This window comes from Balaenoptera acutorostrata, chromosome 12, assembly GCF_949987535.1.
Source record: "Balaenoptera acutorostrata chromosome 12, mBalAcu1.1, whole genome shotgun sequence".
In the NCBI taxonomy this organism is placed as follows: domain Eukaryota; kingdom Metazoa; phylum Chordata; class Mammalia; order Artiodactyla; family Balaenopteridae; genus Balaenoptera; species Balaenoptera acutorostrata.
This window is the reverse complement of record NC_080075.1, coordinates 5,203,408-5,344,476: the sequence shown is the minus strand read 5'-3', so window position 1 is coordinate 5,344,476 and position 141,069 is coordinate 5,203,408. Positions and strand designations below refer to the sequence as shown.

Below are 141,069 nucleotides of genomic sequence, written 5' to 3'. Positions count from 1 at the left end.
CACTTTTCCCTCCTGCCTTTTGACCAGGCAGAGACGTCTATTTCACCTTCTACCCTCCATACCACTTGGATTTTCAATGCAAACATTTTCTCCTAGTCAATTAATTTCTTTTTATTTATTTATTTATTTATTTTTATTTATTTATTTTTTTAATTTATTTATTTTTGGCTATGTTGGGTCTTCGTTTCTTTTTTTTCTTTTTTTTTAATTATTTATTTATTTATTTATTTTATTTATGGCTGTGTTGGGTCTTCGTTTCTGTGCGAGGGCTTTCTCTAGTTGCGGCAAGTGGGAGCCACTCTTCATCGCGGTGCACGGGACTCTCATTATCGCGGCCTCTCTTGTTGCGTAGCACAGGCTCCAGACGCGCAGGCTCAGTAATTGTGGCTCACGGGCCCAGTTGCTCCGTGGCATGTGGGATCTTCCCAGACCAGGGCTCGAACCTGTGTCCCCTGCATTGGCAGGCAGACTCTCAGCCACTGCGCCACCAGGGAAGCCCTGGGTCTTCGTTTCTGTGCGAGGGCTTTCTCTAGTTGTGGCAAGTGGGGGCCACTCTTCATCGCAGTGCGCGGGCCTCTCACCATCGCGGCCTCTCTTGTTGCGGAGCACAGGCTCCAGACGCGCAGGCTCAGTAGTTGTGGCTCACGGGCCTAGTTGCTCTGCGGCATGTGGGATCTTCCCAGACCAGGGCTCGAAGCCGTGTCCCCTGCATAAGCAGGCAGATTCTCAACCACTGCGCCACCAGGGAAGCCCCTCTTTTTATTTTTATCTTTAAGTTTGTCTACCCTTTTTTTAACTTTAGTTTTGATTGTTGATTTTTGTAACTTCCCAAGATAAATACTTAGTAACTTAATTCAAGTACTTTATTTTTAAGATATAAAGAATTGTCCCCTCAGTACAGCTTTAGCTGTATCCCAGAAGTTAGATATGTGACATTCTTCTGGCTAATATTTAAGTTTTGATTTTTAAGTTTTTTTTTCTTTCCAGTTTTATTGAGATATAATTGACATACAGCACTGTAAGTTTAAGGTGTGCAACATAATGATTTGACTTACATAAATCACGAAATGATTACCACAAGTTTTCATTTTTTAAGTCTCAATTTCCATTTTGACCAATTTTAGTGACTTTCTTTTTTTCTAGTGGTTCTTTGTTTGCATGTAACATTGTTAATTATTTCTAGTTTTATTGAATCATGGCCAGGAAATTTATTCTTTCCCATTTACAATACAGTAAGTCCCCTACACATGAACCTTCAAGATGCAAACTTTCAAAGATGCGAACGTGTGTTCACATGTCCAATCATGTAAGTTAGTTCACGTGTCTGGTGTACATTGTCATGTGTGTGCATCCTCTACAAGTGGTTGTGCTTTTGTGTACTTTACTGTACAGTACTTTATAGAGTACAGTAGTACAGTATCTTTATTTCAAGCCCAGGATGTCCGGAAGCAAGCCTAAAAGTAGCGGTGATGTAGCTGGTACTGCTAAGAAGTACTGTTCTACTGTACTTTTCAAAGTACTTGTACTGTAAGATTAAAAATGTTTATTTTTTGTCTTTGTTTTTCATGTATTATTAGTGTGAAAAGTATTATAAACCTATTACAGTACAGTACTATATAGCCGATTGTGTTGGTTGGGTACCTAGGCTAACTTTGTTGGACTTAATGAACAAATTGAACTTATGAGCGCACTATCAGAACGGAACTTGTTCGTATGTAGGGGACTTACTGTAGAGTGTTAAATAATGTCTTGCACACATTGTTGTAATCCCATTGGCATTAGAAGGAAGATGATAATTTTCCTGTTACTACTTTGATTCCAAGTTTGCACATTCTCAAATCATTTTACTCACAAACTGCTAAGTCTACGGTACTATGTCCAGCCAAGCATAACTTGGACGTGGTTCAAAGTGCATAAAACAGATAACTAATGAGAACCTACTGTATAGCACGGGGAACTCTACTCAGTGCTCTGTGGTGACCTACATGGGAAGGAAATCCAAAAAAGAGGGGATATATGTATACATACAGCTGATTCACTTCGCTATACAGCAGAAACTAACACAACATTGTAAAGCAACTATACCCCAATTTAAAAAAAAAAAAAAAGTGCTGTAAGCATACCTGTTGCCAGAGGGCACATGTGAAAGGTACCTTCACCTCTAACCTGTCACTTCCTGTCCCTCACAGCTCAGGGACTGATAAGGGTGCTGTTACCTCAGGGGCACGCGATGGTGGAGGTCTGGGCTACAGAAACCTGCATCCTGAGCTCTGTTGTAAGTACAGGCTGGTCGGGGTGATGGGGGTGGGGATCCATCTAGTGAAGCACTGCTCCTGAAGGGCACACCTGGAATATCACAGGCAAGGCGGCGTTCACTGTCCTGGCAGCTACAGTGAGCTGAGGCAGGTGTCCTTCTAGGGCATTCTACACTGTGGACCAGAACCCCCATCTGTGCTGGTCTCTTTGGCCATAACTCATTCTCCTATGTGGGGTCACTCTTTCCCCCCCAAGAAAGCCACTGCTCTTTTCCTCTTTTCCCTGCATCTACCCCTGTAAGGGAAGACCTTGCCAGTGATTCAAAGGTGATGTGACTTTCTAAATGAGGATGGCCTCGCAGGGGGTCCCAAGAGATTTCTTATCCTCACTTATATTATAACATAATGGAAACTTCTCTCGTTTAAGAGGATCAATCCCTGCATATATATTCAAGTTTAATTTCTGGCTGGGGCATCCCTCTGGTAGAGCCACTCATTACATAAGAAAAAAGAAATAATCCCTGAATTTCTATTTTCTTTCTTTTATGTAGAGACCATTAACAAAATTTCATATGTATACCTTTAAGCTTCTAACTGAACCACAACTGGTTGCTTTGCTATTACTCTCTTCTTCTTTTTTTATTAATTAATTTTTATTGGAGTCTAGTTGCTTTACAATGTTGTGTTAGCTTCTACCATACAGCAAAATGAATCAGCCATACATATACATATATCCCCTCCCTTTTGGATTTCCCTCCCATTTAGGACACCACAGTGCATTAAGTAGAGTTCCCTGTGCTATCCGGTATATTTCCATAAGTTGTCTATTGTATACATAGTATCAGTAGTGTATAGTGTCAATCCCAATCTCCCAGTTCCTACTCTATTCTTCTTTAATATTTGTCTCTGCCTTCTTAATTATCCCTGAACATTCTTTTCCTAAAAGGTACATTCTTGCTCAAAGCTAATATCCATTACCTGTGAAAAAGTGACAGAATGAGTGAGAAGAGTGTCACTTGCATTTAGAAAAGCCACCTCCTTACCCTGGTAATCTAGGCTCTTTCTAACGTGACCCAGTTGCACCTTATTTTGTTCAAAATGCCACAGTTTATCATTAGTTCTGGTCCTTGTTATAGCAACAGAAAGAGCACGGAAGACCTGAGTTCAGATCCCAGCCCAGGGTCACAGTATCTGGGTGACTTTAAGAATACTGCTTAGCCTTTGCTTTCCCATCTGCAAGATGTAATAACGTGTGGACATGTTTAGGGATAAAAATGAGAACCTGTAACACTGTTGGCTCTCAAACTGTAGCTGCTGTTGTTGTTAGTATTACCAGCCAGCCCGGCCTCCTCATGATGCCGCAGACAAGACTCTCCTTTCTGCAGTCTGTGCCTTTGCTCGGTCCCCATCTCTGGAACATCTCTGATGCTTCTCTGTGCTCACTCTCCCCCAGAGCAGAGCTCACCGCTAGAACACGGTTCTCAACCAGGGGAGGGGGGATTGTGCCCCAGAGGACACCTGGCAATGTCCGGAGACATTTTTCTTTGTCATAATTGGGGGAATTTGGGCAGCTAGTGGCATCAGGTGAGTAGAGGTCAGGGATGTTGCTGAACCTCCTACAATGTACGGGACAGTGCCCCCGATGAAGATTACCAGGAATTACCAGCCCAGACGGCAATCGTGCTGAGGTTGAGAAACCCTCAGAAGCACCTGGGGAGTTCCCTCCAGGTGTGGTCACTGAAGGATTCTGATATGCCGTATGGAAGTAGGGCAGAATAAGCCAGAAGGTTTAGCATCACTGACCCATGACAAGATGAGATCATCTCCTGAATGAAGCTGCCCTGGTTTCTCCAGCCTCTATTGACCGCTCTTTCCTTTGGTCTGATGGTACCAACCAGCAGAATGGCTTCCAAGAATGTCACTGGGCTTTGATTGGCTCCTGTGGGGAGGTTCAGTGAAAGGAGAAGCTTGCCTGGGGCGTGAGGTGCTCCATGAAAGTGAATTTACCTCCCTTTTCTGTATTCTAAGCCCTTTGGGAATCTGAGGCCAAGTCTGGGGCCACTCTCTGCAATGCAGTGGATACTCATTTACAGAGTTGCTCATTGGTTGACTAATACTGAAGAACTAGCTCTTCATTTCACCAGTGGGAGTGGTAAGATGGATTTAGTGACAAGCAATTCAGACTTTCAAAACCACAAGCAGTGTATCTCCTGAAAGCAGCAAATAACAAAGCAAAAAAAAAAAAAAAAAGTTTCTTTCCTTTCTGAGAACATTTCCTTTCTCAGAAAAAAGGTGCTACAATCACTCTTTCTTGTAAAGTGGTAACTGAAAGCAACCCTTTGTCGTAATCACCGATTCAGCTGGTCTCTAGAAGACGTTGTGTCTTAGGCACAATTCCTCAGCCTTTCCACCCCCTCCCCATCTCCTTCACTCCTCCCTGCCACACACACACACACAGACAATTATTCTTCCCTATGTGCTGAACAAACACAGTATTTTGCTGTATCTTCAGGATTGATATTTGTTTAAAAATGTATTTTTGTGTCTTTTATACCCCACTCATGTAAAGTTCATCTCTCGGCATCCATGCTCTTTTCCCTCCCTTTGTTATTATAAGGATACACTTTAAAAAGTGCAAGTGTTTTTTCTCAAACTCTTGAGAATTTATTTGGGTAGAATTACCCATTGTCCCTTCATGTGCGCTCCCTTTCTTGTGTCATCGTTGATGAAGGATGTTTCTTCTATTGCTTACAAAAATTAAACTATAAAATTTGGAAGTTAGGTAAATCTAAACTCTTTTGTAAAATCACATCAGGTTAAGTATAAATGCTGGTTAAAAATGAGAAGCATTCAGATCAAAATGATAATTTTCAAAAAAGTGCAAGTTTTAAGATGACCAAATGGTTATGAATTGATATTATGAGTGGTTTTTCCATGGAATAGAAGATCAGCATTCCTTTCATTCTGTGTTCTTAAATAGTCTGCAGACTTAGAATGAGATTTCAAATATAAACACCTAGGGACTTACCAGTTCTCTTATCAATAATTACCTATAAATTACTACTTCTTAATTTTCCACCTAAATGCATCATTTTCTTCTCCTTTATATTTTGGAGACATTTTCATTTGCCTTCCTTTCCTGGGTCAATTTGTTACGTACCTTTCCTCGTCCTTAGTTTCCCCAAACCTAGAATGTGGAATACGGACAACATTAGTGGTTCTCAAACCTGGCTGTATAGAAGAATCACCTGGAGAGCTTAGAAAAATACATAATGCCCTGTCCCCAGCCCCAGTTGATTCCAGTGGCAGCAGGTGTGAGACCATTGGGCAGATCTCTTAGATTATTTCCAGCTTTAAAATTCTGTGATCTGACAGAATCAGATCCGTTTTGGCGAGGGTGGTGAAATTGGCAAGTCACTGATCTCTGATGGGATGGGTACGTTGCTATGGTGATTCTCAGGGCCAGTTTAGTTACAGAGAGCAAAAGGTTTAAAAGTGCACCTAACCTTTGACCCGGCAGTTCTGCTTCTAGGCATTTATTCTTAAGAGAAAATTCATTTTGTACCAAATATTTAGTTACAAAGATATTGACTTCAGTATTACATAAAATAGAGAAAAATAAAAATTAACCTAATGAGGGTGTGTTTAAATAAATTACAGTACAGCCATCCAGTGAAATACTATGCAGACATTAAAAATAATAATTCTATAGAAAAATATTTTATATCATCAGAAAATGCTCATGAAACTAAGTGAAAAAGTAGGTACTATAATAATCTCATTTTTGGGTTAAATCATATTATATGTAAATATATGTATAATGACATTTGTAAGGTTACAGAACCAAATGATGACAATGGCTATCTCTAGGTATAGGGATTAGAAGTAATTTTGATTTCTTTTTACTTATCTATATTTTTCTAATTTACATATGGTCATTGTATATTATTTCTATAATTTAAAATGTTAGGGGCTTCCCTGGTGGCGCAGTGGTTGAGAATCTGCCTGCCAATGCAGGGGACACGGGTTCGAGCCCTGGTCTGGGAAGATCCCACATGCCACGGAGCAACTGGGCCCGTGAGCCACAACTACTGAGCCTGCGCGTCTGGAGCCTGTGCTCCGCAACAAGAGAGGCCGCGATAGTGAGAGGCCCGCGCACCGCGATGAAGAATGGTCCCCACTTGCCGCAACTAGAGAAAGCCCTCGCACAGAAACGAAGACTCAACACAGTCATAAATAAATAAATAAATAAATAAAAGAATGTGAATTTCTTTAAAAAAAAAAATGTTAGTTTCAAACAATTATTTAAGCTGGCTTCTTCAAGATTTACACGTATCCTCCTTAAGGTCTGCTCTGTGCCTTTGCTTTCCAAATTGCAAACTGATAGGGCTACAAATCCAGGTTTGCCAGGAATACTGAGCTCAAACCAGCATCACGAGTGGACTCCACTCTGCGTCTTGCCGTCAGATCACCCAACAATGGAGGAGATAGATTCCTAATCAAAATCACAATGCAAACAAGAGTGACGTAAGTGCTCGAGAAACGTGCAACCATCTACACGGTGGAGCTAAAGAGGAAAGTTCTGAGCTGGGAGGATGCATAGAACCTTCCCAGGCCCAGGGGCATTGGAGAATGAGGTTTTCACCAGGTGGACACCGCTGCAGAGATGATGGAAACATACACACTAGGTTGTCCGAGTACGTGGCATGTTTGGAAAAAATAGAAGATTTGGGTCTGACTGTCAAGTAGGGAGAGGAATGTGTAAGCGTTGAAGGGGGAAGCCCCAATCCTTACTCTACCTTTGGGCAAATTAGGGAAAGGAGCTTCCTCTTCTGACCAGATTCAGACTCAGCCCAGACCAGGGAACCCATCTGGTGATTAGAGCATGGGCTGGATTTCAGTTTCCACATGCTCCATCTGCTGGGCACACTTGTGCAGTGTACAACCTGAGCAACTTTTCCTACAGCAACACTCTGAGGTAGAGATACAGAAGCTCGAGGAAGGTAAATAATTTCTTCAAAACCCACAGCTCATTTGGAACAGGGACACACATCCAGAGAGAAGACCCTTAAGCAATGAATTTGGACATTATTGTAAGGACTGTGTGACCCATCGCTGGGTTTTGAGGAAGGCACTAAATTGAGTGCACTGAGACTAGGGCACACGTGGAGGATAGTTAGGAAGCTATTGCAAGAGTCCTGGTGAGATGATGAAGGTCTGAATTGGGCCATGTGGTGAGTGATGAAAGATGGCTGAACACAGTACGTATTGTGTAGGTAGCATGAAGGAATGTGCAGGTAGGGTGACGTGAGGAGGTGTGGGACCTTGATATGCATCTTGACCATCAGCATCTGCTCAGAGTTGTGTTGCAAGAATGTTGGCTCTCTGTGCACCGATGTCAAAGAGAAGCATGGAGACAGAGTCTGGAGGAAAGAGAGAATAGCTTTATTCTTTGCCAGACAAAGAGAGAACACAGTAGGCTAGCACCTCAAGGACTGTGCCCTCCTCCCCTGCGGAGTAGGGAAAGGTTTTTATAGCTGGAGCTCATGGTCTGGGGTAGGTGATAAGCTTCAGAGTAATGAAGGTCTTACATTTTTTTCTTTTCTTCTGTAAATTCAAAGCCAAAGCTGGTGTCAGGAGGTTCAGCAACTGGGTCTGGTGTCCCTGAAGTTATCGGCCTGTGACCTTCTTTCTGAAATGAAGAGTGCTACAAGGGAGAGTAGGGGGAGAAGAATGCCAGGTGCAGGGTGTAATTCATATGGAGTCAGAGAGTAATTAGCTCTGTGAAGGACACATCTAGCTACAAGTGTTTGTTAGTAGTAACAGCTAAAGAATAACCAAGATTGCTTAACCCTTTCAGGCCTGTTTATGCTGTTTCCCCAGCCTGTTCATTGTTTCCTTATTTTCCTTATTTATCAGAAAAGAAAAGTCTCATTTCTATTTTTGCTGCAACATTTGAAGTGGGAATCCATGAGTGTCCCTGGAGAAAGCAGTAAGGACAGATCTTTAGACGATGACCGCATTAAGCTGTGGGGCTGGCGAGAGGAATCAGTGAAGCATCCAAAATGCACCATCAGGGTGACAAGAGGGAGACCCAGTGGGGAGTGAGGTGTCACGGAGGCCATGGGTGGCGTTTCGAAGAGGAAGTTGTCATGGTGTCAAGCGGTCCCAGTGGAGAATAGAATGTAAACCAGGAGATTTTCGGGTACTTTTTAACTAGCAGTGCCAGCAGTACTGCAGAATCAGACTCTGATGGTCCAAGGAGTAGGTGTGCAGCAGGGATGGTGAAGGCTGCAGCAGAGGCTTCTTCTCTAAGAACGTGGGCAGGGAAAGGAAGGAGAGAGGGGGCAGCAGTTTCATAGGAATGTGAATAATACAAGGGAAGGCTTTAGTTATGGTGGGGAGCCCAGAACATTGTAGACACTGGGTAGAGGAAGCCAGTAGGGACAGATGTAAGAATGACACCAGGGAGAACCTTTGAGAGGTAAGACTGCATCTGGGCTGGGGGTTGAGAGATCAAATTGAAAAGAGGCCCCCATCTCAAGGAGGATGGAGAATATGGGTGAAGAGCCCAGGGAATTTTGAGTTGGGAAAGAGATATTACGTCAGTTGGTGTCCCTTTTCTCAGTGGCTAGGAGATGGGACCAGTGGCTCATAGCGAGGTTTACCGTGATGAATTTTCAAGCCAAACAGAAGGTCTGAAAGATGCTATGGGAACGTAAGGGAAAGGAGCTTTGGGTGAATAGAAGGGTGGGTCAGGACTGTGGCAGGCCTCCCACTGCAGTAGGGGAACTGTGGATTTGTTAATTTTATGAGGAGAGAAACTCTACTCATCCTGCTGATAAAGAGAAATTAATGTTTATCTCACCAGTCCATTGCTACGATATCGCACAGTGCCTGGCCAAAGCAGGGGATCCATAAATACCTGCTTAAAGGATACATTCTGTAATTGTGCTGGTCAGTAAAATGAGGTGAGCACCGCCAGCATTATTTAGTAACCAGTGGAGAAAACAAGATTAGGGAAGATGCAGGACCAGAAGGGAACCCCACCCTGGGTCCACCACCAAATGCAAGTCCCTTTGCTGTTGACGCCAGTGACCTTCCCCTTGTCACTCTCAAATGAATAAAGAGGGAGATATGGTGCCCTGGGGTCACAGAAACTTCCCATTTTCTCTTTTTCGTCAGTTTCCTCTCCTCAATCAGGTCCACCCAGCGAAGTGCAATCCATCACGTACACAGACAAGTCCTGTCACTCGGGGGGCTTCCCCTGTACAGGTGACCTTGGCCTGGGATGGGCGGAGGCCCAGACCTGCTCTGGCTCAGCCCCCATCCTGTGCTTGCTCTCCATTAAAGGCTTCAGTTGCTCTCTGCAACCAGATTTTACCCCTTTGGTTTTTAGTTCATCTTTAACTTCTGTCCTCCAATTTCATACCAATCCATTCGCGTTGGCCTCGTTACGACCCTCCTCCACCACCCCATTTCTCTTCTGCTCTTTGAAGGCTGAAGACCTTTTCCCTGCCTGGAATCTGTGTCTTGATTCTCTGGCTTCCGGTTGGAACATCTCTCTGGGAACCGGTGGCCTCAGTGACATGGCTGATGTTCCCTTGAGCAAGTCTTACATGAAAATTTATGAATCTCGTTTCCAGTAATGGGTATTCTCGCTCTTACTCAGTTTCCCTGTGTTGGGTTACACATTTCCAAGGCCACTTTGGGGGTGTAATCTTCCTGATCATGTGTCCTGAGTGGCCCTCGCTGAGACTCTTCTAGAAATTGCCTGTTTCCTTCAGCCTCATCTCTGGATAAGGTGTCTGGCTTTCTCTCCAGCTCTTTCAACCCATACTTCCACCCCCATTTCACCCTTCTGAACTCCTTTCAAGGCCATCAGCTTCCCTGGCCCATCTGGAGGCTATGTTTTGGAATTTATATGCCTTAGAATAGGCAAAAAAAAAAAAAAAAAGGGAAAATTCTTTTTTACCTGTTTGGCTGAAAAGCAAAAATTACACATACATTATGATACCAGAAAGGGACAATTTCAAACCCAGTGTACTGAGAAATAGCAGAGAATCACTCTGAGTCTGAGACCAAAGATTCTTGTCCTTGTGTTTAGGCGGCTGGTGACTTTCCTTGCAGGGGGGAGGGGCTCATTTCTTGGGCCGTGTTATTTTCTCTGTGAGCGTTTTCCTCTCCCAGAGCAGAAAGGCTGCGGAGGAATGATTCACACGGCTGGCTGGCGAATCCCTGACATTTCTGCGGGGCTGCCGGCCCTGGGAACGGGCGCTGCTTGGTGAAAATAAGGCGGGTTGGGCCAGTGAAGCCATGCTTTGGGGGCCAACTGCTGGGCTGTCTTAGTGGAGACTCAGAGCTCTAAAAGGTCATCCATGGCAGCCCCCTGGGCAGGCTAAGAAACCGCATCCCTCTCTGAATGAGACAGAAATGCAGAGTCAAGTAACCTCTATGCTCCACACCCACAAAAATCAGACTGGGGATGGATTGCAGCCACTCTGGGACGTGGGTCTTTCAAATCTGGTAACACGTAGCCGCGTCTGTATTAGTCAGCTCAGCCTCCGTAACAAAATACCACAGATCAGGGAGTTCAAACAACAGGAGTTTTTTTTCTCACCGTCCTGGAGGCTGCAAGTCCAAGATCAAGGTGCTGGCAGGAGTGGTTTCTCCTGAGGCCTCACTCCGTGGCATGCATATGGCAACCTTCTCCCTGTGTCCCCTGGGTCCTCCAGGGTCTTTCCTCTGTGTGCACCCATCCCTGGCATCTCTCTTCTAGCAGGGACCCCAGTCATAGTGGGTTAGGGCCCGGCCATGTGATTTCACTTAAGCTTATGAAACCGTAAAGGCCTTATCTCTCAAGACAGCCACATTCCAAGGTATACTCGGGGTCGGGGGTGAGGAATCCAACCTACGAATTTTGGGGGGGATGGACACAATTCAGCCAGAATGCCATTCATAGTGAAATCAAGAGTGTGGGCTTCAGTAGCAGGGAGCGCAGTGGAAAATGCTGGCCCCTAACCTCGAGCTTGTGGGATGGAAACCACCCTCCCCTATGGTTCTGTCTCCCTTTGAGGACATTATGCTCAGTGAAATAAGCCCGTCACAAAGGGACAAAACTGTTTGATTTCACTTATACGAGGAACCTAGAGGAATCAGATCCATAGAGACAGAAAGTAGAAGGGTGGGTGCCGGGGGAGGGATCTGGGGAGTTATTAGTGAAGGGGGACAGAGTTTCAGTTTTGCAAGATGAAAATAGCTCTGGAGATGGTTGGTGGTGATGGCTGTACCACAATGTGAATGTACTTAAAGCCACGGGACCTACACGAAGCGATGGGTTAAAGTGGTCAGTTTTACGTTATGTGTATTTGATCACGATAATAAGAAAGAGTGGTGCTGAGGCCGGAGACCTGAGTTTCAGCCCCTGTTCCCCTTCCTCCACCCCACACCATCATTTTATTTCATTAAGATGCAGGGTTTTGACCTACAAAGTTGGGGTGACTTTTCTTACTAGGTGATCAAAGGGGACAGTGGAGCTAAGGTTCTCAGCAAAGCCTTTGAGCTGTAATGAGCCTTCAGCCCAGGAGAGCTGAGGATGGTAACGGTGATGGAAGGACAGAAAATGTCATGTTCCAGTGGACGGTGGTGTTTCCTTTGGAGGGATCTGTTTGTGGCTGGAGTAGCAGGAACCGAGCCCCCTGCCTGGGCTCAGGGAACTAAGGGGACTCCTTATCACGTTGGAGCCTCTGGACCTGGGGGTCTCCCCAGAAAGTGTCAAGGGAGTCCTATCTGACAGAGCCTGTTGCTTTATCACACGGGCAGCAAAGTCAAGCAAATGCAGGAGCAGCATGCCAGAGCCGCAGGGAACTGCCAGCTACTGCCTTGTCTCTCAGCTCTGGCCTCTGCCACTGCCCAGCTGGGTCCTCGCTCAGACCCCGCTGGCTGCCCGGCCACTCCTGAGGCCACAGCCACGCACTAGACCTTGGCCTCGTGCCTGGATACTCATGGCCTGTCCCAGACACCTTGCCGCCCCCAGACTGGGCTCAGTGAGGCTCCCCAGCCCTGGCTCCCCTCCTGCCACCCCGAGGGGGTCCACTTCCTGAGCCCTGAGCTGCCTCACTGTCCTAGCCTTGGCTGAGGTCTGTTACCGTCACCCCTTCCACAGTTCCCTAAAAGCCAGTCCAGGGCCTAGACACGCAATAAAACCTTTACTGGGACACAAAGACATTTAATGGCCCTTCGTAAGAGTACAACCCCGAGCATCCACTTGGTAGTAGAGGAGTGATTTCTAAATGTGGGTGTCGAGCAGAATTAAGCACCTGTGGGGTCTTCCTCATCCTTCCCAGGTCCAGGCTCTGCTGTAGGGGTCTGGTGGATCCTGACCTGCACCAGAGTTTGAGTATTATTGCCCCCAGGGGAGACCTTCCTGGGGAAGGGAGGGAGGCCGGATTGCAGAGCCCGGCTGCGCTGACATCCACAGCGCCGTGGGGCATCTTCTTGACGGCACCGCTGCGAGAAGGCCAGGTGAGCCCTGGTCCTTCACCTGTGGTCAGGCCTCCCCAGACCCCCTTCAGATCACACTCAGCCTGGTAGAGGCTCCCTCCTCCTCCCCCAAGCGCTCCTGCCCATCCAACGTCCCGTCTCCATCCAGGGCTGTGCTGTGCCCGGCCTGCTAGTTGCACATTGGTTGGTCCAGGGGAACCTCCAGGTTTCTCCTCCCCACCGGCTCACCCTGCCCTCTCTCACCCATCAACTTTCTTATGCTTCCCGACGTTGCTGGTTTGACAGCTTGACTCACATTTTCCTTATTATCCTTTTGGGTATCCTGGCTGGAACTAACAATGGGACTGCTTTGGGAACCCTGTAGGAGGCTGCTTTGGGGACTGATTCCCAAAAGTAGACTCCCGTGGCCACACATGTGGCCCTGACCGCCCCTGCGCGGCGTGTGACATTTGTCTTTGCCTCCGTTTCCCTTCCAGTTTGTGCTCCATTTCTTTACAGCAAAATTCCCTGGAGTAGTTCTATATACTTACTGTCTTTAACTCCTTTTCTCCCACTCTTTCTTAAAATATTCGCAATAGGTTTTCATACCTACTGTTCTACAAACACCAGCTTCTCAATGTTGCCGTGGCATCTATGTCGTTAAGCCAGTGATTTTTTTTCCCGGTCCTCATACTGTTGGAACTGCCCGCAGCGTTGGCGTGATGAATCATTCCTTCCTCTCTGAAATATTTCTCACCTAGTTCTTAGACTCCAAACAACCCTGGTTTTCTTCCCATCTAACTGGTCTCTCTTTCCCTCTCTCCATTCCTAGTTCTTATTCTACCCAGCCTCTCAACACAGGAGGGACCCAGGGCTCATTCTGCCTTCTTCTCCATCTGGGTGATCGCATCTAGTTCCATGATTTACCTCTCTCTCTCTCTCTCTCTCTTTCTCTCTGGTGGTAAGAACTATTAACAAGAGATCTACCTTACTATATTTTTCTGGACACAGTACAGTATTGTGAACTATAGACACAGTGCTTCACAGCAGTTCTCTAGAACTTATTCATCTTGCGTAATTGAAACTTTAGACCCATTGAACAGCAAACCCCTTTTCGCCCTCTCCCCAGACCTTAGCCACCACCATTGTACTTTCTGTTTCTATGAGTTTGACTGTTTTAGAAAGTGGAATCATGCAGTACTTTTTCTTCTGTGACTGGTTTATTTCACTTACCATAATTTCGTCCAGGTCTGTCTGTGTTGTCACATATGTCAGGATTTCCTTGTTTTTTGAAGTGGAATAATATTCCGTCGTATGTATAAACCACATTTTCTTCCTCAATTAATGTGTTGGTGGATATTTGGGTTGTTCCATTTCTTGACTTACGGATAATGCTGCAATGAACATGGGAGTGCAGAAGTCTCTTTAAGATCCTGATTCCAATGCTTTTGAATACACACCCCAAAGTGTGATTGATAGATCATATGGTAGACAAGTGGGACTACATCAAGTTAAAACCTTTTGCACAGCAAAAGAAACAATCAACAGAGTGAAAAGGCAACCTATGGAATGGGAGAAACTATTTGAAAACCATACATCTGATAAGGAGTTAATATCCAAAATATCTAAGGAATTCCAACAGTTACCATTCCATTGTTAGTAGACCTCCTTCACCCCTAAATTCTTCAGAGAACATTCTTTGTAGCTCCTGGACTTAACCGAGACCTGATTCTCTTCTGAGGACACCAAGTCTTCTGTGGGGTTTCTTCATCTCCCCTCTTCGTGTCTCTGAGAGGAGAAGGCCAGGGGTCTTTGCATTCGTTGCCATTTCCAAACAACCACACATTGCACTTAGTGTTCTCACTTCTCCTAGCATTTCTTTCCAACTAACTGTGTCCTGCCTGGGCCACCCTCAGCAGCTCTGAAGTCACTTTAAATGATGTCATTAGTGACTGCACTGGTTGCTGATGGGAACTTCTCCATCCTTCTCCATCTTTAACCTCTTTTACTTTCCTGTGTGGGTACCAGTCCCCCTCCTGCCCATCGGGAGTCATGCTTCCCAGGACTCCTTCCTTGTCCCTTGCAGTTCTTGCTCTGTTCTTTCCTCCTGAAGGGACCTGGATCATCCCCATGACTTGAGTACAATTTGCACACTGACAAATCCCAAATTAATAGGTCTAGCCCATAATTTTTACCGACATATTTCTAATAGCTTAATGTCAAGACAGCCCCTCAAAATTAGCTTATCCAAAATTGAACCCACCATTGCTTTCCTACTAATTGCTCCTCCTCCAGTATTTGGTATCTCTGTGAATGGTTGTCAAACATCCCACCTTGTTTGAGAGCTATCCCCCCAACTCCTTTCCATCTTTCCTTCCCAATGCAAAATAACTTGATAAATCTAATTAATTCTACTCTTAAACATAGGAATACAATTTGTTCTTCCTTCCTACTTCATTCTAACAGCCGTTTTCTAAATTCAAGCCCTTACCACCTCTTGGTGGCATTCTTGCAGGAGGCTCCCAACTGATATCTCACTTTCTGGTTGGTTACCTGGGATCCTCTAAGCTGTTACCATAAGAATTTAGAACCTAAACTGACTCTTGTATTTAATGATAATGAAGGTTGGGTTTCATAGAGCTGTGGGATAGAATGATGAGGACCCTTCCCTATTTCTCCTTTCTCCGTCCCTATCTCTTCTCTCTACACAACTCCCTCCCATCAACCCTAATTCCTTGGATCACTGTTTTATTCCTCAGATATTCTTCTGAGTTCTTCCATAAACAAACAATGCCATGGATATGCATTTTCTGAAATATAGTTAAAATAAAATTAAAAGAAAAAAAAGTTTAAATTTCAATTTATAGTTCTCTTCATTTTAAATAATCTCCCTTTAAAGAAGGATGAGCCATACCAGAACATGCTAGGATTTAATATGGGGGATCCCATCACGCATGAATGCTCAGATTTCCATCTGCTTATTTCCCAACACACTGTTTTCCTAAGGTCCGTGGACTCTGTGGCATTTCTAATCATGTATTTCAACATGTAGTTGTGGCATTTTGTTCTTTTAACAAAACATATGACAATTCATCTAGTTTTAAAATATTGTCATAAAGGAGAAACTACAAATTTTTCAACATTTCCTGAATAGTTAATTCATCTGTAACATCATCTTTGCTTTGTACTTTATTCTAAGTATGTAAAATATCTCATAATCTCTTACAGTATTGGTTCAATGCGTTATTATTTTTAAGTGTTATTGTTCAAGAAAACTCAGAGAATGCTGACCTAGAGAACTCTGAGGTCCTCTGTTATTTCTAGAAATGTGTTGACTTTTTTCTTTCAAAAGCATTTCTTGAATAGTCAGTTATGGGGGATCACATGATATTTATACTTCTCTGAGCATGTGCATTTATTTTGAGATAACTTATCTGTCTCTGCAAATGCTGTCAATACATCCCTCTTGGCACGGAAAGTTCTAGAAGGCAGGAAGCTTATGTGTGGTCTATTCTCATATCATGTCTAGATCAATGATCTATTCAGGGTTACTGGGCATCAGTTACAAACACAAGGCAAACAAGATGCTGCAACAGCATTTGTTACTGCTAACGTTACTGATTAGACCACACCCTATGTCCTTACCCTAAGCCAAAGCCTCCCACCTCAAAGACAGAAGAGAAGTGGGCAATCAACACAAAGGCTTGGTAGACAGAATCATGGTAGGAGCAGGTGTTGGGGTCCACTTGATTGAACCTTGATCATGGCTTTCCTGCTTACTGACTATGTGACTGCTACCTCTGTGTGCCTCAGTTTCCTATACCACCAGGGTGCTAATACCTTAATCTCAGAGTTGTTTTTAGCATGCAAATGGGGTATAAATGTGTACATGTAACATATGTAAAGAGCTTAGCCCAGGGCCTGGCACATAGAAATTTCTCAATAAATGGCAGCCACTGCTGACAGGAAAAAAATCACACAACCTAAAAGTTGAGAGTTATCTTTTATTCAGGGACCTTACTGAGGACGACAGCCTGGGAGACAACCTCTCAGATAGCTCTGAGGAACTGTTCCAAACAGATAAGGGAGGAGCCAGAATATATATGAGTTTTTGCTGAAAAAAAAAAAAACCTAAGTAGTCGAACGTCAGACATCTCAGTCGCTGATGGCCTGATGGAGGGCAACATTCATTGTTTACTGCAGTGGCGGGCAACATTTTTTTTTTTTGTCCACACACTATGATTTGAACCACAGTACTCCCTGCCAGGTGTAACAGCCTCTTTCCCCACCATTTTTTTTTTTTTGGTGAGAAGTTGTGGAGTTATCTTTGTGTTAAACTAGTGCACGTGGGAACCTTGAGTGCATTGATTTCAGCAGCTGCTCTGATCACAGAGGGAATGCTAGCTCCGCCCCCAGGGATGTTGAAGATTCAGGTACAGCTGAAGAGATGACATCTTTGGTTCTGTAGGAAATGCTCCCAATGGTTGTGGATCTGCTCAGCTCCCCCTGGAAGGTACATGTCATGGTTGCTAATGTACTGATGTCACAGTATACCAGCTGAACACCTGTCCTTATATAACAAGCTCTCTGACCCTAGAAAAGGTAGGAGGAAGTTACTCATCCAATTCTCCAGTTTCTAGAAAGACTACTTCCCAGGATGCAGTGATTGAAAAAGAGACGTGAAATAAATATACATTCTTACCTTTCTTCTTTATAAGCTGTCAGCTGAGTTTGAATCAGTTGAGAGATTGACTTATTAATAAATCTCTGGACCTGACACCTCTTGGTGAAAATGAGGCAATATGTTAATAAATGAGAAATGGAACAGTCTTTTCTGTTCATTCCCTAACTGCTTTCTGTTCAGGACTCTGCAGACGTTGGCCTGATGCTTTCAGCCGGAGGCGTCTCTCTGAGGCTGGTGAGGAAGAGTGACTTGAATTAGGTCAGATGCCTGTCTGCGTACTCTAGATGCAGATGGAGGGCCATTCTCGACAATTCTTGCTCCAGGAATCTGACAGCAGGTGCGAGACCATGACCCTTGCATAAAGATTTGAGGGCACAGTGAACCTTTCTGAGAGGAAATTCTTCTCCTCAGTGGACACCCCTCAAATGACCCTGCAAATCAATAGGGATTTTTGCTTTGGGGTCACAATTAGATCCTTAAAGAATAGCATACTTTTCTCCATTAAAAAATCCTTTCCAGTTATTACAGATACTACCTGCTTCATCAGTTCAGGGGGATCTGGATGTCACTGTGGTCCTCCGCCCCACGGTCACTGTTAGGAATGGCCATTGCTGCCAGGGTGAACTAACCGGCCTTGGAGGGGCCCTTTTCTGATCTGCTCCTCCAGGCTCAGTGTTTGTTGCTTTCCAGATACAACCACTGCATTGAGCTCTGGTCACCAGTCCCCACTCACAACTGCAGGGTCTTGTGCAGGGTCACCCTACTGCCCACTGCTATGCCTCCCTATCTTGGAATCTCTGGGGACAGTTTTTCTGCACCCCAGAAAATTTTAGGTTTCTGTGCAGCAAAGTCTATCGCCCCACTGAGGCAGCTTTGCTACCATCCAAACAGAAGTGGACCTTTAATGAACATTAGATTCTTCTCCAAGGACACTGATTGCCAACTCACCCATATTGCATCCCTAACAGGGCATCAACTGACCTTACTCAAGGAAAAAAAAAGATCTGTTCCAAGATAACCGCTTCACTTTCAGGAGAGATGGGGTTGGAAACTTTTCTGCATTCAAAAAAATAAATAAATGAAAAACAGGCCATACCCTATTCCATAAAAGAGTAGTTACTATTCGTGATGCTTTTATTATGGTCCAAGCACTTTACGCACATTTTCTCACCTATTATTGCAATAATCTTGGAATATTGTAGTAGTTACAATAATCTTGGAACATTGTAGTAGTTACCTCTATTTTATAAATGAGGAAATTGAGGCTTAGAGATGCTAAGTAACCTGCCGAAGGTCCCATTGCTGGTAAGCAGTGGGGGAGGTACGTGCACAGGTGGTCTGGCCTCAAAGCTGCTGCCCTTAACCACTGTGCTTGTCTGCCTTCTAGGTCCTTATGTGGCTGGCGGGGCCTCGTGTCCCTTGAGAGGTTTCCCGTTAGATTCTGCAGGGGATTTTGTCTCTGGAGGTGACTGATGTGGTAGCTCATGTGGCTGAATGGCCAGGGGATGTGATGTAATATAATTTGCCTGGGTGGTGAACATATTAAAAACAATCTGAAAAGGAATTAAAAAAGAAAGAAAGACCAAAAGAGCTCTAAAGGAAGCTTTGACCTGTCTATGTAAAACAGCTATCCTGGAATGTCTCGGTCCCTGGAACAATAACAGAAGCACTGTTACCAGCTCGTGTAGCTGGCACTTCGAGGTTAAGAGCAGCTCCAGCCCTGCAATGACATGTCAATGGTAAGAGGGCTTTCTGTCCATCCTTATGTTCAGTGGCAGTTTAAATCACTATCAGATGAGGTCAAATCCTCTAAGTGTCCTTCCCTGCTAGGAATGGAAAGGCTTCCTTTCCTTAAAAAAAAAAAATAAACAGGGACTTCCCTGGTGGTGCAGTGGATAACGCTCTGAGCTCCCAATGCAGGGGGCCTGGGTCGATCCCTGGTCAGGAGCTAGATCCCACATGCATACCAAAACTAAGAGTTCGCATGCCACAGCTAAGGATCCCGCCTGCTGCAACTAAGACCCAGTGCAACGAAAGAAATAAATGTTAAAAAATGTATATATATGTAATCAAATAGCCCAAGGGTTTGAAGTTCTTTTTCTAGTTTTAGAATGCAGGCATCATGGAATTTTTTTACTTGAAGGGGTTGATAATGCAGTCTAAGGAATTTCTTCTTCTTTTTGTAAATACATATTGTTCTAAAACATACCGGCCTTCCTGGAGTAACTTTGTCAACAGACACTTTTCAGCACAGTGGTGCTGACTATGGGGTGTGCTGGGACTTCTTGCCCCTTGTGCTGCTCTGCTTGCCCCTTGGGGATTCACCTTCCCTTGAAGACTTCTCCCCACCATCCTCTTCCCTCAGGGCATGCTGTGACGACTTTGTGTGTGTGTGTGTATGTGTTCTCTGTGAAACTGTGTGAAACCCACCCAATAGCATTTAAACGATTCTACCCTGATCCTCAGCTCAGTCTAAATGTTCATGAACCACCTCGTCTGTGTTTAAGTGAGGATTTCCCAGACACGCTGTGATCCCCCTCTTGACTTAAGGAGAGAAGCTCTTGGCTCCTCCAGGGCAGTCATCCATTCCTCTCTTGGATCTTCCATTTTTCCCTTTCTTACTTGCCTCTGCAGTGAGAGCCCTTGTGATCTCTAGAAATACATCCATTGCATCACCCTTTCCCTTCTACAAAGCTCCATCCTACCCCTTATGATCTCTCCTTTCTTCTTAATGAAATGCCTCTCTTCTCCAACTCAATATTCCCGTGTCCTTTTTCATCTACAAAACCAAAAGTTCTAATACCACACCTGTTCTGACTACAGGATCAACACATTTTTTGTTTGTTTGTTTCAATTTGGTTTTTTTTTTTTAAACGAACACCATTTCTTCTTAGTTTCCCAGCTGACAGTGTGCTTAGAGACAGTGTACATCTTCTTGAATTTCCTTTAGGTTCTTGTTGAGGTTTTGTTGGGTTTTTATGTTTTAATCTCAACCCAGGGGCAGCTAAATTCCCATGTGATATGGTCATCCATCATTTTTTTTTAAACATCTTTATTGAAGTATAATTGCTTTACAATGGTGTGTTAGTTACTGCTTTATAACAAAGTGAATCAGTTACACATATACATATGTTCCCATATCTCCTCCCTCCTGCATCTCCCTCCCTCCCACCCTCCCCATCCCACCCCTCTAGGTGGCCACAAAGCACCGAGCTGATCTCCCTGTGCTATGGGGCTGCTTCCCACTAGCTATCTATTTTACATTTGGTAGTGTATATATGTCCATGACACTCTCTCACCCTGTCACATCTCACCCCTCCCCCTCCCCATATCCTCAAGTCCATTCTCTAGTAGGTCTGTGTCTTTATTCCCGTCTTGCCACTAGGTTCTTCAATGGCCTTTTTTTTTTCCTTAGACTCCATATATATGTGTTAGCATACTGTATTTGTTTTTCTCTTTCTGACTTACTTCACTCTGTATGACAGACTCTAACTCCTTCCACCTCATTACAAATACCTCCATTTCATTTCTTTTTATGGCTGAGTAATATTCCATTGTATATATGTGCCACATCTTCTTTATCCATTCCTCTGTCGATGGACACTTAGGTTGCTTCCATGTCCTGGCTATTGTAAATAGAGCTGCAATGAACATTTTGGTACATGACTCTTTTTGAATTATGGTTTTCTCAGGGTATATGCCCAGCAGTGGGATTGCTGGGTCGTATGGTAGTTCTATTTGGGGATTGCTGGGTCGTATGGTAGTTCTATTTGTAGTTTTTTAAGGAACCTCCATACTGTTCTCCATAGTGGCTGTATCAATTTACATTCCCACCAACAGTGCAAGAGTGTTCCCTTTCCTCCACACCCTCTCCAGCATTTATTGTTTCTAGATTTTTTGATGATGGCCATTCTGACCGATGTGAGATGATATCTCATTGTAGTTTTGATTTGCATTTCTCTAATGATTAATGATGTTGAGCATTCTTTCATGTGTCTGTTGGCAATCTGTATATCTTCTTTGGAGAAATGTCTATTTAGGTCTTCTGCCCATTTTTGGATTGGGTTGTTCGTTTTTTTCTTATTGAGCTGCATGAGCTGCTTGTAAATCTTGCAGATTAATCCTTTGTCAGTTGTTTCATTTGCAAATATTTTCTCCCATTCTGATGGTTGTCTTTTGGTCTTGTTTATGGTTTCCTTTGCTGTGCAAAAGGTTTGAAGTTTCATTAGGTCCCATTTGTTTATTTGTGTTCTTATTTCCATTTCTCTAGGAGCTGGGTCAAAATGAATCTTGCTGTGATTTATGTCATAGAGTGTTCTGCCTATGTTTTCCTCTAAGAGTTTGATAGTGTCTGGCCTTACACTTAGGTCTTTAATCCATTTTGAGTTTATTTTTGTGCATGGTGTCAGGGAGTGTTCTAATTTCATACTTTTACATGTATCTGTCCAATTTTCCCAGCACCGCTTATTGAAGAGGCTGTCTTTTCTCCACTGTATATGCTTGCCTCCTTTATCAAAGATAAGGTGACCATATGTGCATGGGTTTATCTCTGGGCTTTCTATCCTGTTCCATTGATCTATATTTCTGTTTTTGTGCCAGTACCAAACTGTCTTGATTATTGTAGCTTTGTAATATAGTCTGAGGTCAGGGAGCCTGATTCCCCCAGCTCCATTTTTCGTTCTCCAGATTGCTTTGGCTATTCAGGGTCCTTTGTGTTTCCATACAAATTGTGAAATTTTATGTTCTAGTTCTGTGAAAAATGCCAGTGGTAGTTTGATAGGGATTGCATTGAATCTGTAGATTGCTTTGGGTAGTAGAGTCATTTTCACAATGTTGATTCTTCCAATCCAAGAACATGGTATATCTCTCCATCTATTTGTATCATCTTTAATTTCTTTCATCAGTGTCTTATAATTTTCTGCATACAGGTCTTTTGTCTCCTTAGGTAGGTTTATTCCTAGATATTTTATTCTTTTTGTTGCAATGGTAAACGGGAGTGTTTTCTTAATTTCACTTTCAGATTTTTTGTCATTAGTGTATAGAAATGCAAGAGATTTCTGTGCATTAATTTTGTATCCTACTACTTTACCAAATTCATTGATTAGCTCTAGGAGTTTTCTGGTAGCATCTTTAGGATTCTCTATGTATAGTATCATGTCATCTGCAAACAGTGACAGCTTTAATTCTTCTTTTCCGATTTGGATTCCTTTTATTTCTTTTTCTTCTCTGATTGCTGTGGCTAACACTTCCAAAACTATGTTGAATAATAGTGGTGAGAGTGGGCAACCTTGTCTTGTTCCTGATCTTAGTGGAAATGGTTTCAGTTTTTCACCATTGAGGACAATGTTGGCTGTGGGTTTGTCATATATGGCCTTTATTATGTTCAGGAAAGTTCCCTCTATGCCTACTTTCTGCAGGGCTTTTATCATAAATGGGTGTTGAATTTTGTCGAAAGCTTTCTCTGCATCTATTGAGATGATCATATGGTTTTTCTCCTTCAATTTGTTAATATGGTGTATCACGTTGATTGATTTGCGTATATTGAAGAATCCTTGCATTCCTGGGATAAACCCCACTTGATCATGGTGTATGATCCTTTTAATGTGCTGTTGGATTCTGTTTGCTAGTATTTTGTTGAGGATTTTTGCATGTATGTTCATCAGTGATATTGGCCTGTAGTGTTCTTTCTTTGTGACATCTTTGTCTGGTTTTGGTATCAGGGTGATGGTGGCCTCGTAGAATGAGTTTGGGAGTGTTCCTCCCTCTGCAATATTTTGGAAGAGTTTGAGAAGGATAGGTGTTAGCTCTTCTCTAAATGTTTGATAGAATTCACCTGTGAAGCCATCTGGTCCTGGGCTTTTGTTTGTTGGAAGGTTTTTAATCACAGTTTCAATTTCAGTGCTTGTGATTGGTCTGTTCATATTTTCTGTTTCTTCCTGGTTCAGTCTCAGCAGGTTGTGCATTTCTAAGAATCTGTCCATTTCTTCCAGGTTGTCCATTTTATTGGCATAGAGTTGCTTGTAGTAATCTCTCATGATCTTTTGTATTTCTGCAGTGTCAGTGGTTACTTCTCCTTTTTCATTTCTAATTCTATTGATTTGAATCTTCTCCCTTTTTCTCTTGATGAGTCTGGCTAATGGTTTATCAACTTTGTTTATCTTCTCAAAGAACCAGCTTTTAGTTTTATTGATTTTTGCTATTGTTTCCTTCATTTCTTTTTCATTTATTTCTGATCTGATCTTTATGATTTCTTTCCTTCTGCTAGCTTTGGGGTTTTTTTTGTTCTTCTTTCTCTAATTGCTTCAGGTGCAAGGTTAGGTTGTTTATTCGAGATGTTTCCTGTTTCTTGACATAGGCTTTATTGCTATAAACTTCCCTCTTAGCACTGCTTTTGCTGTGTCCCATAGGTTTTGGATCATCGTGTCTCCATTGTCATTTGTTTCTAGGTATTTTTTGATTTCCCCTTTGATTTCTTCAGTGATCACTTCGTTATTAAGTAGTGTATTGTGTAGCCTCCATGTGTTTGTATTTTTTACAGATCTTTTCCTGTTATTGATATCTAGTCTCATAGCGTTGTGGTCGGAAAAGATACTTGATACGATTTCAATTTTCTTAAATTTACCAAGGCTTGATTTGTGACCCAAGATATGATCTATCCTGGAGAGTGTTCCATGAGCACTTGAGAAAAATGTGTATTCTGTTGTTTTTGGGTGGAATGTCCTATAAATATCAATTAAGTCCATCTTGTTTAATGTATCATTTAAAGCTTGTGTTTCCTTATTTATTTTCATTTTGGATGATCTGTCCATTGGTGAAAGTGGGCTGTTAAAGTCCCCTACTATGATTGTGTTGCTGTCGATTTCCCCTTTTATGGCTGTTAGTATTTGCCTTATGTATTGAGGTGCTCTTATGTTGGGTGCATAAATATTTACAATTGTTATACCTTCCTCTTGGATCGATCCCTTGATCATTATATAGTGTCCTTCTTTGTCTCTTGTAATAGTCTTTATTTTAAAGTCTATTTTGTCTGATATGAGAATTGCTACTCCAGCTTTCTTTTGATTTCCATTTGCAGGGAATATCTTTTTCCATCCCCTCACTTTCAGTCTGTATGTGTCTCTAGGTCTGAAGTGGGTCTCTTGTAGACAGCATATATATGGGTCTTGTTTTTGTATCCATTCCGCCAGCCTGTGTCTTTTGGTGGGAGCATTTAATCCATTTACATTCAAGGTAATTATCGATATGTATGTTCCTATTCCCATTTTCTTAAATGTTTTGGGTTTGTTATTGTAGGTGTTTTCCTTCTCTTGTGTTTCTTGCCTAGAGAAGTTCCTTTAGCATTTGTTGTAAAGCTGGTTTGGTGGTGCTGAACTCTCTCAGCTTTTGCTTGTCTGTAAAGCTTTTAATTTCTCTGTTGAATCTGAATAAGATCCTTGCTGGGTAGAGTAATCTTGGTTGTAGGGTTTTCTCCTTCATCACTTTAAGTATATCCTGCCACTCCCTTCTGGCTTGCAGAGTTTCTGCTGAAAGATCAGATGTTAACCTTATGGGGATTCCCTTGTGTGTTATTTGTTGTTTTTCCCTTGCTGCTTTTAATATGTTTTCTTTATATTTAATTTTTGACAGTTTGATTAATATGTGTCTTGACGTGTTTCTCCTTGGATTTATCCTGTATGGGACTCTCTGTGCTTCCAGGACTTGATTAACTATTTCCTTTCCCATATTAGGGAAGTTTTCAACTATAATCTCTTGAAATATTTTCTCAGTCCCTTTCTTTTTCTCTTCTTCTTCTGGGACCCCTATAATTCGAATGTTGGTGCATTTAATGTTGTCCCAGAGGTCTCTGAGACTGTCCTCAGTTCTTTTCATTCTTTTTTCTTTATCCTGCTCTGCAGTAGTTATTTCCACCGTTTTATCTTCCAGGTCACTTATCTGTTCTTCTGCCTCAGTTATTCTGCTATTGGTCCCATCTAGAGTATTTTTAATTTCATTTATTGTGTTTTTCATCGTGCTTGGTTCCTCTTTAGTTCTTCTACGTCCTTGTTAAATGTTTCCTGCATTTTGTCAATTCTATTTCCAAGATTTTGGATCATCCTTACTATCATTATTCTGAATTCTTTTTCAGGTAGACTACCTATTTCCTCTTCATTTGTTAGGTCTGGTGTGTTTTGACCCTGCTCCTTCATCTGCTGTGTGTTTTTCTGTCGTCTCATTTTGCTTATCTTACTGTGTTTGGGGTCTCCTTTTCGCAGGCTGCAGGTTCGTAGTTCCCTTTGTTTTTGGTATCTGTCCCCAGTGGCTAAGGTTGGTTCAGTGGGTTGTGTAGGCTTCCTGGTGGAGGGAACTAGTGCCTGAGTTCTGGTGGATGAGGCTGGATCTTGTCTTTCTGGTGGGCACGTCCACGTCTGGTGGTGTGTTTTGGGGTGTCTGTGGCCTTATTATGATTTTAGGCAGCCTCTCTGCTAATGGATGGGGCTGTGTTCCTGTCTTGCTAGTTGTTTGGCATAGGGTGTCCAGCACTGTAGCTTGCTGGTCGTTGAGTGAAGCTGGGTCTTGATGTTGAGATGGAGATCTCTGAGAGATTTTTGCCGTTTGGTATTACGTGGAGCTGGGAGGTCTCTTGTGGACCAGTGTCCTGAAGTTGGCTCTCCCACCTCAGAGGCACGGCCCTGATGCCTGGCTGGAGCACCAAGAGCCTTTCATCCACACGGCTCAGAGTAAAAGGGAGAATAAAATAGAAAGAAAGAAAGAAAGAAGGAAAGAGGCTATAATATAGTGAAGTAAAATAAAGCTATTATAAAGCAAAGTTATACAGACAAAATCTCACCCAGAAGCATATACATATACACTCACAAAAAAAGGAAAAGGGGAAAAATTAATATATCCTGCTCCCGAAGTCCACCTCCTGAATTTGGGATGATTTGTTGTCTATTCAGGTATTCAACAGATGCAGGTACATCAAGTTGTTTGTGGAGATTTAATCCGCTGCTTCTGAGGCTGCTGGGAGAGATTTCCCTTTCTCTTCTTTGTTCGTACAGCTCCCGGGGTTCAGCTTTGGATTTGGACCCGCCTCTGCGTGTAGGTCACCTGAGGGCGTCTGTTTCCCGCCCAGACAGGACGGGGTTAAAGGAGCAGCTGCTTCGGGGGCTCTGGCTCACCCAGGCGGGGGGAGGGCGCGGTACGGAGGAGGCGGGGCGAGCCTGCGGCGTCAGAGGCGTCGTGACGTTGCAGCAGCCCGAGGCGCGCCGTGCGTTCTCCCGGGGAAGTTGTTCCCGGATCACAGGACGCTGGCCATGGCGGGCTGCACAGGCTCCCGGGAGGGGCGGTGTGGAGAGTGACCTGTGCTCGCACACAGGCTTCTTGGTGGCGGCAGCAGCAGCCTTAGCGTCCCATGCCCGTCTCTGGGTTCCGCACTGATAGCCGCGGCTCACGCCGTCTCTGGAGCTCGTTTAGGCGGCGCTCTGAATCCCCTCTCCTCGCGCACCAGGAAACAAAGAGGCAAGAAAAAGTCTCTTGCCTCTTCGGCAGCTGCAGACTTTTCCCCGGACTCCCTCCCGGCTAGCTGTGGTGCGCTAACCCCTTCAGGCTGTGTTCACGCCGCCAGCCCCAGTCCTCTCCCTGCGATCCGACCGCAGCCGAGCCTCAGCTCCCAGCCCCGCCCACCCCGGCGGCTAAGCAGACAAGCCTCTCGGGCTGGTGAGTGCTGCTCGGCGCCGAGCCTCCGTGCGGGAACCTCTCCGCTTTGCCCTCCGTACCCCTGTGGCTGCGCTCTCCTCCGTGGCTCTGAAGCTTCCCCCCTCCGCCACCCGCAGTCTCCGCCCGCGAAGGGGCTCCTAGTGCGTGGAAACCTTTCCTCCTTCACAGCTCCCTCCCACTGGTGCAGGTCCCGTCCCTATTCTGTTGTCTCTGTTGTTTCTTTTTTCTTTTGCCCCACCCAAGTACGTGGGGATTTTCTTGCCTTTTGGGAGGTCTGACGTTTTCTGCCAGCGTTCAGTGGGTGTTCTGTAGGAGCAGTTCCACGTGTAGATGTATTTCTACTGTATTTGTGGGAAGGAAGGTGATCTCCGCGTCTTACTCTTCCGCCATCTTCTCTCTGTCCATCCATCATTTTTATAAACATCTTCTGATAAAAATACTCACCCCTCTGGTTGAGCCCACAGCCCTGGTCACTGAAATCCACAAACTTTATCAGAAATGTTGCAACTACTGATCCAGAGTTAATATAAAGCTTTGAAGCAAAGTCTTTCTCTTCTGTGCTTGAGGGCTTGTGTCAGGCATCCTATACCCAGGAGGTAGCTCCGTCAACAATAATCGCTCCTGAATTTTATAAAGAACAGAACATGGGCAGCCAACTTACTGCTACCACCCCCCACCCCTGCCTGTCCTGGTGATGATACTAGAACAAAAGTTCCTGGGCACACGTGCCCTGGAGATTTGCAATTTATATTCCTAGATGAGAAACAGAACAAAGGGGAGAAAAATAGATGAGCTTCTGCCTGCAGTCACACACTGGTGATCTCCTAGTCGTTGCTTTCCAGCCCCTGGGGGGCCTACAGTCTTTAGCCACTTAAGGATCCTCTCATTACGCTGTTTTTTGAAGCCTGCAGACTCACACCCTGAAGTTGAAAGGTGAGGCTTTACTAGAGAATTTGATTCCCAGGAGTCTACCTAAGGAGAGCCCTAGACTGCAGCTCAGCAGAGTGCTGAAATCAAGCGGCTGCCACCAGCTTTCGTCAGAGGGTTTGGTTTCTTCATGTTGGACTTTGCCTCTCAGATGTCATGGTTGTCACGAGCCTGGCAGTTTCCCGGATAACAAAAGGTATGTTGGACGTTTGGGATTGTTATCCCAGAGCTCTCCTCATCAGTAGGGTCTATGTGGTTGATAAGAAGATGCTAAAAGACCCAAAGCTCCCGAGTGAGGAGGTTGGGTACAGAAAGGGACTTCTTTTACCTCCAAGGACATTGGTGAGCACAGGGTCACAATGACCATTGAGGGAAAGATTTCCTCCAGATCTGAGGACTTTCGGAGGCCAAAGACACAGAGAAAGAGCCATAAACTAGTTGGCATCTTGGCAAAGGTAACAAAAGATCTCCTTTTCTTCTGCATTTCCTTGTCTATGCTCCTTCCTCCAGAAGAATTAGATATTTCCTGTGGTCTTTGGATGGCAACATCACATGGATCTAGAATGTACTGGGTCCTGGGCTCTGAGAACATACAGTCCATCCTCTTTATATACCAATTCTGTATTTGTGAATTTGCCTACTCGCTAAAATTTATTTGTGACCCGCAAATCAATACTCATGACCTTTTTTCAGTCATTCACAGACACGCACAGAGCAGCAAAAAATTGAGTGCATGTTCTCAGTTGATGTGGAACAGGGGAGGCTTTGCCTTCTTATTGCAGGTCCTTTTCACGGTATATTTAGTGCCATGTTTTTTGTATTTTTGTGCTTTTTGTTGTTGATTTCGCTGTTTAAATTGGCCCAAGCCTAATACTAAAGTGCCCTCTCATGTTCCTAAATGCAAGAAGGCTGTGATGTGCTTTGCGGATAAAACATGTGGATTAGATAAGCTTCGTTCAGGTGTGAGATATAGTGCTGTTGGCTATGAGTTTAATGTTATTGAGTCAACAATCTATATTAAATAAGATGTCTTTAAGTAGAAACACACATAAAACAAGATTATATATTAACTGGTAAATGTTATGACCAGTGGCTCACTGAAAGCTAAATCCATATGTTCTCCAGGAACAATGGCCCAGTATTTGCAAATCAGTGTTTGCGGTGACATTATAGAACATAATACTGTAAATAATAATATTTGACTGGGATGAGAGTGGTAAAGGCTGGGATTTGTTTTCTAAATTTTATGGGTATCAATGGGGTTGTGATGTGATAATGCTATGAGCTTGGGGCATTTTGGGAAAATAGGATGCGTGAAGGATATGACTAGATGAAATAAACTTTGGAGAGGTTTCCAGTAGGAAATGACCAAACTGATGCTAAAGGCACCCAGGACTCCTCTGGCCTTTTATCAGAATAAAAAGCGAGTAGAAAATGATTTGGATCTTTGGTCTTTAATTCAAGGTGCATTGACCTGGGACTTTCATTTCTCTTTGCGGTTTTAATAATGGAGGACAATTTAATTTGGGGATCTTTTATTGCTGGAATTGGGATATTATTATGTTGTCATTTGGATTTATTGTTCAGTTTCTGCTGGTCTGTATGGATATTGTATTTGGGCATGACTTAAGACCGTTAGGAGATTAAGCCATGAGTTTTTGGCCTCAGTTGCAAGCATGTATTTAGTGTCCTGTGCTAACCCATTGGAGAGTGTTTTGGCAAAGCTGAACTCTCTTCTCAGAACAGAGGAACAGTGGGTACTTTTCTGAGAAACAGATCAAAACATGGAAACCGGACTTCCTTCACCAACTACTGACCTCTTCTCTCAAAGAGGCTAGTCACGCCTGAGTAGGTCAGAGGCTTGACTGCTAAGCCCAATGAGTTTAGGGAACTAACAATTGGGGAATGTTGGAAAGCGTGGGATCCTCCCTTCCTCAGGTTTCCCTGACAGTGTTTCTGTTATTGATAAGACTGAGTAGGCTCTAACTTTAAAGCAGCACCTTACTGAGGAGACGAAGGTTTTGCCCTGAAATTCTGTCAGGGTGAGCCTCTCTTTATCCCCTTTCTGTCCCCTCCCTCTTTCTCCTAACTGTCTTTTTATGTAACAGACACAAGCCTTCCTTGCCCATATAGTCAGGAGGGTGAATCAAGGTCTTGTGGTTCCAAGGCATGTGTTCAAGCAAGGAGGTAGAAGTTTCTGCCTTTTTTCTCCAATACAGATGATATATATTGTCCATAGAAGATGTCTTGTATGTATTCATCAAGAGCTAGAACTCAGAGAGGATTAGTACCCTTGAACCCTCATCAACAAGGAGTGCAGGCTCGAGCTGGAACTACAATGTCAGGGGAATGACTATGAAGGCAGTCCAAGGAGTCTGATGTCACTAGTCAGAGGGGTAGAGAACAAACTCAAGTTCAACCTGCACCTGGTTTAACTCACAAAGAGTTTGACCTGCAGAGGAGGTGAGGCAGCTTCCAAACTTCTGCTTGCTGCTTTATTTTCTTCATGTGGGCAACGGGTTTAGTGCTTCATAGCTATCTGAGAACTGGTACCCAACCCTGGAGAAGGGGCAAGATAGCAATGAGGTGGAGCTCAGACTCCTTGGCCTAATAGGTGAGGTTGAGGGTTCAGTCTAAAGGGGAACCTGAGGAGGCCAGGCTTCCCCCCATTCTGAAGGTGCAGGGAGGCATGTGGTCTTGTAGGACAAGAACGGTGGCTCCCATTGGTGAACTCACTGTGCACAGGGATGGGGGGGCTTCTAGATCCTCCTTGTTAGGGAAGATAGGGATTTTCACAGATAAGGGTCTCACTATAAGGGCTGAGCCCATGAGGTGACAGACTCCTGACTCTTAACAGAGGCAGACAGAGCTGGGACAGATAGACTATGATTTCACAGTCAAGCTCTTCTCAAACATTTGTTAACACGTGGCAGGATGATAGGTAACTTTTATTTCCTCTTTGCACTTTCCATTTACGTATATATGATATGTTGTATTAGAGACTATATATAAATGCTTGCATATTATACAATAATATTATAATAATAATAATATACAATAATAAATGATTGTGTGTTATATCTGTTATATATTATATTATGTATTATGATATTTTATGGTTTATACTCATTTTCTATTTGCTATTATTATATGTATCATTTTATATTCAGAAAAAACATTTAATTTTAAAATAAATAGGGTATAACATCTGGGATCCTGCAAAAGGCAGAATTTCTATGAAGTTCTGAAACACTTCACGGGCAATAGAAATTTAGAATTAATGAGGTAAAGTTTTCAGAGGAGGAAGAACGTTCAGTCTTTGCACAAATCCACTAAAATCAAACCAGAACTGGGCAAAGCCCTGTGCTCCAGAGCATGTGTATTACTTACCAGCATCGCCTGCTGTTTCCACACACATGGACTCCAACACCTGACTCTCAGCTCAACCTCAGCTCTCCAGATCAGTAGCTTTGTCCCGGCAGCTGCAGAGCAACTTGAATGCCTGTCAATCTCACCCAAATGGAATTACAAAGCAATATCATTGCTATGTAACTGGCTTTCTTTGAAACCATCCCTTTGAATGTACTGCACTTCTAACAACAAACATTTCCTTCACACGTAAGGTTGTTCCATAACGTCTAGAGCACGCTGGAATATATCAGAACCTTCTAGGGCAAGGCAAGAACAGGAGTTTTTTTTTTTTTTGAATCTTTATGTATTTATTTACTATTTATTTTTGTCTGTGCCAGGACTTAGTTGTGGCACGAAGGATCTTCATTGCAGCATGTGGGCCTCTTAGTTGTGGAATGCATGTGGGATCTAGTTCACCGACCAGGGATCGAACCCGGGCCCCCTGCATTGGGAGCGTGGAGTCTTGCCCACTGGACCACAAGGGGAGTCTCAGGAGTTTTCTACTGTCCTTCCTTCAGAGAACATCAGTTTTGACACTCATGGATGAGAGTGCCTTTGTGGATGTCCAGTAGAGAAGTCAATTACACAAAACATCTGATATTGGACACATGGAAGAGGGTCAGAGGAACAGCTTCACTTTTCCCGCATCCCCCCTCCCCCAGGACGGCACAGCTCAGCGGCAAGAGAGACCTTCTTGGCCCATGATTTTTCCCATGGAGGAAAAGCAGAGCATTTGAGTGACCACTTGGCTTCCCAGCCATATGAGATGCTGCCCAAGAGGCCTACTTCTTTTTCCTCTTACCCAGGTTTCTGAGGTGTGCCGCATGATTGGGGAGAAGGGGGCAGCTGCGAGAACAGCAGCCAGGGCTCTCAAAGGGCACTCAAGGGATACAGACCCTACTCACCACTTTGCAGACTCCATCAGGAAGGCTGCCCAAGAGCCGCTGGGAATGCCTCACCAACAGATCCCCCCAGCTGGCCCATGGGCACTCCCAGTGCTCTGTGCACCTCACCCACACACAATCTCCGCCGCCGCTGTACCACGGCCGACTCCCTGTGCATGTCCCTGTGGGTGGTGAGAGTGAGCCCTTGCAAACGGCTAGTAAGCATGGCTAGTGAGCACACACAGAAAGCTGGCTGTACTTTGCAGGACTGGGAGAAAGCACACACACTTGGACACTTGGCACCACCCCAGGAAAAGCAAATGCGAGGGAGTCAGCACCTGACCTGGCTTTGGAGGATGAATAGAAGGCATATAATCTTAATAATCCGCCCCCTTCCCAAGAGGGAACAAGAGTGTGGAGCAGGTGTATCCACTGAAGGTCTGAGAAAGCCTCAAAACTCCTAAAAGAGCTGATAGAGGGTATCTGTTTCCAAAAACCAGTCGGTAAAGACTGGAGGGAGTGACCGCTTCTTGAAACGCAAAGACAACAGTACAAGACTTCAAGGAACATGAAAAACCAAGGAAATATGACACCACCAAAGGAACACAATAATTTTCCAGTAACTGACTCCAAAGGTATGGAGATCTGCAATTTTCCTGATAAAGAACTCAAAATTGTTGTTTTAAAGAAACTCAGTGAGCTACAAGAAAATACAGAAGGCTAATACAATGAAATCAGGAAAACAATGCATGAGCAAAACAAGATGTTTAACAGAGAGATAGATATCATAAGAAGGAAACAAGCAGAATTTCTGGGGTTAAAGAATACAGTAGGGCTTCCCTGGTGGCACAGGGCTTAAGAATCCACCTGCCAATGCAGGGGACATGGGTTCAAGCCCTGTTCTGGGAAGATCCCACATGTTGCAGAGTAACTAAGCCCATGCGCCACAACTACTGAGCCTGTGCTCTAGGGCCCACGAGCCACAACTACTGAGCCTGTGTGTCACTACTACTGAAGCCCGCATGCCTAGAGCCCGTGCTCTGCAACAAGAGAGAAGCCTGTGCACTGCAATGAAGAGTAACCCCTGCTCACTGCAACTGGAGAAAGCCCACTTGCAGCAACAAAGACCCAATGCAGCCAAAACTAAATAAAAATAAAAATAAATAAATTTATTTTAAAAAAGGAATACAATAAATAAAATGAAAAAATGCAGTAGAGAGCATCAACATCAAACATTTTCAAGCAGAAAAAAGGTTCTGTGAAGTAGGAGATAGGTCATTTGGAATTATCCAATCAGAAGAAGACAAAGAATAAAGAATGAAAAAGAGTGATGAAAACCTATGTGAACTATGGAATACCATTAAGAGAAGCAATCTGCACATTATTGGAGTTCATAAAGAGAAGAGAGGGAGAAAAGGGTAGAAAGTTTATTTCAAAATAATGGGGGTGGTGGTGGTGGGATGAATTGGGAGATTGGGATTGACATATATACACTAATATGTATAAAATAGATAACTAATAAGAACCTGCTCTATAAAAAATAAAATAAAATTTTTAAAAATGGCTAAGAAATTCCCAAATCTGGGGAGAGATTTGAACATCTACGTTCATGAGGCTCATAGGTGTCCATCAAAATATGCCCCAATAATATTTTCTCTAAGACACATTATTATAAAATGTCTATAATCGAAGACAAAAAGAGAATTTTTAAAGCAGCAAGAGAAACAATTCCTCACATACGAGGGTATCAGTGGATTTCTAAGCAGAAACATTGCTGTCCAGGAGAGAGTGAGATATTATATTCAAAATCCTGAAAGGAAAAAAAAAAAAACTGCCAAACAAGAATACTGTACCTGACAAAGATGTCTTTTAGAAATGAAGGAGAGGGCTTCCCTGGTGGTGCAGTGGTTGAGAATCTGCCTGCCAATGCAGGGGACACGGGTTCGAGCCCTGGTCTGGGAAGATCCCACATGCCACGGAGCAACTAGGCCCGTGAGCCACAACTACTGAGCCTGCGCGTCTGGAGCCTGTGCTCCGCAACAAGAGAGGCCGCGACAGTGAGAGGCCCGCGCACCGCGATGAAGAGTGGCCCCCGGCTCGCCACAACTAGAGAAAGCCCTCGCACAGAAACGAAGACCCAACACAGCCAAAAATAAATATAAATAAATAAATAAATTCAAATAACCTTTAAAAAAAAAAAAAGAAAGAAATGAAGGAGAGAAGAAGACTTTCCCAGACAAAAGCTGAGCTCATCACCACTAGACCTGTCTTATGAGAAATGTGAAAAGAATTCTTCAAGCTGGAATGAAAGTAATTAGTAACATGAAAATATAAAACACACTAGTAAAGGCAAGTATATAGTCAAGTTCAGAATACCTGAAAATGGTGGTGTGATAATCACTTAACCATAGTATAAAAGTGAAAGGATAAAAGTATTAAAAATAACTAGACTTACAATAATCTGTTAATGAATACACGATATTTTAAAAATGTAAATTGTGACATCAAAAACAGATGGAGAAATATACCATGTTCTTGCACTGGAAGAATCAATATTGTGAAAATGATTATACTACCCAAAGCAATCTACAGATTCAATGCAATCCCTATCAAATTACCAATGGCATTTTTTACAGAACTAGAACAAAAAAAATCTTAAAATTTGTATGGAGACACAAAAGACCCCGAATAGCCAAAGCAGTCTTGAGGGAAAAAAACGGAGCTGGAGGAATCACACTCCCTGACTTCACACTATACTACAAAGCTACAGTAATCAAGACAATATGGTACTGGCACAAAAACAGAACTATAGATCAATGGAACAGGATAGAAAGCCCAGAGATAAACCCATGCACCTATGGTCAACTAATCTATGACAAAGGAGGCAAGGATATACAATGGAGAAAAGGCAGTCTCTTCAATAAGTGGTGCTGGGAAAACTGTACAGCTAGATGGAAAAGAATGAAATTAGAACACTTCCTAACACCATACACAAAAATAAACTCAAAATGGATTAGAGACCTAAATGTAAGACTTGACACTATAAAACTCTTAGAGGAAAACATAGGAAGAACACTCTTTGAGCTGCACTCTTGCTACCTGAAGCAACTGACAATGGATTAATCTCCAAAATATACAAGCAGCTCATGCAGCTCAATATCAAAAAAACAAACAGCCCAATCCAAAAATGGGCAGAAGACCTAAATAGACATTTCTCCAAAGGAAATATACAGATTGGCAACAAATACATGAAAGGATGCTCAACATTACTAATCATTAGAGAAATGCAAATCAAAAATACAATGAGGTATCACCTCACACCAGTCAGAATGGTCATCATAAAAAAATCTACAAACAATAAATGCTGGAGAGGGTGTGGAGAAAAGGGAAGCCTCTTGCACTGTTGGTGGGAATGTAAATTGATAGAGCCACTATGGAGAACAGTATGGAGGTTCCTTAAAAAACTACAAATAGAACTACCATACGACCCAGCAATCCCACTACTGGGCATATACCCTGAGAAAACCATAATTTAAAAAGAGTCATGTACCGCAATGTTCACTGAAGCTCTATTTACAATAGCCAGGACATGGTACCAACCTAAGTGTCCATCAACAGATGAATGGATAAAGAAGATGTGGCACATATATACAATGGAATATTGCTCAGCTATAAAAAGAAACAAAATTAAGTTATTTGTAGTGAGGTGGATGGACCTAGAGTCTGTCATACAGAGTGAAGTAAGTCAGAGAGAGAAAAACAAATATCGTATATTAACACATATATGTGGAACCTAGAAAAATGGTACAGATGAACTGGTTTGCAGGGCAGAAATAGAGACACAGATGTAGAGAACAAACGTATGGACACCAAGGGGGGAAAGTGGTGGGGCTGGGGGGGGTGGGATGAACTGGGAGATTGGGATTGACATATGTACACTAATATGTATAAAATGGATAACTAATAAGAACCTGCTGTATAAAAAAATAAATAAAATAAAATTCAAAAATTCAAAAAAAAATTACACAACACACTTGTGTAGATACTTCATAAAGGAAGATGGATTATCCTCCTTCTTCCCCTCCCCCTCCTCTTCCTTATGAAAGACCCTGAGCCAGAGCCACCCAGCTAAGCCACTTCAGATTCTTGACCCTCAGGAACCATGTGAAAAAATAAAAAAAATCTTGTTGTTTTAAGTTGCTAAGTTTTGGGGGTAATTTGTTATTTAGCAAGATATAACATCCTGGTGAGTAAAGGGGAGTTTTCAGGGGTAATAGTAATATCTTGATCAAGGCATTGGCCATCTGGGTTGATGTATTTGTCAAAAATCATAGTACTGTGCACTTGAGATCTGTGAATTTATGTAAACTGTAACTCAAGACAATATATTCTGTGTATAAAAATAGTTAGGTTAGGAATCTTCTTCCAGTGAATCAGTACATGGAGAAGTGAACATTGACACCAGCAGATGTCTGGTTTCATATTGAGAAGGAAGGTTTCTATTGGGAAAACATACCTTGACTGGAAGCTGTAATGGCAGTTTTTGAGTGAGACTTGAACTTGTAAACATTCCCTGGCAGGCTACACTTAATATGGTTAGTCACCATCAACATCACTTAGTCACTCTGTATACAGGATGTCTTCTACATTAGTCAGGGTGGAAGAAAAGAGACCAAAAATAGAATGGCTCAAACAAGACATACATTTATTCCTCTCTCATGTAGCAGTGTGTGGGTGGCGAGGTGCTCTAGGGATTGTGGACGGATGGGCTTCCTGGAGCCATTCAGAATCCTGGGGTCCTTCCAACTTGCTGCTCCATCATTCTCTGGGGTGTGGTCCTCAGCCTCATGATTGGAACTGGCTCACTGTTGATTCCACATTGCAGCCCATCTAGTGGAGAATATATACTTTTTTCACCGAACTTGTGATATAGATATTATTAATAGGTGCTTCTTACATGGAGGTCAGCCTAGAACGTCAGTATTTCTTTTACAGATAATATAATACTTCTCTCTACAGAAATGGTTATTTAAAAATTTTATTCTGCTACTGTTTAAGCATCAGGATAAAGGCTTAGCTTGTAAAAGCAGGAATTATAATATATTTAGGCAAAGCATGCTACAATTGCAGAGGACACCAAGAAGTGATTTCTTCCTTAAAATAGCCTCTCCATATGAATTTCCACCATTAACTGTGTGTTCAACTCTCCCAATTTTCCTTATTGTTTCTGTGAAGGGAGTACATGAAATTACTAACTTAACTAGTATAATCTATGCTCCAAAGTGGTTAGTCCACAATCATTTGGGAATAATGCCTTTGGGTTGGAAAGGAAAGCGCAGTTATTAAGGATCTACTATTGCCAGATACTGTGCTAGCTTTTTTTTTTCACACTATTATCTTATTTATACCATTCAACAACTTGGTACTATCCCTTTTTTACAGATGGGGTGTCTGTGACTTATATTAGAATTTGGGTGACTTCCTCCAGATTAGACAGTTAGAAGATTCCTGGGTGGAGCAGTTGTCCTCGGGAGAAAAGGAGGGTCAAGACATTCGTCACCTACTTTGAGTGAAGGACTCTGGCTCAGCAGCGCCATTGGGTCTGTCCTTGAATTTGCCACAGATTAGCTGTCTTGAACACATCTCATCACATCACCAGGCTTCACTGTAAAATGAGGGAGTCGGGTGTAGACATTCTTCAGATTATCTTTTGTTTGAGATTTCTATTCAGTTTTCTTGACGTTGACTTCTACTGGGTATCTTGAGCGAGCGCTAACTGATACAGTCCATTACCAAGAAGGTTATCTGATGGCACTTTAGGTGAGTTTCTAAAAGTGCAATATTGGCTTTTTGGCAGGCTAAATGAAACAGTGTTCAAAAATCTCCTGTTTCATCTTCACAGTTGGCCTTTCAGTGTCAGCTGTAAGAGGAGTGGCGTTGAGAAACTCAGATGCTCTTTTACCTAATGTCACCAGTCTAATGGGGACTTCGGTTCAGGAAACACAAGACTTCCTCTCTGATTAGGCTCTCCAACCAACTGTGGGTTCTGGAAAGTTAACTCTTTTACTCAGAAGCAGAACATTAAAAGTTTTTCTGATCTTTACCAGTGTGGTAGTAAAATGTTCTCATACCAACCAGGATTCAGCACCCAATTCCAACGTGTGTGTGTGTGTGGTGTGGTGGGTGCTTCCCACACCAACAAGCAATTCTTAGACAGCAGCTGGGTGTCCTACAATTCAACTCAACTCTGACACTATCTAACCTGGAGGTAACATCAAATTCCACAGATTGAGGGCTGGTCCCAAGAGATGGCCCTCACATACACCCCCCCCCCCCACTTCAGATGACAGTTGCACGTACAGATTATCACCACCGGTGCTTCTGACCAATCGGCTATAGGTGAGAGGTTCTTAAGATCCCCTCCTTGGGATCGATTAATATGCTAGAGCTGCACACAGAACTCAGAGAAACATTTTACTTATGAGGTTACCAGTTTGTTTTAAAAGGATGTAACTCAACAGCCAGGTGGAAGAGATACATAGGACAAGGCATACATAGGGCACAGAGCTTCTGCATTCTTTCTGGGCTCACCACCCTCCCTGAATCTCCATGTGTTCACCAACTTGGAAGCTCTCTGAACCCCCTACTTTTGGGATTGTATGGAGGCTTCCTCACGTGGGCATGATCCATCATTAACTGCATTTCCACCCCCTCCCCCTCTGGAGTATGGGCGTGGGGCTGATCATTCCAAGCTTCTAATCATGGCTTGGTCTTTCTGGTGACCAGTGCCCATCCAGGAGCCCTCCAGGACCCCCCTCAGAGTCACTTCATTAGAACAGAAGATGTTCCGAGTGCCCTTATCACTTAGGAAATTACAAGCGTTTTAAGAGCTCTGTGCCAGGAATTGGAGACAGAGACCAAACTATATATTTTTTATCACCTCACAGGTAGATTAAAAATATAGTTATTTAAAATGTATTTTTCGTACTACACCTCAAAACATTTATATGCACTCATAGGTCACTTGGATTTTTCTTTTGTAAATTGTGGAGTTTATTGATTTTTTAAAAATTATTTTTCATACTGACTGATAAGGTTTCTTAAGGTATTAAGGATGTTAAAGTCTGATGTATACAGTGAGCCTTTTTTTTCTTCCAGTTTTCATTGTGTTCTTAATTTGTTTAAGGATTTATTTATTTAGATTATAGATAAGAAACAGTTAACCCAGACAGTCATAGGTTTGGGGAGATATTGCTATTCCTAATGTTGTGTTGACACAAAACTTTAAAATTTTATGTAAAGATAATTGTATATTTTTCTTAATGCTTTCTTGAGCATTTTATCATGGTTACTTGTCTAAATACATCTCCATGAGGATAGGAATTATCTGTTATTCCATCTTATTCTTTAATATCTAATATAGGACTTGGAATATAGAACATGCATAATGAAAGTTTTTATAGTAAATAATGAGAAGTTGAATGAGAAATAATTGTCCTATTTGCACATTTGTCTCATGGGTCATCTTAGCACTTATTGAGAAACTAGGATTTATGTTCATCCCTGGTCTCGGCCAAAGTGGGCTTGGACACCAGGAATGGAAGTGTCATAATCACTGGCAATCAGGCTAAAATACATGAGAAAACTGGAGAACAGAGAGTAAAAATGGTTATAATAGATTACAGAAGGTACTGGAGGGAGAATTTCCCATAAGAAACAATAGACCACATTTGTCATTACTGACGCATACATTATGTCATAACTTCCTTGGCATCTTCAAAATAAGGAGATTCTTTGTCTGAATTAGGTTAGTTGTAACTTTGCCTGGAATTACAAGAAGGGTTGAATAACCTCTGGTATTTATCTGGGACATATTCTTCTCTGGACCTTACATGTCTCAGAGTCTAAATTCAGAACCTTGCCAATGCCTCCTTGTTGAGAATATCTTTAAAATGTGTGTGTACTTGTGTGCATGTGTAAGTGAATTCAGGAAAGAAGAAAACTCCTGAGGTAAATAGGGATATATGAGGGTTAGCTTTTGCTTTTGAGTATTTGTTCTTGAATCACCTTTTAACTTTTGTGGTATCCTTGACCTAGGGCTATATCCTTGACTTTTGAACAGCATAACTTTTGGATTTGTATATGTTCTTGGGTCTGCCTTTACAGTAATACAGGTCTGTTTTCCCAGGTTGGAGATAAGAATGTTCATCATCACTGTCATGTAGGCATAATATATAGAAGTATAAATGTGATAAAACCAATATTCACAAATTAAAGTCAGAAACGTATTTGTTATAATACATGTTTACAAACAATACATATCATTGTAGGAAAATAGAAAATCCAGAGGGACAAAAAAAGGAAAACGAAAATCATTTGCACCCCTACTCATGCAGATAACCATTGCCAAGGCTTAGGAGGTATTGTTTCCTAGAAATTTTTCTGTGTGTGTGTGTGTGTGTGTGTGTGTGTGCATGTATACATGTATGTATTTGTATATGTGTACACCTATGTATTTGCAGGTGTGCATGTTATTATAAATTGAGATCCTAATTTATATTCCATTTGAAACTTCCTTTTTTCCCAGGTTTATTGAGGTATAATTGACATAATAAATTGCACATATTTAAATTGTACTAGCTGATAAGTTTTGACATATGTATAAACCTATAAAACCAACACTACAATCAAAACAACGAACATATTCATTACTTCCCAAATTTCCACTCATCCTTTTGAAATTCCTGGCTCTTGCCTCTCCTACCCTATCCCCAGGTATCCACTGTCTTCTTTCTGTTACCATAAATTTGTTTGCATTTTCTAAAATTTTATATAAATGGAATCATACAGCATGTACTCTCTTCTGCCTAGCTTCTTACATTCAACATAATTATTTTGAAATTCATCAATGTTGTTGCATGTATCAATAGGTCATTTCTTTTTCTTTTTTCTTTTAAAATTATTTTAGTGTTTTTATTTTTCATATTATCTTTTTAATATTTGTAGAAACTTAGTGGTGTCAACTCTCTCATGCCTAATACTAGTAATTTGCATGCCCTTTCTTTTTTGCCCCCAATCAGTGTGGGTAGAGATTTATCAACTTTATTCACCTTCTCAACAAACCAGCTTTGAGTTGCACTGATTTTTCTCTATTGCCTTTCTGTGCTCTATTTCATTGTTTTCTGCATTGATTTACAACCATATCTCAGAGATATTTTGGGTTCAGTTCTAGATCACTGCAGTAAAGCAAATATCGCAATAAAGTGAGTCACGTGATTTTGTTTTTGTTTTACTAATGTGTATAAAAGTTGTGTTCACAGTATACCATAATCTATTAAATGTGCAGAATAATTATGTCTAAAAAATGTACATGTCTTAATTAAAAAATAATGCTGTTGGAAAATGGTGCTGGTAGACTTGCTGACTCGGAGTTACCACAAAACTTCAATTTGTAAAAAAAGCAATATTCACAGAGCGCAATAAAATGATGCATGCTTATATATTATTTCCTTTCTTCTGCTTACTTTGTGTCTCCTTTGCTCTTTTTTCCTAATATATTAATGTGGTAGCCAAGAATATTGGTTTGTGCCCTTCATTCTTTTCTAATACAGGCATTTAGTGTTGTAAATATTCTGCTATATAAGACCGTAGCTGCACTTCCCAGATTTTGATATATTGTGTTTTCGCTTTCATTCAGTCAAAATAGTTTTTAATTTCTCACTTGACTTATTTGATCTGTGGGTTATTTAGAAGTGTGTCATTTAGTTTCCAAACATCTGAGGATTTTCTACATACCTTTCTGTTGTTGACTTCTGATTTAATTCCATTGTTGTCCATTAACATACTTTCTTTGTATGCCTTGAACCCTTTTAAATTTATTGAGACTTGTTTTAGGGACCAGAATATGATCTATCATAGTAAATGATTCATATGTATTTGAGAAGAATGAATATTCTGCTGCTGTTGGGTGGAGTTCTGTAAATATCAATTAGGTCAAATAGGTTGACAAAGTCTTTCAAGTTTTCTATATCCTTACCAGTATGTTATTTATTCTATAAATTACTGAAATTGGGATATTGAAATCTCTGATTCTTATTCAGGATTTCTTTGTTTCTCCTTGCAGTTTTACCAGTTTTTCATCACATATTTTGAGGCTCCATCATCAGAAGCATAAATATCTTGGGCTATTATCTTTTCTTGATGAATTGTCTTCTTTATCATGAAATAACATTTTTGGTAATTAATATTCCTGGTAATATGTATATTTTTTGCTCTAAAATCTACTTTGTCTGATATTGATATAGCCATCCTAGCTATGTTTTGATTGGTATTAATATGGTATATCTTTTTTCTTCCTTTTACTTTTAACCTATTTATTGAAAGTTGAATTCCTGTAGGCAGCATAATGTTTGGCTTTCCTGTTTTAATCCAATCTGATAATCTCTGCCTTTTAGTTGGTGTGTTTAGATCATTTACATTTAATGTGATTATTGATATGGTTGGGTTTAAAACTCTCTTCTTGCTTTGTGTGTGTTTGCCATTTGAGTCAAATGTTCTTTGTTCCTCTATTCTCCTTTTTCTGATTTCCTTTGAATAGTTGCATATTCTTTGATACCAGTTTTCTCCTTTGTAAACTCATTCACTGTAACTCTGTTGTGTTATTTTAGTGGTTTCGTTAGCTTCATACTATACATGTTTAAATAGCACAGTCTACCTTGAAGTGATTATTTTACCAGTTCACTTATAGAACGAGAGATTTACAGTAGTATACTTCCAATTCTCTTCTGACTTTTGTGCTATTGTCGTCATATATTTTACTTCTACTTATATTATAAACTGCACATGCATTGTAATCATTTTTTATTTAAACAATCAATTATCTTTTTTTTTTTAAACAACAGCTCCTGTTTATTTTTTTATTTTTATTTATTTATTTTATTTATGGCTGTGTTGGGTCTTCATTTCTGTGCGAGGGTTTTCTCCAGTTGCGGCAAGCGGGGGCCACTCTTCATCGTGGTGCGCGGGCCTCTCACTATCGCGGCCTCTCTTGTTGCGGAGCACAGGCTCCAGACGCGCAGGCTCAGCAATTGTGGCTCACGGGCCCAGTTGTTCCGCGGCATGTGGGATCCTCCCAGACCAGGGCTCGAACCCGTGTCCCCTGCATTGGCAGGCAGATTCCCAACCACTGCGCCACCAGGGAAGCCCTCAATTATCTTTTAAGTGATTTAAATGGTAAGAAATAAAAATCTCTATATTGACCTACATAGTTAACTTTTCTGGTGCTCCACATTCTTTCATGCAGTTTCAAATTTCTGTCTGGTACCTTTCTTTCTGTTTGAAGGGCTTTCCTTTAAAATTTCTCATAACACTTTTCTGTTGTTGATGAATTTTTTCAATTGTTATATGTCTGAAAAAGTCTTTATTCCACATTCATTTTTTTTTTTTTTTTTTATTATCCAATATATATCTATTATTACTGAGATATATTATTTTTAATTTATTTATTTATGGCTGTGTTGGGTCTTCATTTCTGTGCGAGGGCTTTCTCTAGTTGTGGTAAGTGGGGGCCACTCCTCATCACGGTGCGCAGGCCTTTCACTGTCGTGGCCTCTCTTGTTGTGGAGCACAGGCTCCAGACGCGCAGGCTCAGTAGTTGTGGCTCACGGGCCTAGCTGCTCCGTGGCATGTGGGATCTTCCCAGACCAGGGCTCGAACCCATGTCTCCTGCATTAGCAGGCAGATTCTCAACCACTGTGCCACCAGGGAAGCCCCACATTCATTTTTGAACAATATTTTAACTGGGTAAAGAATTCTAAGGTGACTTTTTTTTTTTTTTTTGGTACTTTAAAGATCTTGTTCCACTACCATCTTGCTTGTTTCTGATAAGAAATCTGATATAATCTCTGTCGCTCTGTAGTAACATGATTTCACCCCCCCATGACTTTTAAAAGTTTCTCTTTATCACTTGATTGTGGTGTGCCTTTTGGGGTACTTTTCTTCATGCTCTTCATTCTCGAGTTTCACTGAGCTTCCTGAACTTGGGGGTTTTATAATTTTCATCAAATTTGCAACATTGTGGGGCCATTATTTTTTCAAATAACGTTTTTCTGTCCCATTTCTAGCTCCCCTCCTTCAGAGACTCAAATTACATTTGTATGAGATACCTTGAAAATGTCCCACACCTCCCTGATGCTCTATTTTTTTCTGATTTTTTTAATTTCTGTGTTTCATTTTGTGTAGCCTCTATTAACATACCTTGCATTTTTTTCATCTGAAATATTTTAGTTTGTAACTGTAGGAGTTCTCTTTGGGTCTTTTTTTGTATCTACCATGTCTCTGCTTAACATTTTCAGTCTTTCATGTAGTTTTTTGAAACATATGAAATTCAGATATAATAGCTGATTTAATGTTTTCTACTAATTCTACCCTGTATGTCAATTCTGGGTCAGTTTTAATTGTTTGTCTTTTCATTGAGTAGTATTTTTCAGCTCTTTTGTATACTTGATAATCTTTGGATGTCAGGGAATGTTCATTTTGACTTGCTAGATACTGAATATTTTTGTATCCCTATAACTGTTCTTTCATGCTCTGAATCAGTGTTAAGTTGCACTGAAACAGTTGGATTTTGGGGGTCTTTTAAATTTTTTTAGGTGTAACCAGAGCAGCATTTAGTCTAAGGTTAATTTATACTACTACTGAGACAAAATCTTTCTAAACAGCCTATATGACAACTCATGAGTTACATCATTTTCTATTCTGAATGTGGGAATAGGTACTATTCCCGGCCCTGTATGAACTGTGATGATTATTCCCTCTAATCTTTTGGGGTGTTTCTTTCCTTGGCTTCAGATAATTTCCTCATAAGCATGAGCTGATTGGTACTCAGTTGAGAAACTGAAGGGACCTTCTGCAGATCTCTCTATGCAGTGCTCTGCTTGTTGGTACTCTGCTTTCTGAACTCTAGTTACCTTGGCTTTCCAGACTGTCAGTTCTGACCCTCAACTCAGAGCCACTCCTGGGCTCCATCTCTCTCTCCCTCCCAGTGCCATAGCCTAGAAACACTCCAGGCAGTAAACTGGGGCAATCTCAGGCTCTCTCCCATCTCTCAGAGTTCAATATCATTTATTGCCTGACGTCAGTATCTTGAGAGCTATTGGTTCATATATCTTGTGCAGTTTTTAATTGTTTTAGAAAGGAGGGTAAATCTAGTCCCTGTTACACCACTTTGGCTGGAAGTGAAAATCAGAAAACCTGTTCTTCAAACACTTAAAATATGTCACAAACATTTCCTGTTTCTTAAATATGATTAGCCTACGTAATTTCTGATGACTGCAAAGTATTTTATTATTTAGAAGTACGATAGATATTTAATCAATTGTTCAATTTGTTTATTTAGTTTTTTTCCCATTATTGTCCACAACACTGCCAATGAGAGGCTAAATATTTTTGAACATCCATGATTTTTTCAAATATATTAATAGAAGACACACTACCAAGTTAAAGTATTTTGATATAAATTTCCAAATTATCCTCTGGAAAACTTGTACCAGTTTATACATCCATAATCTCCCCACACTTTTTGTCAGTATTGGATATTATAATTTTGTAATGTTTTTACAAATTTGATGAGTGAAAATGGTATTTATTGATTTTAATTTGAATTTCTCAATTACTTTTTGATGCATTATATTCTATTAAAGCTTATTGAAAACTCCTATACCCTCTTTTTTGAACTGCCTGTTCATAACATTTGCCTATCTTAAAAATTAAGTTGTTTTCTTTCCTGTTAGTGATTTATAAAATATACTTGTATAGAATGTATATATTTGAGTGTATATATATGTATATATGCTAAATATATAAGCTATATATAAATTTTCAAATTTTCAAATATTTTCCCAGCCTTTTGCTTGCTGTCTATTTATAATATATTCAGATGTAATGAAATTGATTTGATCTCTGCTGTTTTGGTTTCTATATGTATTATTGTGCTTAGAAAGCCAATATTACTCCCACTGCATAATCAAATAAATATTATATTCTATTTGTTTACAGCTTTAAATTTTTTACTGTGTAATCTCTAATCCATCCGGAATTTAATTTTTTCATCAGTTGAACTTGATTTTTCTATGGCTTGTAATATATTTTATAATGCTTATATTAAAACATTTACAATGCTTAAATAAATCTAAAATGGTCTTAACACCATTTATTTAGAATCTATTCTTTTCCCCAGATTTGATATGCTGTGTTTTTTTTTATCATCTTATGATAAATTCTTAGGAATATTTAGATCTGTTTCTAGGTTTTCCATTCTGTTCTATTAAGCTGTCTCCTCCTGTGGCTGTTCCATATTATTTTGTTTTGTTTTGCTTTTAATTTGTTTTTCTTTTTCTTTTTTCCATATTATTTTAATTACTGAAACTTAATTGGACAACAGTAGGCCCAAGAGAAAACATGTGGAAGGATAAATCATCCATTCCCTTAACTTTTTACTGCTTTTTAACATTTCAGTGGCTGGTCTCAAACATTCCTGGAAAGTTGAGAAGCCATGCAGACATCAGGTAGAGAGCAGGCTTCACTTTCATAGCATTCAGGTTCAAATCCCAGGTCCCCAGCTGACTAGCAGGTGGCCCAGCAAATACACTCACTTCTCTGTGGCACAGTTTCCTTACCTGGAGAGTGTGGGTAATAATAGTCTTTACCTTATTAGTTTATTATGATGATGATTATAATGGCGGACGGAACCAGTGCCTAGCACACATGAGCATTGCATAAAAAGTTAGTTTTGCTATTTTTATTTCTTTTTAATTTTAATTTTAGAATTATTTTGTCAAAGTCCAAAATAATTATGATTTTTATTATTGAGTCTTCTCTAGAAACATCATAGGATTCTCCTTTTACTTGTTTTGTGTCTCTTTTACATCTTTTTGTTGTATGTGTATATGTGTATATATATATAAAATATTTATTCATGATTATATATACCTTGCACAATTGTATTCACATACACATTCTTAGAAATAGGGCTGACAGGAAATATGTGAGCATGTTTAAAATGATTATCCTAAGTATTATGGATAATACTCAGAAATACTCAAAATTTCTTCACTGAATATTACTCATAATAGTCAGAAATACATGATTTTTAAATTAGTCTGGTACCCCAATATTCTATTGCTTTGTGCTTCAGACAAAAGTGCAGTATCTGTTACATATTATGTGCTATGTAATGCACAAGTATATTGGCAAATTGTTTTTTTAAATGTGTTATCAATTAGGGAAGTTGATTTCACGAGAATTGTATAGGACATTGAGAAAACAATTTTAAGCGGATGATTAAAGTGACATCCTGAAAATGCATGACTGTGGTTTCTGTGAAATTACCTTTTTTCCCTCCATAATCCTAATCCTAATCCTAACCCTCTTTCCTTCCTAAGTCTAAATTTTCTTGGAATGCTTCAGAATATCTGGACTTGATCTCAGAAGATAATCTGAGAACAAGTATTTACAGGATTGGAGAATTTCAGCAAATGATAAACACATTTAAATTTTTACCAACCCCAGATGGAAGCTTCTAGATTTCTAGGTTTTAGAAGATGTAGGGCCATGAAAGAAAATGTCAGCATTTGTTTAAACAGGAGGAATGAATGAGAACAGGACCTACAGTTGGGCCTTTCCTCTTAGGTTCTTACAGAGTTAGAAGGCAGGGGCTGTAACCGAGACCCCAGAGAAGAAAGGCCAGCACACAGGGGAGTATTGAGACCATAACCTACACATCAGATGTCCTCTCACACTCTCACTGTGTTAGAAGCTAAAGCATTTGTGTGAGATTCCAGGGAGCAAAGGCTGCTAGAGGAGACATCATATCAAGATGAGAACATTTCTGATCAAGGCAAAGACTGTCTACCCAAAGTCATGGACTGCCTGCCCGAGCCACAGCCCCTGACCTCTGCTCTTCTGAACCCTTGGCTTTCCTCCTGTGACATCTGCTGCCTGTTTGCTGTGCTCCTGATACCCACATGTGGGTCATCTCACTGCCCACAGAGACCTGTCCTCATGAGTCCTCTCAGATGCCCCTGCTGACCAGTATTTCAAGGGCAGCATGATGAAATGTTGCTTCCTGTGATAAAACACTGTTTGCTTCCTTCTGATACACAGGCAATGATCTGTTGAATATATAGAGTGAGCATGTAGCAGAGAAGAAACTTTATCTGATTAGACTAGGGAAGGAGTGTTTTTAAGAACAGTGGAACAATCTCTAACATAGGAAGTTGCCTCTGAAAAGGGAAACCCAAGAGATACAGTGAAGCAGCTTCCTGACAACACAGATAGCAAAAGGCCTCTTAAGTAGGACTAGAAGTTGTGTTTTTGAATGAAAGCCATTTCATGCTAACAAGGACCCCAGACTTCTACCTCCTGTCAATAGATTCACTAGGAAAATGGTGATAGACACATTATTATCAACTATTAGTAACCTATTGCTGTATAATAAATGACTAAAATTTGGTAGCCTAACCTATAAACACTTCTTATCTCACACATATTTTTGATGGTCAGGGATCTGAGAGTGACTTACCTGGGTGGTTCTACTTCAGGGTCTTTCATAAAGTTGTGGTCAACCTGTTGGTTAGAAGTTGTCATCTCTGAAGACTTGAATGCAACTGGAAGACCTCCCTCCAAGCTCACTCGTGTGGGTTGTTGTCAGAAAGCTCTGGTACCTCTCCATGTGGAGCACTCATGGGGCTGCTCGACACATGGCTTCTCTGAGACAGAGTGATTCTAGAGAGGGAGCCCTAGATGGCAGCCACATGCCTTTTATAACCTCATCTTGGAGGTGACGTGTGATTACTTACTCCGTGATTTACTGGTCACGTCGACCTCCCTGGTACAGAGTGGAGAGAACCCTGCAAAGGTGTGAACAACAGGAAGCAGGGATTATTGGGGGCCATCCTGGAGCCTGGCCACCACACTTGCTAAAGGTGCTTTTTATTGGGACCTCACAATTTCTAGGGAGTCAGTTGCTCATCCTTTCGTTTAAACTACTCAGGTCTGGCAGGGAACACATGAACCTTGAAACTTGTTAAAACATGGAGGGAGCTAAACATATTTTATAAAAGCCATTGACTAAACATTCTCCATTCTTTGTTGTTGTTGTTGTTTTGGAGGAGGAGACGTGTGTGTGTGTGTGTATGTGGGAGAGAGAGACAGAGATGGGGGGGAAGGAAAGGGAGAGGGAGAGAAAGAAAGAGAGGGAGAGGGAAAGGGAGAGGGAGAGAAAGAAAGAGAGAATGTAAAAAAAAATCTAATTTTTCAGATCAAAATTATTTTTTCTTCCAATTGACATATGGCTTCAGCATAACTCCTATTCTTCAATTCCCAAAGCAAGCACCTCTGTGAACTCTCAGCTAAACACAGACTTTTTTTTTTTTTTTTGGAACTATGGGATAGGAGTAAGAAGGAAGGGACAAAATACTACCTTCTGTGCTTGGTTTTAAGTTTTAATTTCTCAAAAAGAGGCAGAGAGAGAGAGTACTGCAAGCCAAAATCTTTGACTTATACAGACGAATTAGGATAAGAAGTCAATTATTGAAGACAATTGCTTCAGAAAGTCAAGAATATAGAAACTCCTGAAAATAGAAAGCTTGTTACTTCTTTATGTGATCATAAAAGATCTGAAAGAACTTTCTATAGTGTGACTATGAAATAAAGTCGAGTTTTTATTTCCTGTTAAATATGACGAGGAGGACATTGACCCAGGTTGAAGGGCGAGGCAGAGACATACAGGGCTAGTCTTACAAGGAGGGAACGTTTCTGGTTATGTATTAGATTTGATTCTAGTTTTCTGGGGTAAAACATTAATCCTACAATTTTCTATTTTTCATAGATGCTGAGATTCCTTTATAAGCTATTTGGACACCTGTATTTATAAGGTTTTTCTGCTCTTCAAGAAACTCTTTCCTCCTTAGGGGAGTGAAGCAGCAAGTCTTACTGGTGAACATATTTGGTGAGTTGTAGTAACCAGGTAAGAGGAGAGAAGGTGCTAGAAGGGGAAAAGCTCTCATGGGGAGGGGAGGAGAGCAAAGGCAGATGTGACAGAAAAATGAATTTGCAATCTGTAGCCTCAGCTTCTTTCTAAAAGGGAGCAGCTTTCATAGCTGCCTAGCACCGCGGGGGATTTGGGGTGTGCACATCTGGGGACAGACACTGAGGAGAAGTGAGAGGCATCTGAGCATCTCTGGGAGGGGAGGGCTGGTGAAGAGCAGGTGCAAGAGGGGAGGAAGGATAGGAAGCTGTGAGATACTCCAGGTGATGTACACATCGTTAGCTTGGCGCCCCACATTCCAGAACTGTTGTTGTACGTGGATTTCTTGTGCAAGTTGGAGAAAGGGCAAGTCCCGGGCTGATGCTGAGCAGGACAGAGACGGGACTCCTGGGCACAGAAGCCTGAGGCGGAGACACCTCGAGACCAGGAGCCCCCGGAATTAGTAGACCTCATAGGGAAGACGCTGGGCTGTTATATGGTTGTGGAATTGGAAGTGGGTCTGAACTAATTATTCCTACTTCTCCAAGGCGCAAGGAAGCCCAGCCAACTTTTCCATTTTGGCAGGTCAGTGAGATTTTTGACATTTAAAAGCTTCTTTTGGTTTGGGTACAGAGCTAAGATGTCCTCTCCACGTGGACAAAACCCACATGCAAACACAAACTCTTGTACACGTGTGTGCACACACACACACACACACACAACAAACACATTTCTGCTCTTCCAGCTGCACCAATCTGTTCTCATTTCAGACAAACAAGTTTGGCCAATTTTGATCTTTCCTTTCATGTCATTGAATGGTGAGTTGTCACAGATGTTCTGTGCCCCCACAGAGAAGCATCGCCTTCCATCGGTTCTGGGTCACTTTTGTTTAGGAGAGTCACCTCCAAGGGGTGCAGTCATTTTTAGTGGGTGTGGCCTGAGAGCAAATTATACGTGGAGTGCAATGTCAGATCTTCGGGCCTGGAGAGAGATCCTCAAGGGAGCAGGCTGTGTCCCCGCCCAGGCTCACCCAGCCTCTCCCTGCCGGCTGGATGCATCAGCAAGAATCTCTGGATTCTACATTTTGCAGAGCCCTTGAAGACAGAAGGATAAAGAGGAAATTCCTGAAGCAGCCCATGGCTACTGAGGCCCCTCTATCTTACATCAAATGTTCCCTTCTCTATTACAAAACCTCATAGGCCTTGATAGATGCTGGCCTCCCTGGACTTCATGAAATGTCTTGAACAGTCAATGGAAACATTGAAGATGCTGTTAGTCATCTTGGTAACAGTCAAGTACGTAAGTGCCAGTGCTGACAAACTCTTTGAAAGGCAGATTCCACAGCAGAGTTGGCCCAAGTTTCTAAACACTGTCCTGCTGTCTTAATACGCACATCAAGAGATGTAGATTTAGGGTAGAGCCATAATTCAACCATGCCAGAAAGATTTGAAAAATTCCACTCTTGAACAAAGACTACTTTATAGTTTCTTGATAACCTACTCTACTTTTTAAAAATATTCAGATTGTTGCAGATTTCTAATTTAAACTCAAAATATTCAGCTTTGTAAAATGTTACATTCCCCTCCCACCCTTTTTTAGGTAAAGCTTAAGTTCCTTGAGATCAGTAATGAGTCTCAAACTTACTTTACATCTCTCATAACGCCCAACACAACGTTGGATACATCCATAAATACTGCTTGGTTTATTGTTCAAGTGCATTTTCTTTAATTCTGTAGCTGTGGAGAAGAAGTGATAGATGACCCCATGTAAAAATAGGCTCCATAAAAAGATTGTGTAGTAAATAATTGGATTGTGCTGTAGATTTTCATCTTTTATGTACAGTGACCATAGGTAAGGAGAAAAGGAGATTTGGTTCCCTTGGTGAGACTGGAGTCTGGAAGCAAATATGAAAGAAAATAAATTTTGAAGTTTTTTTTTTTAGCACAATTTTGGTGGATTGAGTATATGATAGGACAGAAAGCCACCAGTGTTCATTAATATGGCTGATCCCTTACACAGATTATTCATTTAATATTGATAACCATACCCTTTGCACAAGAGATTTAGAGAGGATGGAGAATTTGACCCAAGCTACGCTGTCAGTGAGAGGAAAAGCAGCTGTGTCTAAAGCTCCCGCTCTTTCTACTACATTAGAGAGTTCTTTGGCAGCTGGCACGCCTTGATCATTTGGAAGTCACCAACAGCCTGAAAAAGAAAATCACATAGATGATTAAAGTTGGTTTATTCAGAATTCTAACAGGTGCAACCTGAGTCCACAAATCTGTATTACAGCCATCCAAGACAGGCCGTCTGGAGACACATGGAAAGAGTCCAGTTATGGAGGCTTTGGATTCTGGCTTCACCTTGTACTGGCTCTTGCCTTGAGTAAGGTAGTTAATCTGCCTCTCTGAGCCTCCGGTAAGCCTCTGAGGAATGAAAGTGTCACTGTGTGCAAAAGTCTCTGCACACAGAGCCTGGTGTACACCTAACGCACCCAATCGTATCAGATGCTTTCAAAACATTGACGTTGAAGCATCAACAGTAAAACTTCCTACAGAAAAGTGCACTGTTGTTCTTGGAGCTGCAGCTTTTGGAAGGTTATAGCTGCCATCTCACACTGTAAGGGCACTGAGTGATCTGCCACTTACATGGAGTCGGGAGGTTTTGCTGAGGAAGTCACCCACAAGGGAGGTAAAATAGAATTAAGAGGAAATGTGACCATCTATGGAGATAATGTTACAACTGGAAGTGCAGCTTCATCAGAGACCTTTCGAATAGAGAATGTGAGGCAAACTGAAGTTGGTCTTCGTTAACAGTACAGTGAATCAGTTTTAGCTTATCAGTAAGCCGGTTCCTGTGTCTTAACTGATAAGGAAAATGGGAGGTTTTAAAAGAAAGGCTGTCGTATTTAGCACAGAGCTGTTAGAGAAATTGGTTTTTAGAGTTAACAAACTCCGTTGGTAGGAAGTTGAGGAAGAAAGCACGCATCAGACTGATGGTAAGTGTCTTTCCTTGGGGCGTTTTACAAAAACACATTTATCGCAAAGGGAATGGAATTTTAAAACAAAAATGTGGGTTAAACTTAATCATTGCTCTCAATTTTCTGTTTATGAAAAAGGTAGTATTACCCATGGGAAACCTAAGTTATAGACTGATGAAGTCCCTTGAAGTCTTGTTTGTATGATATGGAACTTTGGCCTCGTGTAATGGAAAATAAATGGGGGAGGATGGGCTTGGGAGGGGACCTTGCAGTATACAGTACATGCAAAGTGCTCATACGCCAGAATTATTCTTGCTGGAATCCACTGAAGTCCAGAAGTGGAATCTGCTCAGACAGTGAAGGGAAAAGTGCTTAGCAAGCAAGGAGCTGCGGGGCAAAGGGTATGTGATATGGGGAAGAGAAGTCAGACCCTCAGGGAGAAGGAGATACAGGATGAAAAAGGAGAGTGATAGGTATGAGGGGCAGGGCTGCTGAGGTCTCATCTTTCTGGGGGAGTGGTGGGTAGGGAGGAATAACTGATTTAAGTTCACGCTTGGCATTGGCACCTCCAGTTGACAGCTCCATTTCTTTCCTCTCTGAAGTCTCCCAACAAAGCGTGTAGAGTCAGATGTGGCAGAGCTGGCCCCCAAAGCTGTACCCCTGAGTGTCAGGGACAGAGAAGTGGGAGGTGTGCTTCCTCTGGCTGCAACAGTTCTCTCTCTCTTTTTTTTTTTTTTTTTGGCCACCCCATGTGGCATGCAGGATCTTAGTTTCCCGACCAGGGATCGAACCTGCAACCCCTGCAGTGGAAGCATGGCTTCTTAACCACTGGACCGCCAGGGAAGACCCCTTCTTTTTTCTTTTTTTGCAGCAGTTCTTGAGGCCAAAAATATTCATGTGTCATTGCCCCCAAAACCTCAATATGAACCTTGTTATCCCCTTTCTGCTATTCTATGTACAGTATGTGAGAGAAAGCTCTGACTTACACAGAACTGCATTTAATCCCTGCCGATGACTTACTGATGACTCTAAGCCACTCATCTGACCTCTTTAATTCTTGTATTCTTTACCTATAAAACCAGCATCTTAGTACTAATACCAAGCTCAGAGGGTGGTTTCTAAAGATTAAATGGATGTAAAGTAACAGCACCGCACCTAGCTGTCAGCAAACGTTTAATAATGTCAGCCATCGTCATTATTTTTTACGTTTCCTGCTCTGGGAACCTTCATCTCTGTGCCCTGCTGGCAGCATGCCGTGACTGCTGATTTGAATTACAGAATCCCCAGCAGGACATTGGGTTGTCTCTGCTCTTGAACAGGTTGTATAGATGAGGACGTTGCTCCCTCTATGTTTGAAGATGTGGACGAATAGCTCAAACAGATCTGGGATATCTTTGGTTTTCAGATTCCTGCTTTTCCAGCAGGAGAGCTCTTCATATATGTCCTTCAAAATGTTTGTCCTATGATTATGAGGGTCCATATTTCTCTGCTCGCCCCTCCACACTTCCCAGTTTTCTGTGAATGCAGAGACAGACAAGTGGAAAGGAGAAGATCTCCAGAGATTTGGGTAACATTGATATCCAAGGGTTATCCAAGGGATACCAATCCCAGCTCTGAGGTAGGGGCAAGCTTGGGATGTTGGGGGAAGAGGAAGGAGAAAAGTGTGGAATGAGGGTGGGACACATAGAAGACCTGAATCAGAGAAGTGTGAAGGGCGGCAGACCATGGAGGGCCTTTTAGTCCATTACAGAGACTTTGGTTTTCACTGAATAAAAGGAGAGGTTTGAGGAGAAGAGTGGTTAAAAGAACCATGCTGGTTTCTGCTTTGAAAATAGAGTCTAAGGGGGCAAGGGAAGGACCAAAGAGACTAATTCAGAGGCTATTGCAATAATCCAGGCAAGAGATGGTGGTAGCCTGGACCACCAGTGAGCGTCATGAGCAGTGGTCACGTGGTTGAGCTCTGAATATACTTGGAAAGTAGATTCAGTGGGACTTGCTGATGGTTTGGATGAGATGTGTTGGAGACAGAAGCATAAAGAAACTGCCATGGATTTTGATCTGAGCAGCTGTAACGATGGAGTTGCCATCAACCAAGATGATAAGTGCTGTTGGAAGGGCAGATTTTGGTGTGAAGAACAGGAATAAGTCTTGACGGGTTAATTTTGAGACGTCTAGGATACAGATGAGTGGAGGGTCAAGTGAGCAGGTGCATATCTGAGTCTGAAGTTCAGGGGGATAGTCTGGACAGCAGGTTTAACTTTGAGAGTATAATCCGCATATAGATGAAGTCTACAACCAAGAAAGTGGATGATGTCACATGGGGAATGAGTGTAGACAGAGATTCAAGGACTGAGCCATGCAACGGTGGGGAAAAGAGGAGATGTGAAGAGCAGCCAGCGGTGTCCTGAAGAAAGACGGGGAGAAACTGTTCCACTGGGACAGAGGCTGCTCAGAGCTCAAGGCAAGATGAAGACTAAGGACACACAGTGGTTTTAGCAATTACGTGGAGGTAATTGGTGGCATTGACAACGGCAGGATGCCATTACAATCCTAACTAGTTATTAGCAGAATTGAAATTTAAAGAAAGAAGCAATGCAGTGTTTCCAAAGTGGGTTCAGATTCTATAAGGTTACTTGCAAAGCAAGCAAACAACCAAAACAAAATGAGAAACAGAAACAAAGAAAGAAAGGATTCTAATAGAAACTTATTTTAACTTATGCTAAATTCTCAGCACTTCCGCAGTGATTTACACACAGAGATGCAAATTTATCTGTTTGGGAAAGAGGACTATCTCTCCCCAGGGAAGCTTTCCAGTGAAAATAAGCTGTTGCTCTTTCGTAACCTCATGATCTATCTATATACTTTCACTCTTGAAGATCTCATCTAGTCTGGTGGGTTTAATTTTATCTATACACTGACATATTCCAAATCTATATATATCTGGATGATATATCTCTAGCCCAAATGTGTCTCCTGAACTTCAGAAGCAAACAGCCCACTGGTGACTTGACATCTCCAGTTGTATGTCTACGAGATATGCCAAGCTGAATCTGCCCAAAACTGCTTGACTCTCATTCCAAAACCTGTTCCGCATCCAGTCCCCCATCTCAGTAAGTAGCAACCCACTATGCCCAGTTGCTCAGGCAAAAGTCTTGAAGTCGTCTTTGCCCACTGTCTTTCTCTCCTACCCTATATCTTGTTCATCAAAAAATTCTGTCAGCAAACCTCAAAATACAGCCAAAATCCAACCTTGTCTCACAACCTACACTTCCACAGCCTGGTCCAAGCCACCAGCTCTCTCATCTGAGCCATCACAAAGCCTCCTAACTTGCTTTCTTCCTCATCCCTTACCCTCCTGAAGGCTATTCTCAGCACCCAGAGCCTTCTTGCTAAAACCCACGTCAGGTCCTGCCATTCCTTGCCTTGTGCCCTCCTGTGGTTCCCATCTCACTAAGCAAGGACCAAAGTGCTTAAGTTGACTCACGGTGCACCATTTGGTCACTGGACCTCTCCGACCTGCTCTTACTTCCCTGCCGTCTTTCTCCACTCGAGTCACAGGGCTCCCTGCTGCTCCTCGGACACACCAGGCGTGCTTCTGCCTGGGCTGTGCTTCCGCTGTTTATCAAATGCCACCTTCCTAGTTGGCCTTCCAGGTCACCCTACCTAAAACTGCACACTTCTCCAATCCTCCTTACTTCCCTCCTCTGCTTTCTTTTTCTCCCTGAATGTATCACCATGTAAAACCTTTTATAAATACTTTTACTTATTTATATAAATGTCATCCTCCTTCTCCACTAGGCTGAAAATTCCACATGGGCAGGTATTTCTGTCTTCCTTTGTTCTGCGTGGTATTTGGGGTGATGAAATTGTTTTAGAACTAGATAGAGGTGTTGGTTGCACAACATTGTCAATGTACCGAATGTCACTGAATTGTCACTTTAAAATGATTAATTTTTTGTTATGTGAATTTAACATCAATAAAAAAAATTATTCAGCAGCAAAAAAAAAGAAAAGAAAAGAAAAGAAAATTGAATAGTCAGGCTAAGTCTTATTGAAAAGGTGTCATAGGAGCACCGACTTTGAGGAGGTGAGAAAGTTAGCCTTGTAGGTAATCGGAAGGAGGCGTCCAGACAGAAGGAAGAGTGAGTGCAGAGTACTGGCTGTACATTCAAGGAGGACCCAGGAGGCAGGATTGGAAAGGAGGACCCAGGTGGCCTCAGATAATGTGGGCACCATAGCTGCTGTAAGGGTGTTGGCTTTTCCTCTGGGTGAAGTGGAGGTGCACACGATTTGACTTAGGTTTTAACAGGATCTCCGGAGTCTCTGTATCAGGAATAGTCTGAAGAGGGGCATTTGTGGAAGCAGAGAGAACAGTTAGAAGCTATTGTTAAAATCCAGGTGAGAGATAATGGTGGCTCGGGTGAGGAGGTGACCGTGGAGGTGGGGCTGGGGGGATGGGGGATGTCATTGTAGGTAGGATGTACTTTGAAGATGAAACTGTTAGGATGTCCTGATACATGAGGAAGAGGAGAGCCAATCATATATGGAGAGTTTTGGCTTGAGCAACTCTCAAGGGGGAAGATGGAGTTGCTGTCACTGAGACAAGGAAGATTGTGGGAGAAGTTTTTCTTAGGAGCGAGGGAGCGGAGGAGGCTTGGAGGGTTATATCTCCAGTTTAGTTCTGGAGATATAAAGTTAATTCCAGTTTGTCTTTGAATATATAGCAGTTGCTTCTAGTTTTTGAAGGGGAGAATTGGCTGAGGCCAAAAGAAGCATGGAGGGAAGGAGATAAATGCTGAGTGCCCCAAGAGTTTGGAGTATGGCAAAGAAGCAGCAAAGAGATAAAAGTGTAACCAAAGGAGACACAGTGGGTAGACTGGGCCCAGAGCCTTTTCTGGAGATGCAGGGCAGACTACCTAACACTACACAGGATCTGCCCCCAACTATCACAGGCTTTATGCACATTTTCATCAGGAAAGACAGAAGGAAAGTGGTGTCTAAAATGCTCTCTACTGAAATGAGGGGGGAAAAAATCCATTTGCTTATCGTCAGTATTATTGAGTGAGAACCTGACCCACTTAAATACATGAAAGTTTAATAGGACAAATATTTCCTGGTTTTCACATGTTTACGGTAAGACCAGGCTACCGATGGCCAAGCTCTGCAGTGTGTTAAGACATCATATCTCCATTTAGCTATGACATTGGCCAAAACAAATGAATAAGCCTCACAGGATATCTTCTCAGTTATGAAATACTTGGGTGCAAGCAGCTAGATGTTCCTCTGGCAAATAAAGGTTTTGTTTGTAAGTGGAAATGTCAGAGAATTAGATTATATGTGGGGACATGCAAGATTTCTCAACTGTAAGCCCAAAACCAGAAAAAAATTTATGGCCAAATTAGGTTAGAATAATTTTGAAAATGAAGAGTAATTCTGAGGAGTCTTAAAAAGACGATATCTGCCAATGAAACCAGCAGGCACTGGAAGATTTCTGCTTAACTTGGCAGAATTCATGGCTGCTCAAGATCTTGGATTTAGTTATTTATTAGAAGCCCTTGTCTTGCTAAGTTATTATAAACTATTATACTTTTACGCTGGATGGTCATAGTGGTTAGAAGCCAGAATTGTCTGGTTCTTTACAGAAAAGAGGCTTACAGGAAATTAGAGCTGCTTATTTTGTTTAATCTCCCAGTCACAATCCTAAGAAGGAAAGCTTTACCACTCTAATCTCTCTCTCTCTTTTTAGTTGATATTAGAAAAAAAAAAGCCTTGTCTTTGAGGTTCAGCAAGTCTGGTTTCAAACCCAGCCACAACTGGGTGAGCTTGGTCAAATTATTTAACCAGTCTCGTCCTTGGGTTTTTATTTAAATCTGTAAACTTCGAATGATGCTGAAAGTACCATGCAGTATTTTACTTTGAATGAAAGGACTTCATTGTTGAATAATGGACTGAATTAAAACAATAGCTTTTGTTTATCATAATAGCTAGACTTTATTAAATGCTTCTGCAAGATGTCATGATTATGATATTAAAACTCTAACTGAAACCTTATTTAAAACTAAGAAATCAAGGTAACTATGGCCTCATCTAAATGAATAAATGTCTAAATTTAATTTAAAATTTTTAAGATGTTTTAGGGTACAAAATATAAGTTCGTATTCAAGTGTAAGAATGTTCAAGTTGGTATCATTTTATTTAGAAAGAGAAAAACAAATATCGTATATTAACCCATATATGTGGAATCTAGAAAAATGGTACAGATGATCTTATTTGCAAAGCAGAAATAGAGACACAGACGTAGAGAACAAACATATGGATACCAAAGGGGAAAGGGCAGGGTGGAATGAATTGGGAGATGGGGATTGACATATATACACTATTAATACTATGTATTAAATATATAACTAATGAGAACCTGCTGCATAGCACAGGGAACTCTACTCAATGCTCTGTGGTGACCTAAATGGGAAGGAAATTCAAAACAGAGGGGCTATATGTATACGTGTAGCTGGTTCACTTTGCTGTATAGTAGAAATTAACAGAACATTGTAAAGCAACTGTACTCCAAAAAAATTAATTAAAAAAATGTTATCTAGAGCTTACAGTGCCCTGGGCACTGTTCCAATCTTGCCTGCTCCTGACTCTGTGCTCTCAGTGCCAAAGCTCATGATCTTGACAAGTAAGTCAAGAATAGCAATGAACAGATCTAATTCCTTGAAGTGACACCAAACATGGTGGTGAATCTCCCAGCAGTGACAAGACTTTGCATCTCTTCCTCTGAGAGCGCATGACTGGTGTCCCTGCAGATAGAGACGCCTGTTCAAGAACATTGCCAGCCACAGGGGAGTGGGGGGAGGGGGACGGTATGGTCAACTGGTTCCAAAAACCTACTAGAATTATTCTTTGGCTGCTCCCCCTCTCTTAACCTTCTTGACCTGGTGGCAGGATGATTTAGTGGTTAGGAATCTAGCCTTTGGAGCCAACCTGCTTGGGTTCAAATTCTGGTTCCTCCTCTTAGCGTAACATGACTTGGGCGGTTTGCTTACCCTCTCCGTGTCTCAGTGTCCTTGTCTGTAAAATGGCCATAATAATGGTAGCACCTGCTTCATTGGGTGGTTATGGGACTGAAGGAGTTAATACATGGAAGTCATTTAGAACTGTATCTGGCATAGAGTGAGTTCCAGAGAAGGCTTAGCTTTTGTTGTTATATTATTGTACGGGTCTGGAATTAGTCCCTGAATCCTTCTGGGATGTGGTGAGTTTTAAAAGTAAGTCAAATTTACCCATGATTGAGTCATACCAGTTATTCAGAGCTAAAAGCAAATCTTGCGGTTAGCATTTGTTTTACATGGAGCCCAGGAGTTGAGGGTTATGATTTTCCTTGTCATTCCCCTTAAGGCAGCCTTCGTACTCAAAACTTCCCTCTATTTCTCTGAACTCCTTAGAAAAACTTCTTTTTCCCATCCAAGAGCCCTGTAGGGACTTAAATCTGAGGATCTGGAATCTGTTTTTGGATGAGACCGTGTCAATTCTGGACCCTAAACAGAACATTTGCAAAATCCCATAAAGTCCTGTTTACTTCTCATTGCTTGCCCCCATTTTGCTTTCGAAACTCTCTGCACCAAAGCTGCTGTAACTGGCCGCGCCTTCCTAACTAGTGTCTGCCAAATGAAGTGTCAAGGAGAATCTGGAAGAGCAGTCTCAAGGCCCCAAGATTTCCAGATCATTTGGAACTCAGTGTAATAATATCAGTGCGATAAACAACAAGCATTAGCTTGAGTAACTGATGCTAAAACAGGGAGGTGATTTGATTATTTTTTCTAAAGGATTATTCAATGTTGTCCTTACATTTAAATATTTATGTACCAAGGTCAGAGTTCTTGGTACATGATGCACCAGCATTTTTGAACAAGTCATGAATTTTGGCTAGAAATCAAATTTCAGGGTGGGTGGAGTGGTGAGTTGAAGGACGTCTTTGAGTATCTCCCCTTTAAAATAAAAGAGAGAGTGCATGTGAGTAGTCTGCAAGGAAGGAGCTACAAGAGCTGGAAACTATTCACAGCTCAGTCATTCACTTGAAATTCATTCCTCCTGCCCTTCATTTCGGGTAAGCATCAATTACTTATCTAAAATTTGTAGTAAAAACTTTTCCAGACATGTAATAAGGAAAGTATCAACAGTTCATGTTTAGAGGAAATGTGCTTTCGTAAAATATATTAAGGGTTGTTGTATTCATTCTATACTTGTCAGTTTCTGTATTGGTTCCATCCCTCCCCTGACTTTTTAAGAAAAAAATGATATAGTTAAGTTATCCTTTTGCTGAAAGAAAAAGTATGTCATTATTTTTCACAGACCTTCAACTCTTCTTAGAAAGCTTTTGGTGAGTCTTGGGGATAAGCAGGGGCAGGGACACATTTCTGAGGGTTTGGTATAGTGTCTAGGGCAACTATTTGATGACTGTTTTACACATCTCTTTCCTATATTCCTTAGTTGCTTTGGGATGACTGTTTGCCTGTGTGCTTGAGGGCAGGCAGGAGTCATGTGTGTGTACACACAGCTGCCAGCCTGTGTGGATGTCTGGGTTTCATATCTGCATTTATAATATTGTATTTTCTAAGGTCTGTTGAATTTTATAATTTTCTTTTTTTTCAAAAATAGAAACCCATTTTCTTTCCTCTTAATTTAGCTTCAGTACATTCTCACAAGACAGTGAAATAGCATGGCTGTCATAAGCCCTGCGTGGTCCAAAAGTCCAGTAGGAATAAATGTAATGATGCATGTCTGAAGTCTGCTCCTATACATATTTGTACATATTAAAGATCTGTTCATGAATAATTTTCCTGGGAGGTATTGAGCAAGTAAAAGTCATGGCTGTAAATATTTTGCTTGTGATTCTGTATGACTTATTTTTTGGTATCTTTTTGTCAGAGATACTGACAACTCTTTCCAACTATAAATCTTAGGGAATACCATCAACCACCTAGAGGGGAGCTTCACCATCGTATGTCACAGATTTGACTTGAATCATCTTGAGAATCGGTCACCAACACTTGCTCTAGATTGAGAAACTGAGAATGAGACTTTGGGTCTTGGTAATTCTAACAATTCTCATACCTTCCACATCAGCTGCATTTAGTAAGTATTGCTTTTGAACTGACATTTAAAATTTTTTTAATTAAGTAATTCCAAGAACATTTGCCTAGTTTTAAATTGCTTGCTTCCAATTGCTCTAGCTGAATGGTAACCTAGAAAATTCATTTATGTTCTACAGTCATTCTTCATCACCAATCTATCAGGACAAATTCTTCATAACAAATATAGCATAATTTTAATTTTACATATTCAAATATGTCAAAATTTAATACGGTGCCTGCACGTAGAAGGTACTGACAGCACTTGTTGACTGACAACATGCTTTGTGTAGATGACATGTCTGCTTTCCTTTGGAGCAATGTGAAGGATCTAGCTCCAAATTAAATCACTAATCTGTGTATCCATTAGAATATTTCATAAAAGATCTTAGATCATTTACTTATTCTTTCTCAAAGTGTGACCAGTTTCTAAATTTAATCCTGGAAGGGGATATTTAGAATACAGAAATTGTAATCCTTTTTATATGATCACTTCAGGATGATATTTATATATATTTTTTATTTGCAGGCAAATCGTCTTGGAGCCTGGAAAATGAGGCTTTAATTGTGAGATGTCCCAGACAAGAAAAATCTCGATACCCTGTTGTCTGGTATTACTCAAAAACCAACAAACGTATTACCACCCAGAGAAGAAGTCGTGTAGTTGCCTCAGGGGAACGTCTTAAGTTTCTCCCAGCCAAAGTCAAAGATTCCGGATTTTATACTTGCATTATCAGAAGGTATTATCCAGTCCTCCTCCTTTGTCTTTAAGAGTTGATAGTCTGAGCTGCCTCACTTCCCTTCTCTTTCTAGACCTCTCTGCAGCAGTTGAATTTATTAAGTGATTGGAATAAAAGAGCACCTGAAGAACACCATCAGGTTGGGCTTTAGGTGACGGTGAACTCTCTGGATGTATAATGACAGGGCTTAATTTGTAGCCCAATTAGAAAAAGACCTCGCTTTTCTAGTGACCAGGAAAACTGAGAGCAATCGCTCACGTTGGGCTTCAAATCAGAACAAACCAACAGCCTAGATGTGGGGCGTCAGGAGGCTTACGATGGGTATAAAAGGGGGGTCATCTGTGCCTCCCACGTGAAGGGCAAGCCCAAGAAGTTTACCTGAGACTGGGGCCCCACAAGTCCCTTACTCTACACGTAAATTGCCACCTCTTGTGATTTTGTGCCTGTTTGGTACGTACAAGATGTCAGATGAACTAAGTCAAAAGGCAAGATGGGTACAGTTAGGTGCCTAGGTTCTGAGGTCAGACAGCGTTAGTTTCAAAGTGACGGTGTGTCACTAGTTAGCTGTGCATTGCTGGTAAGTTACTTCTCCATCCTTGTTTCCTCATCTGTAAAATACATGTGATAGTAGAACCCACTTCAAAGCGTGGTTGTGAGAATAGAATGAATGATACACAGTAAACTCTTAATAAATACTAATTATCTTTATAACATCAGGTCTCGGTGTTACAGCACATACAGTGTACACAGAAATGGTGAGGGAGTCTTTTTTTTTTTTTTTAAACGAAAAGAGTTTTTTGGTTTTTTTTTAACTTTGGGTTTATTTATTTATTTATTTATTTATGGCTGTGTTGGGTCTTCGTTTCTGTGCGAGGGTTTTCTCTAGTTGTGGCAAGTGGGGGCCACTCTTCATCGCGGTGCGTAGGCCTCTCATAATCGCGGCCTCTCTTGTTGCGGAGCACAGGCTCCAGACGTGCAGGCTCAGTAATTGTGGCTCACAGGCCTAGTTGCTCCGCGGCATGTGGGATCTTACCAGACCAGGGCTCGAACCTGTGTGCCCTGCATTGGCAGGCAGATTCTCAACCACTGCACCACCAGGGAAGCCCCGAGGGAGTCATTTTAAAGGCTACTGTAGGGGTTGTGTTTTACCTAAAATGTAACAAAAAGCATTTAAAACTCTAGATTTTAATGATTATTTTAAAAGAAGAACCACTATCTGTCCATTGTTTTAGGAAGAAAAGCAATATTAAGTAAAAGTTAGAGCTGGGTTAAGTTATTTCATAATGCTAAGTGACTTTTTAAAAATTGTTTGATTTATTTTAATAGTCCTACCTCCAATAAGACTGGATATGTGAATGTCACCATTTATAAAAAACAACCAGGTTGTGATATTCCAGACTTTCTGATATATTCAACAACATCTGGATCAGAAAAAAATTCCAGAATATATTGTCCTACAATTGACCTCTACAACTGGACAGCACCTGTGGAGTGGTTTAAGGTAAAAGGAAACATGCGGGAAATAGATGAAAATTACACCATCAAAATAGGTGGAAGTAAAGAATTACTGAATGTAGACTGGGACTTTTCATTTCAGAATTGTGAAGTTCTTCAAGGATCCAGGTACCGAGCACACAAGTCATTTTTGCAGATTGACAATGCAAACAGCAAGGACGCTGGTGATTATACATGCAAATTTATGCACAATGAAAATGGAGTCAATTATACTGTGACTGCAACCAGGGCATTCACAGTTATTGGTAAGCTACTGAATTTAACAAAATGCAACACTTGAAAAACGATAATGTGACAGAAATTGTGTCCTTCTTGTTGATTTGCCAGTACCTCACGCTCCTCCCCAAACTTCCTCCTGACTCATCTTATCTTACGTGTATTCTCTAATGTGACGCAAAGAGATTTTCTAAATGCACTATCAAGATCTAAGACATTTTGGAGGGAAATAACGCTGCTAATCCAAAGCCACATCTGTTCTCTCCTCTATGGCTTAATTTTTCAAAGATAATGTGATCTGAATGCTAACCTAACATTTTTTTGAATGGCAATACAACAATTTGGAGAGCAAGATTAACTCTTTTTCTCCCAATTTGTTGTCAGAGGTTCTGTAAATAGAGGAAAATCTATTTCCTCTCTAACATAACTAGCCGGATAAGAAGTTGAGTGAGAAGCTTTATAAAGAGATACATAGATATTGTTGGCTGATTTTCAATCTTGATTTGCAATGCTTTCATCATCATCCAGGACCTTAAGTAGGTCATTTAATTCTACTTTTTTTTTTTCAAAATTACTTTAAATTCTATAAGAGTCCATCAGGGGTGAGATTTCACAGTCAAGCCTGTTAAATCTACAAAGAGTTGGGGTCTCCTTAGCAGAGCTTGATCTATGGGTGTAGATGAAGCAGGACCTGTATGTCTGGCAGATTTCTCAGGGCAGAGCAGTAGTGGAGAAGAGTTTTTGTTTGTAGTTTTCCAGTGCCCCACCGCTGTAAAATAAGCATCGCTGGACCACATTTGTGTTAGTAACTCTCAGTGTTCAACATCAAAACCTGCAGGGGTCCTTAATCACACCATCCCGAAATAAATGAGAATCAAGGGGTGCAGGAATGCAGCCGTGCATTCACCGTGTCTAGGCGTCAGTGCCACGGGAATTTGAACTTCCTGATAGGGTGGGCCACACTGGTGGAAAGCTGTGAGCAGAAGTGTGGACTTATGTGTTTATCACTTTCAGGAGTCGTTTGAACTCTTCCCTGTAGCGTTCATTATGCTTATCCTATAGAATCGTGGTTTTCTGACAATTGCTATGTCATGCAATTAATTTAATGCTTTGGATGGCATTTGTTTTAATGATAAAAAGAGAATAGAAAATATCAAAAAACATCATAGGTAGTAAGAGAATGTATTGCTTGAACGTTTTTGTTTCGTGTGTGTGTGTGTGTGTGTGTGTGTGTGTATGCGTGTGCATGTGTATTTGTTGCCATGGATCACAATCAGAAAAATCCAAGAAACATCACTGTGAAAAAGGACAGAAATATGAAAATACAAGCTTTATATTGATGACCACCCAATGCTTGCCTAATATTTATATTCTCTTTTTTGTCTTTGATTTCAGATAAGCGAAGCTTTTCTTTGCTTCCAGTAATTATAGCCCCTCCACAGAATGAAACAAAGGAAGTGGAAATTGGTAAGAAAACTTTAAGAGTACTGTAAATGTTTCATCTGGAAAATGTTTCCATATGACCCCTGTTCTGAATTCCCCAAGCAGGGGTCAGGCTATTACCATAGCGGATCTTGAGGATTAAATGAGATGCATATTTGGAAACACCCACCTTGGGGCCTAGCTAATATTAGGAATATGTGGTCACAACAACGTACAGCACTTACATTTGTACTGCACTTTGCTCTATTTTATTTATTTATTTTGGTGCTTTCATGCGTGCTGCCTCATTTCCCTCTCACTTCTATCCAACTATCCAAGGAGGTAGATATCGTCCCCACTTTATGCTTGTGGCTGCTTAGGCTTAGAGAGGCTCAATGACATACCCAAGGATGTGGCGGGAATAAATGGTGACAGAAGGAGGAGAACCCAGATTGTATGCCTCTGTCCGTCTCTGCTTTTCCTGGTTCCCTGAGAGAATGGGGTCAGAATCAAAGTTCTTAGCACGTAAAGCAAAACCACACTGACTGCCTCAGAGCTGCTCTACTGCTTTGCAGGGTTTCCACGTTCCTCCCTGCTTTCGCCCATGCCCTCCTTCCCATCCCTCGACACGAAGCTCAAGTATCCCCTCCTCTGTGAAATCCCCCTGCCAGCCTCCTTACCTGCCAGGGAGCACGATGAGAGCCAGCATCTGGTCAAGTCCAAGGCCACCAGCACCAGCCCTGCTCCCTGCCCTGATGTCTCCCTCTGTATTCCCATGCCACTTGTCTATCGTTCTATTAAAACACTAGAATACCGTGTGTTCTGATCGCTTGCTTATACCATTGTCACCTCCTTGGAGACTCTAAGCTCCTCATCCCTCTTCAGATGCTTAATTCTTGACACGGGGACTAAGAACTCAGTAAAGGATGGCTGAGTGCCCAACCCAAGGCAGGAATCAGCCCTTAAGCTTTTAGTTCTGAAAGGAGGAAGTCTCAAATTTACAGGAGTGGGAGTGGAGAGCCTCTTGTTGAACGATTGAGCAGTGGGATTGTGGCTGATTCAGGTGAAACGGTTTTACTGACAAAGGTAGCTTACAGAGAGATGAAGGGAATTCCATAGGAGGAGAAAGGAGTGGAAGACAGCCATTAAATGGGAAGGAAATCCAAGGAAGAGGGGATATACATATATACATGTGGCTGATTCACTTTGCTGTACAGCAGAAACTAACACAACATTGTAAAGCAACTATACTCCAATTAAAAAAAAAAAAAAGGAAAAGAAATGGCAATGTGTAGTAAGGGGAAATCTTAGATTATAATGTGGCATTGGTGAAGCCTCTATAGTTTCCACTGCAGGGGAGAGGGGAGAGGGGGCTGAGCTTCAGCCTGAACTGTGAGTGGAATGAAAATGATGGGAGATGGAGGAGGTGGCAAAGCGAGGGCAGAGAAGGAGGAAGGTGCTGAAGATGAGGAAAGGAAATGGGAATCCATTCATGACACACACTAGACGTTCAACGACTTTTTTTCACATGCAATGAAATTAAATCCTCTCTGCAGAACTGAATTTTATCGGTGAATCTCTTTCCTTCTCATCTAGGAAAACCAGCAGACCTAAGGTGCTCTGCTTGCTTTGGGAAAGGCTCTCAGACCATGGCTGACATCCTGTGGCAGGTTAACAGAAGCAACGCTGAGAACTTCGGTGAAGCAAGAATACATGTGTTGCGAGAGCAAGATCAAAGGTATTTTTCAATCTCAGTTAAAGCATCCCCTTCCCTTCGCACACGGTTTGCAACTGCAAAATAAGCACTGAAAGTAACGGGTTGTCTTCCTAGTTCTCGCAGTGAGCTGACTTGCCTAAACGCCGTGTTAAGAATAGTGGATGTAAAAGAAGAGGATTTATCACTGAAGTACGACTGTCTGGCCATGAATTTCCGTGGCCTGATCATGCACACCGTAAGACTGAGGAGGAAAAATCCAAGTAAGGCATGTTTCTGAGACTTTGGTCGCCTGAGTTTGCTGTTCACAACTGTAAGCCGAATCATATTCTTAGAGAACAGTGTATTGGAGTGCGGTTCCAGGGGAGTCCATCAAGACAGAGTGGTCCATCTCAGAAGCTGGAGGCGGGTGGAGGAAAGATCTGTCTTGGGTGTAGGCAACAGGAGGACACATTGTGTGTAGAGAAGTCAAGACAAAAACGAAGCCACGCCACATTCACTGTGCTTGGCATCGTGAGCACGTCCAGACAGCGTTAAACAAGTCCGTGAGGACGCGCCCCTCCTCTCGGGGGCAAAGGCATTTTCCTTCCACTCCCTCCCTATATCACTGCGCGCACAATGATGGCAGAAAAGTAGTTTCACAAACCTTTCCTTCCTGACCACCTGTCAATTCCCTCACTTGTTTGCATGTCCAGATAAAGACACCCCGTTGGTTAGATGTAGCATTCAATCCGGTGCAATAAAGGGTGGGGAGAGGGCTTCCCTGGTGGCGCAGTGGTTGAGAATCTGCCTGCTAATGCAGGGGACACGGGTTCGAGCCCTGGTCTGGGAAGATCCCACATGCCACGGAGCAGCTGGGCCCGTGAGCCACAACTACTGAGCCTGCGCGTCTGGAGCCTGTGCCCCGCAACGGGAGGGGCCGCAATAGTGAGAAGCCCGCGCACCGCGATGAAGAGCGGTCCCCACACCGCGATGAAGAGTGGCCCCCGCTTGCCGCAACTGGAGAAAGCCCTCGCACGAACCGAAGACCCAACACAGCCAAAAATAAATAAATAAATAAATAAAGTAGCTATAAAGGGTGGGGAGAAAATTTTGATATTTTTACTTATCACTCCATGTACCACTACGTAGAAATTATTGAATGTGTTTGTCACATAGTCATAGGGAGAGGTAAACTCCTAGTTTATACCCCTAAGTGCGGTATAGTCCAGATTAATTTGGATAAACCCACAAAGGCACAACATGATTGGGAGAGATGAGAAAACAGACCACCAATCAGATAGGGTCTTTTAGTCTCTGCCCGAGGGGGTGCTTGGGATTTTTCTTGTTTGAATTCAACTTTAACCACCGATTTGCAAGTTTTTATAAAACAAACGGAATCATGACTACTGTAGATGATTTTAAATGCTATCATGTTTCATGGGTTGTCAGGATTCTGCCAGTTATAACTGTGTCACCCCAGGACATGTAGACCCTGTTGAGATGTCATTTTAGGGTGACATTTGTGGTTCTGGTGGGCACGGAAGATCCCGTAGGAAAGAGGAAGCCACCTCCACCCCTAGCACTGCCATGGTGTCCTTATCCCCATGTTTTTCTCACGATGTCATTATATGAATGTTCTTCGGGTACCTGTGTATTGGAATTGTTTTCATGTTACATGTACTTGGTGATTTTGTTCCTTCTAATTCATCTGTATATGCTACCTTTCACCTGTGTTTCTTCAAAGATTGTTACAACTTCTCTCAATGGTCACAATGAATTCCTTTATTTCTAATCATACAATAAAAGAAATTACACATTGTCCTGAATTTTAAAAACAAAAACTAAAAAGCCTGTGTCCCCATATTATTAAATATCATTAAACATTTGATACTACTACTATTAATAATAGTAGTACACATTTATTCATTGTTCCCTAGGTACCAGGACCTGTCATTATTTTCCATATAATTTTTCATTTATTTTATCAAAAATCCACGATGAAGAGACTATTACCATCATCTAGTTTTATAGATGAGGAAACTGAGGCAAAGAGAGGTTGAATAATTGGCCAGGCTACAGTTATAGAGCCAGGATTCAAAGGCAAGCAGTGTTTCCTGTTTATAAGCGCTTACAGAAAGTATTCAGTGTTTAGTCAACACGTACAAGGATTACTTATACATTTATAAAATGACATTTAGGAAGATACTGAACTTCAACTTGCCTTAATGTCTTGGATTAACTTCTTTCTTCTAGTTAGCCAGTCACATGCATAAGTACTTCACAAGAAATAGGGATTCCCGGCATGCGTCCAGATAGGATTTTTAGAAAGAGTGACCTGGAAAGGAATCCTGTTGAAATAATTCACTTAGGGAGTATTTATCATTTAAACTGATGACAGTGCAGATGCTAGGCTCACTCACAATTTTCAGTTTTGGATCGGTTCACCTTGGTCATTCTTTTTTTAATTTTTTTTTTTATTAAAAAAAATTGTTTGACCATGCCATGCAGCACGTGGGATCTTAGCTCCCCAACCAGAAATTGAACCTGCACCCCCTGCAGTGGAAGCTCAGAGTCCTAACCTCTGGACTGCCAGGGAAGTCCCCACCTTGGTCATTCTTGATTTCATAGTGTGGATACTCGGGGAGCTGATGAACTAATGAAGGAATTTGCAAATACAGACCAGGGATTTTCTATGGCAAAACTGGGAGCCTGTGTTTTGAGATCAGATGAAAATGAAAAGGGAGCTATCTAGCCAAATCTCATTTGAGAGTCTTTTCACATTTATCTTTAAGTGGGACTATTTGTAAGATGGGATAGTTAACGATTCTAAGGAGGGAAGTAAACTTAAAACAGTCAAAAATACTATTGATGAGCACAGTTCTTACATTCAATTTGTATATATCTGATTCAATAAATACGGGGACCATCTTGCATATATACATATGTTATGAAGCAATGAGTAAGGATAAAAGTTCAGTGATGGCTAAATAATGTTCACCAGAAGGGAAATACAGGGCATATTTAGGACCTAAAACCCAGTCATTTGACTTCATCAAATACACATTAGAGACTTAGATAGCTCTTGTTTCTTCCCTGCTTTCCTGTGCCACCAACCCCAGATGCAATAAGTCCCCAAGACCTGTTGATTCTTTCTCCTTAACGCCGCCAACGCCAGGTTTGTCCGTTCCTCTCTCATTATTACATGAATCTGGCCCCTCCTCATCTCTCACCCCCCATACTGCAGTAACTTCTCATCCCATTCTACTCCGAGGACCTGTGGGTCATGGAAACAAAACTTCCACTACCATCAGACTAATCTTGCTTGAAAACCACTTGCACTGTTAACGAACCACTCAAAACTCTTCAATGGCTCTCATGACCAGAAGAGAGACAAAATGCTTTAGCTGGAGCCTCAAATCTGATCAGAGCCTAGCCCTAGACCCACCATTCCAATCGTATGTTCCAGTAATTCCCCAAACTGGATCCTCCCCCTTCCTCAGAAAACACACTCCCATCTCTGCCCTTGGGCTCACAGCATCCTCTCTTGCCAGGAGTACATCTTTTTTTTTTTTTTTTTTGCAGCTATCTAAATCTTACTCATCCTCCAGGTACCTTATTCTGCAGGAAGCCTTCACTGCCCAATCCAGCATGGAGTGAGCACACCTTCCTAAAACCTCTGCTAGCTAAAACTAATGCTTTCACTTCCAATCTTAGCTAAGTTTACATGTGTCTGTCTTCCTCTTATGCTTTGAAAATCCCCTACAGTGCCTAGCCTGGTGCCTTGCACAGAGTAGGGGCTCACTAAACATTAATTTACTGATTCTTAAAACAGCCATGAAAATGCCAGGTAGGCATCCCTTGTATAAATCTCTCATACTCCCAGGGGAAGCCAGCATCCATGTATTTGTTTATTTTCTCCTGTTTTAGGAGTAATAATGATCATTTTTCTCCTCCCCCTATCTTTTGCATAGCGGATCAACAAAGCACCTACTACGTGCTTGCAGGATTTAGCATATTATTCTTGCTAATCAATGTCTTGGTGATAATTCTAAAAGCATTCTGGATTGAGATTATTCTGCTCTGGAGAGACATAGCTAGACCTCACAAAACTAGGAACGGTAAGTGGCAAGTTTCAAGTTTTCTTCAAAAGAGTTCTATAATGGCTGTTGGTTGTTTATCGAATAATCTCTTAATAGTTATGCTACCAAACACAGATTCCCTTTTGCTTGCTAGCATATTAGCAATAAATCGTTTTGAGTCCACTCAGAGGACACTCTCCATCCTGCCTTGTCACTCCTCGTGGTTCTGAGATCCATCTCAACAGCTCCAATTTTCTCCCCCGTAGAATTGCTGTTCTTACTAAATCTCCAGTAGCAGAATCTGCTCCAAGCCCAGAAAGGGCATTTTGGAAAATGGGAAAACTTTATGGAAGTCAAAACATTAACAAAATTGTTCCTGTTTTCCAGATGTGAACAGGTTAGAAAGGTCCATCAGAATGCAGTGTGTTCTACCAGAAACACTGTTCCATAAAGAGTCTTACCTACCTACATATGTATACCCATGAAAGAAGACAGTGCTGCCTGCTAAATATGAACACCGTTCTTTCATTCAGAGGCAGATAAAATTTAGATTTTCCATATGGGTCACTCAACTAGAGCTAATTATCTGATTTGTGGGAAATTCAGATCCCTTAAAAACTTCTACTCTTTTGCCACCATTAATTACCCTTTAGCATTTTCACTTCCCCATGGGGAAAACAAAAGCTAAAATTGAGATCTGCTCAGCACAGCAGAAAGCCCCTTAGCCATGAGTATAAATACTTATTAATAGATTATTAACCAAACTTGACAATATAGTTTGAACTAAACTGGTCAGGCTCTTGCCTGTTTTCTATCATTCAGTCTGAGACAGTAAAAAGGAGAACTTTGAGACTAAGATTGGTTTCCTGATGACATTTTGTGGCAGTAGATTGTTGTCATCGTCTCTGGATTCTAGAGTATTTGGGGGGATGAGATACATTTACCAACAGCCATAAAACTCCCTGAAGAATGTCTACTAAGAGTCAAATGAGAATTTTTGAGGACCAAGTAATAACATTGTGTTCCTTGTTCTCATCTTCAGATGGGAAGATCTATGATGCTTACGTGATCTATCCACGGAACTGCAAAAACAGTCCAAAGGGGGCCAGCTCTGTGGAGTACTTTGTTCACCAGATTCTGCCTGACGTTCTTGAAAATAAATGTGGCTACGACTTATACATTTATGGAAGAGATCTGCTCCCTGGAGAAGGTAAAACTATCAACAACCATCAGGGACAGAAATTCACATTCATCAGAAGGCTAAGTAAGCCTTCTTACTTAGGTGGTCTTATCCCTGCCTTCATCAGGAGCTGCAAGCATTATTCCAGGCCATAAGACTAGAGCTTTTAAATATTTCTCCAGAAGAAGGAGGTACTTACTGTTTGCTTCTCCTGCCCCCATCACCACCCTGATCCTGAGGTCTTCACAGTCGTGTCAGTGATATGAAGACAGGATAAGGCATCCTTGCTTGTGGATTTAGCAGGGTCCAGCCCCTACTTCACTCCCCATGTCCACCACTAGGATAACTGACATCTCTGAAGTCCCTCTAGAAGATTTGAAGGAGGACTTGAAATCCAAGGAATTTTGTTCTACTATCCAGAGGCACTGGCTAAAATATTTGAAAGGACTCAAAGTCTTTATGATTTTCCTTATATTGGTGAAACATTTGCAAATTTATATCCTCACAAGAACAGATAGAATTGTGTCTTCTGTTTCTTAATATTCCTAGTTGGTTTCATGTGATTTTGACAGTTGGGTCACAATTCCAGCATTTCAGTAGTCATTCTCCTTTCCTTCCATATTTATGTCAAGTATCTAGGAACTCTCCTTCTAGCCCTTCTCAAATTCCTCAGGGACCAGGAAGTGTGTGGAATATGAATAAGGCAGGGACATCATGAGTGTAAGTCCTCTAAAGTCAATGTTTAATAGACTGTGAGTTTAACCTGGCATTCCTACCGCAAAGAGGGATTCAAGTGTCTATGTAATCAAACGTACACACGACAGGTGAATCTGGTTTATCCTGCAATATTTGGATAATGTTAATGGCCTAGTACCAGCTTGGGAGACATGTATAGAGCGCAATTCAGGAAAACATAACCCACGTCTCTCCCAAGGCTCTCTTCTTCCTTCAGCTCTCCCCACTGGCTACCCCTGCAAGTCGAGAGCAATGTCATGGTATTCAGATGCTCATTGCCTGTTACACATCTGCTTATGAGGCTGCAGGGACTCCAGGTGTTTGTGACGTCACACCAGGTGCTACATGCTCTCCATCTCTTCTTCCTTAGGTCCGCCAACCTCATTTCCAGTTACACCTCTCCCCAGCCAAACGTGAGTGCCAGCTCGCTGGTGCTCAAGCTTGTGTGGCCTTTATCGTGCTATTTTTCATTTGGAAAAGTTTCCCACCTCCCCCTCTCTCAAGTATGTCCTCTGACCTTACCTCAACCAAAGTAAAACAAAATCCAACAAAACAACACCAAACTTCACTCTTCCCTTAGAAAAAGTTCATGGCTGGCCCATGCAGTGTATTTCTTCCCGTGACAATTACTCTCCATTTGCTCCTTCAAATTCATTCTGCACCCTCCTCCATCCAGTGGCCTGGTGGCTGATCCTTATGGAAGCCATCACCCCCTTGCTCTCTGCTCCATGCTGGGCTTGGCCAATGGGGGGTACTGGCAGGTGCTGGGAGGGCAGGGTGCCTCCCTGTTCCCTCTGGGTGGGGCCCCCTGGGTAGCTGTGCCCCTCTCTGCTGGAGCACTGGCTCCCGTCAGCTGGCCGTCCTCAGACACGTACCTGCTTTGGGCTCCGTGACCGCTCCCCTCCCTTCACACCTGGAGGGCAGTTTTGGTTCCCTGACATCACCTGCTGCGGGGCTCTGCACCATCTCTTGTTGATTTCCTTGGGCTCTGCCCACATCTTTTATAAACTGTCCTTTCATTAGACTCTCTTTAGTCAGTGCTTTTGAGAGTGCCGCGCTTTTTGCTAGGATCCTGACTGACACAAGGTCTCTGTCGGGCACTATTCGACATTCGTTTCCTGTTTCAGACCATGTGGACAGGCAGTCTTTAGCCTCCACTGCCTAAGAATGTCTTGAGTTGTTTTGTTCATGGTTGTGCTTCCTTAATCATGCTGTTCCCTCCTTGCCTAATCATGCTGTTCCCTCCTTGCCGTGAGAGCTGGGTGTTTTACATGTTCTAAGTCCACCCACAAGTTAAGTGAAATCATCATGGAGTTGATGATCCATAAACACTGACTTGATAAGGGGATCTGATCTTCCTGAAGATTTCCCTAGTCTGGATCAAATCAGCTTCTAAAACAGAGACTATTAGGGGATGAAGCGGATCCAGGACTCCCTAGAGACTTTAGTCAGTTCAGAGAAGCAAGGGTTCCTGAGTTTGCACTCTAATTTTTTCTCCCCACCGTCCCTTTTTATTTATTTAAGATTTATTTTTCTTGAGGTAACATTCGTTTAATGTAAGTTTCATAGGTACAACGTACTTCTACTTCTGTACAACCTACAGCATGCTCACCACCAAAAATTTAGTTTCCATCCATCACCATACATTCGGCCCCCTTTACTCATTTTGCCCTCCCTGCACCTCCCCCTCTGGTAACCACTGCTCTGCTCATTGACCCAGTGGGTGTTCACAGCATGCTCTCCACCATATATTTGTGATTTTTCCTGCTTTCTTCTGGTAGTTGATTTCTAATTTCATACAATTGTGATTGGAAAAGATGCTTGATAGGATTTCAGTCTTAAATTTATTGAGACTTATTTTGTGTCCCAACACATAATCTAACCTTGAGAATGTACCATGTGTGTTGAGAAGAACGTGTGTTCTCCTGCATTTGCATGGAATGTTCTGTAATAAGAGAGTTAAAATTCTAAGTCCCTTTACAACATGTAAGCTAATATTCTAAGAAGATAATATGTATCACTAGCTAGTGAACCTGAATTCGAGGTCTCCTGCTACAGATCTCTACGTTCCCGTTGAACTGAAGGACTCTGGACTGCTCTGCCTGGGAAAGAAGAGGGCTTGGGGCTGATATTCTCACCGTGAAAGGGTTGTGTGTGTTCTTACCCCTTCCGCTGTGTCTTTTATCACTAGATGTAGCCACCACAGTGGAAACCAGCATCCAGAAGAGCAGGCGGCATATCTTCATCCTGACTCCTGAGGTCACGCACAGCAAGGAGTTTACCTACGAGTGGGAGATCGCCTTGCACAACACCCTCATCCAGAACGACTCCAAGGCCATCCTTATTGAAATGGAGGCGCTGTGCCCGCCTGGCGGACTGCAGATCGAGGAGCTTCAGGACTCCCTCAAGCACCTCGTCGAAGTGCAGGGGACCATCAAGTGGAGGGAGGACCTCGTGGCCAAGAAACAGTCCCTGAATTCCAAGTTCTGGAAGCACATAAGGTACCACATGCCGGTGCCAAGCAAACTTCCAAGAAAGACTCCCCGTTCGGCATCCTCGAGCGCCCAGGGGCAGCAGTGCTTGCTTTGATGGCTAACGCACTGCGTTTGGGGGATCCAAATCCCTCCCAGCTGGGTCACGCGGCTGTACCAGACAGTGGGGGCTGAGGCTCCAGAAATAGGAGTATCGAGGGTATTCAGACCTCAGATTTCATGCACTGACTTTACTTCCATTTCCCTGGTTCTGGCAGGATGCAAAATACCCCGAGATTTTCATCCTCAAGCTCCCTGTCTCCACCTCACATCCCCTCCCTCGTCTTCCATGGCTGGTCCTTCTCCATCGTGGCCCGGCATCTTCTCACTACTCTTCCTCTCTCTCTCTCGTTCTCTCTCTCCTTATTCCTTGTCGATATTCTACATTTTGAACATCAAACTGAAAGTTTTAGAGTTAAATTTTCATGTGATCTTGAACACTCAGATCCCTTCAAGCAGAACGCTGGTACTAAATCTTGTTCCCAATGCCAGAATGTGTTAGATTTTATTTGATCAGATGCTTAAGTTTTATCATATCAATACTGTCCATTTGGTTGGAGTACCTTACCAAATTACCCAATTATCATTATATTTAAGATTTTTTAATTCTAATATTTCATCTGAAAAGGATCTGAAATCCAAATTTAGCTGGGGGTCTTGTATTTTTATATGTTAAGTCTGGTTACCCTACCCTGGTAGTATTATTGTGCTTTTATGTGGTGATATCTGATTTTGTCAAATTACTATAAATGTAGCCAATGAAAGAGGCTGTAGAGTTGATTAACATCATAGAATTCAGAATCAACAGTCATCCTCTGCTAGCTACGTGACCATGAGCAAGTTACTTAACTTCTCAAAAACTTAGTCACCTTCGGTAAAATGGGAATAATCATATCAAAATCCTTTATTTCTGTGCTAATCAAATGGGAAATAAAATTTAATAAATTTAATAAATGGCTACAGTTGTTAAGACACTTTCTTGTAATCTGTATTATATTCCATGTTCTCTCTCAGTCTGGGCCTCTAAGGAATACATTCTCTCCAGATTCACTACCACTTAGAATGACAGAGATGTTTTTGATTTATGAACACGGGACATTTTGGAACTGATTTTATTTCCTTCTTTACATTAACTACTTGAAAGCATAGAGGCAAATCTGGGCTCTTTCTACAGCTAGTATATGGGATATTATAACATGGAATTTATAATAATCTTTTCCCTGCCTCCGTAATAACTCTGTTTTCAATTTGCCCCATATTTCTTTTTAAAATATATTTTAATTGTCAATAGTATTAGCTCCTTTGCAAGTATTCAACAAATACCTACATTTTCTGGATGTGTGCTGAGTATCTCTTTGGTAGGGGTGGGGAGAGGAAGGACTGGGGAGGGAGCTACACAGGTGAGCAAGGCAGCTCCTTATTTACCTACGAGGTTTGGAGCCCACTGTGTGAACTCGGAAGGAAGAGGAAGCCCTTCAGAAAATGCACACAGGGCTGGCCTCGGGAAGAACTCTGACATTGCTTAGCTCATTTCCCCCTCACTCCTCGTCCTAAACTTACCCTCCACCTCCCAAGCCAGTTGAGCTCCCTGGGCCTCAGTTTCTGCAACTGAAAAGTGGGAGGATGGAGAAGAAGAGCTGTGAGGGCTTTCTCAGCTCCGATAGCCCAGGGTTCCAAGCCCTACACTCACATAGAGGTTGGTGAACTGCCAGAAGACCTGGCTTCTCATACCAGCAGTGCGACTAACCTCTCTTAGTTTCTTCTTCTTCTTTTTTTTTAAACAATTGTTGACCTATTTTATTTTTTTACTTTTAAATCTTTTTAAAATTGTTATTTTATATTGGAGAATAGTTGATTAACAACGTTGTGTTAGTTTCAGGTGTACAGCAAAGCGATTCAGTTATATATATATATGTATCTATTCTTTTTCAAATTCTTTTCCCATTTAGGTTATTACAGAATATTTAGCAGAGCTCCCTGTGCTATACTGTAGGTCCCTGTTGGTTGTCTATTTTAAATATAGTGCTATGTATATGTCAATCCCAAACTCCCAATTTATCCCCTGCACCTTTCCCCTTGGTAACCATAAGTTTGTTTTCTAAGTCTGTGCTTCATCTGTACAGTGAGAGCAATAGATGCTTCACCTTCCACACAAGATCCTGTGAATAAAATGAATTCAGTCAAACTTGTTGAGTGTCTACCATATGATCATGGTGAAAATTCCCGTGAATTATAAAAATCACAAAGAATTATTTTGAATTCAGTCAAACGTGTGTATGATAAAATGCGGCTCCTAAGTTTGATGAGTTGTGACATTCATACCTACCTGTGTAGTTATCACCCCAAACAAGATAGAAGTATTTCCTTCACCCCAGAAAGATTCCTCCTGCCATTTCTCAGTCAATCCCTCTCCTTCCTCAAAGGCAAACAATGTTCTGATTTCTATCTCTGTGGATTGGTTTTGTCCGATCTTGGAATTCATATCAATAAAGTCAGCCAGCATTACTTCCACACAACATAGCATTCATGTATCATTCAGGGAAGGTAAAACCTTTTGTACATTTTTAAATTGGTGTTGTTTCCCTTCATTGTTGATGTGTGGAAATTATTTCTATATTCTGGATACAAGTTCCTTTTCAGAGAGATGTAAGGTGAGAATTTCCTAGGCTTTTACTTATTCATTTTGCAATGGTATTATTGATTGGCAGACATTTAAAATTTTGATGACATCCAATTTATCAAATTTTCTTACAAGGTCAGTGCTTTCTGTGTCCTAAATTTTTTTTTGCTTGTTCCAAGGTCATGGAGATATTCTCCTATGTATTTTTATAAACTGCTTATGGTTCCAGCTTTTATGTTTAAGTCTATGGTCCATTGTGAATTAATATTTGTATATAGAATGAGGTAAAGGTCAAGACTCTTTTCTTTTTTCCCCATAGAGATACACAGTTATTTCAGCGACATTTGTGAAAGGCTTTTCATTCCCTATTGAACTGACATGGTGCCTTGGTCAAATATCTATAGACTATATATATATGGGTCTATTATTCTTCTCTCTTTTATTTTCCACTTATATGCTCATGCAAATATCACACTGCCAAGATTACTACTGCCTTATTATAAACCAAGTCAGTGTAATTCCTCTAACTTTGTTCTTTGTTTTTCAAGATTGCTCTGACTATTGTAGATCGTTTGCAATTTCATATAAATTTTGGAAACTGTTTCTCAATTTCTTTGAAAATTCCTCCTGTGATTTGGATTGAGACTGTATGAATATATAGACTTTATAACCTACAGAGTCTAAAAATGTATAGACTCTATAAACTCTCCAGTTTGTGGAGAATAGATATCTTAACAGTGAGTTTCCCAATTCATGAACAAGTTATAGCCCTCCATTCTCTGAGGTCTTTCATTTCTCCCAGTAATATCTTGTAGATTTCACAGTAGATACCTTGTACATCTTTCAAAAATTTTCTCCTTTGGTATTTGGCTTTTTATCCTATTGTAAGTGGGTATTTTTTAACAAAGTTCATTTTTTCATATTTCTATTACTAGTATATGGAATTACAACTGATTTTTGTATATTTACCTTGTATTCCATGGTCTTGCTAAACTCAGTTATTGTTTCCAACAGGCTTTATTTGTAGATTTCAAAGGGTGATCTACATAAAATTATACCCTCTGTCAAAACCAGTAGTTTTATTTCTTCCTTTCCAATATTTATGCCTTGTATTTTTATTTCAAAACGATTTCAATTACAAAATGAGTGTCCTAGGTGAGAGCTGACATCCTCATCTTGTTCCCCATCCTAGGAAAACGCCAAGTGTTTCACTATTTATTATGAAGTCCCTTGCAGCTTTCTTATAGGTGCTCTTCATCAGATTAAGAATGGTCCCTTCTAAACACAAAAGACCCCAAATAGCCAAAGCAATCTTGAGAAGGAAAAACAGAGCTGGAGGAATCAGGCTCCCTGGCTTCAGACTATACTACAAAGCTACAGTAATCAAGAAAGTATGGTACTGGCACAAAAACAGAAATATAGATCAATGGAACAGGATAGAAAGCCCAGAGATAAACCCACGCACATATGGTCACCTTATCTTTGATAAAGGAGGCAAGAACATACAATGGAGAAAAGACAGCCTCTTCAATAAGTGGTGCTGGGAAAACTGCACAGCTACATGTAAAAGAATGAAATTAGAACACTCTCTAACACCATACACAAAAATAAGTTCAAAATGGATTAGAGACCTAAATGTAAGGCCAGACACTATCAAATTCTTAGAGGAAAACATAGGCAGAACACTCTATGACATAAATCACAGCAAGATCCTTTTTGACCCATCTCCTAGAGAAATGGAAATAAAAAAAAAATAAACAAATGGGACCTAATGAAACTTAAAAGCTTTTGCACAGCAAAGGAAACCATAAACAAGACAAAAAGACAACCCTCAGAATGGCAGAAAATATTTGCGAATGAAGCAACTGACAAAGGATTAATCTCCAAAATTTACAAGCAGCACATGCAGTTCAATAACAAAAAAAAAAACCCAATTCAAAAATGGGCAGAAGACCTAAATAGACATTTCTCCAAAGAAGATATACAGATTGCCAGCCAACAAACACATGAAAGAATGCTCAACATCATTAATCATTAGAGAAATGCAAATCAAAACTACAATGAGATATCATCTCACACCAGTCAGAATGGCCATCATCAAAAAATCTACAGACAATAAATGCTGTAGAGGGTGTGGAGAAAAGGGAACCCTCTCGCACTGTTGGTGGGAATGTAAATTGATACAGCCACTATGGAGAACAGTATGGAGGTTCCTTAAAAAACTAAAAATAGAACTATCATATGACCCAGCAATCCCACTACTGGGCATATACCCTGAGAAAACCATAATTCACAAAGAGTCATGTACCACAATGTTCATTGCAGCTCTATTTACAATAGCCAGGACATGGAAGCAACCCAAGTGTCCATCGACAGATGAATGGATAAAGAAGATGTGGCACATACATACAATGGAATATTACTCAGCCATAAAAAGAAACGAAATTGAGTTATTCGTAGTGAGGTGGATGGACCTAGAGTCTGTCATACAGAGTGAAGTAAGTCAGAAAGAGAAAAACAAATATCGTATATTAACACATATATGTGGAATCTAAAAAAAAAAAAAAGGTCATGAAGAACCTAGGGGCAGGACAGGAATAAAGATGCAGACCTACTAGAGAATGGACGTGAGGACACGGGGATGGGGAAGGGGAAGCTGGGACGAAGTGAGAGAGTGGCATGGACATATATACACTACCAAATGTAAAACAGATAGCTAGTGGGAAGCAGCCGCATAGCACAGGGAGATCAGCTCGGTGCTTTGTGACCACCTAGAGGGGTGGGATAGGGAGGGTGGGAGGGAGACACAAGAGGGAGGAGATATGGGGATGTATGTATATGTATAGCTGATTCACTTTGTTATAAAGCAGAAACTAACACAACATTGTAAAGCAATTACACTCCAATAAAGATGATAAAAAACAGAATAGTCCCTTCTATTCTCAGTTTCTCAGGTGTTATTAATCAAGAAAGGGTGTTGACGAGTGCAAGATGCTTTTTAATTGCATTTATTGAGATACGTACCCGATTTTTCTCTTTTATTATGTGATGAGTGACTTTGATTGGATAAAAAGAATGAAATTCACTCTCATTAAACCTTTTCGCTGTCTGCTGTGGGTTTCATTTTTCATTTTTGTTTGAAAGGTCCAATCACAGACCAGTCTAAAAATGTATCCTGAGTTCCACCACACCGTAAAAACTTAGGAACACGCTTTCTCCACTGGCCTCCTTTTCTTCTAACCAATTTAGAATCTCAATTTCACACCTCTGCGCCCCTCTTCCACTTCCCAGTGGCGAACCACCCAGCCCTCAGGCTAAGCAGAGGCCTTAGGACGGAGCCAGGACCCCGGGGCTAGAGCCACAAGTCCTCCGCACCTTTGGTTGGCCTCGGGGGGCCGCCCGGTGGCGTTGGGACGACTCCTCGGCCTCCGTCGTGTCCCCAGCCGGCCCCAGCCCCTTCCCCCAAGCGCAGATGCTGTCCCTCCGCCAGGCCAGGGCTGACAACCTCCTCACCTGGCTCTGGTCCCGGCGGCCCCGCCGCCCGGGGGGTGTGTAGGAGCCGCCCAGGAGCGCCCCCTCCTGGCCCCGCGGGTCGCCCGGCCACCGCCCACGGCCCGCCAGCTCCCGGGACCCAGGCGCGCCGCCCCCGGCCGCAGCCTCCTCGGCCCCCGGCAAGGTGCCGGATTTTCCAGCTGCGCGCCTTCGCCCCTGCGAGCGAGCCGCTCCCGGAACGCACGGGCGGCGCGCCCAGCCGGAGACGCCAGTACCCGGAGCGCCGCGAGGAGCGCGCAGGCCGGCCCGGAGCGCCCCCATTGACGAGCATCCCCGGCCTGGGAGGAGCCCGCCCCGGAGCGCCCGGGACCCGAAACGCCCAGGACCCGGAACGCCCCCGCGGAGGAGCATCCTTAGCCCGGGAGCGGCCCGGAGCCGCGGCACCCGCAGACCGGAAGCACTCCGGGGCCGGAGCGCCCCCGCGGACCCGCCGGAGTGGGAGGACCCCGACCGAGAACAAACCCCGTCAAGGAGCGTCCCAGACCCAGGACACAGCCCAGGCCGCGGGCCCGGGAGCAGCGCCGCACCCGCGGCCTCGACCAGCCGAGTTTTGCCAGACGCTTTTTCTTTCTTCAGACTTTCTGTTCCTCTTTTTTCTTTTTCAGCTTTCTCTGGTTGCCTTATCTGTTGCATTACGCTTGCGGCTCCTCTCCTTTCTGGTTTCGCTCTTTCTCACCTGCCTCGCCATCGGGTGTCAAAGGGGACAGCCGCCCCCTCCCCAGCCTCGGGACGCCTTCTGAAGGTAAGGACAGACCTGCCTCTGCCACCTGCGGCCCCTTCCACCGCCCTCTGCTGCCGGCTGGGGGCAAGGGGCGACCCAGCCTCAGGGGCAGGGATTCTGAAAGATCAGTTAAATATGCATGCATATACGTATAGCTATTATACATAATATATATTATTTTAAGTAATTAGCATATATGCATACATATGTGTGTACCCACACGAATAATTGGTGATTCAGCATCATCAACTTTCCCTAATAGTGTAGTTTTAGTGGTTAAACCAGTCCCAATTTTTTTTCTAGAAAGGTGAGAACAGCTAAAAGAAGTGATAGTTTTCATTTATTAAGCAGTTACTTGTGTCTGACACTTTTAGATGCATGATTTTCGCTTAAGCCTCCTACAGGCCAAATGCAGTATGCTTCTTAAGAGGAGGGGAACCGAGCCCAGAGAGGTTCAGTAGTTTACCCAAGGGCATCCAGCTACTAAGTAACAGATCCCAGATTCACGCCCAGATTTTCCTGATTTCGAAACCTTCGTCTCCATCCGAGGTGCCTCCAGGAGTGAGAAGCCCGGCAGCTGTACTGCGGTTAGCAGACCAACAGATGACTGGGCAGCCCCTTCAGGCACAGGCACCTGAGCTCGCTGTATTACCTAACACCCATTTGGTGCTGTGCAGTGCTGGGCTCTGGGGCCCACTTTCCAATCTGAGGGCCTTGGATGGGCCGGGAGGGGGTAAATTTGGAGGAAGCTGGGTTTGTGCAGGTTCTGGGCTAGTTGGAGAGCTTCCGTGAGACAGCCACTGGGCCAAACTGCTAGGACTGCACGGAGCGTGCAGCTGGAAGCGCGGAGGGTGACCCCAGCGTCAGGACCAGCACAGCCACGGGTGGAGGAGGCTGGGGAAGCGTAAGGGTAGCAACAGCAGACATTTGTGTGGCCAGGACTGCGGGACGGGAAGGATTCTCCTGGCCTCCCCAAGAGAAACCTATTTCGACATAAATTCTTCCTTAGAGCGGAAGTGTGTGCACGCATATACACGCTTGTACGTATGCGTGATGTCCAAGATCATTTTCTCCGCTTGGCGTTTGATTGTTTTGTCATCTCAAAAGATGAATGAGCAAACACTGTTTGATCATTTCACCTGGTCCAGTCTCAGGTTCCTTGAGAGAAAGAGCTCTGAAGTGGCCTAACAACTCTTGAGTTTCTGTGCATTATTTTTTCTAGAGAACCGTCGCTTTGCTCAGAATGGGGTCTATAAACAGGGCAGTTGGGCAGAACGAGGGGCTCAGGAGATGACCATTCAGATGTTCTGGGGGCGCCTTTGACTGTGTAGCCTTCGGGGCGGAGGTGTTGGTCAGCTTGTGTCTGACCCTCACCCAGGGTCACACAATTTTTGGAAGAGAGCCTTTTTCACTTAGAGAAAACTTCATGCCATCGGGTGATTTAGGGAACGTTTGTGAGTTTTCTTGGGGTGTGTGTGTGTGTGTGTGTGCACATACATACCTACATGTGCGCACACACACGTATTCATACATATACATGCACATACATACCTACATGTGCACACACACGTATTCATACATGTGCACACATACACGTATTCGTACATGTGCACACATACACGTATTCATACATATACATGCACATATATTTATGTCGTAATTATTAGGTATTCTTATTAAATATATGTTTAGGATATTTTAAATTTACTTTTAAGTATAGAAGTAAGTCCCCTGGATCAGTGTCTCCTTACCTTGGCTACATATTAGACTCATCTGGAGGATTTTTACAAATCGGTATGCCCAGACTGTATTCCAGACATCTAGGCGGAACCCAGGCATCAATTTTTTTTTTTCAAGCACCAAGCAAGAATGATTGCCCTAGACTTAACATCAGTCGTTAAAACATACTTTGCAAGATGTTATGATTTAAGAAGCATGTCACGGGTAGAAGATTATCTTAATCTTTTAACAATGGATCAGATAATCACGTAAGACTCCAAACTGTACCTATTTTATGAATTTGATGCATTCATTAATTCAGCAAATAACAAACCAGCAAACAAACATAAGATGATAGTATGTCAGTTGGTGATAAGTGCTAGGAATAAAAGAACAAAACAAAGTGGGAGAGCAAAGACAGAGAGAGGTGTGTGTGTGTGTGTGTGCGCGCACGGTCTTGCGCATGTGCACTCGCTCACATGCTTGTGTGTATTCGCTCTCAAGCAGATGTTAGATTTTCTATGTTAGATTTTCCATAGATTGCTCAAGGAGGCCCTGTACAATATAACTACAGTATCAACCAACTCTAAAGGAAAGACAGGATTTTTAACTAATGATAGAGTAGTAATTAGTAGCCATTTGGGAAAAATAAATTAAGTTAGACCCTATCTTCATACCAAACAACAAAGTTAATTGTTGAAGGGTAAAAAATTAAATGCATAAAAACCCCATTAATCCATAAAAATGAAGAAAATACAGGTAGGTATCTATCTGACTACTGAGGGCAAAGGAATGTTCTAAATGTAAAAGTTATGGAAAAGTCACAAAACAAAAGAATGATAGGTTTGACTGCATAAATATAAAATTGTCCATATGTTAAGACATCAAAAGAGGAATTGGAAAGGAAAACTATGCAACAAGTTGAAAAAAAAACACTGAAAATTTAAGAAGTGGACAAAAAAGCATAAAAAAATGGAAATAAAATAGCTAAAAAATACATGATTAATATTTTGCCTCATTTATACCAATAGAAATGCAGATTAATAAGCCATGAGATACCATTTTACCAATTTAAATACCTACTTAGATTTAAAGAATGAGAGTGCTCAAATGCTTCTGTGGGTATAGGGGAAGGATATTGTCTTTCACTGTTGAGGGGTATGAATGATTACATTTCTGGGCGCGGTTTGGTGGTATGCATTTATCATGTTTAAAATGTACTGTTTGACTCATAGACGATACTGCCATGAAGTAGCACCAAGAAAATAATACGAAATGCAGATAAGTAGTAATAGCTTAGTGATATTTATTATTCACGAGTTACTGTTTGCCGTAGTAACTCATGTAACCTTCACATCAGCTCTGGGAGATAGTATTTCCCTTTTACAGATAAAGTGATTGAAGAACAGAGATGGTAAGCGACCAGCCCAATGTTATTCAGCTGGTAAAGGGTAGAATTCACCAGTCTGGTGCTAGAGGTCATGCTCCAAAAACTGATCTGTACTGCCTCACACGAGAAGGTGGTCATGGGGTTATTTTATAGTAAAATACATCTTGTAAATTATAATATGTCCTCAGGAAGGAATATTGTGTGGCAATTAAAATGATAACAGAGTATTTTTTGACACAGGAAAATGCTGGTTTATTAAGTAGGAACAGCAGGATATGAGATTATTTAAAATCTTAACTATTTGAAAATATATAGAAAAAGTATAAGACAATGCTAAAGTATTATGCATGTTGAGATTATTTTCTTCTTTTCTATTTTCATGTTATAAGTGTCCTATAATGGGAATATGTTACTTTAGAAATCAGAAAAAATTTTTAAAAGAAAGGAAGAACAAAAGAAAGAGAAGAAGAAATTTAAAAATTATGAAAAGGCCAAAAAAATGGTACCATCATCAAATATAACACTAAAAAAAACCCCAAAAATTCCCATACGCAAGAAATGTAATATTTATATCCTCCTACATATATTTTATTAATACTTACTAGGGTATCTATGACAGATTTTTCTTTTGGAAATGAGTTTCATTATTTAATATCTTAATCTTTTAAATCCATGATAAGTACATTAAAAATTTTATATATACACATACAGAGAGCAGGGCAAATATCAGCTAATTTGCATTCTGGGATCTTAACATGTTTCATATTGAAACTCAGAGTTAACTCATCAGAATGCTGAATTATCTCGTAATAACTTTATCTCTTAGTAAACCTTGATAATTAAAAAAAGTCAAACAAAAAAACCCAGCAGTGCCCTTTGCAAGGCTGTGTCGACCTAAACCAGAGGAAACAACACTTTTCATTCTACCTGAGATAAGAGGATGGAGAGAGTTAATAATAAAGTGTGTGTGTGTCGGGGGTGGAGGGCTGGTTTCAAACCATAGCCATATTCTAATTTGGTTATGAATAGTTGGCACTTTCCATACATACTATCCCTCTGTCTTTACATTATTGATTATTACCTCTCGGAAATTACATCAAGGCTTGGCGATGTTATTCATAAGGCTTGATGTGAATGGTTTGGCAGTTTAGCCATTAAACTTCACCAAGGATTTGGGCATTAACAGTATGCCCAGTATGGGGGCAGCGGTGAGTGACAGTTGGTGAAAGAATTCTTTGGGTGTAAGTGGCTACCATGCACCCAGGAAGGCTTCACAAATACTTACTTCAGTACTTTGGGCAGATAGGCCTTCTTATCAGCCCCATTTTGGTAATGAGCAAACAGGCTCTGTGACTTCTAAGTAACTTGCCCAACGTTGCACAGCTTGTCAAGACTCAAGCAGGAATGCCAGTCCAGTTGTGTGTGCCCCAAAATCCAAGCTCTTTCCATCGTGCTGTTCTTCCTCCACCCAGTGGGGCTAGGTGTGTGGTACACAAGGAGCATGTGTTTGTTTATGAAATAGTCAGACTTGGTGTATGAGCCCCAGTGCACCCTTCCTCTACTCTCTCAACTTGTAATTGGTAGAACCAAAGATAGGTTGCAGTAGGTTCAAAATTCAACACAGATTTGTGTTCATTGAGTGGATGTGGATTAAGCATCTGGATTGTAGGAAACTCCCAGATTTGTGTCTTCATTTCCTAAAATAAACACTAGGGGCATGTGAGTGTAGACACATGCACACACACGCACACACCTTTTCCTCTTAACAAGAATTTATCAGTGCTTACTTTGCAGGAGGCGTTGATTTTAGTGATACAGTGATGAATAAAACAGACTTAGTTCCTAACTTAGTTCTGAAGAAAGATCAATATTTAAAAATTCAGCCCATAAGTGAAGATTGTGATGAACATTTTGGTGGGGTGAGCGGAAAAAAAAGCAGCTGGAACACACACACACACACACACACACACACACACACACACACACACCCCCCTACATGGGCAGACTGTGCATTCATAGGATGGTAGATTTTCTGGAAATACTGTTGTCCTCAACTTTGACTTTGGAGGTGAGATTTAGTAGACCAGACCTGAAATACAGCAGGCTCTCTTGTCTTACAAATTTGCATTATTAGGGATTTCCCCTGGGTGCCCAAATTTATGCCTTGAAATTTTATTAATTCTACATAGCTGGAAGTTCTGAGGAAAACTAGTGACTCTATGAAGGGATATGAAAATTTGCTGGGCTGATTTTTTTTAAGTCTGTATGCCAGAAGACTTTTTAAAACCTCCTTCATGAGACAGGTATGCTTTTGTTTGAAAGTCTTGGCTGAACCTGTCTTATTCTGTTTTCCAGAGAAACCATTTGAAGCAGAATCATAAACATGCATCGTAGAGAAATACCCCTGACACTTTTGGTGCTTATGTTTATAAGCACTTCAGGTAAGTAATTATAATCAATCACAAACATACTTCATTGTTCGTCTAGAGGGAATATCAAAGTTTGGTTTATTTATGTAGAGGTGGTTACTGAAGATGTTGGATTTATTAAAATTTGTGGTTTAAAATTTTACTTTGGAAAATTGCCAACCGTTTGGTATGCCTGGAATAGAGAATAAAAGGTTCATAGGACTGGGATCGAGTAAAGACTCATGTGGAGTTACCAATAAAAAAAGGATTCAGCCCTGTGAGTTTATGTAGAGAGAGCAGGAAGTGAAAACTTTTATGCTGAAATACATTTGTCTGAGATGAAAATTTGCTTAGCTTCACGTTATTTGAAGCTGAAGCGATCACAGCCATCCTTGTTACTGATTTTTACAAAGTTTTAACACATTGCTTCCTCCCCGAAAGGAAGGCCAAAATTCATCTCATTATCTAGGTAGTGAGGAAAGTGAGTGGGAGTACCTTACAGATCTTAAAGAAAATATTAGAGTTAGAAGGAATACATAGGAAAGAGTCTGCTCGGACCAGGAAGGCAGGTAGGCTTTGTATCTGGTGTCAGGTACCAATTTTAATTTATTAGCAGTCACTGCTTGGAGACTCTCGCTGAGAAGATTCTGAGACCTCAGCAGGGCTCTCTGAAGAAGAGTTCTGTGATTGATTAACAAGGTTCTCCAAAGGCTTTGGGGAAGAAAGAAGGGGCACAATTGTTGATTTGCCTTGAGCTGGTATCTGGGGGAGGGGAGACATGAGCGCATGTCCCCTACTTTGAGAATTACTAATGAAGAGATTACAGTTTGGTTATTGATACTTTCAAATAATTCAGGTCCAATATCTGGGTATATTTAGTTAAGAGGATCTATGTATCGTTGAGATCCACACAATGCAACACTACCCAGGTGTTAAAGGAAGGAGACAGACCTCTTCTTGTTGATATGGAAGGACCTGTCAGAACAGGTGAGAGAGACCAAGGTGTAGGAAAGTGTGCATCATATGAAAAGGCCCCTTGCTCTAAAGGCCCCTATAGACATAGGCTGATAGCCTTGCTCCCAGGTTATAATGAAAACATGCTGCAGGCTCCAAACAGCCATGTAGCTTTTGCCGTAAGGATGCTAAGGTCCCAGCTCTCTGTCCTTTGAGGTATTTGAAGAGCACCTTTTTTTTTTTTTAATTTTTTTTTTTAATTTTTTTTTTATAAATTTATATATTTCTTTATTTATTTTTGACTGTGTTGGTTCTTCATTTCTGTGCGAGGGCTTTCTCCAGTTGTGGGGAGCGGAGGCCACTCTTCATCGTGGTGCGCGGACCTCTCACTGTCGCGGCCTCTCTTGTTGCGGAGCACAGGCTCCAGACGCGCAGGCTCAGTAGTTGTGGTGCACGGGCTTAGTTGCTCCGCGGCATGTGGGATCCTCCCGGACCAGGGCTCGAACCCGTGTCCCCTGCATTCGCAGGCAGATTCTCAACCACTGCGCCACCAGGGAAGCCCTTTAATTTATTTTATTCATTTATTTTTTGGCTGTGTTGGGTCTTCGTTTTTGTGCGAGGGCTCTCTCTAGTTGCGGCGACCGGGGGCCACTCTTCATCGCGGTGCGCGGACCTCTCACTATCGCGGCCCTTCTTGTTGCGGAGCACAGGCTCCAGATGCGCAGGCTTAGTAGTTGTGGCTCATGGGCCTAGTTGCTCCGTGGCCTGTGGGATCTTCCCAGACCAGGGCTTGAACCCGTGTCCCCTGCATTGGCAGGCAGATTCTCAACCAGTGCGCCACCAGGGAAGCCCTGAAGAGCACCTTTTGTGAAGGGGGTCTCTCTAGGCAGACATGACAATATTTTACGTGTCAGATTCATTTAGCTGAAGTTAGATGACATCCTGTTATTGCCCAAACTCAAGACAATTCCAAACCCAGACACCGTTGCAGAGGCTATAGGCTCTTGACCCTACTGGATTCTGGTGCTCCATGCATGTAAGATGGGGAGGGTGTTCTGGGCCATCCATACACCTTGAACTCCACTCATTTCTCCAATCAAAAGCCATTTCAAATCAACAAAGCCTGCAATGTTAAATGTAAGATTAGATCTCTGAAGCCATTAGCTGCCTGGGGAATATGAACTTTCAACTGCCAACCATGCACCCTGGAGAGTATGAATTCCAGGCTAGGTTTCTTTAAGTGATAACTGTCCCCAAAGAGGAATAAGTGCCTATGTCTGTACAAACACAGGCACAGGGGTTCATAGACGTTTTTTTTTTTCATTGATTGTTATTGGAGTATAGTTGATTTACAATGTTGTGTTAGTTTCTGCTGTACAGCAAAGTGAATCAGTTATACATATACATATATCCACTCATTTTTAGATTCTATTCCCATATAGGTCATTACAGAGTGTTGAGTAGAGTTCACTGTGCTATACAGTAGGTTCTTATTAGTTATCTATTTTATATATAGTAGTGTTGGTATGTCAAACCCAGTCTCCCAATTTATCCCTCCCCCCCACCTTTCCCCTTTGGTAATCATGTTTGTTTTCTACACCTGTGACTCTATTTCTAGTTTTTTAAATAGGTTCATTTGTACCATTTTTTTAGATTCCACATATAAGCTATATCATCTGATATTTTTCTTTCTGTGTCTGACTTACTTCACTCAGTATGACAATCTCTAGGCCCATCCATGTTGCTGCAAATGGCATTATTTTGTTCTTTTTTATGGCTGAGTAATATTCCACTGTATATATGTACCACATCTTCTTTATCCATTCCTCCATCGATGGACATTTAGGTTGCTTCCATGTCCTGGCTATTGTAAATAGTGCTGCAGTGAACACTGGGGTGCATGTATCTTTTCGACTTATGGTTTTCTCCGGATATATGCCCAGGAGTGGGATTGCTGGATCATATTGTAGCTCTCATAGAAGCTTTTTCATGATTGACCAAAACCTCGAAATCACCCAAATGTTCAACACCAATAGAATGGATAAATAAATTGTCAAATACTAATACAATTAGATACTACATAACTATGAAAAAAAGAACAAATCACCACTTCATGCAGCAATATGATTGACCATCATAGACATAATGGTGTACGAAAAGTCCAGACACAAAGTCCAGAGCACATAATGTATGATTTTTGCACTTTGTTATATGTAGATTATATCTCTAAAACTAGAAAATAAATCAAGCTGTTAATGACCTAACATCCTTTTAGGTGTCAGTTAAAACTAACACCCACATTTACACATGCATCACACCTTCTAAGCTGAAGTCCTGAACTGTAAGATAAAGATTTAATAACAGGGGCTTCCCTGGTGGTGCAGTGGTTAAGAATCCGCCTGCCAATGCAGGGGACACGGGTTCGAGCCCTGGTCTGGGAAGATCCCACATGCCACGGAACAATTAAGCCCGTGCGCCACAACTACTGAAGCCCGTGCTCCTAGAGCCCCTGCTCCGCAACAAGAGAAGCCACCGCAATGAGAAGCCCGCGCACCGCAATGAAGAGTAGCCGCAACTAGAGAAAGCCTGCACATGGCAACGAAGACCCAATGAAGCCAAAAATAAATAAATTAAATAAATTAATTAAAAAAAAAAAAAAAGATTTAATAACAACCACCAGATGCAACGTTGATGTTCATTAAATGTTGTGCTTCCAGGTAGGTTTGACAGCCATGTTTTCAAAGAGTGTTTTTGCCATTAGAGCCACTTCCTCTCTACCTTGTGGTTAAAACCAGACAGTTGCTTGAGAAATAAACCCTGACTATAGAGAAAGCATGTTCTCTGTGGCCTCAGAGAATTGCTCTGTTCAGTTTAAGACTTCTTATTCTCAAAATACAGTCAAAGGTTGCTGCCGGAAGACAGGATACAGGGAAGGTCCATTCACACTGACTTTGAACTGTTGGAAGTGAAGAAGGAGGGGAATGACGACCCTGTACAACACAAAGGATCAGATAAATTTCTATAGCCAGAGTATCTGGGTTAGTTGAGAAAGAGGGAAGAAGAGAGAGAGAGAGAGAGATCTCAGAAAGAGGAAGTGACAGATACCCAGATTTGGAGTGAGTCAATATGAATTAATTATCAGTATGAATTGTATGCATGATGTATTGAGTATCCACATGGTAACCTAGAGAGGTAATGGATCTATACACACATAGGCGCACCTTTAACCATCCTCACGTCTGCCCGGGGAATGGTTAGGTAGAGTGGTTGAGAACAAGACCGGTGAGACTTCTGACGATACAGGTGGAAAACTCTGAGGTCTCTAGGTTTCTCTTTTTATTTTCCTTGGAGATTCCTCAGCTAGGGATGTTTTGGGGTAGGTGTGGCAACACTGTGACTTTGGTGGCTTTCCTTAAGAGGAAGTTGTAATGTGTAACATTTCTTTTAAAAGATTACAGTGCATTTATGTGTCTTCTAGCTTTGGTACGTTGAGTTCTGGTATCTTCCTGTTTGGGAGAAGCTGTTGAAAGGTTATTCTGTCTTCATTTATATTCTGAAAGTGCCTTAGTGTTCGAAAGATTGACCTCCTGTTTCTTAGTATTGGAAAGATTGACCCTAAAATAAAAGAATCCACAGAAATGAGACATTGAGATTTGTCAGCATGTTACTAACCCAGCTTCTTCACCTAATGCATTAGGGAAAAAAATTTACCTTTGTCATTCTGTTTTTATTTTTTTCTTTTACTTTGCTAATCTTTAGAAGAAACTTGTACCTCACGTCTTCACATTACTGCAGTTGAAGGGGAGCCTTTCTATCTGAAGTATTGCTCATCTTCATCTGAGCGTGAGAATAAAACAGCCACCATAAAATGGTACAAAAATGAATCGCATGGACCCCTTGAGCTGAGCTCAAGTAGTTCACCCAGAATTATTTTGCTCGATTATGTTTTGGAGTTTTGGCCAGTTCATTGGAATGACAGCGGATCTTACTCTATCCGAATGGGGTGAGTATACCGTCTCTTTGCGTTGGCGTATTTCATAGCACTCTTGGACTTTGTTCAGCAAATCAAATATACAGTAATCAGGAAGGTCAGATAATCCATCCATTTTCTTCTCCCTTGTCTTCCTACAACATGAAATAAATACTTCATTCTTGAAAAATTAAATTAAATACTGCCCTGTGTTTATTTTCTTAGTAATCATAATGAAAGGAGATGACCTTAGTATGATTTACTTTTAGGTGATCCTTGCCAAAGATAAGTGAGGATTGAATGAAATTCATTTTTAAATTCAGCTGCTTCTGTTGCCTGGAGCTGCCGGTCAAAGGAAATAAATGGCGAGGGCTTCGTAGTGTTAGGAGCAGGTAGTGAAGGAGGGCAGTGTCAGCTTCCTGGGTGGTAACCTCAAGCTGGGGAGATGGGTTGGAATTGGCGTAGACACATCCTAATCCAGTTTTCAGGGGGTTGTTGAGAGCCAGGTGGCGGTACTGGTGAAAGACGTGTGTGTCAGCCAATCACAAATTTATAGCCAGGGACAGTGAGAGAGGGGGGCATCGAAAGGGCTTTGCACAGCCTTCTCAGGCTAACCCTAGAGTCTTCCAGGATATTCGTAGTCAAGAATCCTAAATCCTGTGAAATGACGGCAACCCACTGAATGTGTCCATGATTTTTACTGAACTCGGTTCTCTTTATACTTTATTTTGTGAGATGGGGAAGGAGTAACTGGGACAAGAAATCTTCTATGTGATGAACCGTTAGTGAGAACATTGATGGCATAGTGTTTATCCAGTACGTTTGTGATGTTGTGTCTGTACTTATGTATGTGTGTATGTATGTGTGTTTGTTTTTTTTTAATTTTATTTATTTATTTATTTATTTATGGCTATGTTGGGTCTTCGTTTCTGTGCGAGGGCTTTCTCTAGTTGCGGCAAGCGCGGGCCACTCTTCATCGCGGTGCGCGGGCCTCTCACTATCGCGGCCTCTCGTTGCGGAGCACAGGCTCCAGACGCACAGGCTCAGTAGTTGTGGCTCACGGGCCCAGTGGCTCCGCGGCATGTGGGATCTTCCCAGACCAGGGCTCGAACCCGTGTCCCCTGCATTGGCAGGCAGACTCTCAACCACTGCGCCACCAGGGAAGCCTGTATGTGTGTATTTTTATCGAGATTTGAGACTGACCTGTAGAAACCAGCTCAGGGCCAGGTGAGGGGGGAGGGTGTGCTGCCAGATGTAGCAGATTTCTTTCACGAGTGCCTCTGGGGTGAGTTCTGATCATTATCAACAGTGCCTGTGAGAGCAGAGTGAGAGATCACGGTGAAATCTTGATAGCACTCCTGTGGTTTTGCACAAAAAGAGGTCATTTTGGTTTGTTTTTATATATAGGAACTCCCAGGAGTTAGAAAGAAGTTCAAAAACTCTTTTTAACCAATGAATTTTATGTGACCTTTTAAGAAGGACGATTCCAGAAGTGGGTCACAACTGAGTCTTTTCAAACTAAGGTAGAATGTATGCTCACAATAGGGGTAGAGGAAGAAGAACATCTCCCTAATCCTGTTGAAGAAAGGCGTGATTTAAATGCGCAAACTATTCTGGACAAGGCAGAAAGGACAAACTGATGGGGAGAGTCAGTCATCTACGAATGTCACTTGGAGACAGGGAGGGACGGGGGCATTAACTGTCTTTCTGGTGTGAAAGGTGGAGAACACAGCCTGGGGTGGGAAGAGAAAGTGGACTCATCAGGTGGAGGCAGGACGTCAGAGAGGCATGGAGGGACCAGGAAGAGGACAGGGAGGGTGGGGGCTCAGAGTGCTGTGTGATAAGCTTTGAAGGTGTTAGAGGCTGATGAATAACACGAGACTAAAGCGATGGTGGGAGCAGCAGCCTTGACTGTGGTTTTGAAGATAAATGGGACCCTACACAGGAGAAGGTGGTTTTGAACACCTGGGAGCCTTGAAGATAGAAACTTTTTCAAATATAGTACAACTGGTGAACAGTATTTGGTTTTTGCACAGAGGTGTGTGTTTGTGTGTATGCATGTGTGTATGTGTGCATGTATGTGTGTGTACATCATTTGGGTGAGTGAGTCGTTGTAGTTTTGTGTGGGAGTCATCAATGACCAGACCCTACTCCTGGAATCCTCCTTTAATTTTTCAGGAGTCCTCTACTAATAAATGTCTCTGGAGACTAATACTTTAATCCTGCAGCAAAAATCCCATTGTCTGATCAAAGTTTTGTGAGAGTATAGTATTGTACAAAGCACTCCTGGCCTTGAGGGCCAAACTGATGTGCATTTGCATCTTGGCCCTATTGTGTACCAGGTGTGTGACCTTGGGCAAGTTATTTAACCTCGCCTGAAGGTTAGGTTTCTCATCTAATGTAAGGAAAAGAGTCATCTCAGTGCACACACTTGGTACAATACCTGGAACTCTGTGAGCGCCAGTTTTCTGTCCATTCGATTGTAGACTCAAAGGAGAGCTGGAAGAGCCTCTGGGGGGCGAGTACAAATGTGTCAGGCACACAGGACGACGTAACCTCGTGTAGTATTTAGTATATGGATCTCTATGTAACGTGCAGTTCAAGCAAACATGAGATTGCAAACATTTTCTGTTTTAAAAGATCATTTCCACTACTATATTTAAAATGGATAACCAACAATGACCTACTGTACAGCACAGGGAACTCTGCCCAATATTATGTAACAACCTAAATGGAAAAAGAATTTGAAAAAAATAGATACATGTATATGTATAACTGAATCACTTTGCTCTACACCTGAAACTAACGCAACATTGTTAAGTAACTATACTCCAATATAAAATAAAAAGTTAAAAAAAACATTGTTTCCAAAAATGCTGTTAAAATTTTTTCCTCCTCTGCGTTCCTAACTTCTAACCAGAAGGAACAACAATGACATCTCTTCAAACTAATTTTTGCTTAGTAAGGTACTTCAAGTGCTAATATATCTACATGGAGAGCTGCCACTCCAGACATGGTTTACTCAACAGTAAGAGAAGAGGATAGGAACAAAGTGCCCTGAGAAATATAAAACGCAGTGCGTATATACAGACCTTCAGAAAACATTACAGTCCTCATGAAACCACCTCCACTCTCCCATCCTGGGTTAAGAATCTTTGAACCTGTCCGTCTCTAAAGATCATTGACGTTTTAAACATTTCTGTCCTGACATCCATAATACATATGGTCTGATGTAGGTTTGTGTGTGTATGTGTGTGTGAGTGTATGTGTGTGTGTGTGTGTGTGTGTGTATGTTTAGGACATCTCGGGTTTATCTCATTTCCTACCTCCTACCCCCCTCCCATGGCAGTTATTAAATTTCTTGCTGCACTGAACCAAAAAGAGACAGAGCAAGATTTGGGCATCAATGAATGAGTCTCTTTATACAAAAATAAGGGAAAATGTTCACTGGATTGGTTACTAAAAGGTGGTATTTGCAAAGTCTCTGTACTAATGATAAAATATGTCTAACCCTTTATTTCCTAGAAATGATACTCATGACTGGAAATTAAATGTCATCAGAAGACCTAAACACAGCTGTTTTACTGAGAAACAAATAATGAGTAAATCTGTGGAAGTTAAAAAATCTTTGCAGGTAGCCTGTGAACATGGTTACTATCAAAAACTGGTCAACAGAACGTTATTGTATAAGGTAACGCTTTTAAAATATTTTAACTTAAAACTTGACAGAAGAGACAAAACTCCAAAGTGAGGGTCTGACGGCTGTGAAGCATTTTGGTCTTGTAACATACAAACTGAGTCCACACAGCTCAGGTGGCCTGTCTGAGCTCCTACATGTAACGCAAGTGGTTCCTGCCCCATGTTAGGCATTCAAGAAATGATAACGGCTTCCTCTCCCTTCCTTAATTTTCCTTTTCTTTCAAAAAAATTAATTTTTAGGAATGCTAGCTCATTTTCTTCTGCTGCATATACTTAAAATGTTAAATTCTGTTGTATATGCTTGTTCTGAATATATGCGTTTACAAAATTGGAAGTTGGAAAAAATGAATGATGAAGATAGCAGAGATCATTCATAATCCCACCAGCCAGAGAATGGGGTTTTTCTCTATGTAAACATCTACTTTTAAAAAGTGGCATTTTCCTTGATCCACTAAAAATTATATTGTGATGATTCCCCCACATCTTTAAACATTTTCCCAAACATGGATTCCATTGTGTATACACTTGTATCTAAGCCCCTGTTATTGGACATTTGTTCATTTCCTACTTTTCACTATTATTTATAAGGCTAAAATAAATATCATTCCCATAACTCAGAAGGTGTATTATGATTTTATTCTTTAACTAAATCCCTAAAAGTAGAATAACTGGATCAAAGGCTATGAGCATGTTTATGGCTTTTGATTTAAATTATCAAGCTGCTCTCCAGGGAGCTACACCAGTTTAAAACCCTCTTTTTCTCATACCACTACCACATGGGAATGAATACTTTAAGAACATTTAAAAATCTGACGTGCAAAACTTCTGTAACTCTTAGTATCTTTCCCCCATTTCTTTCCTTAATAACAAGTTAAACATTTTTATGTATTTATTGCATCTTAATATTACTTCTCTTGTGAACTATTTTCTTCAGTTGATGTACCTTTTACTTGTTGAGTTGTAAGAGCTCCTTTAGACAATACTGTGGAAATTGTATATACACAAGTATATATGCAGTCACATGTACATACATAATATACATACACATACATGCACACACACAGCACAAATTATATTATTTCTATAGAGGAACAAACCTGAAAAGTGTAACTCTGTCATGGAAACTTTGAAGAGCTGTGAGAGAGGGTGTTCTGAAGAGACGACCTTGAGAAAGTTCAAGCTACTGATGATGATTCCTTAGAAACGTTTGTTTGTACCTTTTGCTTGAACACTGTTTACTTGTGATTTTTCAAGGGAAGCTCTTACCCAAAATGTTTTCCAAATATCTGTATCAGCCCTGAGTTGACTTGACTCTATTTCCTGTCACATGTACAAATGTTTCTACAGTGTATATAAATTTGGGGGGATCAATGTACTGGGTTTTAAGAAATCCCTCTCTGCAGGTATTTGAATTTAGAAAACAGACGTATTGAGAATGTTTTTAGCTAGAAAATTGAGAGGAGGGGAACAAGGAAGCTAAATCAGTAAACGATTGGAAAAAAAATAAAGATATTTTTATATGCCTTGGAATTGATATTTTAATATGCCTTAGAAAAAATAAGTTTGGGTTTATAAAAATTTGGTGTATGCAGAAACAATTCACTGATGTGAGATACACATGTGGGTGCTTCACAAGCCCATTCTAAGCACCCTCTGGGTCTAGCTCCTCTTGCTACCAGCTTCGGCAGCTTTGAGAGGAGTCTGTGGGCAGTAGCTACTCCTTGGTTGGTATTTACAGGAACAGTGTCACATAGTGAAGGTTAGCAATTTAGTTTCCATTTTCCTCATCTCATTCTTAGATTGCTTCAGAACCTATTTATGGGTACCTGATGGCTGGATTGAAAAAGGTGGCTTTTTTGTTATTATTAATGCCTACAACATACGGAAATTTGTGATAGAGAGACATGTTTGTGTGTGCCTATACATTGGAATATTTTTCATGCATTTCTAATCAGTCCACTGTCTTCTGGTGGAGGGCATCAGCAGGTGTGGGTAGTCTGCTAGGTACCTGGTTCTCTGAGTAATTCTGCTCCGACCTCCACTACCCATCCCCAGGATGGGTAGTCCTGAATACATGGAATTCGGCTAAAAGCATTAAGAAATAGAATTGCGCGGAAAGTTTTGACCCAAGCAGGGATTTTTTTGTTGTAGTGAGTTTTTTTCCTTTCTCCTCTTCCTCCTCTTCCCTCTCTTTGTGTGTAAAGAGAGAGATTAAAGGAAAATGAGGAAAGCAGCTACAGTGCCCCCTATACTCTATTTCCCAGCATGTATTAATAATAACGATAATACCAGGAATGGGACTCTATTTCATTGTTCCAGTAGAGGCAGTGCCAAATCACTGAGACATTTGCTCAGAAATTGCTAGTTTTCATTCTATTTCCCTCTTTCTCTAAAGATCTTTAACTTTAAAATTTTGAATTCTTGTCATATGATACCACTCTTACTTAAAATATTTTAACTTGCTTTTTTTAATAACAGAACTGTGAAAAGATAGAGAACAATCAAAACCCATTTTTAAAGAAGATTGCAGAGTTTAAAGATCAGGGATATTATACCTGCATGTTTTTCCTTCTTCATAATGGCAAACTATTTAACGTCACCAAAACCTTCAATATAACAATAGTTGGAGGTAAGAGAAATCTTAGAATCGGGAAAAAACAAATGTATCTTAGTAAAATGGAATATTTTCTTTTTTTCTAAAGCCGTATGGGAAGCCAGAGGCAAACTTAGTTGGAGTTGTGACCATATCACTAGTTCAAATATAAGGGTGAAAATCATTTTGGCATCACCTACCATGCTGAAAAATTTTGGGGGGGATAGTAATGAAAGTTTATGTAGGTGAACCTCTGATGTGTCAGTTCTCTTATTTGATATTTGACTAAATTGGGGAATCTTTTGTTATTAAGCATCTGCTTGCACTCAGTAAATATTTATTGATGGGTGTCTATATTCAATAAACTGTAATGAGTATTGGGAGGTAAGGGAAGCATGGAAATACAAAATGAAGTGAAAAATGTACGATTCTCAGGAATTTGATTATAGTCAGGAAAGGTTGAAGCCGAACCCGGCCTCTGTACCCCTACACTGAATTAAATCTCTGAGACAGAGTTGTGGGTGAAGTAGAAAAGAAGAGCTGTATTGCTTTGCCAGGCAAAGGGGGCCACAGTGGGCTCATGCCCTCAGAACTGTGTGTCCCACCCTGGAGTGGGTAGTGAGGAGTCATAGCGATGGTTCAGAGGGCGTGGTCAGCTCGTGGACACTCTTCTGATTGGTTGGTGGTGAGGTCATCGGGAGTCGGCATCATCAACCTTCTGGTTCCAACCGGTCTGGGATCTATGTGCTTACTGTTGTCGACTTAAAAAATATGCACAACCTAAAAGCTGAGAGTTATGTTTTATTTGGCGGGAATTTTTAGGACTTCAAACCTGGGAGGCAGCATCTCAAGTAACCCTGAGAGAACTGCTCTGAGGAGATGAGGGGGGAAGCCAGGTTATATAGATGTTTTGCAACAAACGGCAGGTAGTCTGAATGTCAAAAGATTATTGTTAATTAAAGAAAGCCAGATATCCCAAGTTAAGGAATTTCTCGCTTTTCTATGTATGGGAAGACGCAAGAGTCTGGGCTCTCTGGCATCATTCCTTTGATGTGCACCCCAGCTATCTGGGGCCAGTATCCTGTGTTTTCACACCCTGAGTTTCTTCAGGGCACCCTAAGGAGTGGCGGCAGTCTGATGGCTGCTAGATGGTAGGTATTCTTTCCTTCCTGAGTTTCCTCAGGGCTCACCAGCTCACTTGGAGGGCTGCAATCACGGATGACTGTGACATCTTTGTTTACTGATATGGCGGGCAGTATTCCATTTATCACCATTAACTTCTCCCACCTGGAGGGGGTTTCAGTATCTGCAGAACAGCTCAAAGATATTGTTGTGTGTATCCCTTGAGGCGGAACCAGGACCCTGCCCCAAGGCTGCGCTATTGTTTCCTGACTGCTCCTCCCTGGTCTCTGCATCCCCTCCCTTCCCTGATTAGTAACTGTTTGAACCTGCCCTTGGAACTCAGGGAAGGTCCTGGAGGCTGAATGAAGCCTATTTCCTGTAATCCAGAAATGGATGGGGGACACAGAAAGGCTTTTGCGCCCAGGAGCCCCACAGGGTCCTGCTCAGTATCGAGGTGATAAGCCACATAGAAGCACCATAGAATATGACATTGGAGTCATCTGTGAGGTGTTAAGGGTGCAGAGAGAGTCCAGAGGTAGAACAGATGCCGGAGGCTCTGTTTGAGCTGGTTCTTAGAGGCTGCGCGTGATGGAGGGGCAGAAGGACCTGCTGGGATGGGCTGGGATAAAAACGTGTAAGGAGCACAGGCGTGGCTGTAGAAAAGGGCTGTACATCTTGGGATGATGGCTACGAGTCTGGTTTATCATGAACCCAGACCATATATAATGGAAAAACTGAAGCCTGGAATTTTAGGGTGACAGAGACCCTAGAAGTAATTTAATTAAACCCTATCCGGTGAAGATATCCTTCATATGACTCAGCCAATAATAGATCATTCAGGAACTACCATGGAAATTACCAAATCACACAGCAGCTGGGTCCAGATTTTTTTTTTAATTAATTAATTAATTCACTTTTGGCTGCATTGGGTCTTCGTTGCTGCGCGCGGGCTTTCTCTAGTTGCGGCGAGCGGGGGCTACTCTTCTTTGCGGTGTGCGGGCTTCTCACTGCGATGGCTTCTCTTGTTGCAGAGCACGGGCTCTAGGCATGCGGACTTCAGTAGTTGCAGCACGCAGGCTCAGTAGTTGTGGCTCGCGGGCTCTAAAGCACAAGCTCAGTAGTTGTGGTGCACAGGCTTAATTGCTCCGCAGCATGTGGGATCTTCCCTGACCAGGGCTCGAACCTGTGTCCCCTGCATTGGCAGGCGATTCTTAACCACTGCGCCACCAGGGAAGCCCTGGGTCCAGATTTTAATGATTGATTGTAGAGAAGTCTTTTTTTCTCATTGAGTCCAATTACTCCTTCTTGTAGCTTCTACTCACTGTTTGTGTTTGCCTTGAGTAACCCCACAGATTGTCTGGTCCCTTCTGAAAATGACAGCTCCTTCGAGTGTCTGAAGACAGGTGGCTTATCCACCCTTCACGTTCTTTCCCATCATGCAGGAAGCTGTAAACTCCTGGGATGACTCATTCAACAACGTTGTGGGTTCACAGTTACTAGAGCTCGTTGACTTCAGCAGCGTTTTCCCTCTTCTCTCCAGCCATCCACTTATATAGCTGTACTCCACGCATTGCGAATGGACAAAGTACCACAAACTTCCTGTCTTCAAACCGCACAAACGCGTTATCTTACAGTTCTAGAGGTCAGAAGTCTGAAACGGGTTCACTGGGCTAAAATCAAGGTTTTGGTAGGATTGCATTCCTTCTGGAGGTTCTGGAGGAGAATCGATGCCTTGCCTTTTGCAGCGTCTGGAGGCGCCTTGCATCCTTGGTGCACGCCACCTCCTCCATCCTCAGAGCCCACAGTGATCTTCAGATCTTCAGATCGCTCTCACCCCTTCCTTCATCTTATTGTCTCCCTTTCTGACTCTGACCATCTGCTTCCTGCTTATGAGGACGCTTGTGATTACACTGGGCCCACCTGGCTAATCCAGAACACCCTCTGTATCCGAAAATCCTAAATTAAATCATATTGCAAAGTCCCTTTTGCCGTGTAAGGTATAATATTCAGCACCTGGGGGTTAGGATGTGAACACCTTTGGTGGGGGGCATTGTCACACCCCATAACCTGGGTATCCCATAACTAAATTCTTAAATTCATTAAGTTCTATTTATCTACCTTAAATTCTTCAGTTTGACTTTCTTTAATATCATATAAATCCTACATCTCTGGTCCCTTGACACTTCCACCACCAACTCCCTTCCCTCCATCCATCTCTGCTTTCTGCCCATCAGCTCCTCTTTCCTTCCTTCTTGGAAGGAGCAGTAAGAATATCCGTTATCAAAAGAGCATGCACAAGACCAGGAATTGTGCCAAATACTTTCATTGAACCCTGTGAGCTTGTGACCCTGGGTGAGTTAAATGACTGAGTTTTTCTCCACCTCTCATTCCTCACTAGTGACATGGGACAGTAATGAGTTGAGTCATCCCTCATAGGGTTGCCTGGAGGACCGAGTGAGTGAGGGTGTAGAGCCTTGATAGTGGTGCCAGGGACATGGAAAGCTCTGTTATTACCATCTTAGTATTACCGTCTCCCATCTCCTCACCCCCATATCCCCATACTGCCCCACATGCTATTCTTCTGTCTTAACCACCCATCTTGTTTTCCTCGTCTTCTTGGAGAATGCCACCTGTGTCTCTCAGGACTTGGCTAAATGTCAGTCCTCCTCCGTGCTCCCACGGCCTCTTGTTCTTATTCCTGGTTGCTGTCAGAATCGGATGACATGTCTGTTTCTGTCACTAGAATGAGAAACTCCTGGAAAGAAGGGACTGACCTGTGTTCTATTCCTCATCTTGGTCTCTCCTATACTTACAGCTGGCCCTTTGTACATGTGCTCATTACATGTCTGTTGAGTGAATTACAGGTATACCTCATTTTATTGCGTTTTGCAGATACTGCTTTTTTTTTTTTTTTTTTTTTTACAAATTGAAAGTTTGTGGAAACCCAGCATTGAGCAAGTGTATCAGCACCATTTTTCCAACAGCATTATTTTTAAATTAAAATATGTACATTGTGTTTTAGACATAATCCTATTGCACACTTAATAGACTATAGTATAGTGTAAACATAACTTTTATATGTGCTGGGAAACCAAAAGAGTTGTGTGACTCGCTTTACTGTCATATTCATTTTTTTGTGGTGGTCTGGACAGAACCCGCAATAGCTCCAAGGTCGTTCTGTACTGAGATAGGAACAGTTTCTTCAGTCATGCCTCATTCAGCAGGAAGTCAGGACTCTTCACCATCCTGGCCATTTTCCTTTGGATCTGGTGAAGTTTGCCACCATTCTTTGAAAACGTAGAGCTTAGAGTTGAAGTTGACGGTCAGGAGGTATCATGGCCTCTGCTGAGGACGGCGGGACTGAGCGCCTCCCTTGTCTGTGGTCACGGCTGTAGATCTCTGAGCTGTTACGTGGGGAGCCTCCCGGCTCCGGATCACACTCTACTCAACCCACCCGGCCTCTGCCATTTGTCTTCATCTCACACTCTGGCTGATCCGCTGACGTCTCTCCTCCTGCAGCTGACAACCTTTGTGCCATTTTGATCCAGGGATAGTAACTTCATAGGTAGACTAGACACGGCAGGGGCACACGCTGAAGTGTCTTCTTCCTTCTGTTACCTTCAGTAGGATTGTACCCTTCACTTTACACCAGTTTTACAAACCCAGTGCTGCTCTGGGTTCTCCATGATATACTTTGAGTTCTAGTAGATGGCATCCTTTCTCAAAGATGTCCTTCTGTAAAGATGTCCTTTACACCGCCTCTTCCCAGGACTCCCACCAAATTCCTGAGAAAAGAAGATCAATGAAGAGAAAAATAATCAGTAGCAATTTTCTCCGATACTCAAAACCACCTCCTGCCCCTCTGTGCTTGAAGCAACCTATGTTCCTCAGGGCTCTCAAACCGGAGGGTTAGTTCCTCGTCTGGCGGCAGCTCCTCCAGCTTCTCCTGCCGACGTGAATTCTAGTCTTGCCCAGAGTCTGAATCCCAGAAGAGATTCTTACCCTGGGTTTTGTTTGTTTTTTTTAAAATTATCTATGATCTACCTCTCAGCTTATTACGAAGGTAGTTGAAGATCTCCATATTTTAACTATTTTATTTTAAATTTTTATTTATCTATTTATTTTTGGCTGCACTGCACAGCTTGTGGGATCTTAGTTCCCTGACCAGGGATCGAGCCCGTGCCCCCTGCAGTGGAAGCACGGAGTCTTAAACCACTGGACCGCCAGGGAAGTCCCTTACCCTGGGGTTTTGCTGCACTAGTTTCTTTCTGTATCCTTGCCCACATACTCCTCCTTTCCCTTCTTTGCTCTTCACTCTGTAGCACGTGCTTCCTGGGAGAGCCTAGGAGGGCATGGGTGCTGCAGGAGAGCACCTGAGTCCCCTTTAGTCCCCATGAGCAAGCACAGCTGCTGGGCGCCTGGGAGCCCCCATGAGGGATGCACTGGACATTACTTGTAAATGCCCCAGAAGCACCAGAAGTACTTAGAAGGGGGAGTCCAGGTCATGAAGAAAGTTGCCAATGCTGATAATAGGAGCAGCAAGGACTGAACTACAAAGCCATGTGAATGCGGGACCACAGGGCTGGCCATGTTCTGCACTTATTAGCATCCTAGGTTGTGGGATAGTCCTCAGTGGGAGGTTGCTGGGGGATTGCTTCCTTCCTAAGTGTTACTCAACGAGGCTGAGGTGGAGAATATCTATGTTCCTCCAGTCTGGGTCAGAGGTCACTAAGGAACAGAATTAGAACTGAGTTTACAGGGGTGGACACCCCAGCAGGGCCGGGACTAAGGTGAGGCAAGTGAGGCAACCAGGGGCACTCCTCTCACTGTCCTGCCAGGGGAGGGTCTCAGGAGGCTTCTGAGAGTAAGTGCCTTGCCTACCCTACCTGAGTCTTGACCTTGCACCCAATAAATTGATCTTGAGGAGTTGAGAGCAGATGGAAGGAAGAAAGGCAGAGCAGAAAGACATGTCCTAGTGACTTTGCATCTTCTAAGTCCTAAAAGTTCCATTGTCTCCCTGGATGAGCATCTTCTTCTGGCTTTTAGCTGCAGTGGCAGAAAGCCAGAGGCTGGAATTGAGGGGAGACCAAATTCAGTGTGCTTTGTCCAGCGAGGTGAGCTTCGAGTTGATGGAAAGTGAAACAACGACCAGTATTCCCTGCAACCCTTATTTAATGAAAATACATTAAATAATAAATGTAAAGTGATGACTGTTAGAATCTTGGTTACCTGGAATAATAAGTGTATTACAACAAATGTCTGTCTTAGCAAAACGCCTTGTAACACTAATGCATTTTTCTTTTCTTTTTTCACTTTCAGACAACAGTAATATAATTCCAGCTCTTCTTGGACCAAAGCTTACGCATGTTAAAGTGGAATTAGGTATATTTTGACATACATATATTTTGGATTTGTGAACAGGGGTCATAATAGTCTTCCAAGGCTAAATCTGGTTCCTTATTGATCAACATTGTGTTCATAACACATACCGTGTTCACTGAAGAATATTGCAAAAGCAGGAAAACCTTGTCATTGTTTGAATGTTGCCCTTTTTAGCAATAATTACAGTTAACAGTCTGTTCAAAAGATTATGGAAGTGCCTGTGGTTTGCAGATCTGTGGTTTTAGTCACTTTGTATGTGGCTTTTCTCTAATAATATCTATGATCATTTTTAAATATGAAAACTCAATGAGAATACTCGAGAAATGATTCAAACTTATTGTGTGGTTTGAATATTTGATTAATGGGTTCACTTTGAATCAATGGACTCGACTCTACATTTAGGGTTTGTTTAGACAGGTCTTGATGAATCGATATGTCCAGTTGAGTAATTTCTTTCAAAAGAGAAAGGAAGGAAGGAAAAGAATAAATTCACATATGCTAAACTGAGTATTGTATTAGGTAACTGAAATATGTTATTGTATTAAATCCTCAAAGCAACTCCGAGGGGTATTGTTCCCATTTAAGCTTCGGATTAAATGACCAAAGTTCAGAAAGGTTAAGTAATTTGTCTGAAGTTAAACCCCAGGAAAGGGGCAGAGCTGGGATTCAAGTTTCTTACATTGTTTGTTGTTGTCATTTGATCCTGTTGATTGTTTCCAAAGCACACACCTTTTGACTACAGTTGGCCAGAGTCATGTAAATGACCACATATGCCCAATGTAGCTCAGATACTTTGCCATTTGTGTTTGTGGCTTGCCTGCTTTCTAGTTTTATTGATTTCTGAACTTTATTATTTTTTCTTCTCATTTTAGGCTTAATTTGCACCTCATTTTTCCTTTGTACACATGGAGAGTTAGAGAATTAATTTCAATTCTCCTCTCCTGTAGTATGTGTATTTTGAGCTCTAAATTTCCCTCTAATCACTGTTTAGCTGTTTCCAACAATTTTGATATGCCGTATTTTCATAACTATTCAGTTCAAAGTTTTAACTATTTTTAAAATTTTTCCTTGTGATATTTCTTTCATCTATGGATTACTTATGTTTCTTAATTTCCAAATATTTGGAGGATTTTCTAGTTATTTTTCTGTTATTGATGTCCAGTTTAGTTCCATTATGGACCAAGAGTATACATTGTATCATTTAAATCTTAAAATTTGTAGTAACTTACTTGGACCAGAATGTTCTAAGTGCATTTGAAACAAATGCGTATTCTGCAGATTTTGGTTTAGTCCTTCTATAAATATCAATTAGGTGAAGTTGGTTAATGGTACTCTTCAAATCATCAATATCCTTACTAATTGTTTGTGTGCTTTCTCTATCTGTTGCCAAGAGAGATGTTAATATCTCCAGCTATGATGGTCAAGTTGTCTATATATCCTTTAGTTCTGTCTATTTTTGCTTTATGTATGTTGAGGTTATCTTATGGGCACATACAAATTGATGCCTCTTGAATTGATGCTTTAACATTATGAAATTTCTCTCTTTATCTATCATACTACATCTTTTCCCAGTCCCTACTCTCTCTCATGTTAGATAGACACACCAGTTTTCTTTTGTTTGGGACTGGCATGTTTTATCTTTTTTCACATCATTTTACTTTTTTTTTTTTTTTTTTTTTAAAGGATTTTCTTATTTATTTATTTATTTATTTATTTATTTTTGGCTGTGTTGGGTCTTCGGTTCGTGCGAGGGCTTTCTCCAGTTGCGGCAAGCGGGGGCCACTCTTCATCGCGGTGCGGGGACCGCTCTTCATCGCGGTGCGCGGGCCTTTCTCTATCGCGGCCCCTCCCGTCGCGGGGCACAGGCTCCAGACGCGCAGGCTCAGCAATTGTGGCTCACGGGCCCAGCTGCTCCGTGGCATGTGGGATCTTCCCAGACCAGGGCTCGAACCCGTGTCCCCTGCATTAGCAGGCAGATTCTCAACCACTGCGCCACCAGGGAAGCCCCCATTTTACTTTTAACATTTCATTGTCTTTATACACAAAATATATCTCATGTATACTGCATATATTTGGATCTTTGTTGAAATCCAGTCTGTATGGTGTTTAGTGCATTTACATTTAATGACTTACTAATACAGTTGGTTTGAGACCTCTCATCTTGCTGTTTTCCAGCTGTCCTATGTGTTATTTCTTCCTTTTATTCTCCTTTCCTTTCAGATTAATATTTTTTTTTATTTAATCTGTTTTGTTTTCCTCTTAGTTATACCATTTTGTATTCTTCATTAGTAGTTCTAGAGATTACAATATATATCCTCTTACTACAGTAAGACAAATGCACGTATTAGTACGTTGACAATTTTGCAAACACGTGAGAACCTTACAACAGTTCATTCATCCTCTTATCTCACTTTAAGCTACTATTTTATGTATTTCTCTCCTGCATATGTTATAAAACTCACAAAAATTTGGAATTATTATTGCTTTAAACACCAAAATTATTTTGTATTTACCCAAATGTTTGTCCTTTATTGCACTGTTCATTTCTTAATGTATGTCCTTGCTTTCATCTGGGATAATTTTTCTTTGAGAGTGAAAAATTTCCTTTGGTATTTCTTATAGTGTGTTTATGCTGGCAATAAATTCTTTTGGCTATTATTTACTTGAAAATATCTCTATTTACCTCCAATTTTGAAAATTTTTTTCAATAATTTCAATAATTCTAGGTTGGCAGTTTTTTCCTTTACTTTAAAGATGCCCTTCTGTTGTTTACTGGTTTCCATAGTTTCTGCTGAAAGACTGGCGTTTAGTCTTATTGTTGGTACTTTGATGTGTGTTCTTCTGGCTGCTTTCAAAATTTTCTCTTTCTCTTTGATTTTGATGTGTCCGGGTGTGGTGTTCTTTGCATTTATCCTGCTTTGGGTTCCTCTGAGCTTCTTGAGTCTGCAAAGGATGTATTTAATTAATTTGGGAGAAATCCTCTGCCATTATGTCTGAATATTTCTTCTGCCCCTTTCTTCTCTCCTCTCCTTCTGGATCTCCAATTACATGTATTATGCTCTTGTTTCTTATGCTCTTGTTCTGTTATTTTTATTTTTTTCCCTTCTGTGCTTTAGTTTTGATCTTGGCCTGTATTCAGCCTTAGCAATCCTGGCTTCTTTTATGCTCAGTCTCTGTTAAAACCATTGTGACTTCTTAACTTCATGGTTTTTTCAGTTATCAATTGCTCATTTGATTCTTTTAAAATAGGTTACTCTTCTTTGTTGAAAACATCCATCTTTTCATCTACTTATCCATTTTTTCCTCTGTTTTCTTTAACTTATTTATATTAGTTATTTCATACTCTTTATCTGCCAAGTCAGGCGTTTGGATCATCTTTGGGTCAACTTCTATTACCTATTTTTTTTTTTTCCCAAGTGCTTACATTCACACTTGTTGTATCTTGTTTGGAAGTATTTGTACGTAATGGATATCCTGTATTTTTTTTTTAACATCTTTATTGGAGTGTAATTGCTTTACAATGGTATGTTAGTTTCTGCTTTATAACAAAGTGAATCAGTTATACATATACATATGTTCCCATATCTCTTCCCTCTTGCATCTCCCTCCCTCCCATCCTCCCTATCCCACCCCTCTAGGTGGTCACAAAGCACAGAGCTGATCTCCCTGTGCTATGTGGTTGCTTCCCACTAGCTATCTATTTTACGTTTTATTACCTATTTTTTCTATTGACTATTGGCCCCTTTTTTTGCCCTTTCGTATGTCTCTGTTGTTGTTGTTTGTTGTTGTTGATATTTCTGTATCTAAAACAACCAAGGTGAATGAAGTTTGTATTACTTTTCCCTAAGAGTGTTTGCCCTTTCTTTGTTAGGCAGATAATGTGAGGGTTTGATCATCTCAATCCAGGCAGGAATGGAGCTGAGCAGTAGCTAGGATGCAGGTTTGTTGGATTTAACCTGCTTTTCATCTCTTATGGCTGAGGGGAGACTCCAGTCACATGTGTGTTGTCCTCCAGTGGGACTTACTCTGCTAAGGACCATGAGACTGCAGGAGAAATCATTAAGCCTTTCCAGCCTCCTGTGCCGCCCAAGCCCTCAGCAATAATCCTGTGAGCGCATGTGGCTGTCAGCATCTCCACTGGACTCTCTTTTCTCCATGAGATTCCCTCTATTTTGTACAAACCAAAGCAAATTCCTTCAAGGAATAAAATGGTGGCTATCTCAGCTCACCCTGGAAGGACTTTGTTCCTGACTGTAACTTCAGTTCATCTGTTTCTCTTTGTTTTCCCTGCACTTTGATGTCTTTAATTTTTAGTTAATTTAATTTTTTGTTCTGTTTTGTATCCATTTTGTTTTTCCAGAAGTTGCAGTGGCTATGTAGGCCTGACACTACCTATTAGACTATAGGTTGAAAAGAAAGTCCGCCGGCCATCCTACGTTTTAAAAATTGATTTAGACATAAACATTTGAAGAGAAGCCAGTTCATAGTTTGGTGATGACTTGTAATTGCAACCTAATTTCTCTGATTTATAATTTTTTTTAATTGAAAAACAAGGCATTTTTTTTCTTAGATGCAGCTCTATATTATCATTGTATATTAGGTTAATATACATGGTTGTATTTATTTCAACCTTTGAGAAACCTGAGTTTCTAAAATCTGAACATCGGTTGTCAACTTTTACCTAGGAAAAGAGGTACAGCTCAACTGCTCTGCTTTGCTGAATGAAAAGGATGTGATTTACTGGAACATCTGGAAAAAAAATGGAAAGGATCCTAATGTACATGAAGAGGAAGGGACAAGAATTAGGTATGAATATGTGATATATATAATACATATCATAATATACAAAGATCATACAGTATCTTATATATATGAGATAAAAACACCAGACTCCTGAATGGCTGATAGGACGCTTGAGATGAGTTTAAGTTATAATTATAGCTTACATATTTTATAATTCGCATACTCTAGACTGACGCATTATGCAGAAATTTATTGCTGAGACCTAAGTTAGAAAAAGAAGGTCAATGAGGCTTTTTAGCATCGCCTTACAGAAGTAGCTTTTGGTCAGTCAGGATCTGATGGGGTTGGGGACTTTACCTAAGCATCTTATAAAAGAGTGATTACCTAGGCCACTGTCATTTGAATTTTGAAAATTGTGTTAAATGCTTTGTTTTTACTAGTGTACCAGAGAAAAGACCAGGTCAGGAGCCTGGGACACGTACAAGTTATTCTGGGCCCCTTGTGTGCGGTAGGCGCGCCTAGTTGCATTGCCCACGTGTCACCATGCGGCCCGCTGGGTATCCATAGGTGACAAAGCACATCATCAGTGCCTTTCCCTGAGGACCCTGGGGGTAGCCCTGGACACAGGCAGGCCACCCATCTATGGCTACTTGTCCAGATCTACGCCCTGTACTTGGCTTACACACACACCTTTCTTTGTTCTGATTGTTGAAAATAATTCATTATAAGATACTTGAGAACGACCAGAAATCACAAAGAGAGAAATAGCCCTCTGAAGACAGCTTTGCGTGTGTGGCAGGGGGAGTGGGGTGGGTGGATTTCTTTGCTGGGCGTGAGATATGCTGACACAGACACTGCTTCCTGCTCTTTAGAGATAGTTCAGAGCTTCTTTTTAGAACACTCCTTACAGGGATTATCTTTCTTAAAGGTGAGAGGTGAGGAATTTTCTCAAGTCCGGAAGGGTCCCCAAAGATTGTCAGATGTAAGTGATGACCCAAGAAAATACTAATTTAAACGACCAGCCTCCTGCCCTGTGGCATCGTCGTTGGTCCATTGACACTGATCATAATTATGGCAGCACTCTCCTGTCAGAGTTCATTAATGGAAATTAGAATCACACTAAGAACAGCTAGAAAAAGCAAACAGGGCAGTGGTTAGATATAAATATCTAGGAGGCAGAGTTGGTGCAAAAATTTCCAAATGCCATCTAGTTTAAATAGCCTATATTAAGGAATGGTTATACTTATTAAAACAAAACATGCTAAGCCTATGGCCATTACAACGTTTCTGAATGGCTTTGGGTCATTACTGTCATTATTAAGGTAACTATACACTCAGGTTCTAGTGAGTAGTGGTCCTAGGGTGTCTGTCACCTTGGCTGAACTTTTGAGGGTTTTTTTATACCCTCGCCCAGAACCAGGTGCGTGGTTAGTGCTCATGGAGTGTTGGCTCAGCTGGATTGCGTGGCTATCCTGCCACTTTATCTTGTCCGGATTCCTGCATTTCCTCCTTCTCATGATCCATTGTTAATCTCTGGAGGCATAGAAGACCAATTCACCAAACTTATTAGAAACGGAGCTTAAGCTAAACTAAGGGCTTAAGCGAGGCTAAATCTTTCTGTATACTGGGTGCTTGAACTTATGTCATCTAGTTTGGCTTCTCGGTGGGGGTTTTTTGGTGCTTTCTTTGTGGATTTTACATTGATGTTAGATGGTTGATATTTCTGGGTTGGTGACTTCTGTACAGAATTATGACTTCTCTTCTAAAATGCATTTGAGACAGTTAGGGGCTACAGTGGGTACCACATCCCAGCTGCGAGGGGCCTGGCGGGTGAGTGACTACACCTGGGAGTGCTGGCTGACCGCACACCTTCAGAGCCTGCGACTAGCAGGAGGCAGATGCCAAGAGCATTTGCCTTGCATCAAGGACAGGATGTCTTGAGTCCTTTTAGTAGAGAAAGAGAGCTGGCTGCTATGGGTGGTCTCCGGTCATTTTCTGACACTCACTGAACAGCTTAATTGGCCTTTCTCATGTGCTTGGGGGTGTCTGAGAATAGTGGTTTTAAGTTATTTTAAATGCTGAACAAAAGAAGAGTGATCGTTAGGACTGCAAGGACAAACTTGATATGAATCTGCGTCTGTATTAACGATCCGCAGCATTGTCACGGCTGGTGGAGACTTCACAGTGGGAGGAATGCTGAGTAGTCAGGACAGGAGGAACAGGGGAGAACACAGACACACCTGGGAGATACTGAGGGTTCAGTTCCAGACCACCACGATAAAGCAAATATCACGATAAAGCAAATATCACAGTAAAGCAAGTCACGTGAATGTTTTGATTTCCCAATGCATATAAAAGTTATGTTTACACTATACTGTAGTCTATTAAGTGTGCAATGGCATTGCATCTTAAAAAATGATGTACATACCTTAATTAAAAATACTTTATTGCTAAAATAAATGCCCAAACCATTATGATAGTAACATCAAAGATCACTGATCACAGATCCCCTTAACAAATATAATGATAATGAAAAAATGTGAAAGTTTGAGAATTACCAAAACGTGACACAGAAACATAAAGGGAGCAAATGCTCTTGGGAAAATGGCACCAAAAGACTTGCTTGGTACCCTGTTGCCACAAACATTCAATCTGTAAAAAGTGCAGGATCTGCGAAGCATAATAAAGCAAAACTCAGTAAAATGAAGTGTGCCTGTAATTGAGAGAGAGAACATTTTCTTGTGTTTTCAACTGAGCATCGTTACCTCCCAGGCATTTTAATTCTAGGCAGTTTACAGCGCCGTCCCCAGGTGGTCTCAGGAGGACTGAGACCCCTGGGGAACAGGGGGCTCACACTTGAAGAGAACCCACCAGAAGGGGACGATTCCCTGGAGTCCACAGAGCCCTGTGTTTGTGCAGATGTATTTGCACATACAAATTCCTCTCTCGTGGGTGACGTTGTTGGCAATGACACAAAGCCTATTGCTAAACCATTTTCCTCTCTTACAGGACTTCAGAAGGCAAACGGCTTGCTTCAAAAATACTGAGAATTGAGAATGTTAATGAAAACAATCTAAACTTTTCATATAATTGCACTGCAGTCAGCGAGGGAGGCATAGACACCAAAAGCTTCATCTTACTGAAAAAAGGTGTGAGAAATTTTATCTTTGGCAGTTTGTGGAAACCTAGACTGTTGCAGCTGAGAGACCTGTCATAGCTCATCACTTCCTCATCTTACACACCAGGAACCAAGCTCCTGAGAGGTGAAGGGTTTGCCCTGTGTCACAGGCGTTCGGTGGCAGAGCTGGTGCTCAGCCCTCGCTGCGATCCCCTGTGCCCTGATTCCAAGCAGAGAATGAAAACCTCAAGTGTATTCTTTTGCTCTCACTCATATGCCAATCCTGTGTAGCAACCAGGGGCCCAGAGCGGGGAGGTAGGTAGAGCTCAGGGGTGGAGATGCTGGTGGGTGAGTGTCACAGGGGAGGTGGTCCGGGCAGCTCTGGCACACTCTGAACAACAGGAGGAAAGTTTGCAGCTTGGTGTAGGATGAGGCCAGTGGTCCAGGAGTAATTGCCACCTCCACCCTACCTTAGCTGGGCCCTGGGCACAGGAGCCCTTGGGTGTGGTCTTTCGTTCAACAAAGACTAACTTAGGCTTCCCTTTCTTGGGCTAGTCCCTGGACTTGGCAAGTAAACAGTTAGTTGATGGCTCTGGTCACTGGACTCAGAGTTCTTCAGTGCCTGCCTGATGGAGGACACCCTCCACCAAAACGGTCCAACTTCCATCCTCCACCGGAACAGTCCAGCCGAGGGCCACAGGCTCAGGAGCTGCTCAGAAGTAGTTCTGTAAACTGTCCTAGATCAACACATGGCTGTGCTATCTCTGCCATAGATGTTTCTACCCTGATCATTTTTTCCTTCTGCTGGGCTCACAGATGTTGTGTGGGGAATAGGGTCTTTGACTCCACCGTTATCCCTGGAGGAGCGTGTGGGCCAACCTGAGAGTGTGTGTATTTGTGCGGCACAGTCATAGATATGTAGGCCTTTCAGAGATGCAGGAACCCCAGGGGCTGGCTTTATTCAGAGTTCACTTACTAAGCAACGATGATTGCTTACTTACATCCTGATAATTAATTTTACTGGAAAGATAATCCCTAAAATTGTGTCAAGATGGCAAGAGTTTTATGTATGCTTACTCTTTTTGACCTAGAAATCCCACCTCCATTAGAATCTACTCTAGGAAAATAATCAGAAACATAGATAAGGGTTTATGCCTATGTTCATTGTAGCATTATGTATATTTATGAAAAATTGCAGTCGATCTAAATACTGAGATAGTATGAATTATAATTTTAAAGACCTAGAGAAATGCTCATAATATAATGTTAAGAAATAAAGAGTGATCACCAGATGGTTCCAACTCAGTAAATGTTTTCAGGGAAAAAGCAAAACCTGGAAGGTTATTAAATAATTATTCTATCCTTTATACTCCTCTGTGTTATCTCATGTTGTCCATAATGAGCATAAACTGAATCAATCTAGGAAACGTAATTTTTTTCTCAAAGGACACTTTCATATAAAAATATACAAAAATTCTCAGAGCGGAGTACCAGGCACTGTGTTAACTACTTATGTGTAATATTTAACCCTCCTCCAAAACAGCAACCCTATAAGTGAAGGAGAAGATATTACTAGCTTCATAGCTGTATTACGTGTACAGGTGAAATACCTAGAGTTAGGGCGTCAGTGACTTTCCCTAGGATACAAAGTAGATGATAGAGCCAGGCTGGAGCCCACACAGCCTCAGCTCAGCGCTTGCTCTCTCAAGGTTCTGCACCTCCATATATGTTCCCAAGCCGCTAGCTGACGTTTAGGTGTGGGGCCCTCTGAATTTCATCCTAGTGTCTTATCATCCTAGAGATCCAGCTTCCAAAAGTGTGGACGGACTACATTGTAATGCTTTCAGTTCACGTCTCTGAATACCCTTGTACACACTTTTATGGACCAGAGAGGTCACCACTGGAGACTAAAGGCAGGACTGCAGAGTAACTCGATGGAATGTGTTGGGTAGACAAGTAGATCTATGTTCAAGGTAAAAGCTGACCACCGCAGAGTGATGGCGGAAGATGCTGGTGAAATTTCTCTAATTTATCCCACTTTCTTTTTCTTTCTAGAAGACCCAGTTGACATCCCAGGCCACATCTTCACTAGAGGAATGATCGTAGCTGTTTTGATCTCAGTGGTCGTTGTGTGCCTAGTGACCGTGGGTGCCATTTATAGAGTTGACTTGGTTCTATTTTATAGACATTTCTTGGGAAGAGATGAAACCTTAACAGGTAACGAATGTCGTCATGCTGGGATTTCTTATTTTACAGTTTTATTCAGAAGCTATATAAATAAACATTAATCTTCACCTCATCTTGATTATATTGTAGACATATTGGCGGTAGAAGTTTTCCATAAGAAAAATTGATCTGAACGAATCGTCCGTTATGAATGTTGTCTGGGCCACTTTTTCTCGTGCTTACTTATCTGTTGCCAAAAATTGTTCTCTAATTGTTTCATGCATGTGTGTCGTGTCCTTCTAAATGCCCTGTGAGATGGTTAGGCCCAGGGACTGTGTGTCTGAATGTCATTGCTCACACTTTTTGCCATCTGGTGCCTTTACAAAGTTCACACTCAATAAAGGTCATTTCAATTGAATTGAATTGGGAATTCCCTGGCGGTCCAGTGGTTAAGACTCTTGTGCTTCCAATGCAGGGGCACGGGTTCAACCCCTGGTCAGGGGACAAAGATCCCATGTGCCACACGGCAAGGCCGAAAAACAAAGAATTGTATTATGGTTCATTATTTTAACCTGGCAAAGGAGGCTGCATGATGTACTTGCAAGAACCTTGAAGTGCACACCAAATGACCTGAATTCCGGTCCCCTAGATCTGCCACTTTTCATCTACTCCAACCTCTATCTGGTGACTGTCTCAGTTTCTCTATTTTTGCAGGTGACTAGAAGTCCTCAAGATTCAAAATAGCTACCAAATTTTAAAAAATCAATCTAATCCATTGCACTTGCTTTTATTTCCGTGTGTGTGTGTGTGTGTGTGTGTGTGTGTGTGTGTGTGTGTGTAGGACATACATAGTTCAAACACCAAAAGTCTTAGAAATTATACATGTATACTTGTCCCATGCCTGTTTCCCACCCCATCCCACATTGATGGTATATCCAAACGAATATGAATAGAGAATCTTATTTCACTCCTGTGTAAAAGACAAATCTTGGCATGCTATGTGCCCTATTCTGAACTTTGCTGTACTATACCTTGGATACCCTTCCATATTAGTTTATAAAATCTCTCATTTTTTCGGGTTACACAGTGTTTTATTTCTGTGGATGTATTATTGTTTATTTAGTCACCATGTGATGGACATTTGGGTTGCTGAAGACCTTTTGTTATTGCAGAAATGATGCGGTGGATAACTTTTGTACAGTTACTGTTTCATATGTGTGCAGTGTAACTGAAGGAAAAATTCCCTAAAGTGGAATTATTAGAAGTGCAGAGGTGGATACAATTGTTATTTTGATTGATATTACCAATTTGCGCTCCATATTTCTCTACTGCCTACCACCTTCAAAGGACAGGAGTACATTTTTTTCTCATTGCCTTACCCACAACCTTTTGGATATTTGCCAATCTGATAGATAAAAATCTGAGGGGTATCGAAGTATAGTTTTCACTTGTATTTTGCTTACTGTGCAAAAGTATGAGCAACTTCTCATGTGTTTAAGACTCATTTGTATTTCCTTTCTCAAAGTACCCATTCATAGTCTGCCCATGCTTCTACTGGGTTGTTGACTTTTTTTTTTGCTTGCTCATTTTTAGCAGCTATTTACATTTTAGGGAGGTTAGCCTATTGTCTATAATATAAAATGCAAATATGATTCCCAGGTTGTTGATAGTGGTGTGCTTTCGACTTTCTTGATAGTGGTGTGCTACCTGGAAGACTTTTTAATGTGCAGGCATACCTTGTAGATACTGCGGGTTCAGTTCCAGACCACTGCCATAAAGCTAATATCGCAATAAAGTTAGTAACACGAAATTTTTGGTTTCCCAGTGCATATAAAAAATATGTTTACACCATAAGGTAGTGTATCAAGTGTAAAATAGAATTATGCCTAAAAAACAATGTATATACCATAACTTAAAAATACTTTGTTGCTAAAAAATGCTAGACATTATTCGAACCTTCAGCAAGTCATAATCTTTTTGTTGGGTCTTTTTTTGAGAGTCTGGCCTCGATGTTGATGGCTGCTGACTGATCAGGGTGGTGGCCTCGGCCTCTGAAGGTTGGAGTGGCTGTGGGAATTTTTAAAAATAAGACAACAGTGAAATTTGCTGCATTGATTGACTCTTCCTTTCACAAATGATTTCTCTGTAGTGTGGGATGCTGTCTGATAGCATTTTCCCCACGGTAGACCTTCTTCCAAAACTGGAGTCAATCCTCTCAAACCTGCTGCTTTATCAACTAACTTTATGTAATATTCTAAGTCCCTTGTTGTCATGTCAACAATCTTCACAGTATCTTCACCAGGAGTAGATTCCATCTCAGGAAAACATTTTCTTTGCTCATCCATTGAAAGTTTCATTGTGCAATTAAGTCACATCTTCAGGCTCCACTTCTAATTCTAGTTCTCTTGCTGTTTCCATCATAGCTACAGTTACTTCTCCCATGAAGTCTTGAACCCCTCAAAGTCATAAAATAATTTTCATATTTTTCCTTTGAGTTTTTATAGATTCATTATTCACATTTACAACTTCTAATTTACTAATATAAAAATAAAGAAGTTAATTCACTTTGCTTTGAGCTAAATTTGTCATTAAGTTATAGAATTATCTGTTTTCTATGAAAAATATCTTATTCTTTTATTTAAGAGCATCATTGAGGTATGATCAATATATAAAGAACTTCACATATTTAATGTGCACTGTTTGATGCATTTGGAGGTGAGGATACTATATTTAACTTTTCTTTTTCAATGATTCTGTTCCCATTTTTCAGAACTTTCGCTCAAATTTGTACTTAAATAAACCCTTATTTTCACACGAATTAAAAGAGTCAACCTTATCTCCTAGATGGGAAAACGTATGATGCTTTTGTGTCTTACCTAAAAGAATGTCGGCCCGAGAATGGAGAGGAGCACACCTTTGCTGTGGAGATTTTGCCCAGGGTGTTGGAGAAACATTTTGGGTATAAGTTATGCATATTTGAACGGGATGTGGTGCCTGGAAGAGGTAAGAAAGGAAATATCAGATAGAAAACTAGAGGAGTTTTCATCTTTAACTTCATCTTTACTTTTAGAAGATGAAGAGCTTAGTCTTACAGAAGGCTATTCTGCTTGCTTAAAAACAAACAAATGAAGTAGTCCTCTAAACCAGAAATAACCAGCTAAATCAATACAAGCAGTAGTGAGAAGATGAGAAAATTGCACTCTTTCCGAAAATGACCTCTTGGGGACCTGGTCTCTTCACCTGGCTTCACAGTTCTCTGAGTCTTTGGAGAAAGGAAGTGGGCATTCCATTCTCAGAAGCAGGTCCAGAATCATTATCATGAGGCATTTATCTAGAAATACCCCACAGTAAGAATACCTCTTTTGATGATATTTTGTACAGCAGAACCAGTTCTTAATTTAATATGTGATCCTTTGGACTATAAAACAGGTTAATTCTTACCAGAAAATGTTTCTTCTTTATCGCGTTAACATTGGTGAGAAAATTGAAGTAGAAATTAGGACTGATGGCAAAGGATAAATAAAAGGAGATTGGTGGTTCTTAGCATAATTTAGTTGTGAAATTTTATTTTTTAATTAATCTGTGAATACAAATGGCTGTAACACATATATTGAAGTATATTACAGTTAAAATCAAAGAAATTTAGTAACATTTCCGTGTTTTCTCTGGAAGTCTTCCAGAGCTTTGAAGTCTTCCAGAGATTTGGAATCTGGTGTCAAATTATTTTGGATGCTAGCGCATCACAAATGATGCAATACAAATGTCTTCATAGTTACCATCACTCATTCATTCATCCAACAGTTACTGAGCACCATCCTTGTGCCAAATTCTAAGCTGGGCATTTAAGACAGAGTAGGAAATAAGAAACAGTTGTGGGGTTTTTTTTCCCTCCTGGGTTACAAATTAAGAAGGGAAAATATTACAAATCAGAAATAGAAAATACTTTTTAGTAATAGATACCTTCTCAAAAGGAATAATATGCCAAATTGTCAGATGCATTCAACACTATGATATTTTTGTGCGTCACTCTTTGTATCTAAGAAGACATTCTGTCACTTACAAAGTATTTCTGCTTGACTTTACATCAATTTTATTATATTGGGGTTGGCCCAAAAGTTCGTTTGGGTTTTTCCATAAGATGTTACAGAAAAAGCCAAACGAATTTTTGGGCCAACCCAATATTTCCGTTATTTTTCTAGGAGTCATTTTAAAAACAGATTTCTTCTTAGTTCTTAAATAAAAATAAAGAATGTTTGTATATTCGATTGTGATTAGTTTTGGCTAAGAACTCTTATCTGAGGAGGGCTAGAGGTCTAGAACAGAGGTTGGCAGTCTTCCACCCACAGGTCAGGTCCAGCCTGCCACTCTTATTGAAACAGCCACACACATATGTTCATGTGTGATCTGTGGCTGCTTTTGAGTTACAACAGCAGAGCTGAGTAGCTGTGACAAAGACCGTATGACCCGCAAAGGCTAAAATATTTACCACCTGGCCCCTTTACAGGAAAAAAATTATCAACCTGCGGTCTAGAATAATGGCAGGATTTTTTAAAAAATCTTTTAATTCAAATTTTAGCATGTTCCACCATCCATGTAAAGAGGAAAGATAGTGGAATGGTTAGGAACATACACTCCAGAACCAGACCACTCGGGTTCAGATTCTGGTTCTGCCATTTACTAGCCATGTGACTCTGGGCAAGTTACTTAACCACTCTGCTTTGGCTTCTTCATCTGTAAAATGGGGGTGATCACAATACTTTCTTCATAGGGTCATTATGATGGTTAAATGAGTTAATATACATAAAATATTTAGAAGAAGGCATGGCACAGAGAAAGTGCCAAGTAGGTATTCATTATATCATTGTGTAGATGATTGCTTTTTTAATAGGCATATAAAACTGAGAATTAATGGTTTATCTCAAAGAAAAACTTAAACTAGTGAATTTGAGTTAATACAAAATAGGAGTGTGTGAAATGATTTTCATCTCATGCCCACCCTTTCAGTTTTCTTAAATTAATCTGCCACCTCCTGTATTTTCAGCTGTTGTTGATGAAATCCATTCATTGATAGAGAAAAGCCGAAGGCTGATCATTGTCTTGAGTAAAAGTTATATGTCTAATGAAGTCAGGTATGAACTTGAAAGTGGGCTCCATGAAGCACTAGTGGAAAGGAAAATTAAAATCATCTTAATTGAATTTACACCAGTTGGCGACTTCACATTCTTGCCTCAATCACTGAAGCTTTTGAAATCCCACAGAATTCTGAAGTGGCAGGCCGATAAATCTCTGTCTTATAACTCAAGGTTCTGGAAGAATCTTCTTTATCTGATGCCCGCAAAAGCAGCCAAACCATGTAGAGACGAAGCAGAAGTCTTGCCTGTTTTTTCGCAGCCCTGATCTTCAGAAAAGCTGAGCAGAAGAAAGAACTCTTGACACTCTGGGGACTGAGTGTATGAGCCTGTTGATAACGAAGAGCATTATTCAAATATTTAACTCTACTCTGTGAATGTCCTAGTCACATTCTGAAGATGAAACTTGTCATTAGGTTGCCGGGGATAAGGCTAAACATTGAGCTATAGTCGTGGGCTCTCAGAAGACCCTGGACTTCAACAGAAATGGGTGTCCTGTTTCTCCCTCTTCCATAACTGGATGCAGGCACTCTGCTCAATCCCATATTCAGCAACTGGGAGACTGCACACGGTGCACAATAACTTATGCCTTAAAATAAGGATATGTCTTTAAGAGATTTTTCATGCTAACAATTGAACTGAAGGATTTTAAGTTCACAAAGTGGCATTTCTCTATGAGCCCATAGTTGACACAGGAACTGGAATGGTGCCTTCACGACCCCACCATAGCTTCCTACCTCTAAACACCTCTGACAGTGCCTGGGATGCGGGGTGCAGGGCAGGGGTCTGGGAGAACCGACAGGGCTGCGAGCAGAGCAGGGTGTGAGGTGTGAGCTGCTGTAACAGGGCCTCAGCCTCAGAGCATGTGCATTAATGTATCCTGGCTACAGCTGCAGGCCTACAGTTCTTGAAACCCCACCAAGATGCTGCAGAGGGCTTGCTTAATTGGACCTATCTGTGGGAACTTCTTAAAAGGAACTCAAAACAACTTTTTAATCTTTCATGCCAGACACAAATTTTAATTCAAATAATTTTCTGGGTCTTTCAAAAAAATGGTCTAAAACATTTGTTGATTTTGCATAAATGTTTAGACACAGGATGGGTGCCAGATCAGATGAGTTATTCAGCAGCCAAAAAAGGATGGTCACTTGCTTGATTTTTAAAAGATGACGGATTTTAAATGCCCTTTGGGTAGAGGCAGCATGACAACCAAGACACTTGAGCTCAAATCCCGGGTTTACCGCCTCCTCTGTGGTCTCCGGAAACTCTTCTAACTCATCTGTGATGCGGTCTCCTCATCTGCAACATTAGAATTTATAAGACCTGTACAGGGGGACTAAGTGAATAAATACAAATGAAGCTCTTACAACAGTTCTTGACACAAACTTAACACTCAATAAGTGTTGGTATTGCTACTTTTGTTATTGTTATTAATTATCACCTAGGTCAGGTATTTAGCGGTGGAAAGAGAACAAGATCTGGAAAGGAAGGCAGTTTTGACTTGAGGCGATTCATTCTTACAGAGAAGCATAGAGGAGCAGCACATCAGCATATCTGCATTGGACGTCTGCAACTTTTCACATCGGAAGACATATATCTGTCTCCTTAGTACTGGGCCTTCTTGACGGCCTCAGAGGTCTGTTCATGAAAATCACTGAGTGAGTGATAAATAGCAGCCTTACAGAGAAAGGAAAGAGCTGGGTAAGTTTGGAAGGCTGGTTAGAAGATATGGGTGCGGCATGAATGTTCCAGAAAAATTTAAAGCAGAGACTGTAAAACAGCTGTGGTACTACTATCTCTAAAGTAGATAATCAACAAGGACCTACCGTATAGCACAGGGAACTCTACTGAATGTTCTGTAATAACCTATGTGGGAAAAGAGTCTTAAAAAGAATGGATCAGGTGAATCAATCACTTTGCTGTACACCTGAAACTAACACAACATTGTAAATCAACTATACTCCAATATAAAATTAAAAATTAAATTAAAAAATTAAATCAGGCAACTTAAATAATAAAACAGCTGTGGTAGATACTACTGAAAATCAAAGAAAAATGAGATTTTCTTCATATTTTCAGTATAAGAAAGTGGTCTAATTTTTGTAGCACTTACAATTTTGCGTGCTAGTTGGATGGCTAAAAAAAGTAAAGGAATTTAATCACTAAGAAGATTTATGTGTGAAAATATATGGTCGTGAGAAATTTTATTGCTATCATAGTCTCTAATACATAGAATGATTTGCTTTTCTTTTTTATTATGTATGCTTTAAATACATTAAATGTATTTTGTATTAAATGTGTACAGTAAATATATGCTTTAAAATACATTAATGAACCATTGGTCTCGTGCCTTTATTTTTGAAAAATCTCGACATCTTTTTCACTTAGTTTAAAATTTCAGTCCCTCAGTCTCAACATATATTCCCACCTTTGTAAATGAGATATGGGTCATTCAAAATGAATGCTTAGATCTATCTTTTTTTATGTCAAATTACTTTGTACCTACCTTCTTTAAAATCCATCCAGGAGCAAAAGAAGAATTCCATTCCCTCTCACAAGGCCACCCAATGTCCAGCACAAATATTAGGTCTTCACGTGCCAGTTAACTCATGTGCATATTTTAAAATTTAAGTGCCAAGCATTTCCAATCAGGACCAGTACCTAACTTTTATTGATAGAATGTCATTCTCTTCTATGACTTCAAATGTCCTTACACTGTGGAGTCCATTTCAGAGAATCAGTGAACAACCAGCTGTCTAAGATGTATAAAGAAACAACCCATGTATGTCTATTATATGCTGGAAACATTTATTAAATTCGAGTTATACTCTCGTAAAGCAGAGAGAGACCTTATTACCCACATATTCTAAACCCAGGAACCTGAGACACGGTCAGTCCAGGGACTTGACCTGGGTATGCAATTAGCTAGTGTGACCAGGCTGGGGCAGAGAGGGGTACCGTCTCCTCTCTGGAATTGCCTGTTGCAGGGAGACGAGGTAAGTTTTGGGAGGCTGTAGGCGCTTTCCTGGGGAGGCGCCTTGTACTAGGAGGGTCTAGAACAGTCTTGCAGAGAGGAAGAAGGGCTGCTTAGGACTGGCTCGGAGGAGGTTAAAAGAGTACAAGGGCTCTTCTAGGCTACTAGGGTAAGGATGGAGGGGCAATAGCACTCAAATCCTCTGCAGGATGGAAGTGTACACGTGACTGTGGCATCCGCTGAGGTAAGGGGCGTTAAGACCCCTGAGAGGTACTAGGAGCTCATCCTGAGTTGATGCTGAGTGGTTGACCAGCTGGCTGTGGAGGACTGTCAGCAAGGCACAGAGCGGGTGCACCTCCTTGCAGCCATCAACATGCTTGTCGGAACCGGGGACACTGGCAAAACCGAGTTGACTCATAGCTTTAAATACTCAGAGGAAATAGCTCATCAACCTGGCACGAGTGCACCTCCGAGGGAGGAGAGCCAGGGTTTGGGGGAAGCCATCTTTCTGAGCAGAAGCTACTCTGAGAAACGGGATCAGGAGCCAAGAAGTGGTGGCCAGGCCACAACTCTAACAGGAAACGGGCCGTGTGCGCTGCGGGCAGGACACTGAGTGCTTCAGCCCACCTGCGGGCCACACTGGTAGCCATCGCAGTGCAGGCTGGGGGTGCTGAGACCAACACCTACTTTTCTGCGAGAGGCTTGTGAAAACCAGCTTTCATCTCTTTACAGCCTACCTTGTGGTTGCACATACCATCCGGGGAATGTGATACCCCATGTAAACAATTGCTACAACTTGATGTGCAAGTTTCATAATTCATGGTGGGCATGTTAAAATCGACTTTCAAATGGGGTTTCAGGAGTCCCAGGTCTCTTCAGAGGTGCCTTAGCGACCATCCTGGGCAGTGGGCACGTGTGTGCCTGGCCCCTGCCCTCTGCCTACCTCCCACTCCTTCCAAATATCAGTACTTCAACAGGAGTCGTGCTGCTTTTACCCATTTTTATGTTGAGATTCCACCATAACAATTTTATTTGGCAAAATCAAACACCTCTGAATAGGCCATGGTTTAGATGTAATGAACGTAATCCTCCCTGGCTAGTTTAAACAGAAATGGTTATAGAATTGTTTAGAAAGGGGAAGAAATAGACTCTAGGCTATTCTTCCAAAGGTATAGTCCAAAGTCACCCACAAAAACACTGGGATGCCAAGAGCTGTTGATCCTGCCACAGACAGGAAGAAATCTCTGGAATCATGAAGATTCTGCTGCAGATGCCAGCTCGGAACCATTCTGCAGGCTGGCTGTGGAGCTGCTGAGAGCTAAAAAAAAACAACTGCTTCTGTTCACCCAACTGAGTCCACCAGGAGCAACTTAGTTATTAATTTGCTTTATCCCACAATATACACAATAGCCTCAGAATGATGATAATACTAACAACGCCATCAATATTTTGTTGACTAAAAACAGTTCAAGATTTTGGGAGGACTGTTTTATCCCTTGAGAACCTCCCATTAGAATGTAAAGTCAAGTCGGTGTGTTCTAAAGTCATTTGAAATGACTCCTCTTGATGTAGTTTTGTTGACTCGGTATACGGTTAGATTTCTTTTACTGTGAGTTTTTAGGAATTGCTGCTTAAATTTTATTTTGTTTTATAATAATGCAAAATATTTACATCCTTCTGAGAGCAAATCTGCAAAATAAGGTATATGCAGAGAAGTCCATCTTCTGCCCTTCTTGTTCGCCCCTTCCCCACAGGTAAACCTTTCTAAAAGTGATGTTGATTTACCCTTCTGTTTTGTAATATAATTAAATAGGCATACATATTTAATCCCCCCACGTCTTACAGATAAATGGTAGTGTATTAACTACAATTTTTCCACCTTGCTTTTCCCACTCAATATATTCCAGAGATCACTCCCTAACTGTATATGGAGTTATTTCTCATTCTTACAGTTACATGGTACACCATTGTGTGGCTTGGTTATACTATAGTTTATTCAGCCAATCTCAGATGTTTCCAGTCTTTTGCTATTACAAATTATGTTGTAAAGAATTGTCTTATGCATGCATCTTTCTTTTTCTTTCTTTTTTTTTTTTTTTTTGGCCACACTGCGGGCATGTGGGATCTTATTTCCCTGACCAGTGATCAAACCTGTGCTCCCTGCAATGGAAGTGCAGAGTCTTAACCACTGGACCGCCAGGGAAGTCCCCTTATGCATGCATCTTTTCACATTTTTCAAGATTATTTTGGGGATAGATTCCAAATGTAGAATACATGGGTCAGAGGGCAATGTGTATGTAATTTTGCTGGATATTGCCATATTCCTTTTCATAGGGGTAATATCATTTTCCGTTCCCATCAGCAATGTAAGGAGCACTAACCCCTTAGCTTTTGTCAGTTCTACTGTAGCGATGTTAATCTTTTTCATCCCTGTTGTTGAAAGGTCTTTACATATTACAAATGACATTGTGATGTAAGTTGCAAATATTTTTCTTTCCCACTTTGTCCCTTGCATTTTTAACTTTGCTTTTGGTATTTACCCATTCCCTGAGTATAGAGGAATTCACCCATACTTCCAATACTCATTTAGATTAATTTTTAAAATTTAAATCTTCAATCCATTTGGAATTTGTACTGGTGTGCAGTGCAAGGAATGAATCCATTGAATCATTTTTCAGATGACAGTCCAGTTACCACAATACTACTTTTTTACTTTTACCCACTGATTTGGGAATGCCCCTTCTAACTTATACTCAATTTCCATTCCCTATTAGATCTATTTCTGGACTATCTAGTCTATTCTATTGGTCAACTTGCTATTCATGTGGTAATACCACACTGTTTCAATTGCAGAGATTTTAAAACATTTTAATATCTTGTAGGGGTTATGTCCCCAACCTCACCCCAAAGCTCCTATTTTTCAGTGATTTCCTGACTTTTCGTGCATGTTTTTTTCTTTCAAATGAACTTTATAATTAGTATGCTTAACTCCAGGAAAAAAAAACTGATGACATTTTATTGAGTTCACATTAAATTTTTAAATTAATATAGGGAGGATCAACGTATTTTTGAGATTGCGTCTTCCTAGCCAAGAACATAGGATGTCTCTTCACTTGTTCAAATATGCATTTAGTTCATTCAGGATTGTTTTATAGTTTTACTCATAGAGATTTTGGATATTTCATGTTAAGTTTGGGCTATTTTGCTATTAAAATGGTATCTTCTCTTTGGTGATCTTCTAATTTGTTTTTATTTATATACACTAAGGCAATTGATTTTTCTGTTGATTTTATCATCTGCTACTTTATTATATTCTTATTGCTTGTAGCAGTTATTTAATTGATTCATATCATCTGCAAAAAGAGATTGGGGATTTTTCCCTCTTCTCTTCCAATTCCAATGCTTCTAATTGCTTTTTCTTGCTTAATTGCATTAGTAATTAAGCCTCCAGTGTAATGTTAATAATAGTGGATGTAGATATTCTTGTCTCTCTCTGACTTCAGTGGGAAGCCCCTAGTGTTTCCCCACTGAGTATGACACTATTTTACATACCTACACCGTATATATACTATATAGGTAATTAAATTAAGCACAGCTCCGTTAGTTCCAATTTTATCCTGATTTTTTTTAAACATAAATGGGTATTGACTTTTGTCCAATGCCTTTTTATGCAACTATTATACAAAAGTCATTATATGATTTTTCTCCTTAGAGAATATTAATGTTTTCATAATATCATACTATTCTTGCATTTTGGAGTAAATTTCACTTCATCCTAAGATTTTTTTAAAACAAGCTATGTATTTTGTTCACTAATACTTTATTTAGGAATTTGCATATTTGCTTCTAAGCAAGATTGAGCTGTAGTTGTGTGTGGGTGTGTGTGTGTTTAAGTATTCAATCTTAAAGAAGTATACAATCTTTAAGTATTCTTAATATTAGCAAACAGTGAAAAATCATTAAATATTTGAGAAAGATTTTTACTATGAAAGGTCAAGGTTAACAACAAAACAGAGCTTGGAGATAAGCCAAGGAAAAACATACTTACAAACAAACTTTAATATTCTCAGAGAAACAAAGAAAGATGTTACTTCAGAGCACAACAAAATGGAGTTGGAAATTAAAAATGAGATAACTGAAGTGGAAAACACAATATCCAGGTTAGAGGGTGGTGAGGTGCCACCCAGAATGTAAAAAAAAGCTAATTAAATTGAAAATAGAGGAGAAAAAAGAATTAGAATATTGGCCTAAATTAATGTAATAGAATATCTATAAAATGGGAATAAGCAAACAACCTATACCATGAGAATAGAGAAATAAAAGGAATTTTTTTACAAATAAGTAAAGAAAATATCTCAAAATTGAAGGACATGAGTTTCTAGATTGAAAGGGCTACCAATTTCCCAGAAAAATGAATAGAGAATCACTTCCAAACTTGGAAGGAAAAGTGATGTGCTACCTACAGTCTTATACTCAAACAATTATTCTCCAATATGAGGACAAAATAGAGGTTTTCAGACATATAAGCCCTCAAGATATTTACCTCCCATGTACCTTGTGTCTGAGGTCTACTGGAAGAGGTGCTTCTCCAAAAAAGAGAACATCCTCTAAGAAGGCTCAGAAATAAAGGATCCAACTTAGGAGAGTGGTAAAAAGTGTCTCCAGGCTGACAGTAAATGGAAATCCCAGGATGGGAATTGAGAGCGAGTTCCAGATAGACTGTTTTCAGGAAGAAGACAGATTTCCCAGTGTGTTTAATGCATTGAGAGGTCATTTACATTTCTAGTGGAAAGTTGAGGAATGAGTTAATGATAAATATAGAGAAATTTAATCAAATGAAGAAAAATAATTATTAGCTTCTAGTGAAACAAAAGTTGGTACATGAAAAGAGATGTAGTCAAACAGCATTATATGGCTCAGCCATAAATAGTATTTACCTGTAACAATGGTGTAAATATTCAACATTTATTTAACTAAAATTATGGTATAACTATATTTGGAGGCAGGATAGGAGGGAAAACGTGTTTGTGGTAGTGGAGGTGTTGGGGCGTAAATCACACCTTTCATTGTTAGGAAGTCAACAGATTATATCTAAAACATTGTTCAAAGTCAAGGTTCTTAGAAAAGCAGGCTATGCTTTGCTTTCTCATTAATCCCTGGTCCATTTGCTGCAATATCTCCCATACTCTGCAGTCCAGGACATCTGCAGGCTCTGGATCCCCAGCTCTAATGGGAACTCTTCAACCCCACTTGACTTCTCTGTTGTAGTCAACACTAGTCACCCCAGTTTTCTTCTGAAACCTCCTTGGATTTGTGAAAAGATTCCCTCCTGGTTTTCATAGCCCCATTTTCATATTCCCTTTTCATACTGTTTGGTGGTTTCTCTTTCTCTGTTCCATGCCACCCCTCCCTTAAAATTTTCCAGGGTCCCTTTCTGGAATCTTCTTTCCTTCTCATGCTGCATATTATCCTTGCCCATTGCTTTAGCAAACCTAAAGAGAAAAAATCCCTCTTCCCATCTGTGGTCTGTTTTCTGAGCTCTAGAATCACACATTCAGCTCTACCTTGGGTAACTTTATCTAGAAACGTACATAACATCTAAAACTCAACTATTTATACTGAATTGATTCTAGTTTCCCAAAGCCTGTACCTCTGTTTTGGTTTTACGAACCCATTTTCTACCTGATGAAAATGGTAGAACCATTTTCTACCATTTTCTTCCAAGCAGGAAGCTGAGGGTCACCTATATTAATTCTCTTTCTCCCATGTTTCATATTCAGTCAGGAAGTTCTACCCTGGACCTGTGTTCTCTATAATAGCTCCTTAGAAGCGGCCTTACATATGTCCCTTACTAACGCCTGCAAAAATAGGTGAGTAGATGCTTTTGACGGAGCTTAAAGAGGTTCTTTTCTGTTTGCTGTTCTGTTTACTGCAAGTTTATCAGTCATCAGCTGAGAATGAGGATGAGGGAGGAAACTTTAGAAGAAAGGAAGAAATATGAAGTTGTTTTCTAGGAAAATAATATAGTGAATGAAGTAGAGAAATATAGCACGGCTGCTAACAAGTATTAAAGTCTCCCTCAGGTTATGGAGACCAGTCAGCATGCCTGCGTGTTTCCTCCAGCCATGTTCAGTTGTGTATGTTCAACTAAGGAAGAGAGTTAGTAATTTTTAAGCTAATGCGATAAAATAAGAGAACGTCAAGTGAACTAAAGGTATAGGTAAGCGACTGATAATAATGCACGACAATAAAACTTAAGTTGGAAAATGCGTGTATAGAAGGTGTCATTGAAGATTTGGTAAGAGCAATATAAGATTCTTCTGTGACCACATGATTGTCACAAATGAATTGATATCGGAGTGTTTCAGGGAGTAAGATGATAGGATGCTTGAAACGGAGATTATTGAGGCATGTCAAATACTAGTAATGGCAGGTGTAGGAATAAATGCCTGAGGTAGGCGTGGAAGTCAAGACATTTGGAAGAGAGGAAGTTAAAGAATGGAGAGACCAGGGTGTTCCATGGATCACCTATGTGAATACTAAAATTACCAAGAATCAAAACAGGGAGGGTTATGGTGAGCATAAGAATAAGTGGGGGGTTAAACTCTTCAGAGAATGTGAAACTGAGAGGAGCCCTGCGGGGCTTTCCCAGGAACAGACTCCTGTGTCCTCCGCCTCTTGTTTGTAGAGCTTTAGCTTCCTAGGCTTTCCCTGAGTTCCAAAGAACAAATTTAATCAGAGAAGCAAAAAAATGCAAAAACAAAGGAAAGCAGTCAAGCAAGACAAAATAATAATAGTTTAGCCATAAAATTAAGTGAAGGACTTTTAGTTCCTCCTCAAGGGCTAGTTATTTTGCAGATACTAAAGCCCCCACCAGGTGGAGAAAGTTAACTGCAAGCTGACCACCAGCATGTGGACCTCAGACACTTTGGAACCAGAAGGTTGACGATTGAGGTTTCCAAAACATGACCCTGTTACCTCACCGTCAGCCAATCAGAGAATTGTACATGAGCTGATCTCATACCCTGAGACTCTCTCCCTTCACTTTGTCCTTAAAAACCCTTCCCTGATAGCCACCAGGGAATTCAGGTCTTTGGAGCACAAGCTGCCTGTTCTTCTTGCTTGGTACCGTGCAATGAATGCTCTTCTTTCCTTCACCACAACCTGGTATAAGTAGACTGGCTTTGCTGCATGTAGACCCAAGTTCTGTTCAGTAACAAATGCAGCAGTGTGACCAGGGGTTTGGGGACAACCTCAACAAGGTGAGTAATGGGTGGTATTACAGGGTGAGGACATGCTATTCAAAGCTGGGGATTTTTAGGGAGGAGGGAGTATAATGGCTGGAAATCAGTGGCTCAAGGGGTCTGGGAGAGAAAACAACCACAATTTAAGTGGGCTGTTAGGGAAACAATGTCCTTGGGAGAGAGTCAAATAGCAACAGTGAGAAAGGGGTAAGAAAGTCCAGGGAAGAGTTTGAAGATATGACAAATGATCAATTTAACCATCTACAAATGAGGTTAGAAAAAAATTAATTAAAATTCAGAGAAATCCCTCTGGGAGACATCCCCAAGTCTGCGGTTTGGCTAAGAGCCCATCTCCTATGGTCCACTGTGCATACCTCTATTTAGCATTTACCATCTAAGAAATGATCTTCAGAGGTCCAGTCCCTCTTTGACCAGTCTAACTGTTCACAGTTACCAGCAAAAGATCTTGCCTATAGTAGATGGTTAGCAAATGTTTGTTAGATTGGACTTATTACTGTGCACTGTAATTATTTACCTTTCCCCCCAAATATGAGCTCTTTGAGGGTAGGGCGTGTGTATTTTATTTATCCTTGTATCATGTTTCTGATACAATAATAGACACATATAAAATGCTTGGAACCATGAATGCACAGAATAGATTCATTTTTATTTCTCCCAGCAATTTACTCCAAGTGAAATAGAATTCATTTATCCAACGGTAATATTATATGTTTCAGTTATTTATTACTATCTAACAAATCACCCCAAAACTTAGTTGCTTAAACATTGACAGTTTGTTATTTTTCACAATTCTGCAATCTAGGTTGGGGTCCATTGGACCATTTTTCTGTTCCATGTGGTGTCTGCTGGGCCTGGAACATCTAATATATTCTTCACTCACATGTGTAGACTAAGATGGTTGGAGCAACTGGAGTATGACCAGACAGCTCACTCTCTCTCTCTCCTCATGTTTTTACAACTAGCCTTTACAGCTACTTGAGCTTCCTTACAGCAAGGTGATCTCAGAACATTTGGACAAGAAATATTGTATCTGGCCTCCAAGAGAAAGCTGAAGACCTTTAAAAAACTAGATCCAGATGGGCACTTCCACTGCATTTTGTTGGTCAAAGCAAGTCACAAATTCAACCTAGACTCAAGAACAGGAACAATAGACTCCACCTCTGGACATGAAGAATGCACATGAAGGACCAGAGGAACTGATGGCAGCCATTTTTGGAGACTACCCCCACAATGCCTGTAGGAGGGTATTCTGTCTCCTGCAAACCCTATCCAAACTCGATTAAAGTGATCAAACTGGCTTTGGAAATCACCTCTCTAAACAACTTTAGACTCAACTTCAAGGTCTGCATCAGGATATCTGAAGCTTCAGAAGGATAGCTCCCACACCCCAACTCACTTGAATCCAGTTCAATTCAACAGGTATTGAATACCGGTCATAGACAACCCCTTACGTTTAGCCTTTTCCTTCCATCTTAGCCACATCTCTTCCCAGGTCTCTTGCCTTTATTCTTTTTTTTTTACCATTCATCTTCCATGGATTTTATTTATTTATTTTTTAAACATCTTTATGGAGTATAGTTGCTTTACAATGTTGTGTTAGTTTCTGCGGTATAACAAAGTGAATCAGCTATATGCATATGTATATCCCCATATGCCCCCCACTTGCATCTCCCTCCCACCCTCCGTATCCCACCCCTCTAGGTGGTCACAAAGCACCTAACTGATTTCCCTGTGCTATGCAGCTGCTTCCCACTAGCTAGCTATTTTACATTTGGTAGTGTATATATGTCAGTGCTACTCCCTCACTTTTTCCCAGCTTACACTTCCCCCTCCCCATGTCCTCAAGTCCATTCTCTATGTCTGCGTCTTTATTCCTGTCCTGCCTCTAGGTTCATCAGGACCATTTTCTTTTTAGATTCCATATGTACACTTTAGCATACAATTTCATTTCATTTCATTTTACGGCTGAGTAATATTCCACTGTATATATGTGCCACATCTTCTTTATCCATTCATTTGTCAATGGACACTTAGGTTGCTTCCATGTCCTGGCTATTGTAAATAGTGATGCAATGAACATTATGGTACATGACTCTTCTTGAATTATGGTTTTCTCAGGGTATATGCCCAGTAGTGGGATTGCTGAGTGATACAGTAGTTCTATTTGTAGTTTTTTAAGGAACCTCCATACTGTTCTCCATAGTGGCTGTATCAATTTACATCCCCACCAAGTGCAAGAGGCTTCCCTTTTCTCCACACCCTCTCCAGCATTTATTGTTTGTAGATTTTTTGATGATGGCCATTCTGACTGGTGTGAGGTGATACCTCATTGTGGTTTTGATTTGCTTTTCTCTACTGATTATTGATGTTGAGCATCCTTTCATATCTTTGTTGGCAATCTGTATATCTTCCTTGGAGAAATGTCTGTTTGGGTTTTCCACCCATTTTTGGATTGGGTTGTTTGTTTTTTGATATTGAGCTGCATGACCACTTGGATATTTTGGAGATTAATCCTTTGTCAGTTGCTTCATTTGCAAATATTTTCTCCCATTCTGAGGGTTGTCTTTTCATCTTGTTTATGTTTCCCTTTGCTATGCAAAACCTTTTAAGTTTCATTAGGTCCCATTTGTTTGTTTTTGTTTTTATTTCCATTACTCTAGGAGGTGGGTCAAAAAGGATCTTGCTGTGATTTGTCATCAAGTGTTCTGCGTATGTCATAGAGTGTTCTGCCTATGTTTTCCTCTAAGAGCTTTTTTTTTTTAAGATCTTTATTGAGTATAATTGCTTTACAATGGTGTGTTGGTCTCTGCTTTATAACAAAGTGAATCAGCTATACATATACATATATCCTCATATCTCCTTGTCATGCATCTCCCTCCCACCCTCCATAACCCACCACTCTTGGTGGTCACAAAACACAGAGCTGATCTACCTGTGCTGTATGGCTGCTTCCCACTAGCTATCTATTTTACATTTGGTAGTGTATATATGTCAGTGCTACTCCCTCACTTAGTCCCAGCTTACCCTTCCCCCTCCCCATTTCCTCAAATCCATTCTCTACGTCTGCGTCTTTATTCCTGTTCGGCCCCTATGTTCTTCAGAACCTTTTTTTTTTAGATTCCATATATATGTGTTAGCATACAGTATTTGTTTTTCTCTTTCTGACTTACTTCACTCTGTATGACTGACTCTAACTCCATCCACCTCACTACAAATAACTCCATTTCGTTTCTTTTTATGGCTGAGTAATATTCCATTGTATATATGTGCCACATCTTCTTTATCCATTCATCTGTTGATGGACACTTAGGTTGCTTCCATGTCCTGGATATTGTAAAGAGAGCTTCAGTGAACATTGCGGTACATGACTCTTTTTAAATTATGGTTTTCTCAGGGTATATGCCCAGTAGTGGGATTGTTGCGTCCTATGGTTGTTCTATTTTTAGTTTTTTAAGGAATCTTCATACTGTTCTCCATAGTGGCTGTATCACTTTACATTCCCACCAACAGTGCAAGAGGGTTCCCTTTTCTCCACACCCTCTCCAGCATTTATTGTTTGTAGATTTTTTGATGATGGCCATTCTGACCGGTGTGAGATGATATCTCATTGTAGTTTTGATTTTCATATCTCTAATGATTAGTGATGTTGAGCATCCTTTCATGTGTTTGTTGGCAATCTGTATATCTTCTTTGGAGAAATGTCTATTTAGGTCTTCAGCCCATTTTTGGATTGGGTTGTTTGTTTTTTTGATATTGAGCTGCATGTGGTGCTTGTAAATTTTGGAGATTAATCCTTTGTTAGTTGCTTCATTTGCAAATATTTTCTCCCATTCTGAGGGTTTTCTTTTTGTTTTCCTTTGTTTATGTTTTCCTTTGCTGTGCAAAAGACTTTTAAGTTTCACTAGGTCCCATTTGTTTACTTTTGTTTTTATTTCCATTTCTCTAGGAGGTGGGTCAAAAAGGACCTTGCTGTTATTTATGTCATGGAGTGTTCTGCTTGTGTTTTGCTCTAAGAGTTTGATAGTGTCTGGTCTTACATTTAAGTCTTTAACCCATTTTGAGTTTATTTTTGTGTATGGTGTTAGGGAGTGTTCTAATTTCATTCTTTTCCATGTAGCTGTGCAGTTTTCCCAGCACCACTTATTGAAGAGGCTGTCTTTTCTCCATTGTATATTCTTGCCTCCTTTATCAAAGATAAGGTGACCATATGTGCATGGGTTTATCTCTGGGCTTTCGAACCTGTTCCATTGATCTATGTTTCTGTTTTTGTGCCAATACCATACTGTCTTGATTACTGTAGTTTTGTAGTATAGTCTGAAGTCCAGGAGCCTGATTTCTCCAGCTCCGTTTTTCTTTCCCAAGATTGCTTTGGCTATTCGGGGTCTTTTGTGTTTCCATACAAATTGTGAAAATTTTTGTTCTAGTTCTGTGAAAAATGCCATTGGTAATTTGATAGGGATTGCACTGAATCTGTAGATTGCTTTGGATAGTATAGTCATTTTCACAATGTTGATTCTTCCAATCCAAGAACATGGTATATCTCTCCATCTGTTTGTATCGTCTTTTCTTTCATCAATGTCTTACAGTTTTCTGCATACAAATCTTTTGCCTCCTTAGGTAGGTTTATTCCTAGGTATTTTATTCTTTTTGTTGCAATGGTAAATGCGAGTGTTTCCTTAATTTCTCTTTCAGATTTTTCATCGTTCATATATAGGAATGCAAGACATTTCTGTGCATTAATTTTGTATCCTGCTACTTTGCCAAATTCATTGATTAGCTCTAGTAGTTTTCTGGTAGCATCTTTAGGATTCTCTATGTGTAGTATCATGTCATCTGCAAACAATGACAGTTTTACTTCTTCTTTTCTGATTTGGATTCCTTTTATTTCTTTTTCTTCTCTGATTGCCATGGCCAAAACTATGTTGAATAATAGTGAGAGTGGGCACCCTTGTCTTGTTCCTGATCATACAGGAAATGTTTTCAGTTTTTCACCATTGAGAATGATGTTGGCTGTGGGTTTCTCATATATGGCCTTTAATATGTTGAGGTAGGTTCCCTCTATGCCCACTTTCTGGAAAGTTTTTATCATAAATGGATGTTGAATTTTGTCAAAAGCTTTTTCTGCATCTATTGAGATTATCATATGGTTTTTATCCTTCAGTTTGTTAACATGGTGTATCACATTGATTGATTTGTGTATATTGAAGAATCCTTGCATTCCTGGAATAAACCCCACTTGATCATGGTGTATGATCCTTTTAATGTGCTGTTGGATTCTGTTTGCTAGTATTTTGTTGAGGATTTTTGCATCTATGTTCATCAGTGATATTGGCCTGTAGTTTTCTTTTTTGTGACATCTTTGTCTGGTTTTGGTATCATTGTGATGGTGGCTTCATAGAATGAGTTTGGGAGTGTTCCTCCCTCGGCTATATTTTGGAAGAGTTTGAGAAGAATAATGTTAGCTCTTTTCTAAATATTTGATAGAATTCACCTGTGAAGCCATCTGGTCTTGGACTTTTGTTTGTTGGAAGATTTTTAATCACGGTTTCAATTTCAGTGCTTGTGATTGGTCTGTTTACATTTTCTGTTTCTTCCTGGTTCAGGCTCGGTAGGTTGTGCTTTTCTAAGAGTGTGTCCATTTCTTCCAGGTTGTCCATTTTATTGGCATATAGTTGCTTGTAGTAATCCCTCATGATCCTTTGTATTTCTGCAGTGTCAGTTGCTACTTCTTTTTCATTTCTAATTCTGTTGATTTGAATCTTCTCCCTTTTTTTCTTGATGAGTCTGGCTAATGGATTCTCAACTTTGTTTATCTTCTCAAAGAACCAGCTTTTAGTTTTATTGATCTTTGTTATTGTTCCTTCATTTCTTGTTCATTTATTTCTGACCTGGTCTTTATGATTTCTTTCCTTCTGCTAACTTTGGAGGTTTTTTTGTTGTTCTTCTTCTTTCTCTAATTGCTATAGGTGTAAGTTTTGGTTTTTTATTTGAGATTTTTCTTGTTTCTTGAGGTAGGATTGTATTGCCGTAAACTTCCCTCTTAGAACTGCTTTTGCTGTATCCCATAGGTTTTGAGTCATGTTTTCATTGTCATTTGTTTCTAGGTATTTTTTGATTTCCCTTTGATTTCTTCAGTGATCTCTTGGTTATTTAGTAGCATATTGTATAACCTCCATGTGTTTGTATTTTTTACACTTTGTCCTGTAATTGATATCTAGTCTCATAGCGTTGTGGTCAGAAAAGATACTTGATACGATTTCAATTTTCTTAAATTTACTACAGCTTGATTTGTGACCCAAGATATGAGCTATCCTGGAGAATGTTCCACGAGCACTTGAGAAGAAAGTGTATTCTGTTTTTTTTGGATGAAATATCCTATAAATATCAATTAAGTCCATCTGGTCTAATGTGTCATTTAAAGCTTGTGTTTCCTTATTTATTTTCGTTTTGGATGATCTGTCCATTGGTGAAAGTGGGGTGTTAAAGACTCCGACTATTATTGTGTTACTGTCGATTTCCCCTTTTATGGCTGTTAGCATTTGCCTTATGTATTGAGGTGCTCCTATGTTAGGTGCATAAATATTTACAATTGTTATATCTTCTTCTTGGATTGGTCTCTTGATCATTATGTAGTATCCTTCTTTGTCTCTTGTAATAGTCTTTATTTTGAAGTCTATTTTGTCTGATATGAGTATTGCTACTTCATCTTTTGATTTCCATTTGCATGGAATATCTTTTTCCATTCCCTCACTTTCAGTCTGTATGTGCCCCTAGGTCTGAAGTGGGTCTCTTGTAGACAGCATATATACAGGTCTTGTTTTTGTATCCATTCAACCAGTCTGTGTCTTTTGGTTGGAGCGTTTAATCCATTTACATTTAAGGTAAGTATTGATATGTATGTTCCTATTACCATTTTCTTAATTGTTTTGGGTTTGTTTTTCTAGGTCTTTTCCTTCTCTTGTGTTTCCTGCCTAGAGAAGTTCCTTTAGCATTTGTTGTAAAGCTGGTTTGGTGGTGCTGAATTCTCTTAACTTTTGCTTGTCTGTAAAGCTTTTAATTTCTCTGTTGAATCTGAATGAGATCCTTGCTGGGTAGAGTAATCTTTGTTGTAGGTTTTTCCCTTTCATCACTTTAAATATATCCTGCCACTCCCTTCTCGCTTGCAGAGTTTCTGCTGAAAGATCAGCTGTTAACTTTATGGGGATTCCCTTGTATTTTATTTGTTGCTTTTCGTATTTTTTCTTTGTATTTAATTTTTGATAGTTTGATTAATATGTGTCTTGGTGTGTTTCTCCTTGGATTTATCCTGTATGGGACTCTCTGCACTTCCTGGACTTGATTGACTATTTCCTTTCCCATGTTAGGGAAGTTTTTGACTATAATCTTTTCAAATATTTTCTCAGACCCTTTCTTTTTCTCTTCTTCTTCTGGGACCCCTATAATTCAAATGTTGGTGTGTTTAATGTTGTCCCAGAGGTCTCTGAGACTGTCCTCGATTCTTTTCATTCTTTTTTCTTTATTCTGGTCTGTGGCACTTATTTCCACTATTTTATTTTCCAGGTCACTTATCTGTTCTTCTGCCTCAATTATTCTGCTATTGATTCCTTCTAGAGAATTTTTAATTTCATTTATTGTATTTTTCACCATTGTTTGCTCTTTAGTTTCTCTAGGTCCTTGTTAAATGTTCCTTGTATTTTCTCCATTCTATTTCTGTGATTTTGAATCATCTTTACTGTCATTACTCCGAATTCTTTTCCAGGTAGACTGCCTATTTCCTCTCCATTTGTTTGGTCTGGTGGGTTTTTACCTTGCTCCTTCATCTGCTGCATGTTTCTCTGTCTTCTCATTTTGTTTAATTTACTGCGTTTGGGGTCTCCTGTTCCCAGGCTGCAGGTTTAGAGTTCCCATGATTTTAAGTGTCTGCCCCTGTCACAGACACGCAGTGTGTGAAGTTGGTTGAGTAGCTTTTGTAGGCTTCCTGGTGGAGGGGACGGGTGCCTGTGTTCTGGGGGGTGGGGGTGGATCTTGTCCTTCTGGTGGGCAGGATGCAGCCGGTGGTGTGTTTTGGGGTGTCTGTGAACTTAGTATGACTTTATCCTGCCTTTATTCTTATCACTGTGTTGCTCTCATGTGACTCCATAAGCCTGGAGCTTCATGTGCCTGGAATATCATTCAGCTGCTCCCTATGACCTGTGTTGAAATAGGCCTGTAAAAAACCTCATATCCTCTTGGAATCCTAGATAGATTCGTGACCCAGGGCAGATATATTTTTTTGGTTCATTCCTAGTTATAAATGCTCTCTTCCACCTCAGGGAAACACTCATTTTGCCTTCATCCCAAAACAAATGTAGTCTTCTTTTGTATTTTATGTTATCCTCTAGTTATGTGTAGAAGCAGCCCTGGAGCATTCATATGTTCAGATGAGTCAGCTTTATCTTTGTTAGAATATCAGCCTCTTGAGGATGGGTGATATCTAGGCTTAACCAAGTTGCTTTCTAGATAAAGCTCTTTCTGACCCGTGTGGTCTCAGAGTGTCCTAAGGTTCTTATTAAGTGATTTGATTTGTTCTATCAAAGGAACAGTGGGGTTCTTAATTATATGTCATATTTTGAATCTTTGTTTTAATAAAGAGGTACCAAAAAATCTTGGTGATTTCAGAGTTTAAATTTATTTCCCTGTCTGTATCAATAAATTATTGTTTCAAATAAATGGTGTTAGAGAGATGTTTTTTTCTTTTTCAGAATTAAAAAAATGTTAATCCCACGAAAAGCTTTAGGTTATATCATAAAGGTTACATTTTTGGGAGTTAGTTTTACAAAACGAAAAAAAAACAAAAAAAAATACCCAAAACCCACAGTTGAGAAACTGTTGAGTGCTAATAATCTTTACAGGAAATTCCTGTAAAGGAAGTAGGATTACTCACTCTTTCAACTAAACCTAACCACAAACCTTATC

At 41.1% G+C, this 141,069-nt stretch overlaps 2 protein-coding genes across 4 annotated transcripts; both read left to right on the top strand.

Annotated features, from left to right (window-relative positions):
• Positions 1-61,363: 61,363 nt before the first annotated feature.
• Positions 61,364-77,475, top strand: IL1RL1 (interleukin 1 receptor like 1). Its single transcript, XM_007172124.3, has 11 exons — positions 61,364-61,451; positions 62,308-62,479; positions 63,005-63,215; positions 64,542-64,716; positions 64,813-64,975; positions 66,342-66,413; positions 67,965-68,106; positions 68,200-68,345; positions 72,036-72,182; positions 73,186-73,353; positions 76,250-77,475. Exons 2-11 carry the CDS (start codon positions 62,419-62,421, stop codon positions 76,645-76,647), a joined length of 1,683 nt encoding a protein of 560 aa, XP_007172186.1. The 5' UTR covers positions 61,364-61,451; positions 62,308-62,418; the 3' UTR covers positions 76,648-77,475.
• A 5,890-nt stretch (positions 77,476-83,365) lies between these two features.
• IL18R1 (interleukin 18 receptor 1) lies at positions 83,366-124,127 on the top strand. Of its 3 annotated transcripts, none has more exons than XM_007172123.2 (11): positions 83,366-83,503; positions 88,947-89,032; positions 93,713-93,956; positions 97,449-97,614; positions 100,101-100,251; positions 106,657-106,719; positions 111,405-111,525; positions 114,472-114,611; positions 116,639-116,797; positions 119,591-119,749; positions 121,788-124,127. In XM_007172123.2, the coding sequence occupies exons 2-11, from the start codon at positions 88,975-88,977 to the stop codon at positions 122,141-122,143; spliced, it is 1,617 nt and encodes a 538-aa protein (XP_007172185.2). In that variant the 5' UTR covers positions 83,366-83,503; positions 88,947-88,974; the 3' UTR covers positions 122,144-124,127. The 3 variants fall into 3 exon arrangements, with proteins under 3 accessions (XP_007172185.2, XP_007172184.2, XP_057414799.1); XM_007172122.2 differs by having other exon boundaries at positions 116,636-116,797; XM_057558816.1 differs by lacking the exons at positions 119,591-119,749; positions 121,788-124,127 and adding an exon at positions 116,897-117,453 and having other exon boundaries at positions 116,636-116,797.
• Positions 124,128-141,069: the final 16,942 nt, after the last annotated feature.

Coding starts and splice junctions, on each gene's coding strand:
- IL1RL1 (XM_007172124.3), top strand. CDS start 62,419: ATGAGACTTTGGGTCTTGGTAATTCTAACAATTCTCATACCTTCCACA. Junction 68,346..72,035: donor ACTGAGGAGGAAAAATCCAA/GTAAGGCATGTT, acceptor TCTTTTGCATAG/CGGATCAACAAAGCACCTAC. Junction 72,183..73,185: donor ACCTCACAAAACTAGGAACG/GTAAGTGGCAAG, acceptor TCTCATCTTCAG/ATGGGAAGATCTATGATGCT.
- IL18R1 (XM_007172122.2), top strand. CDS start 88,975: ATGCATCGTAGAGAAATACCCCTGACACTTTTGGTGCTTATGTTTATA. Junction 97,615..100,100: donor ACAGAACGTTATTGTATAAG/GTAACGCTTTTA, acceptor TTTTAATAACAG/AACTGTGAAAAGATAGAGAA. Junction 114,612..116,635: donor CTTCATCTTACTGAAAAAAG/GTGTGAGAAATT, acceptor TTTTCTTTCTAG/AAGACCCAGTTGACATCCCA.